Here is a 144179-nt window from a genome sequence, read left to right as displayed (position 1 = left end):
CTCAAAGATCAGGGCTTCCTGGTGCCTCCATTTTATGCTAATTACTTATGTACGTGTTGGTTACCTCCCTGGACTGTGAGCTGCTCGGGAGTTTATAGATCTTGTTTCCCTCTGTCTCCCCAGTGCTTAGCTCACTCCCTGGAAATAATAGGCTTGCTGAATAAATTTGAAGATTATTCCAAAAGAATGAACTACAGAACTACTCATTTCTGCAATGGCACATTGCAGATCTTAGAGTCTGTGTAGCCTCTGGGGCTGCCTGACTTCTTAAAGGGAAAGATGCTGATAAAGATGATGTGTTTCAAGCTAGCACCCATTACTAGTTGGTAACATCTGAGGTCTAGATTTTATGTTGACTCTAATTATGAAATCAGACCACTTACATGCCTATTTAGTTTTCAAGGAAATGAGTATAGAGAGGAACAAATGAATAAACACGCTCTTCCTCTATCTTGGAACCTATCACAGTGGACAGCATTGATGTGTTAGCATGGGTGTATCTTATAAGCACCTTGAGAGCTGAGATGGCCTTACAAATCTAACAAGAATTGAAGGTTTGTCACATACTAGGTGCTTAGTTCATTCTTACTAGATTGGATTGAAAGACGAATGATATATTTCGAGTGAGGGAACAGGAAAAAGACACCTAAATTGTGCGATGAATATGAAAACTGGAGACTGTCTTTCAGACCAAGTGCTGATGAGAACAGGTGATAGACTTGGCAACAGTGATGGGGCTGCATCAGCTTATTTTTTTGGCATTGTGACTGAGGATGCTAGTTGGAGTCATGAGAAATGTTCATCAGACCTTCACTGTGTTCCTTCTGCTCTCAGATATTGCTATTGCAAAACAGATCTTGAGGTTTCTCTCATCACTATCCACTAGCATGTTACAGGGGGGCTCTTCCGCCTGGTTCTCAGTCCTCCTGCTTCTACATCAGTAAAAATTATGATGATTTTGGAAATCATCATTCTAGTGATTGGTGCAAGGATTCAGGTTTTGCTGTTATTGACAATTCTGGTGGATTGGTTGAGGAGGCCGGCACTGTGTTGAGGAGGATTTGGAGGCTTCCTCTAGGCTGAGTGGTAAAGAGAACCATGATCAATTACGAGAGAAAAGGAGGTGGCATATATGCCATGTATTTATAACTCTTAGATTAAGTAGTCCAAGCCAATACATTGGCAGAAAATAATTGAATCAAGAAAATCATTTCCAGTCACTTTTAATTGTAATAACAGACAAGTTCAATATTTCTAGTAACGATGAGTTTGACAACGGATACAGATTAAAAAGTTTAGACTGTGCTTTTATAAAGAAGGGGAGAAAACAAATCTGCACATTGTACACATGTACCCTAAAACTTAAAGTATAATAATAATAAAATAAAATAAGAAATTAGAATTTTTATAACTATATGTGTCAGAAATTGTCTTAGTTCTGGGAAAATTGTCAGAATCAAAATGGAGTCGCTTTGTTAAAACCCTGACAGATAGGGCCACGAAGCAGGGGTGTTCTCACACACGTACACATACCTGGTAACAAAAACTATCACCAAAAAAAATGCACAGATCACAACCTTGCACAAAGGCCACCACAAACATCACACAGAAAATACTTATTCAAGGACATCTGGCCAGTGACTGTTGTCCAACCTTGGACTAACACCATCCTTGTTATTAATCCTTATAGCCAAGCATGTCTCAAAACAGCTTACCTAACCCACCTTATCTTTCCTTTAAAAACCTTTGTCTCCCTTTACCTCCCTGAATATGCACATGCATGTTCCCATTGCAATTCCCAATCCTGAATAAATATCATTTTTTTTAGAAAGTCTCCTTTTCTAAAGCCTATATAGAAAGCGTGTTATTGAGGTTTGACAGTGTTATAAAGTAAGTATTTGCATCGCCATTTAACGAATAAGGAAAGTGAGGCTAAAGGGGAATAAGAAACTTTGCCAGGTCCCACAGTTATAAGTGGGCTCTCGTTAGGGTTTGGTCGAGGTCTGTTTGATGATAAAATGACCATGCTCCTTTCACTGTGCCATGTGTGATCCTTACACACATACATATTGACATGGTTTGTCTGTGTCCCTACCCAAATCTCAAGTTGAATTGTATCTCACAGATATCCCACATGTTGTGGGAGGGACCCAGGGGCAGGTAATTGAATCATCGGGGCCAGTCTTTCCTGTGCTATTCTCATGATAGTGATTAAGTCTCACGAGATCTGATGGGTTTATCAGGGGTTTCCACTTTTGCTTCTTCCTCATTTTTCTCCTGCTGCTGATGTAAGAAGTGCCTTTCACCTCCCACTATGATTCTGAGGCCTCCCCAGCCATGTGGAACTCTAAGTCCAATTAAACCATTTTTGTTCCTAGTATGTCTTTATCAGGAGTGTGAAAACAAACTAATACAATAAACTGGTACCAGTAGAGTGGGGTGCTGTGGAAAAGATACCCGAAAATGTGGAAGTGACTTCAGAACTGGGTAACAGGCAGAGGTTGTAACAGTTTGGAGGGCTCAGAAACTTTGTGGGAAAGTTTAAAACTTTCTAGATACTTGCTGAATGGCTTTGCCCAAAATGCTGATAGTGATATGGAAAATAAGGTCCAGTTTGAGGTGGTCTCAAATGGAGATGAAGAACTTGTTGGGAACTGGAGCAAAGGTGACTCTTGTTATGTTTTAGCAAAGAAACTAGTGGCATTTTGCCCCTGCCCTAGAGATGTGTGGAACTTTGAACTTGAGACAGATGATTTAGGGTATCTGGCAGAAGAAATTTCTAAGTAGTAAAGTATTCAAAGGATGACTTGGGTGCTGTTAAAGGCATTCAGTTTTATAAGAGAAGCAGAGCATAAAAGTTTGGAAAATTTGCAGCCTGACTATGCCATAGAAAAGAAAAATCCGTTTTCTAGGGAGAAATTCAAGCCAGCTGCAGAAATTTGCATAAATAGCAAGAAGCCTAATGTTAATCCCAAAGATCATGGGGAAAATGTCTCTAGGGCATGTAAGAGACCTTCAAGGCAACCCCTCCCATTACAGGCCTGGAGGCCCAGCAGCAAAAAATGGTTTTGTGGGTCAGGCCCAGTGTCCTCATGCTGTGTGCAGCCTAGGGACTTGATTCCCTGTGTCCCAGCCACTCCAGCCATGGCTGAAAGGGGTCAATGTACAGCTTGGGCTGTAGCTTCAGAGGGTGGAAGCTGCCAAGCCTTGGCTATACCAAGCTATACCTTGCAAAGCCACAGGAGCAGAGCTGCCCAAGACTATGGGAACCTAACTATTGCATCAGCTTGACCCTGATGTGAGACATGGAGTAAAAGGAGATCATTTTGGAGCTTTAAAATTTGACTGCCCCACTGGATTTTGAACTTGCATGGGCCCTATAACCCCTTTGTTTGGCCAATTTCTCCCATTTGGAATGGCTGTATTTACTGAATACCTGTATCCCCATTGTATCTAGGAAATAACTAGCTTGCTTTTGACTTTACAGGCTTATAGGTGGAAGGGACTTTCTTTGTCTCATATGAGACTTTGGACTGTGGACTTTTGAGTTAATGCTGAAACAAGTTAAAACTTTGGGGGACTGTTGGGAAGGCATGATTGCTTTTGAAATGTGAGGACATGAGATTTGGAGGGGCCAAGGGCAGAATGATATGGTTTGGCTGTGTTACCACCCAAATCTCAACTTGAATTATATTTCCCAGTATTCCCACATGTTGTGGGAGGGACCAGGGGGAGGTAATTGGATCATGGGGGCTGGTCTTTCCCATGCTATTGTCATGATAGTGATTAAGTCTCAGGATATCTAATGGGTTTATCAGGGGTTTCCACTTTCGCTTCTTCCTCATTTTTCTCTTGCCGCCAATGTAAGAAGTGCATTTCAGCTCCTGCCATGTTTCTGAGGCTTCCCCAGCCATGTGGTACTGTAAGTCCAATTGAACCTCTTTTTGTTCCCAGTTTCAGGTATGTCTTTATCAGCAGCATGTAAGTGAACTAATACACATATGCACATACATGCATGTAAGCCCATACAACTATATATACATGTGTACAAATACACTGATATATGCACAAATATATGTATGTGCAATGCAAACTTCATATATTAAGACTATAATTTTAGAAAATCAAGAATTAAATAATAAAGGTCTGTAAGACAATGACTCAGCACTCTAAAGGTCTTTTCCTTACCATCAGGTCCCTTGGGTCTTAATTCAGATCCTATTGTCTCTTCATTATATGGCATTCTAACAACTTGTTCATCCTAAATATAGGAAACTTTCTAGAAAATGTTACAAAGACAGGAAAAAAAGTATAGCTGACAGACAATCACAAAAAAAGACACATGAAAAGTGTGCCATCTTATTGCCCATTACAATAATTATCACAAGACGAGTAATGATTGCTTTTTGAGGAAAGATTAACTTGTATTCAGCATAGTCTGTCTGAAAGGCAGAAATACATCCGATACATTTAAAAAAGATTTTCATGAAATACTGCCTTTTTTTAGGTTTAAGCACTACAGGGTATTCCTCAGTTACATAGAAAATTGATCAGTAGAGAATGTAGCTAGGTTAAGTACAGAATTAAAATGAGGTACTATTATATGAAACATTTGTAGAATTCTAGTGATAAAATACAAGCATTTTATAAACTCAGCAAAATATGGAGAAGCTTTTTGGGTTAGGAGCTTGGGCCTAGTACTAAAGGTTGCTGTTTTCAAGGTGGCTTTTTTCCCATCATTCAGAACGAAATGCAAAACTAAGAACAGTAGCCAATTCCATGAACTTTCTCACCTTGCATCTTTGGATAAAGGGGAAGTTTCTTTTTTAGCTTACTATCAGCTTAAAATTGCAAATAAGTTTGAATGCCACAGCTATTTGGTAGATGGCTGGGTTCCCACGGACACAGAGCGTCAAGAATCACCTCAACAGGAACGAGGGAAGTAAGTAATGAAGGTTATAATCTCAAGGGATGGGAAAGACAGTTCCTGGAGAGAACTACTTTGCCCAAAGTCATGACATTAAAACAGACCATATGTCTTCCTGTTTGAATGTGTGCATCTATTTTGTCTCTACACTGTCTCTTTTGTTCACCTTGTCACCCTGAGAATCACAATGAATGGTCTAAAAATGGAGAAATCACAAGAGTCCCAACCATAGAAGTCAAAACCAAACCACAAACTGGCTAAATTTGAAACTTATAAAATAAAAAGCAAAATGACTCACCACCAATTGTATAATTAAAGACTCTTTCAGAAAGAAAGCACTCCCTGGCCTGCAGTTTATTCATCCTCCATCCACTGATCTGCCTCAGTTTCCCCCAGTGTGACTGGGACAGGCTGTCTCAAAGAGGCACAACCTGAAAATCAAACGTGAGAACATTTTCCCCAATTTCTGTGTAGATGCAGATATCCTCAAAGAGTTACCTACTGTTACTCGTCCCCCTTCTGTTCCAGGCCGACCACCACACACCCACCAAATACAACACACTGCATCCTCAACAGTGATGACCACTTGTGTATGTTGTTAACTTTTCTCTGGTCATATTAAATCCCTCCTTCTGGGTCCTAGAAAAATGACATTTTTAGTCCTTTTCCTTTTGTTCCTAGCCTATCCCTTAGCCTATTTGATGAGTAGAAGATGAAAAAACATACAGAAGGATGCCCAGCATGACCAGGAAAACGACTCATCTGGCCAAATAATCTGTCCCATGGAAAACTACTGAGCCTTGCCAAATGTGTATAGACATTAATTCCTAAAATACTACAGGAGAGGTTAGGGGCTTTTCAGCCTCTGGTGTCTAAAAGGTTTCCATGTTATCTTGATCAGGGTTTCTAAGCTTTCAGTCCAAGGAGTGGATAAATTTTAAAGTCTTAGGAGCTCCCTCATACTATATGCCAGTTTTTATGTATATTTATATGTTTATTTCTTTAATTGGTGGAATATATCATTTTCCCAAACATTTTGGGGTTCTAGCCATCAAGTTTTTATTCACTCATTTAACTCATATTAACTGAATTATTCAAATGTGCTAGGTACCATGATAGTCACATAGGTATAATAAGAAATAAATCAAACATAATCACTGACCTCACAGAACTTAAAGATGAGCAGAGAAAGAAGACATTTAATAAGAAAGATATTGGGCTCGGCATGGTGGCTCACGCCTGTAATCCTAGCACTTTGGGAGGCCAAAGGGGGTGGATCACCTGAGTCCAGGAGTTTGAGACCAGCCTGGCCAACATGACAAAACCCCCTTCTCTACTAAAAATACAAAAATTAGCTGGACGTGGTGGTGGCTGCCTATAATCCCAGCTACTCGGGAGGCTGAGGCAGGAGAATCACTTGAACCTGGGAGGTGGAGGTTGCAGTGAGCTGAGATCATGCCACTGAACTCCAGCCTGGGTGAAATGGTGAAACTCCATCTCAAAAAAAAAAAAAGATATTAAATAACAAAGACATTCAATAGTGCCATCATTCAACAGTGATGACAGGAACTACAGGGTACTTTGATAACATGCAACATGGGGACATTTTGAGAGATAAGTCTATTATCAGCCATATTAGTAGCTGAAAATATATATCATTGCAGAGGTTTATTGGCCTTACTTTGAAGCGATTTCAGTAAAGGTATAGATCAAATTACCACAAACCTCAACAGCTTGAAACAACATTTATTTCTCACTCATGCATGTGTCAGTTAGCCGAGCTTGTTTGGTTCTATATCGGTCTAGGAGTCTGCAGATCCACTGGAGTGACTAAGCTGGGGGTTCATGAAATGCATCCTGCAATATGTTCTTTTTTTATTATTATACTTTAAGTTTTAGGGTACATGTGCACAAGGTGCAGGTTAGTTACATATGTATACATGTGCCATGCTGGTGTGCTGCCCCCATTAACTTGTCATTTAACATTAGGTATATCTCCTAATGCTATTCCTCCCCCTTCCCCCCCACCCCACAACAGGCCCTGGTGTGTGATGTTCCCCTTCCTGTGTCCATGTGTTCTCATTGTTCAATTCCTACCTATAAGTGAGAAGGTGCAGTGTTTGTTTTTTTGTCCTTGCGATAGTTTGCTGAGAATGATGGTTCATGTCTAAAACACCAAAAGCAATGGCAACAAAAGACAAAACTGACAAATGGGATCTAATTAAACTAAAGAGCTTCTGCACAGCAAAATAAACTACCATCAGAGTAAACAGGCAACCTACAGAATGGGAGAAAATTTTTGCAACCTACTCGTCTGACAAAGGGCTAATATCCAGAATCTATAGTGAACTGAAACAAATTTACAAGAAAAGAACAAATAACCCCATCAACAAGTGGGCAAAGGATGTGAACAGACACTTCTCAAAAGAAAACATTTATGCAGCCAAAAGACACATGAAAAAATGCTCATCATCACTGGCCATCAGAGAAATGCAAATCAAAACCACAATGAGATACCATCTCACACCAGTTAGAATGGCGATCATTAAAAAGTCAGGAAACAACAGGTGCTGGAGAGGATGTGGAGAAATAGGAACACTTTTACACTGTTGGTGGGACTGTACACTAGATCAACAATTGTGGAAGTCAGTGTGGAGATTCCTCAGGGATCTAGAACTAGAAATACCATTTGACCCAGCCATCCCATTTCTGGGTATATACCCAAAGGATTATAAATCATGCTGCTGTAAAGACACATGCACACGTATGTCTATTATGGCACTATTCACAATGGCAAAGACTTGGAACCAACCCAAATGTCCAACAATGAGACTGGATTAAGAAAATGTGGCACATATACACCATGGAATACTATGCAGCCATAAAAAATAGGGACATGGATGAAACTGGAAACCTGCAATATGTTCTTCTCACAGCAACTGCAGAAGCACAAGAGGTAAGATAAGCCCACTGGGTAGCTGACTTCAAGCTGGCTTATGTCACATCCTCTAACATCTCATTGGCCAAAGCAAGACACGTGGCCAAGCCCAAAGTCAAATATAGGGAAATAAATTCCATGCACCATGAGGTCAAAGATATGAATGTACAATACTGCTGTTACACAAGGGGGAGAGAAGAATTGGAACCAATAATTTAATCTACTGCATTTAGTTTGAAAAATCCTGATTGTACAACTTACCTATCGCACTATTGCAATTAAACAGGAATTAACATCCTTAAGAGTAAACACATTTAAGCATGACTTTTGGTTTCAAGGAACTTAAGTTCCTCAGGAAGATAAAATATCCATAGGGCAGGGTGGGGAGGACCTCACTCTCACCTGGGTCGGGTCCTCTGAATTCACTAAGATATTCTCAGCTGTCACATTTCCATGAATATATTCATGTTCATGGAGGAACTGCAAGGCGCCCAGCTCAGGGAAGGAAAAAGGAAGCATCTCTTTCCTCAAGGTAGAAAGAGATAAGGGTACTAGAAGAGCACAAATACGGAGCTACACAGAGCTACTGCTTCAGATTGGAGGATGGTGCTGTGGAAAGTTCGCAGAGAAGGGATCTTAACCTTGAAACTTGGCTTCTTATTAAACATACAAAGACTGGAAGCAAAGGGCATTCAAAATCCTCTGTCGATGTCTAACCAAATTTCCTCCATTCAGATGTGGAGTAAGGGAAAGAAAATAAAACTTTGCCTCACACAAAACATTTCCAGTTTAATTAGAGAAAGTCAGAACAAATGCACAAATTCTCCAGCCATGTAAATATAGGAAGCTTCATAGCCTCTCATTTCCCACAAGGGAGTCTCCTTTTCCTAATAGAATCTTTATTAGCCCATTTGGAATTGGAAGAAGCCTGTTCTGAACAATAAAATCCTAATGCCAGGTTTTTAGCTATGAGGTCCTTAAAGGTAAGCCTGTGTTTTATCAAGTCTTACCTGACTACCAATACCAAGAACTTTAATTTATACAAAACAGATGAAAATAAAAAGGCTTTCCCGACATGAATTGAATGTGAGAGGACATTATATTCCAAGAGAGGGAATTTGAACAAATTTGTGAAGTAGGTACTTAAGGTTGTGAATGGAAGAGGAAAAGGGAATAATTTTTAAAACTGTTCTATGATCTCATTCTAAGAAGAATTTGAAGAAAGTGGTGTTTGTTGATTGCCTAATATGCATCAGACATTGTGCTAAGAACTTCACATCTCTTACCTCATTTGGCCTTCACAGATTCCCTATTACTTATTACCCCCTGCTATATATAAGGAAACTAAATAGGAAAAACTTTCACTGGGTCACTGGTCAGAAGTGAATGCCTGACTTCCAGGTAAAACTAGTTAGAGATGATTCTAACCTTCTGTGTATGTCTGGTTACTCATAAGGGATGATCATAGCTTTCCAGTCCACATTTGCTGTCTTCTGAAACCTCATAATAATAATAGGAAAGCAAAAACATGGTTTAACATCTAAAATCCATGGATGAGAAGGGCAGGGACAAAAAAGACAACAATCAGAAAACGGAGTTCTCAAAGGCTCTGGAACTGGCCGTATCAATTACCTCTAAACATGGGAATGAATGATGCAATGAAAAGAAGAAGATTGGTTTAAAATATCAGAAAGAAACAATCAGATCCTAGATGTCTTTTCCTAATCTGGGCTGCTAGGCATCTTACCTCTCCTTACCTCAGCAATATCTGGAGTTTTATTGTCTGGAGGTGAAATAGCAAAGGATCTTTAGACTGGGAGGCACCAGGTAAAATGAGGTCAGAGGTACCACAGTGAAAACAGGAGGATGGTGTAAACTTGTCCATACACAGTGGGTGCCAGAGCCCTTTGTCTGCTTCTCTCACCCCATTCCTGATGCTAGCAGTCAGGCTTTTACCCCACTTTAATCTCCATGTTATACTACTTCTAGTCGTAATGATGCAATTACTGAATATTGACATAACCCAAATTCCAGGTAAGTGAATTGAAAGGACAGGTAATAGCAAGGGCATGAATGTGTGGTGAGAGGCAATGAGGAGGAAAATAGTATGCAAATTTCATCTCATCTTTGAAAGTGGGAAGTCAATAGATGATGCCCCAAATTGGGGAGGAAAAAAGAATAAGTCATTCAACATGTTATGTAGGCATTGGATGATAAGGCCAAAATAATCAGATTAAAGAGGAAGTGATTGCTATCAAGGATAGAGACATTAAGTAGAAGCTTGTAGGGAACTGTTGTTGTTTATAACCAATCTTGTAGAACTAGTTAACTCTTCAAACTCTGGGCATGTTGAACTTTGATATAACAATTAAAAAAGAAGAAGAATGAAGTGAGTGGTAGAACTATGCTGTCTCCTACTGGGAAATTCTCACACTGGAAATTCCTAATTTCTCTGGGAATGACATTGTAGCTGATACTGTGTGGTAGAAAGCGCATGGCAGAGCCAGGTTGCAGCCTGCTTCTGCCAACAACTAGCTGTGTGACCTTGGCCGCAACACCTTCCTTCATCTCCCTTGGTCTCTGCTTTGTCACCCACACAAAGAGGTATTGAACTAGAAAATCTCACATCTTTTTGATGAGATCCAGCAAAGGAGGAGAGGCCATGCAGCAGGTCAAAAGCCAGTGAAATAGGAGAACCCTGAGACAAAAGAAGGAAATTGCAGCAGTTTCCCCCTCTATCCATCCCGCTGTCTCCACCTACTTCTTTTCCTACCCTCTGTTGTTAGGATCCTAATAATGTTGTGCAGCTGTCCTCCTGGCTTTTCTTGCCCCCTCCAGTGGTGGCCTCCCATTCTGCTCCCCTAGGGCTGTATTCACTGCTAGCCCCACGTTTTTGCCAATCCCTCACAGACCCTGGACTTTACCCAGCCTGATTAGACACTTAGAGTTCAGTGATTCTTGATATTGTTGAACCAAAAATACATTTGAGAATCAAATGATGCCCTATCAACCCTTTGAAGAAGAAAAATCACCACATATACTCAAAATTCTGCTTTCAAATACCTCTTGAAGCCCATCACTGAATTCTATAATCAGACCTTAGAGATTGATGGGTTAATAACGGGAGGGATAGCATTAGGAGATATAGCTAATGTAAATGACGAGTTAATGGGTGCAGCACACCAACATGGCACATGTATACATATGTAACAGACCTCCACGTTGTGCACATGTACCCTAGAACTTAAAGTATAATAAAATATATATATATATATATATATAAAATTAGTACTCTATTTGGTGATTTTTTAAAATTTACAAAACTATTTCACATACATGTTCACAATATGGCTTTTCTCACAGTAAAATGCAGAAAATCATGGCTATTATAGTTTTATTTTCATCATTGTGTTGGGTACTCTCATACATAGATGCTGTTTTTTATTCAACAGTTCAAGCAAGTTTCTATTATGACCATTTCTGAGAAGAGGACAGCTGGGCCCAGACAAAACCATTGAATATGTTAGAGTGAACAATGAGTTAGTTTAATCAACAGACAGAAAGGTGATGCTCTCCCAAAGTCAAGTCTCTTTTTTTTTTTTTTTTTTTTTTCACATCATAGTCCAAGATGAGAAGGCAGACTCTGCTTGAGGGAGACATTTAAGCAATCCAGATTCTTTGGCACTATAGAACCCAACATGTGGTCTTCAAGATGGTTCCAGGCACCGATATTTTCAGACAGTGAGAGGGAAAAGAGAAAGATACCCAGAGCAAGTATCTTTTAAGTGGATGAGATGGAAGTTGTACAGTTACTTCTGCTGACCATTGGTGAGTGTTATGAGCAGAATCATGTTGCTCTGAAATTTATATGTTAATGTACTACCTCCCAGTACCTCATAAAGTGAGTGCATTTGGAGATACAGTCTTCAAAGAGGTAATTAAATTAAAATGAGGTTACTAATGTGGGCCTCAATCCGATATTACTGGTGCTCTTATAAGAGGGAATTGTGGCACAGATGTACACAGAGGGAAGACCAGATGAAGACAGAGGGGGGGAAATATTGCCATGTTTAAGCCAAAGAGAGAGGCCTCAGAAGAAACAAACGCTGCTGACACCTTGATCTTGGACTTCTAGTCTTCATAATTGTGAGAAAATAAATGTATGTTTAAGACATCCAGTAGTACTTTGTCATGGTATCTCTGGAAAATTAACACAGGTACAGTGGAAACTTGGCCATATGACCATTTCTAATGAGCTAGAGAGCTGTGTGTCTAGACAGAAGGGAAAAACAGAAACGGTGGCAAACAAGTCTCTATCCACTGTATTAATTTACTTTAGGTCATGTAGCTTTAAGTTGAACAAATTATTCAAATCTAGGATTTCTAGCTTAATTTCTAGCACTCTGTTTTCTGTTTACCCCCCACCAACATGTCATTGAAATGCTGACTCTGGTCTTTGGTGCCTAAATGCATAGTAGAAATAATTTTGAAAAATTTATGAAGAGCTAACAGGAAAAAGATATTTAAGAATCTTAACATCACCATATGCAAATAGGTTTCTTTTCTGCCTCTAGGAATGATCAATTTGCTGTGGGTTCGCAAATTTTGTCAGGCCAACAGATCCCACAGCTGCTATAGAAAAATCCTAAATATATATCTCTGTAGAAGGGTAAATTATCTTCTGTGTTGAAGCAGTTTTCCTCTGAACTGTGCTTTTCCCCTTTATGCCATGGTTAGAACCCTTTTCAAGCTTATTGCTGCTGTGATCTTCTGTGCAACTCTATTTTAAGCTGTCTAAGATGGAATGAACTCTTCAGTTATTACTCTTAAGAAAAAAAAAAGAAAAGATTTGTACTGTAGTCAATGTTGAACCTGGAATTAGAGAATCTCTGTAATACTCTATTTGGAGTTGGGAAAAGAAAAAGAGGACTCTTGAAACCATGGAAGACAATACTTAATTTCTGAAATAGGTATCAGGGTGGATCTTAGCATGACTGTATGTGGATAATATTCTGTGACTTCATGAACATAAATTAGCTATTATAGATTTCGCCAGTAAGGCAAAAACACAGAGGAGCCTTTTCAATATGACTGGAACAACTGGGATGATTAAATTATGCTGGTAGGTTATGTAAGGTATTGCCCTTCTTATTATCTAAGACATAGTTCTCAGACTTGATACCTACAGGAATTCTGGTGGTTAACATAGAGGGTGAAACAGGCTCCATTTTAGGTGAAAATTTGTACATCCATTTATCTAACAAATATTCATTACTTAATGACAGCATGCCTTCTTCTATGTACTGAAGAGGGAGTCCTTACCCCTATGGAGCTCACAAATGACAACAAAAGACACTAAAAAAATACATGGTCTCAAGTCTGTTATATATGTTGTCATATATATGTCATATATGTATGAAAACCTCTGTAAGGTTTTTTTAGTCAGGGAAAGACATGATCAGATTTACTTTCTAAATTTTAGTTTTGGTGTAAGAAGAGAGACCAGGGAAGAGCTCATCACAGTAGTCCATTGACAATGCTGAGTAGGATGAGGGTGGTAAAGGCGAAATAAAAAGATAGGATTCATGGTACATGTGGAAGGTAGACTCTGAAGGATTGCTGAAATAATGAATGAGGAGTGTGAAAAGAAGAAAAGTGTCAAGGAGGATTCATCTTCGGGGCTTGAGCAATTGGATGAATGGTGGTGTGTTTCTGATAGAATGCGCAGTGGGGGTTGTAGCAAGTCAGAGTGTACAACTTATCTGAACCAAAATGGGGCAGCTCTAACTTAGCTCAGAATGGTGAAGGCTATTTTCTCTAACACATGTGATAATTAGCCTTGTTCTCTTGTTGCAAAGACACTTTACAACCTAATTCTTCTCTTTCTCTATAATAAGCTTCAATATGGCTGCATGACAGATGCACCTGACAGCAATAACTTAAGCATACCCTGAGAATGACTCTATGGTCTAAGAAGAGTGTTGGTTTGGAATTCCAAGGTAAGGAATCTGGGTGTGGCCAACCCAGAGATACACTCCTTATCTGTGAAGGACATCCAACCCCCTGGCCCACCCTTTTCAACACAGGCCATATAAGGGATAGAGTATTGGGGGAACCAGCCCTCAATATTTCAACATAGGTCCTTTCTATTTTCCCTAAGTGTCGGCTGGTCTGAGAAATAAAGAGAAAAGTACAAAGAGAGGTATTTTACAGCTAGGCCTCTGGGGTGACATCACATATTGGTAGGTCTGTGATGTCCCCTGAGCCGCAAAACCAGCAAGTTTTTATTAGGGATTTCAAAAGGGGAGGGTGTGTATGAACAGGGAGTAGGTCACAAAGATCACATGCTTCAAAGGGCAAAAAAGGAGAACAAAGTTCACATGCTTCTGAGGCCAATAAAGATCATAAGGCAAAGGGCAAAGCAAGATCACAAGGCAAGGGCAAAATTAGAATTACTGATGAGGGTGTATGTTTGGCTGTGCAGGTATTGTCTTGATAAACATCTTAAACAACAGAAAACAGGTTCGAGAGCAGAGAACTGGTCTGACCTCAAATTCACCAGGGTGGGGTTTTTCCCCACCCTAATGAGCCTGAGCGTACTGCAAGAGACCAGGGCATATTTCAGTCCTTATCTCAATTGCATAAGAAGACACTCCCAGAGCCGCCGTTTATATACCTCCCCCTAGAAATGCAATTCTTTTCCTAGAGTCTTAATATTTAATATTCCTTGCTAGGAGAAGAATTTAGTGATATCTCTCCTACTTGCATGTCCATTTATAGGCTCTCTGCAAGAAGAAAAATATGGCTGTATTCTGCCCGACCCTGCAGGCAGTCCGACCTTATGGTTGTCTTCCCTTGTTCCCTAAAATTGCTATTATTCTGTTCGTTTTCAAGGTGCACTGATTTCATATTGTTCAACCACATGTTTTACAATCAATTTGTACAGTTAGATACACTTATAGTGGTCCTGAGGTGATGTACATTCTCAGCTTACGAAGATAACAGGATTAAAAGATTAAAGACAGGCGTAAGAAATTATAAGAGTATTATTTGGGAACTGATAAATGTCCATGAAATCTTCACAATTTATATTTAGAGACTGAAGTAAAGACAGGCATAAGAAATTATAAAAGTATTAATTTTGGGAACTGATAAATGTCCATGAAATCTTCAGTTTATGTTCCTCTGCCGTGGTTCCAGCCGGTCCCTCCATTTGGGGTCCCTGACTTCCCGCAACAATAGAAGCCCTTTGTTTCAGGTTAAATGAGGTTTCTAGGTAGAGGTTGCTAGGTGAAGGGTGTTAAATGAAAATGCTATATAAACTGCATGCTTTCACAAATGGCAGCTCTTATCCTGTCCAGCTGACTACTACCGAACCTGCCTGGGATGAAGGTCTTCAATAAACCCTATGTTTTGTTCATTGGTTTCTGGTCCCTTCCTTGGCCTCTCAGACATGGCACCATCCCTATTGGAATCAACTAGGATGTAGATGCCTTTACCCACCAAATCTCTCACCTTCTTTTCTCAAGCCTGTTCTTGATACCTCAGTCTTTTCTGCTGACTTCACTGTGTAGCCTCTGAGTTTTGGCTCTAAACTTAGCAGAGAATGGATAGATGATCTGACCTTTTCCTCTGGTTTCTGTGATCATAGAATTCCATAGGAAAACACTTCAGGATGGTGGTGGGTGTTTTGAGACCAGGAGAATTACAGCTGCTTTTGGTGGGATCTAACCATGCAGGACGTGGTGCAAATTTCTATCTCTCCAAATGACACTCTTTGTATTTTTTCTCTGTGAACTGGCTAATGGTACAATAAAGCACCATTTCTGTTTGTTTGTTTCTAAATTTCAGCTCAAAACTGACAACATAATCTCAGAGATAGTACCCATGCAGTTATAATAAATCTTGAGATCAATATACCAATAGCATATTTTTCAAAACATGATTACAATTTTGCAAAGTTTATTCTTATGGAAGCCTAAGATGTCATCAAACTTCTAGAAGATCTGAAACCATTTAACTAATTTTGAGTAGGCCTTAATACTGAGAGTGAAGCTGGTCCACTTCCTTATTTCTTTCATTGAAATGATAATTAAAGCATCTCTACTCTTAAGTGATTGAACCCATGCTGATTTTCACGGATGTGGTTGAAATAAAATCAGATCAAAAAAAATGTATGGCTTTTTACTGAACTCTTTGAGATTAAATCTACACAACTTTGCCAACCTAATTAAATATATGCGAATATGTAAACAGCATAGTGAAAACTCTATTTAAATAAAAAGCTCTGAATTCTGAGTTACGAGTCTGATTAGAGTAATATTACTGAATCAATTTTTTTCTTCATAAAGCTTACTTTTTACATGACCCAATTCCAGAGAGCTTCCAAATTTATGGTTCAATTTAATTTTATTTAACTATGGTCATTAAAAAGACCACAAATTTGCCATTAATCATTGATTATATTCAATCAGCATTCAAGGTGACTTATGTTTTCTCACTACTTGCTACATTACAATTTGCCAAACAGGCTTCCTGGCATGAAATGAAACATTTATCTGTAAGTAGTTGGAGATTTCAGTTCAAATAGTACTAAGTACTTATTGATTACACTTTCTAATACTTTTTCTCTTAAAGACCCAGATTATTACTGAGCACAGATATGCTTATATTTCTAACTCTAGAAGATGAAAAGTTTTTCTTGGTGCTGTGGTGACAAAATGGTAAGTTCTACAAATGAGGCCCAAACCGGTTTCATTGTTTGAATCATTCTCTATAAAGAAAACTTTAAATTTCTACTGTGATTTAGCACAATGTTCTTTCAAATCATCTTTTCTTGTGTTGATAAAGGGAACAGCCTGAAGGCAGGGCCCTCATGTCATTCATCTTAATGTCCCCTGTACTCTGTGCCTGATTCACAGAAGATAATTCCTATACAAAATCCCTGTGTAAAGGGATTTTGTATATTCTCTGAGTGAGATATTATATATTAAGTTGTAGCAATCATTTTTACCTCTTCCTCCCACCCTATACTAGATAAGGTGAAAAGCTCAAAACAATATATTTCAGACCCTTCTATGGCTATGTTTATGGATGCAGTGGAAGTTCTACAAATAGGACACAGAAATGCAAGGCTTGAAAGGTGAATGGTGAAGGGGAATAGAACCCCAGGTTACCACCCCGTACAGGAGATGCCGAGCTCTTCCCCAGTGCAAACGGCGTGAACTTCCATGGCTCCACCCCAGTGCACACTCCTCCCAGTGCACAGGATGACTGGAGATTCTCCAGGGACCTCTTTATACTTCGTGGTCTCAATACCATTAGGTAACATCTTTACTGCAAAAAAGGAGATCCCAAATTCTGATATTATGTCAAATAAACTCCACTGATTCCCAAGCATCTTTATGAGTTAGCATGCTAGAATTATATTTAAGGTCAAGTTTTCAAACATTGATAGGCATTGTTTGCCAAAGGGAACATGAATCCAAGGAAAAACATGGCACATCTTGCTGGAGCATCCATTGCATTCAGTGCTAAGAAATTTTAAATATAATTTTTGAAACAAAGAGTTACATTATGGAGTAAAAAACTAAACGAGATAAATTTGTAAGATAAATTTGTAAGATAAATGAGATTTTAATGCAATTTTTTCTCCATTATTCCCCATATACATAGAAAATAAGTGCTCAGGAGTTCCCTTCTGTGACTCCTAAAGGAAGATTTAGCTCTTTTGTTTCATGGATTGAGAGAAGAAGCTTCGCTCATAAGCCTGGCCCTTTACACCCTCAATTTCTTCATTACAACATAAAAAACAGTGGCACATGTCCTACCTACCTCAATGAGCTGTTGTGAAATAATATATGAGGCATATATAGAAAATGATTACAAATATGAATTCTGAAACTTGATAGCTAGAATTCAAATAACAGCTCTGTCATTTTCTGTCTTTATACCAGTGGAAAAATTCATTACTTTTGGTCTCAATTTTTTCATCTTAAAAATGGGGATGTTTATAAATAATAATACCTGCCTCATCAAGCTGTTAAGCGAATCCTATGATCTGATGCAAATAAAAGTTCTTAGAATAGCATATGTCACATAAGATCTTATTATTTGTTATTATTAAAAGGTACAGCCATTTTGAGTGACATCTTTCCTATTAATAATGTTAATAACAAACATATATTAGGTGCTTCTCCTGTGCTAGAGATCTAATATGCATTATGTCATGAAAAACAACCTTACGAGATAGGTGCTATTATCAATAATTTACAAATAAGAAATTCAAAAATGCAAAATGGATAAAAGCTTGCTCTAGGCTGAAAAAAAAGAAACAACCAAATAAACAGTGGGCATGGAACGTGAAAGCTTGATTCTGACTTTGGAACCTGTTCTGTCACCTGACTATGAACTTCAGGTCTTCTTTGGAACAAGCACAGATGGGCAGTGATGAGGAAATGACAGATCACCTATATCAAACACCATATGTCAAACATCAATCTAGACTATGACATATCCCATCTGATTTAACTCTTGCAATAACCACAGAATGTTGAGATTCCTGTGTCTATTTTTTTAGCAATAAAGAAAGAGGTAGGACTAGGATTCCAATCCGTGTGTATTTGCCTATAAATCTCTTATTTCTGCTACCATTGTTCTATTAATTTTAATCTGAAAGAATCTGAAAAATTAGTTATCTGCCTCACATGAACCCCTAGAATATAACTTCACGTGAGAAGGGATGAAAAATTCACACTACAGAAATTTCAGATGGGCAAAAAGCCAGAAAATGCTATTAGAAAATGGCTTGCTTTGACTTTTAAAAAAGTAGTTGGGATTTAATGATTGCTAGTTTTTAAGTGCACATCTTACATATAGAGTTACACCCCTTATTGCGTGACTCAGTGTAAGACGACACTGAATTACTGTTATCACTGCTGTTGAGTTAAATGTGACCCAATGCTGTAAATGCGTTCTGCAGTATGTTACCCTAAAAGCCTGACTAATCATTTGCTTATGTTTGTTGAATCAAATAAAACTAGTCTAAATTCATTCCACTGTCTTCTTTCAAGCTGATAGTGTGGCTTTATCAAGCTACTAAAAGGAGATGAATGAGCAGAGGCTAAAAGAATTCTTATTCTTCTTTCTGTAACAAACATCACACAGTAAACCTTCAAAGGACGGGGGGATCAATTTCTTTCAGTTGTCAGTGAGGACACAATAAGTGACCTGGTCAAGGGAAGAGAGGCCTGAAAATGGCCTCTCTCCTGATGTCTCTCTATTTCAAAAGAGTGGATGATGTCGCTTCTATTTATAAACTCATCTGAAAATGCATGAGCTTTGCAAGGCCTTCTTTTTTCTTCTGTGGCTGCATCTTGAAAGGGCATAAATTAGAATAACAACATCAAATAACCTAATATCTTGGCATCAACAAAGGCAATTTATAGAAACTTGAATTTACTATCAAGCAGTAAAGAAAGGCACATAAAGGGGGCATAGAGGCATCTTGATTTTGTAAGGGGTGAAGGCACTTTGACTAAGCAGAAATCTGTAAATTGGTAGTTGATGGATGACAAGATGAGGATGTTAGGAGGGGGAGCCTGGGCTTTGGTGGCAGGTGGACGCACCCACTAGTTGTGCCACCTTGTGTAAGCTATTTACCTTTTGAATTTCATTTATCTTATCTATAGAATTGGAGTAATACCTCACAGGGTTATTGTAAAGACTAAACAATTAACATGTTTGAACACCTAGTAGAGCGTCTAACCAATAGCAGTAGATGCTCAATAAATAGTAGCTGGTGGTATTAGTGTCATCACCACACTACCACCACCATCATCATAATTGTATGCAAGAGATCAGAAACCATTGCCATCAAAGTCTGGTTGCATTAATTTGTCCAAATCTATCACATAGACAAGTTGGTTTTGATGGTTTTCAGTCACTGATTCTTTTAAAAATAAAATCTTGCAAAAACCCTCCAAATATAAACCATGTGACCCAGCTTTAGAGATTGGCCATTGAAAGTATATAATGAGAAAAGGAGAACAAGAACACACACTTTTACAGGGATTCTGATCTGGCACCCCCTGCTTCTCTTATATGAAAGCAGATCTAGACTTTCCAGGCTCTTAAAATCCACAGAGACTAAGGATCATCCTAGGTCACCCTGTAAATAGCAATCTTGCTTTAGCTGCGGTCCAGGACTCCCCTGGGAGTTATGAGCTTAAACTAAGCCTTGCTTAAAATTTAGACAGGAGGAAACAGGGGCACCACAAAAAGTTCTTCCCTGCCCTGACACCACCCCATCCCCAGCTTCGAGGGCATGATGTGCTTTTCCTCTAAAATCGAAGAAAGAAAATGAAATAAAGTCGAGTGTTCACAGAAAGTAAATAATTAGTATTGACTAAAATTCAAAGCTGACTTACTAGATTTTAATTACAGGATGTTCTCATCTCCTAATTGACTGTTATACACTTTTAAATTAAGTTTAATAACAGTTAGAGGGGCACATGAAGAGTGCTCAGCACATGCCAAGCATGGTTCTCAGTGCATTGTGTGTTTACATAGATAAGGCTCACAGTAACCCTACAAAGTAGGTGGTACAAGTATCCTTGTTTTTACAGAAAAGACACAGAGAGATTGAGTAACTTATCTAAGATCACACAGCTAAAAACAGCAGAGTCCATATCAGAAGCAAAGTTGATGGGTTGCAAAGTCAGTGCCCTTTATCTGCACTGGCTGCCTCACTAAAGGAGGGAACTCAATCTTATAATAGTATTGAAGCTGCAGGCTTCCCTGGGGATCATCTTCAGATTGAATAGACCTGATTTTATTGTATTTTGCTTATTCAATGTTATCTTATTTAGTAAAACTCCTCTAAGTATTTTAAAATCCATAATGTTTTCACTCTTCTTCCCACCACATTCTTTTATAAATGTATTTAAAGATACATAGCTATGGGTCTGTGAGGTAACCTACTACTGTTTAAAAATTGTCCCGCTGGTTAAAAATACATTGAGAATTGTTCTGTTTATTTTAGGAAAAACTAACTTTGACAATCAGTTTTGAAGATGCTCTAAAACTTCAGGGCATCTATCATTTCAACAAGATGACTCACGGTTTTAATTAACTATTGATTAGGAAAGAAAGTAATATGCTTTAGTCAGACACACTGAGAAAAGTGTTTAGAAATGCCCCTTTATCAATTAAGCAACTGTTTTCTGAGCAGAAGGCATTTGGTTCTTAAATGATTGGTAGAAAAGAGAAAAAGAGAAATTGAGTCATCTTTGTTCATTTTTCATTTTGTTATGACCTGGAAAACCATACATGGAGTGAAAGGATGGAGGAAAAGAGCAGATTGGAATTTGAAACTACCTTTTCAGTGGGAGATGAACTAGGGCCAAAGGAGGAAGGATGCCTGCTGACAACTGTCATTTCCACAGACTTACTGGAGCAAAACGATGTCTAATGTTGAGAAGAAAAATTGAGTGTCTAGATTTTTTAAGTAGCTCAGAATTCTCGTTTTGCTGATTTTTTAAGGTAGAGCTTGTTTAAAGGCAGAAGATTATAGAACCGGCCAGGGATTTAAGGGGAGCAAATGAGGGTGTCAGGTTTTTGGATTTAGCTGTCCACTGGCTGGAGGAACTGAGAAAGCTTACGGTGGCAAAGCCTTTGGCAAACGTAAGTCAAAATAAATTTTCAGCCCAAGACAAAATTATGTTATGTTGAAAACAATTCGGTTAGCACAATGTTCTTCTACGTGCCCAGGCAACAAAATTTCTTGGGATTTTTATCCACATTCTCTTTTATTGTTTTACTTCTATTATGAAGAAAATGTAGCTGCCTTATACTGAGATGAAATGTTTAAATGCATTCAAAAGTGTGGAAGTACTCAAACCAATCTTCACAATTCAAACGTTCTATTGGGAGGTTTAAGACTTAGAGGAAAGTAAAGAAGTAGCCAATTGTGCGGAAGAATTTAAGTCTGCTCTAGGGAAAGAAGTTATCATAGTGCTGTGGGTTTATTAGCTTTATTACTTACTGATCAATAAAAATAGGATAAAAATAAGGAATTTTCTCAATTAAAAAGTTTTCAACATATTAAAGCAGTGTGAAAAATGAAACTGAAAGACATACACATTGCTGATCTTTTACTTCCTATTTTCAAATTTATTATGAATATTCTTATGGATTGGTGAGAAGAGAGAATATCAAATGGTATGAAAAATAAGTCATGATCTAGTATAAAGCAGAAATAGTAAAGGAGATCTCCAACTTAGATTTTGGGTTTCTAATATACCATAAATTTTTATCAAAGAACATGCAGACAATGCCAGAACAAACCAAACATAATCACCATTATTTCATTTCATTTCTTTACACACGAGGACCTACTGCCAAACCATCTTCTCATTTTTACCTTTGAATATTTCCTGGCTTTGACCATACTACAGGTGTTCATTCCCTTAGAATCTGAAGCCATCTGTCTTTGAACATACTGGCTGCTGACAACCCAAAGCCGGGTTCCTGTTGGCTTTGAAGAGTTTACCAGCTTGGAGAGGGAGAGACCTCTTCAAGAAGAGCAAGAGAGCAGAGGAGATGAGACCAACAGTTTGGAAGAAGACATTGTGTTGGGCACATATGCTAGCATGGTTTGGTCCTAGAACTAGCCAGAAGGTTGAAAAACAGAGTGAGAGTTTCATTACCCACCTATGGTTTAGGCCCAATTCCAAATCTTGTAATTCCCTCTCCCTAAACTCCCCCAGCACACTTAACTACATGTTCGAAGAATTACAGACAGTGTAGATCAGCATCAAACATAATGACTTTGCCACCTTCCTACTGCTAATGCCAAGTCTTATCACCCACCTCTCTCTCCTTCCCATCTTGCAGTAGCACTAAAAAAAGGATATCAAAATAACAACTATTAAGGATTACTATTATCCTAAATTCTGGAGTATTACATATGCATGTGAAAAAAGTTACCTACTGTACATTGTGTCTATATGATCTATGTGAAATCTTCTGAACTATCATAGATAATATTTTTGAAAACATTTCCATAGTAAGTTCCATACTAAATCTTTCATTATTGTGAAGGTTCTTACTAGAAATGAGCCCTTCCAGGGCAGAAGCCACAGTCTGTGTTTTCGTCATACTCCCAGGGCCTAGCACAGTGTCTCACTACATTCACTTAGCATTCATTTATTGAGTAAATTTTTTTGTGAGGCTGAATACTGTACTTGTCAGTGATGGCAGAAATGGTGAAAGAGATAGAAAAGGATCCTGCTTTCATGGAGCTTACATTCTAACTTCCATAGCAGGTGTTCAGGCACACAATGAATGGTTTTTCTAATAAATGAATGGTTGAATAAACAAAAGAATAAATGAATGAATAAATAAGTTTGTACAGGGCAAAGATAATCTAAATTTGAATACAGAGTTCACTTTGGCCTGGTTACCACCAGTCTGTCGTCCAACTCATGAAATGGCCCAATAGAATTAGAAATGTGTGTGTGTGGGTGGAGTGGGGTGGGGGTAGGGGGGTAGTTATGTGCTTAATATTTCATTCTCAAGACTGGTTGAAATGATAAGATCATTTCTAAGCATTGATACTATCAAACAGCAAATCACCCCAGTAATGTATTTATAAATCAGCATTTTCTAAAGAATGCTTTATAGAATCTAATTCTGCCTATTGTTACTTGATGTTATGCCAAAACAGTTTTGTATGATGAAATAAGGTGGGGAACACTTAGTTAGAGAAGTTTCTTTTTTGGTAGGTCTTAGCAGAACTTTTAGCATGATAATAAGCAGTGTGGTTCCCTCGGATAATGTGTCTTCCAAACTTTAATAGAAAATTCATTTTTGAGAACAATTTAATAAAGCACACTTTGTTTAATATGGATATGAATAAACATAGTGGAAATTGCTGCTCTGCCTGGATTCCCTCTTCAGGACCAATGCACTTGTCTTAGTCATTCAGGCTGCTAGAATAAATGACCATAGATTGGCTTAAACAACAGATACTTACTTGTCATAATTCTGGAGGCTGGAAGTCCAAGATAAAGGTGCTGGAAGACTTGTTGTCTGGTGAGAGTACCCTTGCTGCTTGCAGATGGCTGTCTTCTCACTGTATCCTCACCTGGTAGAAAGAGAGAGAGCTCTCTGAAGTCACTTTTCTAAGGGTGTTCACCCTATTCATGAGGGGTCCACTCTCATGACCTAACTGCCTCTTCCAAACTCTACCTTCTAATATCATCACCATTGGGGTTAGGATTGTAACATGAAATTTTGGAGGAACACATGCATTCAATCCATAACAGCATTCATCCTCTCCTCTTGACAATGTTGGTGGCTGAATGTTCATAGATGCACTCTTCTGGGCATTGCCCTCAGCTCCAGGGTCCTGCCCCCTGGAGTTTGGCCTGTGGACAATGACGGGGTAATGAAAGGATAAAGGCTCACTCACCCTTGTCTCAATTTGAGATAGAGTTTAAGGGGCATCCTAGCTCTAGAATTCCCTGTAGGATCAGATAAAGACCCAGCTGCATCCACATTGCAGGTCAGCTTCTCTCTCTGTGCCAACCTGTCTTCTCCACTTTCTTGTGGGTGTCTCTCTCCCAGAACATTCCCCAGTAAAATTTCTCTATGCAATTCCCCATCACCGAATCTGTTTTTTGGAAATTTAATCAAGACAATGAATGTTATTCCAATTGATCTGCAAGGCTCAGGTGAACTTTGAGCCACCCACTTCGGTGTGACCAAAAGTATGTTTTCGGAAACATTTGATTCATAGATTATTGAGGCTCAATCAATGTTCCAAGTCATTGAGAAACCCTCACTGTAAACACCTCTTTTTCTAAAATCCCATCTCAAGTTTTTGGTCTATACAATTCATTTGCGTGATCACCATGGGCAGCATGTGACGTCGTTTCTAAATTTTATTGGCATTACATTTTTATTTAAATTCAAAGTCAACTCTGTCATGTACTCAAGCCATCAGCAACATAGTTTCAGACTCATTATGCCTAACTTTAATGTTAAACCTCTTTTTACTGTGTCTTACCCAAAAAGGAGTAATGAATCTGTAAATAAGGAGGAAAACCAAATGTCATTCTCTGAATTTTAGTAATTGTGTTTTGTTGAAATAGCTCTAGTATGAACTACAAACTTCCTAAGAAAAACAGTCCTGACTTTAAGCACACTGGACTGTAATCATATACATTTACATACATACACACATATGCAGTTGTATACACAAAGCATATTAAACAGCTGAAGGGAAGTAAGAGATATCCTTGTGAATCCCCTCAGTTTTTTTGCTGGAGAAACTGAGGTCCATTGTGGAGAAGTGACTTATTTAAGGTCCCATTGAGAGTGGTAGAATGAAATCTGCATCTCCAATTTCCAAAATATAAACTTAAAATGTCAGTCTGTTGTTCAGATGCATGTTGGCTGGGCAGGCAGAATGGCTATTAGCTTCATCCCATACCCAAAATTATTTAGCTGTAAAATCACAATAGAATTGTTTTACACAGCCACACGTCTCATTTGACTTCTAAAAAACTTGATTAAGCACACCTTTTTGGGGATGTAATACATGCATAAAGCTAAGGATACATGTAAACAGGACTGTATAAAAACTACCTTTCAATCTCACCCCACACCAGTGAGCATTATGATTGATTAAATCATCAGTAAGAGATTCAATCAGCCATCCAGCAGTCTAAAAATCTACAATTCTAAAAAAAATTTAATAATGGAATGTGAACTGAAACAAAACAAAACACACATACGCAGATTGGCCTCACTTTAACAATTTCATCAGAAAGTGGTTTTTATAAACATATTTTTCTGTGCTCATCTTTTTATAGATTCAATCAGCACTACCTCACAGAAATCATGCACAGAGATTCCATGGCAACAGCCACATTCTGCACAGACACACACACAAAATCAACATGCTTAAATAATTATAATTCACACCCACTTAAGTCTATTAGATTTGGATTTCAGATACAAAAATAGCTACAATAATTTTTTTGCCAATTAGGAGCAGCTCTGTTATCAACGTTTTTGGTAAATTTCAACCATGTGATAATGGAAAATGAAAAAGCAAAACCCCAAAGGGAGGAATAAACAGTTCAGAACTGGTCTAGATCCTCTCTCCATCAGCTGATTCTTTTGGGTTCATTTTTCAAGTGAATTTTGCCTCAATCATGAGCTACTTAAATGGAGCCTTTATTGGCAGTAAAACAGAATTGGTAGAACATGGGATCAGTACTCTTCCATCCAAAAAAGTATATGACTTTTAAAATTTCAATCTTTTTCTCTATTAAAATAATATGGCTTTGAAAACCAGTTTCAGAAGAAAATTTCTAGATTTGAGTAATTGTTCAAGAGTCATGTTCCCAAGGTAACCTTGGTTTTACTTGCTGAGCACCTGAGGGACATGAATATAAAGAAAAGTTAAGGCTGGATCCATGTAATGTCAGCCATTAAAATACAGTAAAAAATTCCAGGCACTATCTTAGGGCAAAGGCTATAAAAAAACAACTCAAATTACCTGTGGCTTATGGTGGTGTTTTGTCAAATTTTATAACGCTGACCAGTTACAATAGAACTACTCTCAGTTCTCATTCAAATGGAGATTCCTGGCTCTCACTCCTGTTCCACAGAATTCAAATCTGTAGTGTTCTACTACTGATGAAGCAAGTGATTCTTTGGTAAAACACTAAAGGAGTGAGTCCAGGCAGGAAGTACCTACCAACAACTAGGAGTTGACATGAACTTGTAAAGGAGTAAGATCTGGAAGTTCTTTAAGCCTGGTAGCAACATGTAGCTGCTGTGGCTTTGTGATATAGTTCCTGGTAGGAAAATGGGGTATAGTGGGCATGAAAATGCATCTTAAATATTAAAGACCGTAGTCAGGCCCGGGCGTCGTGGCTCACGCCTGTAATCCCAGCACTTTGGGAGGGCGAGGTGGAAGGATCACCTGAGTGCCGGAGGCTGAGGTTGCAGTGAGCCGTGATCATGCCATTGCACTCCAGCCTGGGCAACAGAGTGAGACTCTGTGTCAGAAACAAAACAAAAAAAAGGCAATAGTCAGGGAGTGGCAGCAAAGACAGGAGTTATCCAAGAGCCACTCAGGAGGCACAACTGTGCATCTACCTGATAACTACCACATTATCATCTGAATCAGAGTGTCTCATTAATAATAACCATAACAATGAAAGCAACGTCAATAATTACAATCCATTTGTGTAACTCTTTGCCATTTGCAAAACTTAGTTTATAATGTCCATGGAAATGAGCATGGAAGGATTGAAGAGCAAAACCATAGAAAGTCAGGAGAGACCGTTTTATCTTCTTTTGCTGAACTCGACTGTAAACTCTATGAGATCCTGGCCTCTGCCTTCTCAAAAAGTGACTGGTTTCTACTAGAGTCTCAATCAATATTTTTGAAATGATTAATAAATGAATGAATAATACAGGACATAAAGAGGATGTAATTTGCAGAGAATGAGAAGAAAGCACTTTCTTAGATAATACCTGAGAGTATATTGTTCCCTGTCTAAATCAAGTAACTAAATAAAACCCAGTATATGACAGCAGTGAGAGAGGGAGAACATTCCAGCACAACTGCAAGAGGGTTTGATGACCATATTTTAGAAACTGAGAGCAGCAGCTATTGGAGTCGGCATGCTTACATAGAGTTGTTCAGCAACAAATACGGAAAGAATTAGCAAGATTTGTGGAAATTCAGTTGCCAATCATTTAAATTTAAACACTGGGCCCCTGAAGTCGGAGAGACTGCTATAAGGAAGTGATCAGTCCAATGTCAGCTGATAGGACACAGCCTAAAGCACTAAAGAGTGGAGAAATACTTTCTTCAGTCACAGATGTCTGAGAATTTCACCAAGACTTTAACAGAGAGTGATTTATCTTCCACACCAGAATTATTACATTCTCATTAGACCTGCGATTAATGTAGTTTGGGGTGGGTATATGGGAGGTGTTTGTGTGTGAGAAAGAGTGAGTTTCAATACCATTGGGCTAATCAATATTTGATCATTGTAAAAACTTACTCCTGGTATTGTTGAAGCTAAATGTACAAATTCAGAGAGCTTCTGGGGCCCCGAGTATACAGAGCATGTGAATAGCTGTCTCTCCCCACTTCTTGCCACAGACACAACACACAGACACCCAAAAGGGCAAGACATTACTCACATCGTTATCTTTTTTTAATGTCAGAAGAACTCTGTAAGGTTAGTGTGGGCTTAAGTCTTTTCATTTTATAAAAGAAGCAATTGAGATACAAAAAATACAGAAAGTTCACAAAGATAATAAAAGCTAGAGCAGAGATTTAATCCTAGGTCCTCTGATTCAAAGTCACTTTTTAAAAAATACAGAATTGGGTACTGGAATAAGATTAGCTATTTTAATAAAGAATTATGTTTTCCCCCCAAATACAGTGTTTAAAATGTCATGCTATAATTTTATACCCATAGTTTGGCAGAGATTCACCATAAAAAGTTCAGATAAATTTCCATTTTACAACTCTGTGTAAAAAAAGGTGAAATCAGAAATGAATACAAATTATTCTAAGTTCAGATTCTATAAATTTTGATGAGTTAAGAAAAAAGATGAAAGAAAAGAAAAAAGAATATTGAAAATTTTCATGTGGAACTTCTATTTATAAAGGAAATTTATGTCAATAGAGAACTTAAAACTATTAATCTTTTTATTGGAGACACCTGGCAGAAATCACCTTAACCAAATGATCAAAATTAACCTCAACTTTAAAGAGACAAACTGGCTTTAGATGTTCCTGGGAGGCTGCTTAGAAGGACATAGCATCACTTCTGTGAAATTCTGCTCAAATATGTATAACCTGAATTTGATCATGAAAAGACATCATACACCCACAATACAAAATAACTGCTGTGTACTTTTCTAATGGTTCAAAACCATGAAAGAGAAAGAAGAGACATAGAAACCATTACAGATTAAAAGAGACTAAGAAAATGTGATAACTAAATGCAACAAGTGATCTTGGTTGTCTCTTGAACCATTATAAACAACACATTAATGGGACCATTGATGGAATTTGAATACAGTCTCTAGACAGTAGGATTATATCAATGTTAATTTCCTGATTTTTCTAAATGTACTCTGTTAGTAATAACATTTTGGGAAACTAGATGATGGATATATAAAAATTTATTATACTAATTTTGCAACTTTCTTCAAGTCTAAAATTATCTCAAAAATATTTAAAAATTAAATTTAAAAAATTTAAATGGGTAGATTTCATATTGTGTTCTTACCATGATAATTTTTTTAAACAAAATTAAAATATGATCAATCTTAGTGCTGCAAAAGGTCTTACTGATAAAGCAATTAAATCTCATAGCTGAGTATTGTAACTTGTCCAAGGTTGCAAAGACCTTGAATCTTGGTCACCGGACACTGATGTTCTTTCTGTAGTACTGCGTCCTACTTCATCCTCAATTCTCTAAAAACATAAGGACACTGACATCAGCCTGCTCTTAACATTTCATGTCTTTTTCAGAGACAAGGGAGGATGATGTTGACAACAGATGTTGACCATGTGGATGTAACAGGTCAGCGCTTTGCCCAGGAAAGCACTTGTTAACAGCAGCTCAAGGGAGAATACCCAATGAAGCAATTATGTGTGGAGATATCTGAAGGTGAGGGCTTATTATTAATGGGAGACCAAAGATCACAATTTAAAAAATCCACTAAGAATTAAAATACACAGAAAAAATTATAAACAAATAAGGTAAATGAGGGAATTATAGTGGAAGAATAGTAACCAAGGACTGTGGCTTAAATCAGTGGTCTTTAAACATTTTTGCTCACTTATTCATTAAAAAGATTTTGGGGAAAACTTGCACATCTTTAAGTTGACATCTAAAATTTGCACATCTTTAAGTTAACATCTAAAATTTTATCTTTGGCATATAACTAATTGCAAAAGATATAATTTCTGGCAAATTCCAAATAATGACACTTTTTAATTAAACTGTCAGGTAACTCTGTAATATCTCTTCAAAGCAATATAAACACAACACCAAGATGAAAGTCATGATCATTTAACAGATAAAGGCATGCTCTTCTTTTCCAGTTGAAAAGTTCACATTATTTTTATTCATTTTAAACTAATATTTCCATCCTAATTTTCTCACAGAGTTTTATCCTAAAAGAAATTTTCGTACATGAAAGCCTTTCATGATCACCGAATCATGCTTCAATGCCACAAAAATATGTGGGTAAATTGAAAGGTAAATTGTTTTTAAGCATCCAGTGATACTTAGGCTCTAAATATTAAATATTTTTCTGGATTGAGTTATAATTATAAATATCATAGGGTTTAATTTTTAAAGAAAAACATAAATAATTACTCACACAAGAAGTAAGAATGTTATTGGTAATAATCTCTTAATTAAATGGATGTCGCTGGGGCTTTTCCCTGTATAGTTCACATATCCAAAGATGAAGACTACTCATTAGCATTATCATCAATACTATTATAATAATAAGACAAGGTTCAGCACTAATTCCATTCTTTGTTTTTATTTTTTACAGATTTAAGCTTAGAGAAAAATTTGTCACCTAAATCAATGAATGAGAACGGAAAGAGTTTGATTTTAGCAGGTCATTTAATTCTTCAACTCCTTCTGTGTATTTGACAAAAATATTACACAGCAATCACTTTAAAAATTATTTTTAATGACCTATCATTAAACTATTTTAAAATATTTGATTTTTAATATTTGATATTTTAAAATATCAATTATTTGTAATGAACTATTTAGATAGTCCTTCAGTAATATTGAATTGAAAAGCACCTGTCTTGAACAAGCAAATTTTTACCCAAACATGAAAGTCACTCCCTTTTCCACAATGCTACCAGCATTTCTAGTTACCTCTTTTTTGTGGATAATGTAATGTTTCCACCCCATTGTAACGCATCAAGGAAATTATCTAGATGTTGAAAGCCAAAAATTTTTGTAAAGTGGGAGAAGGCGTGTTATGAAGGGCAAGTGAGATTCCTCAGGACCAGGCTTACTCTCTTTAAGAGCAATTTTGGGGGATGAGGAAGAAGGGAATTACATGTGGAAATTGAGGAGCTGGAAATTGATTCCCTTAAAACTATCAATTTCTCAGATACTCCTTGGCAAATTTTGTGTATACCCAGAACTATGCATATGCCTGGGTCCCCTTAGATTATGCTAGGTACAAAGAATTTTCACCATTTTGCACACAAAATGCAAGCTGCATGGAGGAAGACATTTATGATGGTGTCACTGCATTAAATACATGTCTTCAAATTATGAAACTACTTATCAAAGTATCTTCAGAGGAAAACTAGACCTTTGAGTTATTCCAAAATAAAAGTGGTTTCCAATGGTACATTTGGAAAATATTGCATAAGTCCCCTCTGGAAAGGATTACAATTCACATTAGCACACTTGAGTCTCTGAAAAGTCTTGCAGTCAGGAATACAGTTTAACTTTATTTAACTCAGAGTTTCACAAATATATTTGCCCATGTGCCTCTTTTTTATTAACATCTTCCTGAACACACTTCCAGGGTTGCTGAGCTATAGTTTTATTAATAGAAAGGTTATGTCAAATCCTGACAGTGACCAAACCTTTGATAGTCATCTAATAAATATTTGTTACCCAATTTATGGATCACATGTAAAGGGAATTAGATTGACAAGAAACATTAAATAGAAATTGAGGAGCAGGAATTTTATCATAAAGGAAATCTTCAAACAAACTCATTAAACTTATCAAATAGAATCTGGTATCATCCTGAAAATAACAACCAAAGCTATCACCCAGGGAATCATCTCAAGCTCCCACCATTGCTTCCCCTCTGGGAGCCGTGGCTCTGAGGGAGGAGTACCTCATGTAAGAACTCTCAATGTGGTCATTGCAACAGGATCACAGAGGAGGAAGCCTTTGGGCCACCGTGACGTATGCATAATCCTGTCATCACACAACGGTCATTGGGAGACCTTTTATCTGGGTGGGGGAAATCATTGCTTTTTCTATTCATACAATGAGAATCTAAGGGTATAGCTGACTCTCCTTTGGTGCTCACTTTGCAGTAGGGAGAGAGCAGAGGTAATGTGCCTCATAAATAACTCTGTTGGGTATGATACAACAAAGAGAGAACTGCATGGGGTGCAGAAAAGCCTGACGCCATCTCTTTTCCATTTGCCAACCAGATAAACTCGAATATTTCCCCAATTTCACTGAGCGCCAGTTTTCCCATTTGCCAAAATGTTACCAACTTAAACAAACCAATGGATTATGTGATCCCTTCTTTTTAACTATGGAAGGGAAAACTGCCTGCTTTTATAAAGAGTACTTCAACATTTTCTTGCCTTAGATGCAAGAAAATAATGTCCCAGTAAGTATTGTCTTTAATTGACTTGATTGCCTAACTGGTTCTGACACCTTCCTTCAGAATATAACTTTTAAGTAAACAATCAGAATTCTTTAGAAGTAAAAAATTTGACCTTTTCAGCTTAAAAAGATCATAAGGACACAAACAGAAGATATCCTGCATTAAAGAAACAAGGTCAACTTTTATAGTGTTTTACAGTCTGTTATATCTTTGAAGAAAAAGTGTCACAAATTCCAATGTTCATAATCACAAGTTTTTTCAGCCAAGTAGAAAGATTTTATAGATTAAGAAAATTCATGTTTTTTTAAATCAATGTATCTATTTGGGCATATTTAATTGCTTATATCAAAAAATTTATGCAACTGGGAGAAAAGATTTTAGTATTAGCAATGATGAACAATTATACAATGAAAATTAAGAGAGAAAGTATTCTTTTCATTCTCAGTGGATAAAGAATAAGTTTAATTAACACAGGGAATGTGTTTCTCCCCCACCTTTCTCTAACAGAGATGACAAGAGAAAGAAGACAGAATTAGGTCATTCCCTCTTGATGACTGTGCTGTAACAAGAGACAAAATGAGATAAGCTTATTTTACAAGATAAATAAGTGCCATTTTTCTGTGATTACTTTATATTGCTATGTTTTTCCCTTCCCCATGTCTAAAGTTCTTTTTGTGCAACATTTGTAAATTGGACATGGAGGACTTGCAGCAGTAAGGGTCTCATTTTTCAGTACGTGTTTGCATGAAGTCAAATGCTTTCACCTAATACATTCCAGGGGAAAGCTCTCCCTGTGCCGTGTTTTTATGACACTATCTCAGATCATTTCAAAGTAGTATCCAGAGTCTCAGTGAATATTGTTTTTCATATAACTTTAAAACTCCACAGTCTGATGTTCGATAATAAGCACAGAATAAAATATCAACTATAAGAAGCATGTTGCCAAGAACTTGCAGCCCACCTGAATTATTTTATTGAACATGACATGGAGGAGAAAGGAAGCAGTGATTACCTGTTGGATTCTAAGCAGAAACAAAGTGTTCCCTAAGGATCTGTAAGTCCTATTCAAAGGAACAAACCAAAGAAAGTGGCTGGCCACTGTGTTTTTCTTAAAGTGTCTCAAGTCTTCATCCAAATGAGAATAGGTCTTCATAAAGATAACAGTAAAATTCAATGGACAAAGAACACTGTCACATAGCCAAACATGTCACATCATGTGCCTAGCAAGAAGTGATGGCAAATTTGTAGCAAGAATACCAAAACTATACTGTACCAAGAGTACAATATCATAACATCACAGTACTATGTTAAAACTGCTAAATGTTTTTGTAAGTCAGAACGGGTGAAATTTCAGTGGTGTCAAATGCTTCAATCTAATAACTGAGAAAAGCATTACATATAAAATCAAGGATTTTCAAATGCTTATTGTATCAATCAGGTTTCTTCAGAGAAACAGAACCAATAGGCTATATAGAGATATAAGATTTATTATAGGAATTAGCTCAGGTGATTCTGGAGACCAAGAAGTCCCACATTATGCCATCTGAAAACTGGAGAACCAGGAAAGCCAGTGGTATATTTCAGTCTGAATCAGAAAGCTTGAGAACCAGGGAGCCAATGGTGTAAATCCTAGTAGAGTCCGAAGGCCCAGGAACCTTGATATTCAATGTCCCAGGGAAAGAGGAAATAGATTTCCCAGTTCAAGAGGCAAGAAATAATGGGCCTTTCCTCTACCTTTTTGTTCTATTGGGCCCTCAACAGAAGAGAAGATGCCTCCCCACATTGGTGGGTACACATCAATCTTCTTTACTCAGTGCACTAACTCAAATGCTAATCCCTTCTGGAAACTCCCTCATAGATACACCCAGAAATAATGTTTTGCCAGCTATCTGGGCAACCCTTACCCCAGTCAAGTTGACACATACAATTAACCATCATACTTATTTAGTGCTGCTTCTGGGAGAACATGCACTGATTCTATACTATCATAGATTTAGAAACCAGTTCTTTTCCTTTTTTCTATTTTCAGGGATAAGTATAAATCCTACTTAACCTAATTTAAAACTTAGGCTCTGTTGTTGGATGAGCTGGACCTGAGTGCAAGCTCCACCTCTTACTGAGTGTGATCTAAGGCAATTGACTGCCCTTCTCTACCTCAGTTAATTTTCACCTAAAAAATGCAGATAATAAAACTGCCTCCTTCTTAAGATTGTTTTAAGGATGATGTAAGATGACGCTGATGATGTATACACATACACCTGGAGCTCTATCAACTCTTTGAATTAATGGAGCCTCTTTCATTCCTTGGTCCCCTCCATGTCCAGTCAGCCTCATCCTCATTGTTCTTTCTTACCCAGCCTGGACTTCATGGTTGATCATCTGAAACACTGCCTCATTGGCATTCAATGACATTATAATATTATTATTGTCCCAGCAAAATCCCAGTGCTAGCTCGCTATTAAACTCCACCCACATTCTTGGCTTCTAAGGCTCTGCAGCTGAGTGTTGAATAAATTCACACAGTTATGCACATAGATGCTACTACAAAGTATTCTCTCACACATCACCTGAGACCTCAAACCTGCCCAATGACATTTCTTTGTATCCTGAGCCAATGCTTGTCTTCTTCATCAACTATCTCAAATTATCTCCTCATTCTCTAGGGTTTTTACAAAAGACTAATATTTGTGGTCCCCTCCAATTCATAGGTAAAGACTTAGTGATGATATTAGGAGATGAAATTTTTGGGAAGTGATAAGGTCATGAAGGTGGAGCTCTCACTGATTGGATTAGAGCCCTTTTAAAAGAGGCCCCAGAGAGCTCCCTTACCCCTTCTACCATGTGAGGACACAGTGAGTAGATGGCCGTCTATGAACCAGGGAGCAAATCCTCACCAGACACCAAATCTTCTAGCTTTTTGATTTTGGGCTTCTCAGCCTGCAAAACTGTGAAACATAAATTTCTGTTGCTTATAACCACCTAGTTATGGTTTTTTTAGAGCAACCCAAACAAACCAAGACAGTTCTGTTGCCCTTTCCAAGAAGACTTTCCTGATGTCTCCACACTGTGAGGTGCTTTGAAAGCCACCACCTCACAGTGTGCTTGATACCATCATAGCTCATTATGATCAACTCAAAGATAATACTACATAGATGATATCTGTTGCATGGATGACTGAATAAATATTATTTCCACTCCGCTAGCCCTACTGCATCATCATAATCTGTTCTGGAGTCTGTTCCTGTACATCTGCTCATCTCCTGGCCCACAACCTTCTTGAGTCATAATTATATCTTATCCATCTCCATATCCTTAACACTGCCTCTAGAGTGCATACTGAATGCTGAATCACGTTTTGTAATTGCATTTATTGATCAGTAATTGAATTGTAATATTAATTAAAATAAGCAGTTCATTCATTCAGCAATTATTTATTAAATGCTGATTATGCACCTCTACTATGATGGTTACTGGTAATGCAAAAATTAAAAGACCCAGTTCTCTTCCTTATGAAGTGTGTTGACTAAGCAGGAGAGATGTAAACATACATTTGCTATATGATATGATGATCACTCTGGGGAAAATATATACAAAGTACTGTAGAAATGCAGAGGAAAAAGCACCCCAGGTGTTGGAAACTTCTCTAAAGATACAACGTTTAAGCTAGTGCTTCAAGTATTTCTCTTTTTGTGATTCCCTGTTCACAAAACACACTTGAAAAGTTCTCATTGGTCTTCTGAATTAACTTACTCTATTAACAGGGTTCTCTGTTTGCAAGTCAAAGGCAACCATTAACCAAGGAGAGAAAACAGGCCTGTACTGGTTTAAGTGCCCCATCCAGAAAAAGACAGAGCACCTTGATTGACAGCCCTTTATGAAAATTGTATGCACTGTGAGAGGAGAGTTCTTAAAGTAAGATGGGGAGACGTTGTTAGCAGAAAAAGGAAAACAGATGAGGGGAATACAGAGTAATTGATAGACAAACTCTCCAAGGTATGTTGACTGTTTTGGTTCTCAAGCCAGCTATATTTCCTAATATATATTTTCTAAATGTGCTTCCTGGTTATGTCAGTGTCAGATCTTTCAGTTGCAAATAAAAGAAACCTGACTCCCAGTGGCTTCAATAAATAGAGATGTAGTTTTCTCACTAAATGAGAATTCTGGAAGGTGCTGGTCAAGGGCAGGTACAATACCCACAGTTTACCTTAGGGCCGTTCACTCAAAGTGTGGTCCAACGGCTGCTGATGTTAGTCTAAACTGGTCTGTGATGATGCTATGGATGGAATTGCGTCCTCCCAAAGTTTATATGTTGAAGCATTAACTCCCTGAAATGTGACTATTTGGAGATAGGGCCTTTAAAGAGGTAATTAAAGTTAAATGTCATCATAAGGGCAGGGAACTAATCAAACATGACTAGTGTCCTTAAAAGTGGGAGTTGGACAATGAGAACACATGGACACAGGGAGGGGAACATCACACACCAGGGCCTGTCAGGGTTGGGTGTCTAGGGGAGGGATAGCATTAGGAGAAATACCTAATGTAGAAGACGGATTGATGGGTGCAGCAAACCACCATGGCACATATATACCCAGGTGACAAACCTGCATGTTCTGCACATGTAACCCAGGACTTAAAGTAAAAAAAAAAAAAGAATAGGTAGAAGCACGGCAACCATCTGCAAACCAAGGAGAAAGGTCTCAGAAAAATCTTAACCTCCCAACTCCTTGGTCTTGGTCTTTCAACCTCCACAACTATAAGAAATAAATTTCTATTGTTTAAGTCATACAGTCTATGGTATTTTTTTTATGGCTACCCGAGCAAACTAATACAGATAAGACAAGCATAGAAAATTGGAGTAAGCGTTTAGAAACTTGGATAACAATTTGACAGAATTACTTTATGTCTTCTGAATCTAATAAAACAGAGGAACATGTATTTTTAATGGATTTTTCATTTTTTATGCATTAGTTTTTATTGTGTTTTAATCAGCCCACAAGAGGTTGAATTTTTTTAAGTTATCTTTAACCACAGATGGCATGAGAAGCACGGCCCTAGGGAATCCATGCTCTTTCCATATTTCTTTTGGCTTTTGTTTTTGTATAAGTAACTTCATGGTCTCAAGATAGCTGCTATACCTCCAAGCATCATATCCTTATTCCAAGCAGAAAAAAAGGAGAAAAGTTAAAGGTGAAAGTAAATAGAGGTGCCTGTTGAATTCATCTCTTTTAATCAAGAAAGCAAAAACTGGCCTGGCACGGTAGGTCACACCTGTAATCCAAGCACTTTGGGAGGTTAAGGTGGAAGCCCAGGAGTTCAAGACCAGGCTGGGCAACATAGCGAGACCTTGTCTCTACAAATAATTTTTTAAAATTAGCCAGGTGTGGTAGCATGCACCTGTAGTTCCAGCTACTCAGGAGGCTGAGGTGGGAGAATCGCTTTAGCCTGCGAGGTCAAGACCAGCTTGGATAACATAGCAAGTCGTCATCTCTACAAATAATAATAAAAAAAAATAGCCAGAAGTGGTGGTGGGACAGTAGTCCCAGTTACTTGGGAGGCTGAGGTGGGAGAACTGCTTGAGTGTTGGAGGCTGCAGTGTACTGTGATCGTACCACTGCACTCCCACTTGGGCAACAGAATCACAGAACCAGACCCCATCTCAAAAAAAAAAAGGCATAAACTTTCTGGAAAGCTCATACTAGAGACTTCTGCTTCCATTATGTCTTAGTCCATTTCTGCTGCTATAACAAAATGCCACAGACTGGGTAATTTGTAGATAATAGAAATTTCTTTCTCACAATTCTGGAGACTGAGAAGTCTAAGATCAAGGTGCCAGGAGATTCAGCATCTGGTGAGGGTTTTCCCTCTGCTTCCAAGATGGCACCTTGTTGCTGCATCCTCACATGGCATGAGGGCACAAAGGGGTAAATGCACTCCCTCAATACCTTTTATCATGGCACTGATCCCACTTATGAGAGAGAAGCCCTCATAACCCAATCACCTCCCCAGGCCCCTCTCTTAATACCACCACCTTGGAGGTTAAATTCCAATGTATGAATTTTGGAGGGAAACCAACATTCAGGCCATAGTGATCTATTAGCTAGAAGGGAGAAGGGAGATAGCAGTTGAGTAAGCTTAAATGCATAATAAACTGGTTTTACATCAATCTCTTGAGAGCTTAGGTAGTATAAGTTTAGATCCTAGCTCTTTCTAAATATGTGATGATAGATGATGATAGATTACAGATGATAGATAGATAGATAGATAGATAGATAGATAGATAGATAGATTGCACTGCCCTATGGAAAATCCACCAACATATGGCTCATTGGGAGGTCATGCATGTAGCAGCCAGTCAGCCTTTCCTTTTAATTCACTAAACCAGCAATGACTCCGTCTGTTATATATATGCAAGGCAGTGTACTCATGGGAGTGCTTTAAAATAAATTGCCACATTTAACATACGTAACTGTTTTAGCAGCACCAGGGACAAATTCTAAGACCATAAATTTAGGTCATTAGTTAAAGAATAAACTTCCAATAACCACCCCATTCTAAGAGTCTTCATATAAATTGAGATTATTTGGTAACTAGGCATTTGTTTAGCACTTTCTATCTTTTAAAGTTTTGATCTGGAAATCCATTTTATATCGTTATTGGTTCTATTTGAATGATAAAGGAACCATACACAATATTCGGGAACTAAACCAACATCATACTTCCACACAACTGGTACTAGAAGTCAGATCTCCTGAATTACATATGTCATCATTTCTTGACTTTTCATAATAAGACCAATCAGGATTCAAAAAGAGACCCATTATTGTCACACCAACATGGCACATGTATACATATGTAACAAACCTGCATGTTGTGCACATGTACCCTAAAACTTAAAGTATAATAATAATAAAAAAAAAATTAGAGTCCAAAAAAAAAAAAAAACTCTTTGCTCCAGGTCTTTTAGCCTCCTTGTTTCCTGCTCACAACTAAATAGTTACATCCCTGCAGGATATTTAAATGCTAAACTATTTTTAAGATGAATGTTTTCTCTCAAGGTAAGTACAATTTCTTGTGTGTGTTTTCATTCTTTCACTCATTTGAAAAAATGGGACACAGCAAAAAAGAAGACAAACAGGATTTACTAGAAAACCAACATTTACCTCAGTGACTAATACAACATAATTGTGAAATTTTTACCAAAAAAAAAGTTGAGTGCTTTTTTGCCTAGGTTGAGAGCTCTCGTTCTCAATCCTCTATACTTTTTCACTAGCTATTATGTCACCTTCCTCTGCCATCAGACACTGTAATAAAAAGCCATCTCTGAGGACAGGAACAAGACCATTCACGAAGACAACATAGAGAAAAAGTGAGCAGACTGTGTCTATTTCAGAATCTCCCTACCAGCCATCCTGAGCCCAATGTGACAATATCTTGTTGTAAAGATCATGTAAAGTAAAAATTTATATTAAAATGTCCAAAATTGAAGTGGCAGATTTTTTTTTTGACCCAGTTTAAAATAGATTCAATTACTGTGTAGATGACGTAATGCCCTCATACCTACACATGTTGTTTTACGGCTCTTTCAAATGCTATCCCACCATTGAATATCCAATCATTTATGCCAGTAATTGCTGTGATTCTTGAACAGAATTGAGATGTGCGTATTAGTTTACCCTTTCAGCTATCTGAATATGGAACGGAAACAAAATAAATCAAGATCAGTGCCTGGTATGTTGGGATATAATCTACAGCCTGAATCAAAGAAAGTAAGACATGTAACAGACAATTCTGTGCAATGGAAAGGGCTCTGGACAGCACATTTGAATCCCATTTCCCAATGGTGGATCAATGGTCAAATCACTGAATCTACCTGGGCCTCAAGTGTCTTAGATATTGACTGCCTAGGATGAACTTTATGATCCTAGGATTCCTTCTGATCTGTGGTTTACAAACGTTAAAAATTGATGGACTATTGACTTAATTCAGACCTATCTTTGTGTGCCTTTGTATATTTTGGCCCAAAATATTGTGAATTAGTTCCAAACACTTAAAAATTGGGAAACATTTCTCAATAATATAGGTTTCCAGTTTCTCGTGGAAAAAAAGAATTAAAAATCCAGAAAGAGTAGACTCATATTTCTGGTACTCCACCTTTCAGATGGGACCTGTACTTTCCATATGAGGACAGTTTTTATTGTTCCATATTGTCTCTTGACCTGTGTTATCTGTGTGTCCCCTACTGTCAGATGGTTTTACAATCCTAACTGTCAGGCCTTTATATTTGCAGTTCCTTCTTCATAGAATAACAGACCTCCAGATATTCACCTAACCTGGCTTTATTTTCTTCTGAACAGTTATCATATCTGAAATTATGCTTTTTGTTTGTTTGTTCATGTTTGGTGCTTGCCCCTTACTAAAATAAACCCTTTTCAGAGAGAAAAGACTTTCTCTTGTTCGCCGGAGTATTGAGCACATAAAATAATGTTTGGCATATGGTAGGTATCAAATAATTATCCATTGATTTGTTGTTGACTGTGATTCCCTGCCATTCTGGAATTCATATCTTCTATTTGCCAAGCAAAGTATTTTAGGAACTACTTTTTTATGAGAAATATCAGCCCTCACTGTGAATATGTTTAAAAACAAATGGTGTTGCCTTTCTCTGAATTATTCAGGAAACACATGATTACTGGAGAATGGTTAGAAAATATGGAAATGAAAATCACTCATAATCTCATTCAACTGAACTATGTATTTCAAAATGTCGACTTTCTATTTCAGTGTTTTCTTCAGGAACTATGTGCTTATATTACATGTGCTTAAACTTTCTCACATACTCTCTGAGAGAATCATTCTCTCCGAGAGAATCATTCTCTCCCTCTTCTGCAGTCATTCATACAATAAGAAATTTCCCCAAACCTCCATCTTCTCAGAGAAGCACTGGGGACAAGTAGCTCCTGACACTTCTAGGCCCACACTTGTGCCTTCCAAGAAAAACAGGAAGGATTCATCTGATTGCTAAGATAATGATGGCCTGATATTCATTGTTTCTTTTTTCTTTTTTTGGCCATGGGACAGCATTCTATGGTCTTAACAGTTGCTGTTGGCAAGCAAGCCCTTGTCATTGGCTCTCCCCATCAATGGTCCCAAGGCCATATCACCTTCCTCTTGTGGTCTAACTTAGGAACTGCTCTGCATACTCATCCATCCCCCATGGAGTCCCAAAGCCTAGAGTTATAAAAGGTTATGACAGACCCCACTTAAGCTGACTTCTCCAATTCATCTTTAACAACGATAAAGTAATACTGTAATTTATATTTCATACGGCTACTATATGTATTTCTCTATAGGTTCAGAATGTCGAAGAAAGGATGAGTGGTTTTCTTCACTGCAAATCCCCCGAAATAATCATTTCTACAACCTGATTTTTCTGTAAAAGCAACTTGTCCAACCCACAGGCCACATGCAACCCAGGACAGCTTTGAACGCAGCCGAACGCATCCCAACACAAATTCATCAACTTCTTAAAATAAGATTTTTTTGCAATATTTTTTCTAGTTCATCAGCTATCACTGTTAATGTATTTTATGTGTTGTCTAAGACAATTCTTTTTCTAATGTGGCCCAGGGAAGCCAAAAGACTGGACACTCCTGTATTAAAGCTTGTTTCATTATTTTGGACACCACCACATTTGAGATGGTTCACTTAATGACAGGCTGGCCACACTACTGATCAATGCTGCTTCCATCTTTAGCAGCAGATGTTGGGACATCTGCTTCCTGAGGAATGCTAAGTGTCTTGATTGCTCAGAAGGAGCAGTAATACTGTGTAGGAGGATTTGGTGGTCTTTGCTTTATTCCTCATTCCACCCACACAATCAATCCAAATTAATCCATCTGAAGATGAATAATCACTTACAAATTATGTTTGAGACCAGATCCAGTGGCTACATAGTCATTTTTAATGATTTTTATTAATTTTAATATTTTTGCTAATTTCCCTGCAACTATAATCTTACTGTTACATTTATTTTTAATTCTGTTCAGGAACTTGCTTGCAATTTAGACTTGGAGCATGAATATTATTGATTCATTGGTATTATTGATTCAACTCTTCCTCTCACATGAAGTGATTAAACCAAAATAGTCTGAGGATGAGAAACATGACTTAATCTTGCACGGTCTCAGAGTGCCTTAAAAAGGCAGCCTGGGGCTATGGGTTGCTTCTTCCTTCCATTATAGGAAATGAATTATTAGAACAAAAATCGGAAATGAAGCAGGTCTTCTCTGATCTAGGCAAATGTTCTCCTGGGGGGGCCCTAATGCATCCGGTATTTTCCCAATTTCACTCCTCATTACACTTTATTATCATCACTGGTTGATTACCTTTCTTCTCTACTTGAGCATCAGTTTTGTAAAGGCAGAGAATTTGCCTGATTTACTTAAACCTGGATTCCCAGTGCTACCATGCCTGTAGCTTAATAAATGCTTTAATAAATCCTCTTTAAAATATCTGTTGAATGCAAATCAACAGATCAGTGCAAGGTGGAAGTGAAAGTTTAGAAAACACGAAATTTGCCACATAAAACACATGAGTTTAGCTTCAAAAATGGCAGTACAAGACTAAAAAGATCGGAGTGGTATCTTTTCTGTGCTCCATGCTCCTAGTAGCTCCTTCACGCAGTCTCCATCACTCATGAGCAGAGACCAGAAAAGGCACACTCTAGACTGAACAGATGCTACAGTTAGGCAGTTACACATGGAAAAGGAAAGAGAAAAACCAGCAATGTTTTAAAAAAGCAAAAATATTAAGTGAATTTGCACATCCACTAGTATTTTTTATAAAACCAAGACATAACCAACAAAGAATAAATAGTAATACATCAATAATCTAATCTAATAAAAGAGGAGGTAAATGCAGGAGACTAAGAAACAGAAACGGGCCTAATCGCAAATATTGGAACTTAAAAAATTATTAGGTGTATAAATAATGCCCTGTGCTAATAAGTTGAACTGTACAATGAAATAAATGACTGTGTGTCTGTCAGACAAAGCAGAGGAATGGGGAGATGGGGTGGAAGAAGCCAATACAGACTCATGAAACAGAAGGCCTTAATAGATCAAACATTGTGAAATACATTCAGAAAAGTTATTGGAGATTTTTCTTTCAAAAACATATGTAAGTTAATATGATGAGTTCTAAATATTAAATAAATAATAACTTCATTGCTGTAGAAATTGTTTCGGAGCATAAACACAGTTGGAAAGATTCCATACTGATTTTCATAAAGACAGTACAACACTGATTTGAAAACCTGGTAAATAAAGATCAATATTGTTTATGGATACTTACAACAAAATTATAAACGAAATGCTAATGAATAAAAATGTTAAATAATATTTACTCCAAAAAGAGCTCATCGAAGAGATTTGAATCAAATTGGGGAGAAAATAATATCAAGAGATACCAAAAGGCTAGCTTCAAAAATTTGTCATGGAGCTATGATTTTTTTTTAAAAAAAACCTCTTTGCCCACAATTTTTAAAACCTTAGTATTTAACGTGATGAAAAATACCTACTCCAAATGCTGAATCACTAAAGATATTGCCATTAATCAGAAATAAGAGAAATATGCTTACCATCACTAATATTATTTAGGTCCAGAAGTTTTAACAGTACATTAAGATTTAAAATTAAAAAGTGAATTATACAATTGAAAAGGAAACAAAATTATCATTATTTCTAGATATGATTTGTATACTTTGAAAACCCAAGACAATCAACTTAAGTATCATAGAAAAATGTCATTAGAAATAAGTCAGTGAAATGACTTAATCAAAATAAATATATAAAATCCAATGTCTTCACTTCCCTCAGAATAGTTAAAAGTAAAGACTGACTACACCAAGTGTTGACAAGAATGTGAAGAAACTCAAATTCTTATAAATTGCTGGTAGAAATGTAAACTGACGAAGTCACTTTAGAAAACATTTCATCAGACTTTCAAATGGCAATGCCCAGCTAGAAACAACTTTACCAAACAACTCATACCTTATATTCCTAGATATTTGGCCAAGAAAAAATGAACATCTATGTCAATACAAAGACTTGCATATGAATGTGTATAGCAAAATTATTCATAATAACCAAAGTTAAAAAAAAGATGTCCACCAACAAGTGAATAAATTAAATGTGGTATACCCATACAATGGAATATTATTCAGCCATAAAAGGAATGAACAACATGGTTGAATCTTAAAATCATTATGCTGAGGAAAGTAATCAGACACAAAAATGTACATCCTGAATGCTTAATTTACATAAAACTCTAGAAATTAAATAAATCTATAGTTAAAAATAAAAGTAGATTAATAGTTGTCTGAGATAGGGGTGTGGAATAAAATGGGCTGCAAAGGAACAGGAGGAATTTAGGGGCAGTAATGGGAAGGTTTGGTTTTGGTGGTAGTTTCATGAGTGTATACACCTGTCAAAACTCATCAAATGAGTGTGAATTATTGCACATATATTATACATCAGTTAATTTATTTTAAAAATACAGTAGAGCCTTCTGGATAAGAAAATCTAAAGATCAAGGCACGCTCACATTGTAGTATATCCTAAAGTTAAAATGTCTAAAGTCTTTTATCTCCTCAAAATGTTTTATTGGCTTTTACTTGCTTATAGACTCTATGCTTCATTGCAGTAATTAATTACCAAAATGTAAAGATTTGAAGATATTGATACTCATGCAACAGCAATATGAAAGATCTTCTTTGTTTATCCCCCATTTCTCCATTATGTAGAAAGACAGAGAGAAACACACACACAAACACACACACAGAGAGAGAGAGACAGAGAGAGAGACAGAGAGAAAGGAAGAGACAGAGAGAGACAGAGAGAAAGGAAGAGACAGAGAGAGAGACAGAGAGAAAGGAAGAGACAGAGATTAACTTTGCTGAAATGGCAATGCCCAGCTAGAAACTTGTTTTCCCTAAATTTCCTAGTTGAGGCTTTTAGAAAATTTATGGATTTGATAATAAAAAGGGGCATGCTCAGTTGACACTCACATTTTACCCTTTATATTCTCCCTTTTTTTTCTGACTAGATTGAATGAGTGGCCTGGAGGTACAGCAGTCATCTTGTGACCAAGAAGAAGAAAATCAAATGCTAAAGATGGTAGAGCAAAAAGAGAGAAGATATTTGGGTCAGCCCTGGAATACCTATTATATTCTCCTTGCTAGATGAGAAAAGTCAGTCCTTTATAATTTTCATGTACAGCTATACAAGCTCCTCTGACTCCAGCAGGTGTTGAACTGAAATCAATCACATGTTGTTGCTACTGAAATGAGACTTAAATATCAAGTCATTAAGTTTGTCACGATGCAGTTGATGAAACAGGCCCTGAAAAAGTTAAGTGAGTTTTCTAACAGGAAACAACCCAGAGAGTCAAAGCTGGAATCCAAACCTCTTGATTCTCAGTTCAGCGCTATTTCCACTGTTCCTGCTGCCACACTAAGTAAAGGAATAAAATGCTTATTGGTGGCCTACTCTGTGCTAGGTACCGTACTGGATGATATCAGAGGGCAGAACTGTCTAAGACCACACTCCTTTCTCATAAAGGGCCTACAATCTAGATCAAGAGATAAAACTCCATCAGACTGTAAAATATACAAATAGTTTTAAAATACAGCTGGAGAAATTAGTCCCATCCTTGAATTACAGGATGAATAGTTTTAACTTTATCCTTCAGATAATAATCAATGTATAATAGGTTTTTAACCATGGAATTGACTCAGCAAAATTGTTGAGAAAGATAAACTTGATGTCCATAACTTGAGGAAAAGAAATAGAACAGGAAAGATGAAACTAGGCCAGGCACGGTGGCTCATGCCTGTAATCCAAGCATTTTGGGAGGTCAAGAGGGGCAGATCACTTGAAGTCAGGAGTTTGAGACCACCCTGGCCAACATGGCAACCCCATCTCTATGAAAAATAGAAATAATTGCTGGCCGTGGTTGTGGGAGCGTGTAATCCTAGCTACTGGGGAGGCTGAGGAACTAATCACTTGAACCTGGGAGGTGGAGGTTGCAGTGAACTGAGATCGCTCCACTGCACTCCAGCCTGGGTGACAGAGTGAGACTCCATTTCAAAAAAAAAAAAAAAAAAGAAAAAATGAAACTACATATTTTTTGAAAGGCATATGCAACATGTGGATATATATATATACACACACGTATATGCATATATTTATATGTTTATAATATGTACATAATATGTATAATATACATATACATAATTCTAAATCATAAGCAAATGAGCAATACAATATATTAAGAGTTGTCTATTTCAACACCCAGTATAGTGCCTGGAACACAGTGGATGCTTAATCAGTGTATGAATAATTCATTCACAAAGTAAATGAATATTAATGTCCAAACCAAAATATTACTGCAGACTCTTTTGAGATACTAAGGTATCCACTTTAAACCCTTCAAATGTATGTAATTTATATCTCTTCCTAGATAAAAGTGTAAGTTTTAAGGATGACTGAAAACTGGTAGTTACCTAGGTAACCCATGAAGTAAAATTCATGAGAATTAAATTCTGGTTGTAAGTATTTCCTTTACTGTGTGCCTTTTGAAAAGAGGCAACAGATATAGCATCAAAGCTTCCACTTAACAAGCAGATCAAAAAGAATAGATGACTTGATTCTGATATATCTAAATATCTACTTATGATTTCAGTCACCTTTCTTTTGAGCCTTTGGTTATTTTTAGAATCATTTTTCAACAGGGACCAAATGAGTTCACAGACTGAGAACTTAGGTGAGATCTATACAACTGCAATTACTTGAGTATTTTTTTAAACTAAAAAAGGCTGAAGGGTTTCTGAATGACTCAGATAATTAGATAAAAATGACTCGCCTGCACTATCTACTGAACCATACATGCCAAGACATTTAGGTGGTGGCCAACATTTGCTACTCTCTTTATTTGATGTTCAGAGTAGCTATTTCAAAGGAATACTTCTTTGAAAGATGGTCATGTTACCAAATCACCAAAACATCAGGGTAATCAGTGGAAAGTGTCAATCAACCATCTAGATCTGCTGAGATCTGTTGCTTGATTTACAATAAATGTGGCTGATTCTGTTGCTTTTACTCTGGCAATACAGCATCTTGTCAGATAATGGTACTCCCAGGGAGAGACACCAAAAAGAGTGTCTGCTGGATTCCAAAGCTTCTGTTAAAAAGATAAAAATATGTTTCTCTAGATCCTGAGCAACAAAATTGACTTATTTCATGTTTCTCTCCATCAGAATTATTTGTGCTAATACATAATATAGTGTAGTGTTAATTCTTTTGAATTTTAAAAACTCAGCTATTCAATCAAGAGACTATTTTATCCATGTAGAATTTTTATAATCATAGGTTATAAAAACATGAGAGACCATTACGTTGCTTTTAACTAAAGTCAAAATAACCTAGGAAATTCTGTCCTTTGTAGAGTCACAGGGACTGGTCTTCGGCATCCAACTTCAAAAATAAAAAAAAAAAAGTATACAAAACATGTGCTATATGCAGCACAGGAGAGGATCCTCTGAGTGAAGGGAACAGATCATTTCCTGAAGAATATTTCCAGTACACAAAGCGAGAAAAGAGGACCTCAATAGATCTAATGGCTTCCTTGACATGACTAAAATTTTTAGGGTAGGGTTCCGGAGAGAAGAAACAGAAACAGAGAGAGAGGAAAGAAAGTTCCAGGATCTATAGAGGGACCCCTATATTCAGAAACCCTATTCAAATCCTAGGCTGCCGACTGACTACTGGATATGTGTGAGAAACTACTAAACTGAGGGAAAAAAACAGTAGAAAAAGGCAGATGAGCAATCAATCTCCAGAATTGACTATGGTCAGAAATAGTTTGTGTTCACAAACCAGCCCAAGTGGAAAGCTTTTTAAACACATGGAACATTGAATATAGCTTTGAGAAGAGAATTGCATTGGTGGTGGGGCTAAATCAGCCCTAAATAGCTACCTTTGAACTCACCTAAGAAAGCTGAAAAGAAAGATTCAAAGGATCAGACTGTTCAAGTAACTTGACTGTGTCCTAGAGCAAAACCGAAATTTATTTAAGTAAATACCAAAAAAAGAGAAATTCAACATGAAAATCTGTGTCTATAATCCATCCAAAAATTACCACACATACAAAATGTATTACAATAGCATTTATAATAAGGAGAAAAATTAAGCAAAATAAATAGCTCACAAATTACAAACATGATGTAATTAGTAAATAAGAATATTAAAATTTTATTCTTATACTTCTTATTTCCGAAAGATAGATAATTGCATGAGCATAATGAAGTAACAGATAAAAATTCTAAAAACACCCAAATCAAACTTATTGTATCAGGAAATAAAAAATACAATGCCAAAATACACTTTATGGGATTACCAGCACATTAGACAGTGTAGAAGAAAAGATTGGTCAATGTGAAGATATAGCAATAAAAACTGTTTTTTTAAAATCCAGGGAAAATAACTGAAAAAAATCAACAAAGCATGAGAGAGATGTGGAAGAATATTAACTAACCACACATATGTGTAACTGTAATAGCAGAGGGGAAAAGGATAAAGAAACAGAAAAAGTATTTGAAAAAACAATGCTAAAAATTTTCCAAATTTGAAAACAATAAACCCACAAATTCAAGAAGCTTAATGAGCCCAAAGCACAAAAAATAGGAAAATAACTACATAAAGACAAATGATAATAAAACTGCTGAAAACCAACAATAAAGAGAAAATATTTGAAAATAGCCAGGAAAAGATACACTGTGAATCAAAGACAAAAAAAACGCATCAGTGACAAAGAAAAAAAAAAAAATGCATCGGCATATCATCAGAAATAATGCCACCTAGAACATAGTGGAGTGACATAGAAGAGATAAAAAGAAAATAGAAAAAGTCAACCTAGAATTGTATAAGGATGACTGCGTCTTTTTAAAAATAAAGACAAAATAAAGACTTCTTAAGAAAACAGTCATCACTCCTAGACCAGCATTATAAGAAATGTTAAAGGGTGTTCTAGCAAAAAGATAATGACAAAAAGAAATTTAGATATTTGCTAAGGAATGAATAAAACCAGAAATCATTAATATGCTGGTAGGTAAACATGAAATATTTTTATTCTATTTAAGAAATGGGATAAAAATAAATTAAAATTATTTAAAAATAATAACTTGCCAGGCACCGTGGCTCACGCCTGTAATCCCAGCACTTTGGGAGGCTGAGGTGGGTGGATTAGGTCAGGTTTTCGAGACCAGCCTTGCCATTGTGCTGCAACCCCATCACTACTAAAAATACAAAAATTAGCTGGGCTTGGTAGCGCACCTGTAATCCCGGCTATTCAAGAGGCTGAGGCATGAGAATCGCTTGAACCTGGAAGGTGGAGGTTGCAATGAGCCAAGATTGTGCCACTTCATTCCAGCCTGGGTGACAGAGTGAGACTCCATCTCAAAATAATAAGTAAATAAATAAATAATAAATAAAAATAATAATTTATCTTGGAGTTTATTATACACATAAAAAGTATGTGACAACAATAGCACAAAAACCAGGCAATAAAAACAGAAATATAATACTAGAACATTCTTACACTGTGCTTGAAGTGGTATAATATAATTTGAAGGTAGACAATAATATGTTAAACATGTATACAATAAAGCATAGAACAACTGCTAAAACAAAACATAACAAACAATAAAAAAGCTCAAAAAGGTACAACTAATAAACCAATAAAGCAGGGCTGGGCATGGTGGCTCACGCCTGTAATCCCAGCAATTTGGGAGGCCAAGGTGGTTGGATCACAAGGTCAGGAGATTGAGACCATCCTGTCTGAAACGGTGAAACTCCATCTCTACTAAAAATACAAAAAAGTAGCTGGGCGTGGTGGCGGGCGCCTGTAGTCCCAGCTACTTGGGAGGCTGAGGCAGGAGAATGGCGTGAACCCAGGAGGCGGAGCTTGCAGTGAGCCGAGATTGTGCCACTGCACTCCAGCCTGGGAGACAGAGCAAGACTCCATCTCAAAAAAATAAACAAAAAAAAAAAACAACAGTAAAGCAGATACAATTCAATATAAAATAACATTCAGTTATTCTAAAATAAGAGATATATTAGTTTCTATTACAGAATCACACATTAACCCACAAATTATCAAATGTATTGTATATTTCAAAATAGAAGTGAGGACTTTAAATGTTCTCAACGCATACAAATGACAAATGCTTTGTGTTGATGGTTATCTTAAATACCTCGACTTGATCATTACACATTTTATGCATATAATAAAACATTACATGTACTTCATAAATATGTTTAAATATTATAGATCAATAAAAATAGAACATAATCAGTTAGAGAAAACCATCACTCAGTAATTGATAAAACTAGTAGACAGCAAATTAGTAAGAATGTAGAAGATTTGAAAAACAGGATGAACAAACCTGACCTAATTAACATTTATAGACCATTTCACCCAAAATAGTAAATTATACATTCTTTTTATGTGACACCGAATGTTTACCAAGATTAACAATATTTTGTGTCATAAAACAAGTCTCAATAAACTTAAAAGCATGTTCTCTGGCCACAGTGAATTTAAATTAAAAATCAATAACACTAAAAAATGTGGAAGATTCCTAAATATTTGGAAACTAAACAATAAATTTTCAAATAACTCATGGTTCATAGAAGAAATACAAAGGAAATTAGAAAATATTTTAAACTGAGTAAGATGAAAATATAGCATATCAAATGTGTGTGGCATAAGTAGTGTGTAGAAAGATATTTATAACATTAAATGTATATATTTGAAAAGTAGCAAGTTCACCATTAATATCTAAACTACCACTTTAAGAAGCAACAACAAGAAAAGACAGCAAGTTAAGCCCAAAGTAAGAAAAATAAAAAGAAATAATAAGGATAAAAGAAGAAATCAATGAAATTTAAAAATAGACTAAAAAAGAGAAAAATCAATGAAACTGAAAGCTGATTCTTTGAGATCAAGAAAATTGAAAATCCTCCAGTGAGACTGATCAGGCTTGAAAGAAAATATGAAATACAAATTACCATTATCAATGATAAAAGGAGACATCACCACAGAACCTATCAAGATTTTTTAAATTGTACAGAAATGCTGTAAATAAGTTTAACAAATCAAATAAAATGGACAAATTCCTCAAGAATTAAACCAACATTCATATTGGATTACATGCATACTGAATTTATATTAATTACATACTCAGTGTGTAATTATATATACAATATGTAGTTTGAGATTCACTATATTACAGACTACAAAACAAAAACTACATAATCATCTCAATAAATGCACAAAAAGCGTTTTACAAAATGCAACATCTAGTCAGATAAAAATTCTCAGCACACTAGTAGAAGAATAAATAGAATGGATTTTCCTTAAACAGATAAAGAAAATCTTTATTAAACTTGTAATTACTATGACACATAATTATGGAAGACTGACTATTTTCCCTCTGAGATTGGGAATAAGGCAAAGATTCCCATTTTATTACTTCTATTAATTTTTTTTCTACAGGTCCTCAAAAGTGCAATAAGACCAGATAAAGAAATAAAAGGTATATGGATCTAAAAGGAAGAAATAAAACTACCTTTAATAACAAATGACATGATTATCAAGGTAGAAAATTCTAGGAATTAATATTAAAGACACAAAAATAATAAATGAATTTAGCAAAATTCCAGGATATGAAGTTAATATACAACATCAATTATTTTTCTACATACAAAACCAAAGAATTGGAAATTATAATAAAATAACACTACTTATAATAGCATCAAAAATAAGAAATACAATAAATTTTGAAAAAAACTGCACCTCATATAAACTGAAAACAACAGAACATTGCTGAGAAAAACTAAAGATCTAAATAAATGCAGATACAGTGCTTAAAAGGCACTAAAAGATTCATAGTGTTAAGGTATCAGTTCTCAAACTGACCTATACAGCCAACAAAATCTCCATTAAAATTCCAAAAATTTAATCTAAAATGTATATAGAAATGCAAATAAACTCTAGAATAGCTAAAACAATTTTGAAAAAGAACAAAGTTGGATGACTTTACCTGTTTTCAAGACTTATTATACACTAGAATGTTAAACACAGTGTGTTGGTATAAAGACAGACACATAGATCAATGAAATCTCACAGAGTTCAGAAATGAACCCACACTTTTTTTCTTTTTTTGAGATGGAGTCTTGCTCTGTCACCCAGGCTGGAGTGCAGTGGCGCGATCTTGACTCACTGCAAGCTCTGCCTCCCGGAACCCACACTTTTATGACTAGTTGATATTTGACAAAGTTTCTAGGGCAATTCAATGAGGGAAAGGATTATCTTTTCAGGAAAGTGTATGAAAAAATTGAATAACCATAAGCAAAAAAAAGAAAAAGAAACAAAAACACAATAAATTTGGACCCGTGACCCTTACCTCACAACATAAAAATGAACTGGAAATGTATAATAAACTAAATGTAAAAAATAAAACTGTAAAATTTTTTATAACAAAGCACAAAGGAAAGTCTTAGTGATCTCCTATTAGGACATGAAACTCACACACTTTAAAAGAAAAATAAGTCAATAAATTAGACTTCATCAGAATTAAAAATTTTGCTCTTCAGGTGAAAATGAAAGTTCAAACCATAGACTAGAAGAAAATATTTGCAACACATATATCTGACAGGGATTTGTATCCAGAAAATACAAAAATCTCCCACAACTCAATAATAAGGAGACAACTTAATTATGTTATTTATCTTATTTGATTCTCACAATAACCCTCTGAAGTGCATCAGTAGCCCCATTTTGGATAATAAAATTATTGCTTAGGAATGTTGTAAGTCTAAATCACATAGTAAGTGACAAAAGAAGTTTTCAAATCCTGTTCTTTCAGATCCTTAAGCTCAGGTTTTCATTAACTGTACCACCAAAGTACTACTTTTAAGAAAGCTATAGCAACCAGATTACATCAAATGCTTTATAAAAGGAATTGGCATAATTAGGCCTCAGGATCCCTGAGAACACACACACATACACACACCAACCACATACACACACACTGCCCCCTCACAACCCCAACATACATACCACACACACACACACACCACATACACCCCCACGCACATACCCTCCAACACACCACACACACACTCCACACACACATACCCCCCACACACAAACACTCCACACACCACACACATGCACCACACACATACATATGCCCCCACACACAACACACACACCCTCCTATTCACACATCCCCATACACCAACCCCATACACCACACATACACACAGACACCCTCCACATCCCCCCTCACACACTCCACACACTCCACACCACACACTCACACACACACACAGACACACACACACACACACACACTTCTTCCATAATTTTCAGTTATGTCCTTGGAAGAACCATGGTTAACGGACCTCACTATGAAGAATCTGTTTAAGATCTTCCAAAATTCTTCAGTGGCTAAATTGAGGAAAGCTATTCATGCTGTTTCCCAGTGCTAAATGAAAATGCAAGACGCTGTGTTTAAAAACTATTAAGAATCTCAGGACAGAAACAGCAGAGCATTAAACCAAGCATGGTGCCTTCTCAATGCCCTGTGTGTGCTTCTGTCTATTGAGATCAGCACTTGTCCAGTCCTGTAGTACTGGCTCCTCATATGGCTGAGGTGGGAGGGCTGCTTGAGCCCAGAAGTTCTGGGTTACAGTAAACCATGATCGCATTACTAAAGTCCAGCCTGGGTGACAGAGACCCTGTCTTCAAAAAATCAGAAGAATTTTAAAACAGGAAATTGGCACTTGGTGATAACAGAAGTAATGTTACTTTGTCATGGGCTATATAAGGCTCTTTCTATGAGATTGTGAACCCATTGAGGGTTTTGGGGATGCAACTAAGTTTGCAACTAATTATGAGATAAGGGAGGCATCTGTCAGGCAGACACAGGATATAATTACAAATCATCACCTTTATCAGAGCTAAAGTTGATATTGAGAAACTTGGGAGCATAGAGAGAAGGTCTGACTGACTGGCTAATGGTAATACACTCTAAAAGAAAAACTACTCAGGGGGAGGTTCCAAGATGGCCAAATAGGAACAGTTCCAGTCTACAGCTCCCAGGGTGAGCGACGGAGAAGACGGGTGATTTCTGCATTTCCAACTGAGGTACTGGGTTCATCTCACTGGGGCTTGTCAGACAGTGGGTGCAGCCCACGGAGCAGGGCAGGACATCACCTCAGCCAGGAAGCTCAAGGGGTTGGGGAATTCCCTTTCCTAGCCAAGGGAAACCGTAGCAGATGGTATCTGGAAAGTTGGGGCACTCCCACCCTAATACTGTGCTTTTCCAATGGTCTTAGCAAATGGCACACCAGGAGATTATATCCTGTGCCTGACTCAGAGGGTCCCACGCCCGTGGAGCCTCGCTCACTGCTAGCACAGCAGGCTGAGATCCAACTGCAAGGCAGCAGCAAGGCTGGGGGAGGGATGTCCGTCATTGCTGAGGCTTGAATAGGTAAACAAAGCAGCTGGGAAGCTCGAACAGGGTGAAGCCCACCCCAGCTCAAGGAGGCCTGCCAGCCTCTGTAGACTCCACCTCTGGGGGCAGGGCATAGCTGAACAAAAGGCATAAGAAACTTCTGCAGACTTTAAACATCCCTGTCTGACAGCTTTGAAGAGAGCAGTGGTTCTCCCAGCATGGAGTTTGAGATCTAAAAACGGACAGACTGACTCCTCAAGTGGGCCCCTGACCACTGAGTAGCCTAACTGGGAGACACCCCCCAGTAGGGGCTGACTGACACCTCATACAACCGGGTGCCCCTCTGATCTGAAGCTTTCAGAGGAATCACCAGGCAGCAATATTTGCTGTTCTGCAATATTTGCTGTTCTGCAGCCCCGGATGGTGATATCCAGGCAAACAGGGTCTGGAGTGGACCTCCAGCAAACTCCAACAGACCTGCAGCTGAGGGTCCTGACTGTTAGGAGGAAAACTAACAAACAGAAAGGACATCCACACCAAAACCCCATCTGTACATCACCATCATCAAAGAACAAAGGTAGTTAAAACCACAAAGATGGGGAGAAACCAGAGCAGAAAAGCTAAAAATTATAAAATCAGAGGGCCTCTTCTCCTCCAAAGGAATGCAGCTCCTCGGCAGCAACGGAACAATGCTGGATGGAGAACGACTTTGACGAGTTGAGAGAAGAAGGCTTCAGACGATCGGTAATAACAAACTTCTCCAAGCTAAAGGAGGATGTTCGAACCCATCGCAAAGAAGTTAAAAACCTTGAAAAAAGATTAGACGAACGGCTAACTAGAATAAACAGTGTACAGAAGATGTTAAATGACCTGATGGAGCTGAAAACCATGGCACGAGAACTATGTGATGCATGCACAAGCTTCAGTAGCTGATTTGATCAAATGGAAGAAAGGGTATCAGTGATTGAAGATCAAATGAATGAAATGAGGTGAGAAGAGAAGTTTAGGGACGAAGAGTAAAAAGAAACGAACAAAGCCTCCAGAAATATGGGACTATGTGAAAGGACCAAATCTACAACTGATTGGTGTACCTGAAAGTGACGGGGAGAATGAAACCAAATTGGAAAACAATCTTCAGGATATCACCTAGGAGAATTTTCCAACCTAGCAAGGCAGGCCAACATTCAAATTCAGGAAATACAGAGAATGCCACAAAGATACTCCTTGAGAAAAGCAACTCCAAGACACATAATTATCAGATTCACTAAAGTTGAAATGAAGGAAAAATGTTAAGGGCAGCCAGAGAGAAAGGTCGGATAACCCACAAAGGGAAGCCCATCAGACTAACAACGGATCTCTCGGCAGAAACTCTACAAGCCAGAAGAGAGTGGGGGCCAATATTCAACATTCTTAAAGAAAAGAATTTCAACCCAGAATTTCATATCCAGCCAAACTAAACTTCATAAGTGAAGGTAAAATAAAATCCTTTATAGACAAACAAATGCTGAGAGATTTTGTCACTACCAGGCCTGCCTTACAAGAGTGCCTGAAGGAAGCACTAAACATGGAAAGGAACAACCAGTACCAGCCACTGCAAAAACATGCCAAATTGTAAAGACCATCGAGGCTAGGAAGAAACTGTATCAACTAAACATAACAAGCTAACATCATAATGACAGGATCAAATTCATACCTAACAATATTAACCTTAAATATAAATGGGCTAAATGCTCCAATTAAAAGACACCAACTGGCAAACTGGATAAAGAGTCAAGACCCATCAGTGTGCTGTATTCAGGAAACCCATCTCACATGCAGAGACACACATAGGCTCAAAATAAAAGGATGGAGGAAGATCTACCAAGCAAATGGACAACAAAAAAAGCAGGGGTTGCAATCCTAGTCTCTGATAAAACAGACTTAAACCAACAAAGATCAGAAGAGACAAAGAAGGCCATTACACAATGGTAAAGGGATCAATTCAACAAGAAGAGCTAACTATTCTAAGTATATATGCACGCAATACAGGAGCACCCAGATTCATAAAGCAAGCCCTTAGAGACCTACAAAGAGACTTAGACTCCCACACAATAATAATGGGAGACTTTAACATCCCACTATCAACGAGATATAGATATATCAATGAGACAGAAAGTTAACAAGGATATCCAGGAATTGAACTCAGCTCTGCACCAAGAGGACCTAATAGACATCTACAGGTCTCTTCACCCCAAATCAACAGAATATAGATTATTCTCAGCACCACATCACACTTACTCCAAAATTGACCACATAGTTGGAAGTAAAGCACTCCTCAGCAAATGTAATTGAACAGAAATTATAACAAACTGTCTCTCAGACCACAGTGCAATCAAACTAGAACTCAGGATTAAAAAACTCACTCAAAACCGCTCAACTACATGGAAACTGAACAACCTGCTCCTGAATGACTTCTGGGTACATAAAGAAATGAAGGCAGAAATAAAGATATTCCTTTGAAACCAGTGAGAACAAAGACACAACATACCAGAATCTCTGGGACACATTCAAAGCAGTGTGTAGAGGGAAATTTATAGCACTAAGTGCCCACAAGAGAAAGCAGGAAAGATCTAAAATTGACACCCTAACATCACAATTAAAAGAACTAGAGAAGCAAGAGCAAACAAATTCAAAAGCTAGCAGAAAACAAGAAATAACTAAGATCAGAGCAGAACTGGAGGAGATAGAGACACAAAAAACCCTTCAAAAATCAATGAATCCAGGAACTGATTTTCTTGAAAAGATCAACAAAATAAATAGACCGCTGGCCAGACCAATAAAGAAGAGAGAAAAATCAAATAGATGCAATAAAAAATGATAAAGGGGATATCACCACCAATCCCACAGAAATACAAACTATCATCAGAGAATACTATAAACACCTCTATGCAAATAAACTAGAAAATCTAGAAGAAATGGATAAATTCCTGGACACATTTACCCTCCCAAGACTAAACCAGGAAGAAGTTGAATCCCTGAATAGACCAATAACAGGCTCTGAAATAGAGGCAATAATTGATAGCCTACCAATCAAAAAAAGTCCAGGACCAGATGGATTCACAGCCAAATTCTATTAGAGGTGCAAAGAGGAGCTGGTACCATTCCTTATGAAACTGTTCCAATCAATAGGAAAAGGAGGAATCCTCTCTAACTCATTTTATGAGGCCAGCATCATCCTGATACCAAAGCCTGGAAGAGACACAACAAAAAAAGAGAATTTTAGAACAATATCCCTGATGAACATCGATGCAAAAATCCTCAATGCAAAAATCCTCAACAAAATACTGGCAAACTGAATCCAGCAGCACATCAAAAAGCTTATCCACCACGATCAAGTTGGCTTCATCCCTGGGATGCAAGGCTGGTTCAACATATGCAAATCAATAAACGTAATCCATCATATAAACAAAACCAAAGACAAAAACCACATGATTTTCTCAATAGATGCAGAAAAGGCCTTTGACAAAATTCAACAGCCCTTCATGCTAAAAACTCTTAATAAACTAGGTACTGATGGGACATATCTCAAAATAATAAGACCTATTTATTAAAAACCCACAGCCAATTTCATACTGAATGGGCAAAAACTGGAAGCATTCCCTTTGAGAAATGGCACAAGACAGGGATGCCCTCTCTCACCACTCCTATTCAACATAGTGTTGGAAGTTCTGGCCAGGGCAATCAGGCAAGAGGAAGAAATAAAATGTATTCAATTAGGAAAAGAGGAAGTCAAATTGTCCCTGTTTGCAGATGACATTATTGTATATTAAGAAAACCCCATCATCTCAGCCCAGAATCTCCTTAAGCTGATAAGCAACTTCAGCAAAGTCTCAGGATACAAAATCAATGTGCAAAAATCACAAGCATTCCTAACCAATAACACAAAAACAGAGAGCCAAATCATGAGTGAACTCCCATTCACAATTGCTTCAAAGATAATAAAATACCTAGGAATCCAACTTACAAAGGATGTGAAGGACCTCTTTAAGAAGAACTACAAACCACTGCTCAACGAAATAAAAGAGGACACAAACAAATGGAAGAATATTCCATGCTCACGGATAGGAAGAATCAATATCGTGAAAATGTCCATACTGCCCAAGGTAATTTATAGATTCAATGCCATCCCCATCAAGCTACCAATGACTTTCTTCACAGAATTGGAAAAAACTACTTTAAAGTTCATATGGAACCAAAAAAGAGCCCTCATTGCCAAGACAATCCTAAGCCAAAAGAACAAAGTTGGAGGCAACATGCTACCTGACTTCAAACTATACTACAAGGCTACAGTAACCAAAACGGCATGGCACTGGTACCAAAACAGAGATATAGACCAATGGAACAGAACAGAGCCCTCAGAAATAATGCCACACATCTACAACCATCCGATCTTTGACAAACCTGACAAAAACAAGAAATGAGGAAACAATTCCCTATTTAATAAATGGGGCTGGGAAAACTGGCTAGCCACATGTAGAAAACTGAAACTGGATCCCTTCCTTACACCTTGTACAAAAATTAATTCAAGATGGATGAAAGACTTGAATGTTAGACCTAAAACCATAAAAACCCCAGAAGAAAACCTAGGCAGTACCATTCAGGACATAGGCATGGGCAAGGACTTCATGACTAAAACACCAAAAGCAATGGCAACAAAAGCCACAATAGACAAATGGGATCTAATTAAACTAAAGAGCTTCTGCATAGCAAAAGAAACTACCATAGGAGTGAATAGGCAACCTACAGAATGGGAGAAAATTTTTGCAATCTACCTATCTGACAAAGCACTAATATCCAGAATCTACAAAGAACTTAAACAAATTTACAAGAAAAAATCAAACAACCCCATCAAAAAGTGGGCAAAGAATATGAACAGATACTTCTCAAAAGAAGACATTTATGCAGGCAACAGATGCATGCAAAAATGCTCATCATCACTGGCCATCAGAGAAATGCAAATCAAAACCACAATGAGATACCATCTCACACCAGTTAGAATGGCGATCATTAAAAAGTCAGGAAACAACAGGTGCTAGAGAGGATGTGGAGAAATAGGAACACTTTTACACTGTTCTGGGACTGTACACTAGTTCAACCATCATGGAAGACAGTGTGGCAATTCCTCGAGGATCTAAAACTAGAAATACCATTTGACCCAGCCATCCCATTACTGGGTATATACCCAAAGGATTATAAATCATGCTGCTATAAAGACACATGCACCCATATGTTTATTGCGGCACTATTCACAATAGCAAAGAGTTGGAACCAACCCAAATGTCCATCAATGATCAACTGGATTAAGCAGATGTGGCACATATACATCATGGAATACTATGCAGTCATAAAAAAGGATGAGTTCATGTCCTTTGTAGGGACATGGATGAAGCTGGAAACCATCATTCTGAGCAAACTATTGCAAGGACAGAAAACCAAACACCACGTGTTCTTACGAATAGGTGGCAACTGAACAATGAGAACACTTGGACACAGGGTGGGAAACATCACACATTGGGGCCTGTTGTAGGGTGGGGAGAGGGGGGAGGGATAGCATTAGGAGATATACCTAATGTAAATGACGAGTTAACGGGTGCAGCACACCAACATGACACATGTATACATATGTAACAAACCTGTTGGTTGTGCACATGTACCCTAGAACTTAAAGTATAATAAAAAAATAAATTACTTAATTAAAATAAAATAAAAGAAAAAGAAAAACTACTCATACTTCAGCGACGGAACTGGAGACCCAACCTGCTCACAGAGGAGAGGATTTTAAGCCTAAAATTAGAGTGAATGAGAAAGGATATAGCCTCTCTGCCAGCAGAGAGTCCCCAAAGCAGAAGAAAGAGGGCTACACTGTGTTCAATACTTTGTTTCCTATCTTACCAATTACTGGGGCCCATCTCCTGCCCTGGGGGAATGACCAGGAAGGATGAAACAGGAGGCCAATTGTGTTACTCTAACAGGGGTCACTGCAAATACCAACAGAAAACCAGGGGGTAAGTTCTACCCTCCTCCGACAGAGGGCAGCATTCACGTCGTAGACCTTATTTTATCTCTAGTCTCAGCATCATGCTCAAAACGTATTTGTTAATCAAGTTGTTAACTGTCAGGTTGATGACCTCCAAAGAGAGACCAGCTTTTAGAGTCAGGCCTGACTCCTGCTTTTGTTCCTCTCTAACTGTACGCCCTGAGGCAAGTAATCGAGCCTCTTTGATTTCCTCAGCTGTAAAATCCAGATGGTAAATACATAGCTCACAGGAGCCTGGTGAAGGTTAATGTCTGTCAAGAGCTTATCCCAATGCTGGTGGGAGGGAGAGATGCGTTCAAAGAGGCGAGCTCCCCTCTTCTTTATTCTAATAAAACCTGCTCTCAGAAAAAAAAAAAAATCTAGTATACATCATTGTCATTTATGAATTCGTCCAATGAATTTTCTTCTCAGGGCTTTTTTTTTTTTTTTTTTCCCTGTTTCAGCCCCTTCCCTCAGTGTTATGAAAGGCTAATTCAGTCACCTGTAGTTAGCAGCCAAAGAAAAAGAATTCAGGAAGAGGGTGTCGTTCTGGAAATCAGGAAATCTCTGGAGTATGCTGTGGTCATTATTTTCAATTCTGCCCCCTTCCCACACTCCATGTCTGTTTCATGCCAAATTCTTTTTTTCTGAAGGCTTGTCAAGGGGACATATGTCTCTTAGATGGCAAGAGGGATGTGAAGGATAATGGGAAATGGGGAAAGAAATAGGAAAGATTCGTGTCCTGATTGCATTGCCTCTAAAAACAAATGAAATGGGACTCAGGATTTGTGACTTTGCATTGCGATGTTTAGAGAATTGAAACCTAGCATGCTTGCTTTTAATTGCTCCTTAATGGTGTACAGAATTACAAGACATTAAATTACTATAGAGGAGTGCAGACAGAATTACTTTATCCGAGTAAAGTCACCTTTAGCTTTTTAAGTTAGCCGTTAGGCAGCCTAAATTCTAGAAGATGCCACAATTACTAGTTTTGTTGAAAGCACAGTGGAATATATTCCTGAGGAGTTAGACCCCACCCACAGCTGGATATCATGAGAAAAGCAAATGCCAAATACCTGTGCCACTTTGCCTGAGGTGCCTAGTATGTATCAACTCTATTGCAAGGAAATCGGTGTAAGAGAAATTAAAGCTGCAAAAGGAACTTGAGAGCCACATAGAAGCTGCTTTGTATAGTGGAAATGACACAGCCTTTGGGAACGGGCAGGACTAAAATTGAATCCCAATTCTATTTCCTTGTTGAGGGACCTTGGGCAAATATTTTTCCCATTAAGTAGAACGAATACTGACATTGTTCACGGCTTTTGTAGTGACTGAATGAGCTGCTTCATGGTGGGCGGTACTGCAGACTAGTAAAGTGAATAGACTTCCAACCTAGAATGCCTGGTTTTGAATTTTGCTTTGCAGTATGACTAGCAGTGTGACCTCACTTAGTATATCTCTTATTTCCTTATTCATAAATAAGACTATTAACATTACCTATTCTATACAGTTGTGAGAATTAAATGAGCTAACGTATATACAGTAGTGTGGAACTTAAAAAGGACTTAAGAGGCTGGGCACGGCGGCTCACAACTGTAATTTCAGCACTTTGGGAGGCTGAAGAGGAAGGATGGCATGAGGTTAGGGGTTCGAGACCAGCCTGGCCAACATGGTGAAACCCTGTCTCTACTAAAAATACGATAATTAGTTGGGCGTGGTGGCACGTGCCTGTAATCACAGCTACTGGGGAGGCTGAGATACGAGAATCGCTTGAAACCCAGAGGCAGATGTTGCAGTGAGCCGAGATCGCGCTGTTGCACTCCAGCCTGGGCGACAAGAGCGAAACTCAGTCTCAAAAGAAAAACAAAAGGACTTAAGAGTCATTAACTGTTAGGTAAAATGCCTACTACTGGAGGGCTAGATTCTTTCTCCTTTTCTTCCTCGTAATTTCATCCATCAGAACAAAGGTTTCCTAGAAGTTTAAATGATTTGAGGAGTTCTAAATAAACATTTCTTCCAAAATCATTTCCCCAACGGTCTAAAACAACCATTATGAGTTATTTTGGTTACAGGCACTGTATGTCCTATTATAATAGAAAACACATAATCTAGAGAGATACATTATTGCACTATTCTTACATCAAGACATTATCAACTTCTGTAGATTAATTTCATCAATAGAGTTCCAACTGTTCAAGAAGTCCAAGAATGGAGATAAAACCATGAACCAGTAAGTTTTGAGGAGATCATAGGAAAGGACAGAGAAATGAATGAGCTGGGAGAAATCTGGATTGGATTTTACAAGGGAGTGGAGGAACCCCTGCACCATCATGGGGAATTGGGGTGATGTCAAATATATGTGGGATTTAACTTTGTACTCTTAAAACAATATATGCCCATTTTCCCCACCCCCCATTTAGGTGGATTGTTTATCTTGGCTATTCTGAATAATGCTGCAGTGAACATGAGGGTGCAGATATCTCTTCAAGATGCTTATTTCATTTCCTTTGGATATATACCCAGAAATGAGATTGCTGGAACATAAGTTGATTCTATTTTTAGTTTTTGAGGAATATTTATACTGTTTTCCACATTTATTCCCATATTCTCATTTACATTACCACCAACAATATACAAGGATTCTCTTTTCTCCATATCCTTGTCAAAATTTGCTATCTTTTGTCTTTTTTTAAAAAAAATAGGCATTCTAACAGGTGTCAGGTAATATTACATTGTGGTCCTGATTTGCATTTCCCTGATGATTAGTGATCTTAAGCATAAAAATAATTAATGTTTATTGAAAGCCACTCTGTATAAGCCAGACACTATTTGAAGCACTTTGAATGTACTAATTTCTTTAGTCCTGTGAGTTCCTATTATTCCAATTTTATGGTAGAGAAAATTAAGACAAAGAGAAATTAAGCTTGTCCAAGTTCATATAGGTAATAAATGGATGAGCTGGCATTGCAAACCAGGCATTCTTGTTGTTCCCAGTGTCTTCACCATTTACCAGTAAGTTCTATTGCTTCTTCGCTAAGATATACTGAAACAAGTGACGGTCCATTTTCTTCCATATTATTCATACTACCTCCCTTTTTTATGCCTTGAGATACATTTTAGTTGGTACACTGGTATAGTTAGTGGTTTCTTTCACGGCCATGGCATTGACTGTAGTAACTATGAGCAGTTCGTGCAAGACTCCAGCACATCCAGGTAAAAAATAGAAAAGAGAGCTCAACACTTTGAGCTAATTACATGCTGAATGTTTTTTTTTCCTTCTGCTGAGTTGATCGAGTTTTCGACATAGCTGCTGCCTATACAACAGTCTGTTTGCGTGCCAGTGAACATGAGGTTTTTATTTTCCCTAAGTAATCTTCTCCTTGTGTGTCCTTGAAAGTGACGTTACAATGAATCTATCAGTTCAAGCAATATTATTATTTTAAAAACACATGGTGATCTGGAGGATTTTGTGGTTTTCAAGTAACCTGTTTTATTAATTAATCATAAGTGTTGTCTGGTGTTGATTAAATTTCCATGGAGAAAGAGATAGCATAGGATATGCTGGATATGTCCAGAATCACACAGTAAAAGCTAAGTCAAATAAAGGCTAATTGTATTAGCTAATATTTGAGTACTTTTTATAAATCAGAAATTGACCAGGTGGATTCCTATAGACATTATCTTATTAAACAATCTCAACCTGAAGAGGCTATACTGTTTAGATATACATTCTATGGGAAATGTTGATGTAGAACTATTCTTTAGAATTATTGGTGAGAAACTGAGGTTTAGAATAACGAAATTATTTTCCCAGGATTAAATATATGTTGTGGGACCAGAATCTAAACCAATTATGCTTCGCTGCAGACTGCAAACTCTTAGATTTACTCTAGTCTATCTCCCTAATTATTTGCTGTATGCTTATGAGGATATTTCATATCCCAAATTCTGCCTCAATGGCTCAGTGATCTTCTCTGAGAATAAATTGGGATAATTATAAATCTTAATTACTCCCCGAAAGAGACCAATGAGAAGAATCATAAAGTAATGTATAATGCTGAAGTGGGTTCTGCTGAGGTAGGATGCATTATTCATGCTATTCTCTCACCTTCCTTTGTCCATATATTAAATATGCATTTACTTTTCAAGATTAAGTTCAAAGTAACTGACAACCTCTTTGATGTTTGTCATAATTCTCCATTTCTTCCTTTTAGCAGAAATTGTACCATTTCTATTGTGAACTGATGTATGCATATATTATGAATCCCATGTACATATATTGTGAACTCAAGGTATACAGGCCAATCTTGGCACTGATAACTCTTTATTACACTTCTTTGTTTATCTATCCCTGTTTCTAGACAGCATATTCCTAGAGGAAAGCCACCATACCTCATTCATTTTTGTGTCTCCAGAATCTAGCACAGTAATAAACATGTATTAGTAATGTATTGCTATTTGTTGAATCAATCCATCAATCTATAAACCGTTAGTGGGAAAACGGACTGCAATAGTGACATACGGGTCGTTTGGCTCTGGAAGAGGGGGTTTAGTGGGTTGTTACATATAAATGCCAATCTAATAGTCATAGTGTTTGAAAAATAAAAGACATCATTTTACTTCTTGTCTTTTCATTTAGCTTTTAAAAATCAAATATTTATTATTTCATAAAGAATGCATGTCTATTATTGACAATTTAGAAATATAAATAGGCAAAATGAGAAAATAAGTTATTCGTAATTCTAGCTACAGATAATCACCATGAACATTTTTGCAGGTGCCATGTAGAACTTTTCTATGTAGACAAATCTGTGAGTTATTCAGCATGTATTCTAACCTGTTTCTAACATATCTTTCTGAAATCTAGAAACTAGAAAGCTAAAAAAATGCATCCTTTGCAAGTTTAGTTCTTGATATAGTTTGGCTCTGTGTCCCCCCAAATATCATCTCGAATTGTAATCACCACATGTTGAGGGAGGGACCTACTGGGAGGTGATTGGATCATGAAGGCAGATTTCCCCCTTGCTGTTCATGTGATAGTGAGTGGGTTCTCACGAGATCTGGTTGTTTGATAAGTGTCTGGTGCTTCCTCCTTCTCTCTCCCTCTCCTGCCACTATGTAAGATGTGCCTTCTTTTCCCTTTGCCTTCTGCCATGGTTGTAAGTTTCCTGAGACCTTCCAACAATGCAGAACTGTGAGTCAATTAAACTTCTTTTGTTTATAAATTAGGTAGTATCTTTTAGCAGTGTGAGAATGGACTAATACAGCTCTGCATGTGGGTTAAATGAGATTTAGTGGAAGAGAGTAAAGTGATGTGATGATATGACTTGGAGAGACTCATGGCAGAAATGCTTGATTCTTTTGAGACAGTGAAGGTGGAGGTTCTAGTGTGTGGTCCGTGAAAATATGGATGTAGTGGGAGGACAGTGACACAGAGGATTTCCTGCTAGAACAGTCCTGTGGTATTGATAATGGTGTTACTCAGCAGCCCCTGTACCAAAGTCTTGCCTTCAATAGACACTACCTTGAAGGAAACTGTAAATGATCATTCCAAGTAATTATTTTGCCATTCTGCACAATGGGTGACCACTGCTGCATTCTGTAATGATAATGGATACTCGTTGTGTTTGAAAGATGTGTTTCTTTGATGTGTTTTTCTGGTTACAAAGCATCTGTGCTATCTTCTCCAGCACCATCCCCACAAAATACAATTCTGAAGTTCACTTATTTGTAATAAGATAACCTGTAAAAAAAAAAATCCTATTAAACTAACAAGAACGAATTGTATTGTTTCTAACTAGATATCCTAGCAAATAGGCTAATTATTAAAATAAGTGGTTGTTGGTAACACACACTCAAGAAAAGGGAGATCTCAGGTTGGTACTGACCCAATTAAATTTGAAGACAGTGAGTATCCATTGTCATTAGAGAACGTAAGAGTGGCTGCCCATCGCACAGAGTGACAGATTGTTACTTGGAATAATCATTTGAGGCTTCCTGCAATGCAGTGTCTATGGAAGGCAAGGCTATGGCAGAGGGGTGCTGAATAACAAACATCATCATGAAGTGTACAGAATAGACTGGGAATTCGTAACTGTGTAGGAGGATGTTAAAAATTTAAAGCATAAACATGTGGTTTTAAATTCTTAAAATGCAGTCACAGAACTAAGGAGTTTCTATAACTGTCCTAAGAGTACATTACCTCTTATTATAAGAGTACATTACCTCTTATTGCTGCTGATTTGAGGGAGACTATAATCAGATCCAAAATGTGATCTTTCAGATTACTGAAATACAATATAGGTTAAATTCTTAGCCAGGCCTCCTACATGAGAATTAGGGTATTGATTGGGAAATAATGACACTCTGAAAATTGGAAGAAGAACATTTGCAATGATTTGGATAACTTTTTATATCTTAAACCTCCCAATTCCGTTGAACCTCCTTTGCTGTCAGAAATCTCCCCTTTTGGAGCTGATTCTTGTAATTAACTCTTATCCAATATCTACCAACTCTCATTGCCTCTAAGCCTAAATGTAGAGGCAGATTCTAGCATTCCTGGGGTTAAGGAATAGGGGATTACAAAGTCAAACCTGAGATGAGAATACTTGCACACCAAAACACTCCAAGGTTTTGCTAATATGTGTCAACAAAAAGCATGGATAAGTATGTAAGGACAGATTCTAAGGGAGATACAGTATTTTAGACTGGGCTTAATTTATTGATATAAATACTTTTGCCCAAAATTCTGCACTCAATGTGCTGGGTGAAGCAACTCATGGTTCTGGTTGTTGGTCTTGTTGGTTGGCTAAAAATCTGTATTCAACTGGGGAGTAGACTAAGTGAAATCAAGACATTAGAAATCCTGTGATCATGCAAAAAAAAAAAAATAAGTAGGTTTAAAGACATTGAATTTGTGTAGCTAATCTATTATATGTGAGCCATTTACCCACACTTTATATCCCCCGAGAGATCAAAGAGAACATTCTTTTCACTACAAGACTGGGAAGTACATTGGTGAGCAGAGCACCACCCTCTTAGAAAAGTGGATGTACTTTGGATAAAAGGAGGAGGAACTGTCATTGAATGGGCTCCCTCATTGTAATCAAAATGATGATATCTCTGGGTGGCACTTAACCAGCTGAGGCAAGATAAAACAGCTAGCAATAATTTGTGGCAGGGCTCAGGAAGTAAAGATGGTAGCTTGACCATCAGGGATCTTTGCATGACTCAGTGGCTATCATCAGGTTAATGGTATCCCCTGGAGCTGTGCAACAAGGTGGTATCATTTCTAGGAATGATAGATATGGTAGTCCACTAAGATTCTAGTTCCTCTGTATGACAAAAACAAATTCAGTCATGCGTTGCTTAATGATGGGTTGATGTTCTGAAAAATTACGTCCATAGGCAATTTCATCATTGTGTGAACATCCCAGAGTGTACTTATACAAACCTAGATGGTGTAGCCTACTACACACCTAGGCTGTATGGTATAGCCTAGTGTTCCTATATTTCAAACCTGTGCATCAGGTGACTGTACTGAATACTGCAGGCAATTGGAATGCAAGGGTATTTGTGTATCTAAACATAACTAAATGTAGAAATAAATACAGCATAAAATATGAAAAATGATACACCTGAATAGGGCACTTACCATGAACAGAGCTTGCTGGACTGCAAGTTGCTCTGAGTGAGTCAATGAGTGAGTGGTAAGTGAATATGAAGGCCTATGATATTAACATACACTACTGTAGACTTTATACACACGGTACACTTAGGTTACACTACATTTGTAAAAATATTTTTCTTTCTTCAATAATAAATTAAACTTCACTTACGGTAACATTTTTATTTTATACACTTTTTATTTTTTTAACTCTGACTCTTCTGTAATAACACTTAGGTTGAAACACAAACACATTGTATAGCTGTACAAAAATATTTCTTTTTTCTATCTTTTTTCCATAACATTGTTTTCTATTTTTAAAAATATTGATTGTTTACTTTTAAAATTTGTGTTAAAAACTAAGACACAAACACACACATTAGCCTAGGCCTACACAGGGTCAGGGTCATCAGTATCACTTTCTTCCTTCTCCACATTTTGTTCCACTGGAAGATCTTCAGGGGCAATAACATGCATGAAGCTGTCATATCCTCTATAGCAATGACTTCTTCTGGAAGAAGACCTGCTTCTGAAGGACCACCGGAGGCTGTTTTACAATTTTTTTAATAAATAGAAGGGGTACACTATAAAATAATGATAAAAACATAGTAAACACGAAAAACAGTAAATAGTAATTTATTATCATTTTCAAGTATTACGTACTGTGCATGATTGTATGTGCTATGCTTTTATACGCCTGGCAGTGCAGTAGGTTTATTTACACCAGGATCACCTCAGACATGTGGGTAATGCATTGCACTACAACATTACTGTGGCTACGGCATCACTAGTTAATAGGAATTTTTCAGCTCTACTATAATTTTATGGGACCATCATTGTGTACGCAGTCTATTGTCGACTGCAATGTTGTTACATGGCACACGGTTGTAAACAAACAAAACTCTAGTATGTTAAACAAAGGGTAAAGCCTCCTCATTGAATTCCCATATCTTTGTTCATGAACAGTGGTCTAGGTCATGGCAACATATCCTCTCCAAATTGAAAGAAAAGTTACTGCATTTCACATTTTTTAACGATTAAGAAAGGACAGTATTTGGTAGTCTTTGAATTTTGGAAACATCACACACCTCATGCAGTTGTACTGCTTTCAGTTACTGAGTTACTCATATGGCTTACAGGTTCCACAGAGGATTGTGAACTCCCGTTCAAGCAGCTTTGCCCTTCGGCTCTAATGATTTAGTAGATATAATGGTGCCTAAAACGTCTGTGGTTGACAAGGATGTTCTATGGAGCCTATTACGAGCCTTAGAAAGAACCACAGTCGGTCTGAGAAAACATCTATGCCCTTTTTGGCAGGTAGTAATTCTTTGTTTTAGAAATAGTTCTTGGCTTGCTATTGGAGCTTTGTAGAGAGTGAACACCTAACAATGAAAAAATATGTAGCTGTTTGCCCTAAGCTATCCATCATAAATTATTTTTGCTTGATGAAAGAAAGCATATGATCAGGTGTGCCCAGAAGTATTCTATGGTCAAGTGGAAGCTGAATATACAAGACGTAGCATGAGCAGATCCTTGGAGGTACAAGTATTAATAATTTGCAAAAATGGCTCTCACTCCCAATATGCCTGGCCCTAAGGTACTATCACGTCTTCCTTAATCGTCACCTAAGCTCTCATGAACAAATCCTAATTATAGACTGACTGACCAAGGAAAAAGCTGACTTGCAGAAGGTTCTTCATAATATGTTGAGCTGAAAGTATAATGTGCTGATGATATTCAATTGAGGCCCTGAAGGACAATTAAGTAGGAAATGTTCCTAGTTTATAAAACTATGAGCAGTCCATCTCATCTTCCCTGTTCATCGAGGAGTGAATGCCTGAGATGAGTCTCTACAACAATTCATGAGTGGTGGCTATGTGAATTGGTGGTAACACAGTCTTAGAAAAAAAAAAAACAAGACTTAAAATTTGATAAGATTTGGAAAAGAAATACGTGGATGAACCACTAGAAATGAGTTCAGAGCAAAAGAATATGCATGGCCTTATCAATGTTTACCACAGGGCTCCCACTGTCGGGGAGGAGAGCGAAGGAAGTATTTTTTTTTTTTTTTTTTGAGACGGAGTCTCGCTGTCGCCCTGGCTGGAGTGCAGTGGCGCGATCTCGGCTCACTGCAAGCTCCGCCTCCCAGGTTCACGCCATTCTCCTGCCTCAGCCTCCCGAGTAGCTGGGACTACAGGCGCCCGCCACCATGCCCAGCTAATTTTTTGTATTTTTAGTAGAGACGGGGTTTCACTGTGGTCTCGATCTTCTGACCTCGTGATCCACCCACCTCGGCCTCCCAAAGTGCTGGGATTACAGGCGTGAGCCACCGCGCCCAGCCTGGGAAGGAAGTTCTTACGTGTAAGGTTTAAAAAGTGTTATCTTCTGTGGATTCATTTAATCTCTTTCCAAAGCCATAGCAGTGATTGCTCTAAGTATTCATGAACAAAGTGACCAAGGTGGAAATATGGGCAATGTTCATGTGTAGAACATGAACTTCTCACCACATCTGACTGACCATAAAGAGCTCATTCTCATTCGTGTCAACAATGACCATTTCTAAGCCTGATATGATATCCCATCCTAGGGTGGTGAACCTGCCACATGGTAGCAGAGTGAGAGCACAGGAAATGCAAAGTGCCTTTTTCTTGGTTATACTTTGTTAGCAACATCCTTGGGTTTACTGAGGAGAAATAAATCTTAAAGAACAATGCAATGGACTAGCAAATACATGGCAGTGTGTCTCTCATAGAACTAAGGGGTGCAATTAGGCATGGCATCTTGCATTGTTACACACGTTTAATTTGGCCTACTTACAAAAAAAAATACTATGTATATATGTATATGATCTCTAGGAAACTAGGCTCTGTTCATTTGTAGGTCTGAGTGCCCAAGAGAGTAATTCTTTCACTACATTAAATATGGGACTGTCAATGGCCATTTTGAGATCCTTATGTTTCTAGATGGACAGGGTTATTAACCATAATTATGAATGAAAAATTGATCCTATATAATGAGAGTTAGGAAGAATATTCTAGACTATTAGGGATAATTCTAAGTATCTTTTAGTGTTCCCAAGTCCAGTGAAAAACATTAATGTAAGACAAAGCAACCCCATATACAGAGTCCATCAAAGGTTCTAAGACGTTAGAGCTGCAAGATTCATTCATCCCACCAGGTGAAAAAACCCAACCAGCCAAGGTGTTTCTAAAGAAAAACAAAACATGAAATGCATAGTCAAGGAAGGGCATTATAAGCACCAATGGCCTCATGACCAATTGCAGTACTGAATTTCTTTTTGGTGCTGTATTTTTGGAGTATATTGGTCGTGGTTAATTTTATTACTTAGTCTATAAGTTATAAAATGCTAATGCAGGACTTTGATTCAGTTAAGGTAAGAAAGAACACCAGCCAGTGTTGAATGTCGTGACTGACAAGACATTGCATCTTCCCTCTGGAAAACATACACTGAGTACAATTGTATTTCTGTAAAGGATTTTTCAATCTGTTTAGTGGAGTACGTTGTACTATACTTGTTGTTTGAAACTGTGCACATGGAAAAGAATATATCTAGTCAACATAATGAAAGGGTTGAACTATGGTAGATAAATTAGTTCAGCTCACTCACTACTCACTCCTATCCCCATTTAGGATTGTACCATATTGTACCTTATCTGCTTGTATTAGTCCATTCTCACACTGCTATAAAGACATACCTGAGACTGAGTAATTTATATAGAAAAAAGATTTAATCAGCTCATGGTTCTGCAGGCTGTTCAGGCTTCTGCTTCTGGGGAGGCATCAGGAAGGCAAAGGGGAAGTAAGTACGTCTACAAGGCAGGAGCAGGAGGAAGAGAGAGCAAAGGTGGAGGTGCTACGCGTTGGTCAAACAACCAGGTTTCATTAGAACTCTATCAAGAGACAGCACTAGAGGGATAGTGCTAAACCTTTAGAAACCACTCTCATGGTTCAGTCACATCCTACCAGACCCCACCTCCAATATTGGGAATTACAATTCAACAGGAGATTTGGGTGAGGACACAGAGCCAAACCATATTACTGCCTATTCTTTGGAAACCAGAACACATATTTCCCAGTTCTTTTACCGTGAGCGTTCCACGTGTTCCAGTGAGATGATTCTACTCTACAAACCTTGAAAGAGGAAAGTGAGTAACATGAGATGGCAGCCTCACATAAGGAAATGATATATTCTTGCAACTACAGTGGTAAAGACATCTGGTTCTCTGGAGTAGCATTGATGCAGGTTAAATCCTGGCATACTAAGTTCCAAGTAGCAGATGGCAGCAGAGGTACAACTTCTCCTAGAAATGTCTTATGGTGTGGCTGGGTGATACTCCTTTTGTTTTGTTCCTGACTTGGGGGTATGCAAGTCTAATTCCCTGACCTTTCTGAATATTCCACACACTACTAAATATCCTTAAATAATACCCTAGCAAGAGTCTTTCTGTTGTTTGAAATCATGAATCTTGACCAATCCAATAAAATATTTTTTACATAAAGGGATTATTTTAATTCATAAATGCTATATTATGATTTTTTCTTTTTTGAAAAAAGTCGAGATATAATTTTCATACAGTAAACTGCACAGGACTTGGCTGAATGGTTCCATGAGTTTTGACAAATGCCTAAACTGTGTAACCCACAACCCTATTCAGATATAAAAATAATTTCATTAGCCAAACAAATCCTCTCATGCCACTTCAAAGTAAATTCTCTTCCTCCAGAGGGTACCCCATTTCTTACTTCTACCACAGCAGATCAGTTTTGCGTATTCTAAAATGCCTCATAAATAAAGTTATGCAGTAACTACAACTTTGTGTCTGTCTTCTATCATTTAGCATGTTTTGAGATTCAGCCATGTTATTGTATCAGTAGGTTATTCAGTTTTATTGCTGCATTGTACGAATATGCCACAGTTTTCTGATTCATTCACCTTTTGATGGACACCACATTGTTTTCATTTCTTGGTTATTGTAAAGCTGCTATAAACATTTTGGTACAAGCCTTTTTATTGATATAAGTTTTCATTTCTCTCAGCTAGATATCTAGTAGTAAAAGGGATGGAACATAGATTAGGTGGGTATTAAAGCTTAGAAGAAACTTTCAAACTATTTTCAAGGTGGTTGTACTACCATTGTTCCACCAACAATGTTTGAGAGTTCTAGTTCCTTCATATCCTTAAAAACATTAAGACTCCTCAGTGTTTTTAATGTAATAATTCCAGATGAAGTACAGAGACATATCATTGTGGTTTTAATTTTAATTTTCCTGATGATACGGTTTGGCTGTGTCCCCACCCAAATCTCATCTTGAATTGTAGCTCCCATAATTCCCATGTGTTGTGGAAGGCACCTGGCAGGAGGTAAATGAATCATGGGGTTGGGTCTTTCCCATGCTGTTCTCATGATGGTGAATAAGTCTCATAAGATCTGATGGTTTTATAAAGAGGAGTTGCCCTGCACAAGCTCTTTTTGCCTGGCGCCATCTAAGACGTGACTTTGTTCCTCCTTCACCTTCTGCTATGATTATAAGGCCTCCCCAGCCATATGAAACTAGTCAATTAAACCTCTTTCCTTTATAAATTACCCAGTCTTGGGTATGTCTTTATTTGCTGTGTGAGAGCTGACTAATACACCTGATTATTACAATATTGACCACATTTTCACATGCTTATTGGCCATTTGTATATTTTCCTTTGAGAACAATTTAAGTAGTTTATGTATTGTAAAGTTGGGTTGTTTGTAGGAGTCCTTTATATTCTGAATATATGTCCTTTTTCAGATAGATGTATTGCAAATATATTCTCTCAGCCAATGGAGTTTTTGTTCATTTTCTTAATGATGTGTTTTGATGAGTTGAAGTTATTAATTTTCATGAAGTTTAGTTTATCAATATTTTTCCTTTTATACTTACTATTTTCTGTAACCTGTCAAAATGCTGTGCCTATGCCAAAGTCACAAGTATATTCTCTTGGCTTTTCCTAGAAGCTTAATGGTTCTAACTTTTATGTTTACGTATATGATTCAAATTGAATTTATTTTTGTGTAAAAGGTGAGGTAGGCGTCAATGTCTATTTTCTTCCATGTGGCTATCCAGTTGTTCCAGCCACATTCGGTGAACAGTGTTTCTTTACCCATTTAATTGCTTTGACATCACTGTAGTAAATCAAGTCACTCTGTTTGGGAAGGTCTATTTCTAGCCTTCGTAGTTTTCCACTGGTCTTTTTCTTTACATATATGCCAGCACTACACTTTTTAGATTACTATAGTTTCATAGTAATTCTGGAAATTGGACAATGTAAGTCATAAAATGTTGCTTTTTTTCCAAAATGGTCTCAGTTATTTTAGGTTTTTTTCACTCCCATGTAATTCTTAAAATTACCTTGTCAACTTCTACCAGAAAGCTTGCTAAGATTTTGATTGAGGTTGAATATATAGAACATTCTGGGGATAATGACATCTTAACACTGTTGAATCCTCCAGTCCATTTATATAATATAATATATTTGCTCATGATTGTCATGTAATTTTCAGTTTAGAAGTCTTGCATATCTGTCACTATATTTATTTGTATTTTGTTTTTATATTATAATTGTATTACTTTAAATTTTACTTTCCAATTATTCACTAGTAATAAATAGAAATACAGTATATTTTTGAATCTTGTGATGTTGCTAAATTTACTTAGTTTTATGGTTTATTTATAAATTCCTTGGGATTTTCTACATAGAAAATTATATCAGCTGAGAATGAAGACAGTACATTATTTTTCCCTTCCTAATCCATATACCTTTGAGGCAATTTTCTTGCCCTTCACTGGCTAGGATTTGAAGTACAATTTTGAATAGAAGTGGTGAGATTAGATGTGTTTGCCTACTTCTAGAACATATGAGAAAGGGGTTAAAAGTTTGACCATTAAGAATTATTTTGGCTAAAAGTTTAATGAAGAGGCCATTTATCAGATCGAGGAAATTCCTTATTTCTACTTTGCTGACAGATTGCTATCATGAATGCGTGCTTCAAACGTTGTCAAATATTCTTGCATCTATCAATATGATCTAAGATTTTTATCCTTTTTTCTGTTACTTTGGTATACTATACTTATTAATTTAAAAAAAAAATTCCCATAGGGGAACAGGTGGTGTTTAGTTATGTAAATAAGGTTTTTTTATTTTTTATTTTGGGGAACAGGTGTTATTTAGTTACATGAATAAGTTCTTTAGTGGTGATTTCTGAGATTTTAGTGCACCCATCACCCAAGCAGTATACACTGTACCCAGTTTGTAGTCTTTTACCCCTCCCATCCCTCCCACCATTTCCCCAGAGCCACGAAAGTCCATTGTATCATTCTTATGCCTTTGCATACTCATAGCTTAGCTCCCACTTATGAGTGAGAACATAGGATGTTTGGTTTTCCATTCCTGAGTTATTTCACTTAGAATAATGATCTCCAATCCCATCCAGGTAGCTGAGAATGCCATTATTTTTTTCTTTTTATGGTTGAGTAGTATTCCACAGTATACATAGGCACATTAGTCTATCACAATTTTGTTATTCATTCATTGATTGATGGACATTTGGGCTGGTTCCATATTTTTGCAATTGCAAACTGTGCTGCTATAAACATGCGTGTGCAACATCTTTTTTGTATAATGACTTCTTTTCCTCTGGGTAGATACCCAGTAGTGGGATTGCTGGATCAAATGGTATTTCTACTTTTAGTTCTTTAAGGTATCTCCACACTGTTTTCTATAATGGTTGTACTAGTTTACATTCCCACCAGTAGTATGAAAGTCTTCCCTTTTCACCACACTCCCACCAACATCTATTATTTTTTATTTTTTATTATGGCCATTCTTTCAGGAGTAAGGTGGTATCACATTGTTGTTTTTATTTGCATTTCCCTGATAATTAGTGATGTTGAGCATTTTTCTAGATTTTGCTTGGCCATTTATATATTTTATTTGAGTATTGTCTTCGTGTCCTTAGCCCACTTTTTGATGAGATTGTTTGTTTTTGCTTGCTGATTTGTTTGAGTTTCTTGTAGATTCAGGATATTAGTCCTTTGTCAGATATATAGATTGCAAAGATTTTCTCTCACTCCGTGAGTTGTCTGTTTATTCTGCTGATTGTCTCTTTTGCTGTGCAGAAGCTTCTTTGTTTAATTAAGTCCATGTATTGATCTTTGTTTTTCTTGCATTTGCTTTTGGGTTCTTGGTCATGAAGTCTTTGCCTAAGCCAATGTCTGGAAAGGCTTTACTAATGTTATCTTCTAGAATTTTTATGGTTTCAGGTCTTAGATTTATGTCCTTGATACATCTTGAGTTGATTTTTGTATAAGGTGAGAGATGAGGATCTAGTTTCATTCTTCTACATGTGGCTTGCCAATTATCCAAGCACCATTTGAATAGGGTGTCCTTTCTCCACTATATGTTATTGTTTGCTTTGTTGAAGACCAGTTGGATGTAAGTAATTGACTTTATTATTGAGTTCTCTATTCTGTTGCATTGGTCAATGTGCCTATTTTTATACCAGTACCATGCTGTTCTGTTGACTATGGCCTTATAGTATAGTTTGAAGTCAGGTAATGTCATGACTCCAGATTTGTTCTTTTCATGTAGTCTTGCTTTGGCTATGTGGACTCTTTCAGTTCCATATAAATTTTAGGATTTTTTTTATAATTCTGTGAGGAATGCTGGTGGTATTTTGATGGGAATTGCATTGAATTTGTAGATTTCTTTTGACAGTATGGTCATTTTCACAATATTGATTCTACTCATCCATTAGCATGGGATGTGTTTTCATTTGTTTATGTCATCTGTGATTTCTTTGAGTGGTGTTTTGTAGTTTTCCTTGTAGAGGTCCTTTGCCTCATTGGTTAGGTATATTCCTAAGTATTTATTTTATTTTATTTTATTTTATTTTATTTTATTTTGTAGCTACTGTAGAAGGGATTGAGTTTTTGGTTTGATTCTCAGCTTTGTCACTATTGGTGTATAGCAGTCTGCTAATTTATGTACATTAATTTTGTATCCTGAAACTTTTCTGAATTTATTTATCACTTCCATGAGCTTTTTGGAGGAGTCTTTAGGGTTTTCTAGGTATGCAATTATATCATCAGCAATTAATGAAAGTTTGACTAATTGATTTTTGGATGTTGAAACTATCTTACATTCTTGGAATAAACTCTACTTGGTCATGTTTTATTATGACTTTTACATATTACTGATTTCATTTGCTAATATTCTGTCCATTTGTGTTTATGGTGGATGCTGGTAACAAATGATCATAGACATTCTGGCAATGTCTTGTCAGTTTTATTCTGTTTTAATATTTTCTGGACGTGTTTGTGGGAAAATGAGATTATTTCCTACTTACATGTTTAGTTAAATTCCCCAGTATAGCTATCTAAATGTGACGGTTTCTCTCTGCAAAGTTTACAAATTATGAACTCAATTTCTTTGACAGTGGTAGGGCTATTTAAATTTTCTCTTTTTTCATTGTGTCCGTTTTGTAGATGTGTGTCTCTCAATAAGTTAGTTCCTTGCTTCAACATATACAAAATAACCAATGTGATACATCATATCAACAGGATGAAGGACAAAAATTATATGATCATTTCAGTCAATGCTGAAACAGCATTTGAAAAAATTCAACATCCCTTCATGATTAAAAAAAAACACAAAAAGGCTGAGTATAGAAGGAATCTACCTCAACACAATAAAAGCCATATACAACAGAATGACAGCTATTATCATACTGGATGAAAAGAAATTGAATGTTCTTCCTCTAAGAACTGAAACAAGACAAAGATGCCTACTTTCATTACTGTTATTCAACATACTACAGGAAATCCTAGCTACAGCAATTACAAAAGAGAAATAAATAAAAGGGCATTAAAATCAAAACAAAAGTCAAATTGTTATTGATTGTAGATATGATCTTAGAAAAACCTAAAAATTCTACCAAAAAATTATTAGAACTGATAAACAAATTTGGTAATGTTTAAGATACAAAATCAGCAAATAAAAATCAGTAGCATGTATATATGCTAACAGTAAACAATCTGAAAATGAGATCAAGAAAGTTATTCGATTTACAATAGCTACAAGTATAAAATATAATACCCAGAAATAAACTTAACCAAAGAAATGAAAGATCTCTATAATGAAAACTATAAAACATTGATGAAAAAAATTGAAGAGGACACAAAAAGTGGAAGATACCCCATGTTCATGGACTGGAAGAATCAATATTGTTAAAATAATCATACTACTCAAAGCATTCTACAGATACAATGCAACCCCTGTCAAAATACCAATGACATTCTTCATAAAAATAAAGAAACACTAAAATTTGTATAAAATCAAAGACCAAAATAACCAAAGCCATCCTGAGCAAAAAGAATAAAACTGAAGAAATCACATTACCTGACTTCAGATTGTACCACAGAGCTATAGTAACCCAAATATCATGGTATGGGCATAAAAATAGACACATAGATCAACGGAATATAATAGATAATCCATAAATAAATTCATACATCTACAGTGAACTTATTTTCAACAATGATGCCAAGAACATACATTGGAGAAAGGACAGTCTCTCCAAAAAATGGTGCTGGGAAAACTGGATATCTATATGCAGAAGAATAAAACTAGACTCCTATCAATCACCGTATTCAAAAATCAAATCAAATCAAAATGGATTAAACAGTTAAATCTAAAACCAGAAACTTTGAAACTACTAAAAGAATTGGGGAAGCTCTCCAGGACATTCGCCTGGGCAAAGATTTCTTGAATAATCTCTCAACAGCATGAGCAACCAAAACAAAAATGGATAAATGGGATCACATGAAGTTAAAAAACTTCTGCATGGCAAAGGAAATGGTCAAGAAAGTGAAGAGGCAACCCACATAATGGGAGAAAATATATGAAAACTACTCATCTGACAAGGGATTAATAGTCAGAATATATGAGGACAACAACTCAAAAGGAAAACAATCGAATAATTCAATTTAAAAGTGAGCAAAAGATCTGAATAGACACTTCTCAAAAGAAGACATACAAATGGCCAACAGGTATATAAAAATGTTCAACATAATTAATCTTGCTCCAGATAAAACGGCTTTTATCCAAAAGACAAGCAAATGCTGGCAAGGATGCTGAGAAAGGGGAACACTTATATACCGTTGATGGTAATGTAAATTAGTATCGCCACTATGAAGAACAGTATAGAGGTTTCACAAAAAACTAAAAATAGAACTACCATTTGATCCAGCAATCTCATTGCTCAGTATGTGCCCCAAAGTAAAAAGCAGTATATCAAAGAGATATCTGCACTCTCATGTATATTGCAGCATTATTCCAAATAGCCAAGATTTGGAATAGACTCAAATTTCCATCAAAAGATGGATAATATTTTTTAAATGTGGTAGGTGTGGTACATACATACAGCGAAGTATTACTCAGTCATAAAAAGGACATCCTGTCGTTTACAACAACATCAATGGAACTGGAGGACATTATGTTAAGTGAAATAATCCAAGCACAAAAAGACAAATTTTATATGTTCTCACACATATGTTGGGGCTAAAAATTAAAACAACTGAATTCCTGGAGACAGAGAGTAGAATGGTGGTTACCAGAGGCTGGGAAGTGTAGCTAGAGGGTGCAAGGAAGAAGTAGAGATAGCTAATGGGTACAAAAAGATAGTTAGATAGAATGAACAACATGTAGTATTTGATAGCACGACAAGGTGACTACATAAATCAACATTGATTTATTTTATTTTTAAAAATGACTAAAAGAATGTAATTAGCATGTTCCTAACCCCCCAAAATTATAAATCCTTGAGGTAACAGATACCCTAATTACCTTGATATGATTATCATGCATTGTATGCTTGGATCAAAACATTATATTTACCCCATAAATATGCACATCCACTAAAATTACCTAAAACCCCTAAAAGTTAAAATTAAATAAAAGTCAGTTCTTTTACTTTAAGTAATTAAACTCATTGTCAGAGTATCTTTCATAATAGTCCCTTACCATTTAAATGTCTGCAGGATTTGTAGTGATGCACATCATTATTGATACTAATAATTGTGCAACTCTTTTAGTCCTTGACAAATTCAGATAGAACTATATTAATTCTTTAAAATTTTCAAGAGTTAGCTTTGATTTTTTTATCTCTTACTTGTTTTCTATTTCATTGATTTCTACTTATCTTTATGTTTTCTTCTTTCTGTTTATTTTCGGTTTAATTTACTCATTTAACAAAATTTCTTAAAGTGAATACATTTCAAACCGTTCTCCTTTTCTTATATAAGCATTTAAACATTTAGCAGTAATTAGTTGTATTGACAAATTTTTATATGTAGTCTTCATTACCACTCACTTGAAATACTTCCTAAATATTTCTGATTTTCTAATGATATGGTTTGGCTGTGTCCTTACTCAAATCTCATCTTGTTGTTCCCATAATCCCCACTTGTCATAGGAGGGTCCTGATAGGAGATAATTTAATCATGGGACGGTTACCCTCGTGCTGTTCTTGTGATAGTGAGTGAGTTCTCACAAGATCTGATGGTTTTATAAGGAGCTCGTCCCCCTTTTGCTTGACACTTCTCCGTACTACTGTAATGTGAACAAGAACATGTTTGCTTTCCCTTCCACCATGACTGTAAGTTTCCTGAGGCCTCCCCAGCCATGCTGAACTGTGAGTCAATTAAATTTAATAAATTACCCAGTCTCGGGTATGTCCTTATTAGCAGCGTGAGAATGGACTAATACACCTAAATATCACTTTGGCAAATGATTTACTTTGATGTGTGTTGCTTAATATCCATATATTTGAGAATTTCCTTGATATCTTTATTTCTGATTTACTTTTATTTTGATAAAATATAATCCTTTGTGATTTACTTAGACATTTTTAATAGCCCAGCCCATGGTCTATCTTTATAAACGTTCCGTGTACACTTGAAACTAATTTTCATTTGGCAGTTTTGGGAAGTAGTGTTCAACATACATAAATGAGACTAAGATGTTTGATGGTATTGTTCAGTCTTTTTATATTCTTATCAACATTTTTTGTCTATTGTACAAATTAGAAAAAGAGAAGTATTAAAATCATATAGTGTTAAATTATGATTGTGAATACATCAATTTTAAGCTCTATCTTAGCTGTATACACACATATTTTAGCTGTATACACACATAGGAAACAGGGAGTCTTTTCCCTATGGCTTTTTTTTCTGTCAGCTTTGTTGAAGATCGGATGGTTGTAGGTGCATGGTCTTATTTCTAAAGTCTCTATTCTGTTCCATCGGTCTATGTGCCTGTTTTTGTACTAGTACAATGTTGTTTTGGTTACTGTATCCCTAAGGTACAGTTTGAAGTCATGTAACATGATGCCTCTAGCTTTATTCTTTTTGCTTAGGATTGCCTTGACTATTCAGGCTCCTTTTTTTGGTTCTATATGAATTTTACTTTTTTTTCTAGTTCTGTGAAGAATGTCATTGGTAGTTTGATAAGAATAGTATTGAACCTGTAAGTTGCTTTGGGCAACATGGCATTTTCATGACACTGATTCTTCCTATCCATGACCATGGGACATTTTTCTGTTTGTTAGTGTTTTGTCTTATTTCTTTGAGCAGTGTTTTATAATTCCCACAGATCTTTCGCTTTCCTTGTTAGTTGTATTCCTAGGTATTTTATTCCTTCGGTGGCAATTGTGAATAGGATTGCCTTTCTGATTTGGCTCTTGGCTTGGCTGTTTTTTTTTTTTATAGGAATGCTAGCAATTTTTGTACATTGATTTTGTATTCTGAAGCTTTGCTGAAGTTACTCATTAGCTGAAGGAGCTTGCAGGCTGAGACTATGTTGTTTTCTAGATATAGAATCATGTTGTCTGCAAACAGAGATAGTTTGACTTCCTCTCTTCTCATTAGGATGCCTTTTATTTCTTTCTTTTGCCTGATTGCTCTGGCTAGGACTTCCAATACTATGTTCTATAGGAGTGATGAGAGAGGGTTTCCTTGTCTCATTCTGGTTTTCAGGGAGAATGTTTCCAGCTTTTGCCCATTCAGTTTAATGTTGGCTGTGGTTTTATCATAGACGGCACTTATTATTTTGAGCTATGTTCCTTCAATACCTAGCTTATTGAAGGTTTTTAACATAAAGGAGTGTTGAATTTTACAAGAGCCTTTTCTGTGTCTATTAATATAATCATATGGTTTTTGTCTTTAGTTCTGTTTATGTGATGAATCACATTTATTCACTCGTGTATGTAGAACGAATGTTGCATCCCAGTAATGAAGCCTACTTGATTGTGGCAGATTAGCATTTTGATGTGCTGCTAGATTTGTTTTGCCAGTATTTTATTGAGGATTTTTGCATTGATATTCATCAAGGATATTGCCTGAAGTTTTCTCTTTTTGTTTTGCCTCTGTCAGGTTTTGGTATCAGGATGATGTCAGCCTCATATAATGAGCTGGGGAGGAGTTCCTCCTTGAATTTTTGGAATAGTTTCAGTAGGAATGGTAGCATTTCTTCTTTGTACATCTGGTAGAATTTGGCTCAGGTCCTAGGATTTTTTTGGTTAGGTAGGCTGTTCATTACTGATGCAATTTCAGAGTTATTTGTTGGTCTGCTCAGGGAATCAATTTATTCCTTGTTTAGTCTTGGGAAAATGTATGGGTCCAGGAATTTACCCATCTCTTCTAGGTTTTCTAGTTTGTGTGAATAGAGGTGTTTGTAGTTTCTGATGATTGTTTTTATTCCTATGTTTTTATTTCTGGGTCAGTGGTAACATTGCCTTCTTTATTTCTAATTGTGTTTATTTGGATCTTCTCTCTGTTCTACTTTATTAGTCTAGCTAGTGGCCTATTTTAATAATTTTTTCAAAAAGCAAACTCCTGGATTCCTTGATCTTTTGAATGACTTTTTGTATCTTGATTTCCTTCAGTTCAGCTCTGATTTTGGTTATTTATTCTCTTCTGCTAGCATAGGGATAATTTGTTCTTGCTTCTCTAAATATTCCAGTTGTTATATTAGGTGATTAATTTGAGATCTAACTTTTTGATGTGGGGATTTAGTGCTATGAATTTCCCTCTTAACACTGCCTTAGCTGTGTCCCAGATATTCTGATGTGTTATAAGTTTGTTCTCATTAGTTTCAAAGAACTTATTGATCTCTGCCTTGATTTCATTATTTACCCCAAAGTCATTCAGGGGCATTTTGTTTAGTTTCCACGTAATTGCATGATTTTGAGTGATTTTTCTCTGGATTTCTTTTTTTTTTTTTTGACCATTCCATACTTTCTATTTCTTTTTTTTTTTATACTTTAAGTTCTAGGGTACATGTGCGCAACATGCAGGTTTGTTACATATGTATACATGTGCCATGTTGGTGTGCTGTACCCATTAACTCATCATTTACATTAGGTGTATCTCTGAATGCTATCCCTCCCCACTCCCACCACCCGACGACAGGCCCCAGTATGTGATTTTTATTGCACTATTTTCAAAGAGTGTATTTGATAAGATTTCAGTTCTTTTGCATTTGCTGGGGATTGTCTTATGTTCAGTTTTGTGGTCAGTTTTAGTGCCACGTGCCATGTGGTGATGAGAATAATGTATGTTCTGTTGTTTTGGGATGGAGGTGTATCAGGTCATTTGGTTCAATCGTGAGTTCAGGTCTTAAATATCTTTGTTAATTTTCTGTCTCAGTGATCCATCTAATACTTCCAGTGGAGTGTTGAAGTCTCCCAATATTATTGTATGAGAGTTTATGTTGTTTCGTTGGTCTTCAAGAACTTGCCTTATGAATCTGGGTGTTCCTGTGTTGGGTGCATATATATTCAGAATAATTAGGTCTTCTTATTGAATTAAACCATTTACTATTATGTAATGGCTTCTTTTTCTTTTTTATCTTGTTTTGGTTTGAAGTCTGTTTTGTCAGAAATTAGTATGGCAACCCCTGCTTTTTTCTGTTTCTAATTTTCTTGATAGATTTTCCTTTATCCCTTTATTATGAGCTTATGGGTGTTATTAAGTGTGAGATGGATCTCTTGAAGACAGCATACCATTGGATCTTGCTTTTTTTAATCCAGCATTCTACTCTGTGCCTTTTATGTGGTGCATTTGGCCCACTTACATTCAAGGTTAGTATTGATACGTGTGGGTTTGATCCTGCCATTGTGTTGTTAGCTGGTTATTATGTTGGTTTGTTTGTGTAGCTGCTTTTTAATGACACTGGTCTATATGTTTAAAAGTATCTTTTAAATCTCCATTGTTAACTATTTAGTCATGTCTCTTATTTTTTGTTGTCAGAGTTGTTTATTATTTCCCTAGGGATTATAATATATATCCTTAATTTATCTATCTGTAATAAAGTAATGCTTTGAAAGTAATGTTATACTATTTAATGTGTAATGTAATATCCTTACAAAATATACATCATTTTACACACTTTCCATTTTGGTGATTGTCATAGATTTTCCACCTATATTTGCTATAATCTCTACAATCTGTTGTTATTAATGTACCTCAAATAATAAAGAGGCTCTTAAAAATGACAGTCTATCCACATATTTGCTATGTGTGATTTTTTTTGTATTTGAGTTTCCATCTAGTTCATTTGCCTTTAGTGCAAAAAACTTTCTTTGACATTTATTATGTGCTAGCCTGTTGACGAGATCATTCTACTTGTATTTGTTTGAAAATATTTTTTATATCATCCTATTTTAGAATGTTTTTAGGAAAATAAATCTAGCATTTAGCATATAGTAAGATAAGAATTGATATGGAGGAGGAATTAGAGTTATGGGAGTATATGCAAAAGGAATACTGCCCTATTTAGAAGGAGTTGAAAAAGCTTTAAAGCATAAGTGATATTTAAACTAATGTCTGAAAGATGAAAAGAATTTGGAAGATTGGTAAGTGAGAGAATCAGAGAGGTCAGTTAAGATGTTTTCAAGCAAAAACAAATATAATTTACTTAACCAAAATTCTACAGTATATTTTGATTATTCCCTTTATTCCTTTTTACTATAATTAATCTATTTACATTTGTAAATTGCAGTATCTTCAAAATTTTATCTGCATATACTTGCAAGATTTACTCATAATACAACTTCTAGAATTAAATATTTGAAGTAAAAATAATGTACATTTTTTGTCTTTTGATACATATTGATTGGTGAAATTCCTTCCAGAGTGGTTTTATTAATTGACATTTTCATCAGCAGCCTGTGAGAGTAATAGACTTTATATTCTTGAAGCTTAAAATACAGTTGTTGAAGCCCCAGGTTCCTCTTTACTTCCCTTTTCTCCATCATCATTGGGGCCACCTACAGATCCATTTTTCCCAATTCCCAGAAAAAGTCCAGACCTGAGGTGGAGACTACCAGGACTCCTTCAAAGCACCATTCTTGATCTCTGAGATAAATAACCTTTCCTGTCAGGCCAACTCCATTATTTCCCCGACCTCATGTGCATCCCTTTGTCCTCGCTGTGATAAATTGGTTGGAACCTTAGCTTCTTCTAAAATAAGGCTCCTGACTAACTGTTAAGCATTTCCATCCTCGGATTGAACACTTGCCTGTGGATTGCATCCTTCTGTCTGGATTCATCCTAGAAATTGCTGTCAAAATCTTCCAATGCCAATTGTTTCTCTATCTTTTACAATGTCACCCACCATGAAACCAAATGTTACTATTCTCCGTTTACTCATAGGGAAGCTCCCTACAGGACACCTCAAGTTAAAGGACTTAACTTAAACCTACATTAAAAAAAAAAACAAAACTTTTATATAATAAAAATATTTACAATAATGTCCAAAATTTGTTTTTAATAACCTCAATCATATCAGGAATATGCAGGCATATTGAACATAGAATAAAAATTTTAAGACAAAATAACCTTAATTTGAACATAAATTTATTTGTTGTGGTGAAGAATGTCTTTACTTGCTGCAGGTGAGCTCTCAGAAAAATAAAGCCCTTTTGCTGAAATTTTTGAATTCACATTTTATAAATTTTATAAAATGTGAATTTTATAAAAATTCTAATGCATCCATTCTATGCAAGAAAAAAATCACTCAATAAAATAAGTTTCAAAAGAGGTTATATTTTGCTTGGTTTTACGTACTTTGTAAATAAAAGCATATCCTTGCATTTTATGTTCTTGCCTTCATGGTACAACATCTATAACATTTCATCATAAACCAATGGAGACTTGTGCTCTTTTTCTGAACCTTTGAGTTCAGAGGTATATGTACAGGTTTTTTACATAGGTAAAATTGTGTCATGGGGGTTTGTTATAAAGATTATTTTATCACTCAGGTATTAAGTCTAGTACTCATTAGTTATTTTTCCTGATCCTGTCTCCCCTCCCACCCTCCAGCCTTTGACGGGCCCCAGTATGTGTTGTTCTCCTCTATGTGTTCACATGTTCTCATCATTTAGCTCCCACTTATGAGTAAGAACATGTGGTATTTGGTTTTCATTTTCTGTGTTAGTTTGCTAAGGATAATGGCCTCCAGCTCCAACCATGTCATGATAAAGAAAGGACATGATCTCATTCCTTTTTATGGCTGCATAGTATTCCATAGTGTGTATATACCACATTTCCTTATCTAATTTGTCATTGATGGACATTTAGGTTGCTTTACTATTGTAAATAGTGCTGCAATGAACATATGCTTGTCTTTATAGTAGGATGATTTCTATTCTTGTGGGTATATACCCAGTAATAGGATGGCTGGGTTGAATGGTATTTCTGTCTTTATGTCTTTGAGGAATCCAACCAATGTCAAACTATATTACAGGGCTACAGTACCCAAAACAGCATGGTACTGGTACAAAAACAGACACATGGGCCAATGGAACAGAATGGAGAACCCAGAAATAAGACCACAAACCTACAACTACCTGATCTTCAACAAACCTGACAAAAATAAGCAATGAGGAAAGGATTCCCTATTCAATAAATGGTGCTGGAATAACTGGCTAGCCATATGCAGATTAAAACTGGATCCCTTTTTTACAGCATATATGAAAATTAACTCAAGATGGATTAAAGACTTAAATGTAAAACCCACAACTACAAAAATCCTGGAAGACAACCTAGGCAATACCATTCAGGACACAGGCAGGCATGGGCAAAGATTTCATGACAAAGACATCAAAAGAAATTGTGACAAAAGCCAAAATTGACAAATGGGATCTAATTAAACTAAAAAGCCTCTGCACAGCAAAAGAAACTATCATCAGAATAAACAACCTACTGAGTGGGAGAAAACTTTTGCAAATTAATCATCTGACAAAGGTCTAATATCTAGCCTCTATAAGGAATTAAAACAAATTCACAAGAAACAAAAACCCATAAAAACGTGGGCAAAGAACATAGACACTTTTCAAAAGAAGACATACATGCTACTAACAATCGAATGAAAAAAAGCTCAGCATAACTGTTCCTTGGAGAAATGCAAATGAAAACCACAGTAAGGTACCATCTCACACCAGTAGGAATGGCTTTACTAAAAAGTCAAAAAATAACAGATGCTGGCAAGGTTGAAGGGAAAAGGAAACACTTATACACTGTTGGTGGGAGTCTAAATTAGTTCAACCATTGTGGAAGACTTGTGCTTTTATTGAATCTGTCCCTTAATGAAGTTTTTCTTTTTTTTTGTAAATACAGTTACATATGTACATAGCGTGTATTTCATTAATCTTTCAGTTGTCCACAGAAAAGATAAGCTGTGTGTGCTTACAGAAATATTAATTCGATGAAGCATTCTTATCTTGGGGTTTGAACATCTTCTTCTGATGTGCAGACATTTATCCCAGCTTCTATTCACTCCCATACATACCTTGCCACAAAGAAGTATGGACGATCTAAAATTTCAATAACAAATAATAGGAAAACACATGCCATCTTATGTTTTAGTGCCACCGCCACCACACTCACACACACAGACACCTCTAAGCAGGGTCATCATTAATTTATTCTTATCACAGGTGGCAACCACAAAGTGTGCATTCACGGGATGGAAGCATACCAGCAATCCTCTGTACTGTCTGACAACAGTGCTGGACCAGAGAATATGAAACAGAAACCTTGAATTAGGAGTTTTGTGATTTTCTTGCTTGCTTGACAACCTGAAATGTGAGGTGAACACCTGTATAAACTTCTCTGCCCAAGGAATGTGGAAATGCATCTTGCACCCTTCTTTATATTCCATCAACTTTTGTCACATATTCTACCCATCCTTTCAAGCCCCATCTTAATTGTTACCTCCCCAATAAATGTCTTTTCTGATCTCTCATAGCAAATATGAGGAATCTCCCTTCAAGCACTTTTTTCACTGTGATGGTGCTTTACATAAATTGCAACATAAGATAAGAATTGATATGAAAGAGAAATTGGAAAGACTTACTGGATTATATGGAAGAGGCACATTGCCCAGAGAGAGTTGGAAAAGTTTCCAGTGTATGTGGTATGTAAACTAATATCTCAAAGATGAAAAGAACAAGGCAGATTGGTGAGTTATTTGTAAACATCAGTTACCTTAATTTCTTAATTGAGTGCGTACCATGCACCGTTCACTGTGCTAAGTATTTTCAATGCTTTTACATGTTTTCTGTGCTTTATACTTTTTTCCAATAATAAAAGCCATGATATTATCCTTGACTTGTCTCTTCTCTCACATCCCTCTTACAAACAATCAGAAAATCTTTTTGATTTTTTGGTTAAAATAAATCTAGAGTCTAACCCATTCCCACAACCTTCACTGTTATAATCTCAAATCAAGTCATATTCTTCTGAATGTCTTCTAATCCTTCTCTCTCATTCACCATTGTCCACACTCCTGCTTTTCCCTACATTTAGAACTTCACTTCAAATTTAAGTCAGATTAAGTCACTCCTCAGGGAAATCCTTAAATACTCCCCATTACCCTCAAGTAATACCAAAGTCCTTACAATCATCAACGAAGTCCTACACAGTATGATTCTTTTCTCCCATTCCTGATTTCATTTCCTAAAACCCTTCTCATCACCTTCTCTGTCCCAGACATGCTGGCTTTCTTGTTCTTCCTTCAACAAGCCAAGCTTGCCCCTACCTTAGCATTTTGTATTGGATGTAGTCTCTCCCTAAATTGCTTTTTCCAAGATGTAGGAAGGCAATATTCATCACCTCCTTCAGATCTTTGCTTAACTGGAACTTTCTCTATGAAGCCCACCCTGACTACCATATTTAAAAGTGCAGCCCTCTCCCCAAGACCTATTCCCGGTTATTTTATTCTGCACTACTCTACTGTTTCCCCCCACCATATCATTCATCAGCTTAACACATATGATACAATTCACTTCTTTATTAAATCTATTGTTTTCCTTCAACCGATTTCCCTCCACTAGGAACTTAGTCATAAGAGGGAAGGTATCTTTGTCTATTTCATTCACCAATATATATTAAGCATCTATTATAGTCTTTGGCAAAGAACAGGCATTCAGTAAACATTTTCCACTGAATGAATTAAATACTTAATTATTTCAATAAACCTAGAGGATAGGAAGAATTCTCTTAAACTATTCTAAAAGGGCAATTAATGATGTCATTTCCTCCCAGCCAGTTATTGGCAAAGACTCAAACACAGATTTGGGATCAGACCTTTAATCCTAGCTCCAACTTTATTATGCTTCCTTACAGAACTATCCTGCAACGTCTCTAAGAATAGGAATAGTACATACCCCACAAACTTTTATGTCATCTCCATAATATATATATTATGTTACACACAGTAAGTGTGCATTTCACATTTATGTAATTGCCCTTAGCCAGTTTTTCCCAAGAAACAAGGTCTTTTTAGCTTAATGGTCTTCCTACATTGGCCCTATAACAGGTGCCAACAGAACATATCATACTTCCCTAGATGGAGCCCCAGAAACGATCTGAGTAAACCAAAGCCCAGAGGGGTCCAGTGGCCTGCATTATGGCTATACAACTACTTCAAGAAAATATCAGGACCCAGACTCTGACATCATTTATCAAATTTTGTGATTTTATTTTTTTAAATAAGAACATGCTTATTCAATTAGATTGCAACCTTTTGAAGGCAGAGATTGTGTTGTCTCTTCTGAGTGCCTTGTAGTGTATGCATCACAATGTTAGGTACACCACGGGAATTCATAAATACTTGTTTATGTCCAACAAGGCTGAAGCTAGACTGGTACAAAAAGTAGAACCAACACAATTTACCTGGATGATTAAGCAGAGCTAATGAGAGGAAGTAAGAAATAAAGCAGCCTTTCTAAAACAGCTAATTAGCAATCAATTCCAACTCTAAAAGTCATCATAGTTTCTGAGATGGAGTTGGAAAGTAAATAGAATTTGGAAGATTTTTGAATCAATAGTATCCATGGTTTTCATTTTAATTCAGGAGGGAAAACAACAGCAAGACCTTGAGAAGACTGATAGATCGCTCTTTGATCAATTCTTTCCTTGTCCCAGTTGTAAAAACAAAACCATAAATTTTTCTAATTCTTATTTTGGCGAAAAGATTTTCAGGAGCATAGGTGGATGGTGACAGCCCAAGAAATCATGGATCATGGATTCATCAATGTACAAAGCCCAGAATCACTGCATTAGAGCAATTCTCCCTTTCAGAGTATTGTCCAAAAACTATGGCTCTCACAATGTCAAGCCAAAAACCTATTAAATAATTTAGAATTTTTATCTTTGTTCAGATAACTTTTCCTCCATTTCTGCGAGCAGCTTGAGAATAATAGCATCAATTCTCATGACAGATAAACAAGATATGGTCCAGTATTATGTAGTTTTTAGCTTAACTTTTTCTTATATTGGATAACTTTTAACTTCTGTAAGATAAATGTTCTAATAAACTTGCTTTGGTCATATGTTAATCTTAAAGGCCTTTCTAATGATACCTGTAGCCATATGCAGACATTCCTTTTCTAATATGAAAGTTCTACACAATTCCATAGCATGAGCAAGTAAACCTAATTAAATATAAATAAGGTAATGTAGAAAAAAGCATTAAAAGAGACGTCAAAAGAAGCTGGCTCTATCTCAGCCCTACCGTTACCAGGGGCGGAAGGCCTTTGTGAGAACAAAGGCATTTAATTCATCCATTTGCATGAATTAAAGCCATGAAAGATCTTCAAATGCCCAGGACCTCTGCATCTGATTTAAACTCATATAAAACGTTGTATTTGCATCAAACAGAGGTGCCATATGCTCCTTTCCATCATTCATCAATTCTTTAAAATGTGTATTATGTGCCAATTTGATATAAGACCCTGTGAAAAGTTTGAAGGACACATAGTGATAAACAAAACCAACTTGGGTCACTCTTCTCAGAGAGTGTGCTACTTAGAGTTCTCAGAGAAACAGACCCAATAAGAGGTATGTACGTAGATATATATACACACAGTCCACTGCATACAACCTTCTGGTCAACAAATGACCACATAAATAGCGGTGGTCCCACAAAATTATAATACTGTATTATTTTTTAGAATTGTGATTGTTGTTTATTTTCAACTTTTATTTCAGATACAGGGAGTACATATGTAGATTTATTACATGGGAATATTGCATGATGCTGAGGGTTAGGGTAGAAATCCTCTGGTAATGAGCATAGTACCCGATGGGAAGTTTTTTTTTTTGTTTTTGAGATGGAGTCTTGCTCTGTCGCCCAGGCTGGAGTGCAGCAATCTCGGCCCACTACAAGCTCCGCCTCCCAGGTTCATGCCATTCTCCTGCCTCAGCCTCCTGAGTAGCTGGGACTACAGGTGCCTGCCACCACACCTGGCTAATTTGTTTGTAATTTTTTTCAGTAGAGATGGGATTTCACCAAGTTAACCAGGATGGTCTCGATCTCCTGACTTTGTGATCAGCTCACCTCAGCCTCCCAAAGTGCTGGGATTACAGGCGTGAGCCACTGTGCCCGGCCTTTTTGTTTGTTTGTTTTTTAAGACAGTCTCGCTCTGTCACCCAGGCTGGAGTGTAGTGGTGCGATCTCAGCTCACTGCAACCTCCGCCTCCTGGGTTCAAGCAATTCTCCTGCCCCAGCCTCCCGAGTAGCTGGGATTACAGGTGTGTGCCACCACGCCCAGCTAATTTTTGTATTTATAGTACAGACGGGGTTTCACCACGTTGGTCAGGCTGGTCTCGAACTCCTGACCTGGTGATCTGCCCCCCCTCAGCCTCCCAAAGTACTGGGATTACAGGTGTGAGCCACAGCGCCTGGCCCCGATGGGAAGTTTTTTAACCTACCCTGCCTCCCTCTACCCTCTAGTAGTCCACAGTGTCTACTGTTCCCATATTTATGTCCATGGGTGCCTAATGTTTAGCCCCCACTTACAAGTGAGAATATGTGGTATTTGGTTTCTGTTTCTACATTAATTTGCTTAGGATAATGGCCTCCAGCTCCATTCATGTTGCTGCAAAGGATATTATTTCATTCTTTTTATGGCTATATAGTATTTTATGGTGTATATGTACCACATTTTCTGTATCCAATCTGTCACTGATGGACGCCTAGATTGATTACATGTCTTAGCTATTGTGAATAGTGCAGCAATGAACATATGAGTGCATGTGTTTTTTTGATAGAGTGATTTATTTTCTTTTGCGTATATACCCAGTAATGGTACTGCTGAGTCAACTGTTCTAAGTTATTTTAGCTGTCTCCAGACTGCTTTCCCCAGTGTCTGGACTAATTTACATTCCCACCAACAGTGCTCCCTTTTCTCTATAACCTCGCCAATATCTGTTTTGTGTTTTCTTTTGTTTATACTTTTTAATAGTGCCATTCTGACTGGTGGGGGACAGTATCTCATTGTGGTTTTGATTTGCATTTCCTTGATGGTTAGTGATGCTGAGCATTTTTTCACATTTGTTGGCCAATGTATGTCTCATTTTAAGAAGTGTCTGTTAACATCCTTTGCCCATTGCCCATTTTTAAGTGGGGTTGTTTTTTGTTTGTAGATTTAAATTCCCTGTACATTTTTATTGTACCTTGTCCAGTAGATATGTTTAGATACATAAATCCTTATCATTGTGGTACAGTTGCCAACAATAGTTGGTACAGTAACAGGCTGTACAGGTTTGTAGCCTAGAAGCAATAGGCTATAACATATAGCCTAGGTGTGTAATAGGCCATACCACCTAGGTTTATGTAACTGCTGTAAACTCTGTATTTGTACGATAACAAAATTGCCTAAGAATCCATTTCTCTGAACATACCTCCATTACATGACGCGTGATTTTTTGTGTGTGTATACATATGTATATATGTATGTCTATATATGGACATAAATATACATACAGATTTATATATACACACAGATATGTGTGTGTGCATGTGTGTGTGTGTATCTAGAGAGAGAGAAAGAGATATTGATTGAGATTTATTTTAAAGAATTGGCTCACTTGATTTGAGAAGGCTGGCAAGCCCAAAATTGATCGGGCAAGACCGTCAGGCTGGAAACTCTAGGGTAGGAACTCATGTTTCATTCTTCAGGTAAAATTTCTTCCTCCTTAGGGAAACTTCAGTTTTGCTCTTAAAACCTTTCAACTGGTTGGATGCTGCCTATTCACATCATGAATGGTAACCTCCTTTACTTAATGTCAACAAGTTGTAGATGCTAACCACATTCACAAAATACCTTCGCAGCAACACCTAGATTAATGTTTGATTAAATAAGTACTATAGCTTAACAAAGTTGACAGATAAAACTAACCATCATGGGAAGCTTACAGTTTTTTGAGAGATAGACATTGAATAGATGATTATACAACATAATATAAATCACATAGTAGTATGAGAAGTAGCAGGGAAGTTAGGCTGGTCTAGGGCCCAAAAGGCTCCCCTGCGGAACTGCCATTCGAGCAGAGACCTAATAGATGAACAGGAGTTGGCCAGGCCGCTAGGAGAAGAATTGCATTTCTGCCATTTTGTTCAAGCTTAAACAAAAGCCCTGAGATAAGAAGGGACCTGGCACATTTGAGAAATGGGAGAGAATCTGAGGCAGCTGGAGCCTAATAAGCTTTGCACTTAAATGTCCTTAGTGGACAAAGCAGATTTGCGGGGACAGAACTAAAAGCTTTGGTTTCCATTGGATCTAGGCCCCTAACCTAGACGTGATTAAGATATTAGGGAAAATATGATTTTTATTATTCTATTGATTCCATAGTTAATGTCTTCTCCTTGTCTGCTACTAAATGTAGAATAAAATCATAGGTCTCTGAATGTTTTTAGGATCAGACCCTGCCTTACTGTCTTGACAGAAACTCCTACCACTGCCCTCTTTACTCTCATTCTCCCATCACACCATGACTTCTCAAACTGGCTAGTGTTAGTCCAGTTTCGGGGCCTTGGGAATCACTCTCTCCTCTGCTCTCATGACCACTCCCTAAGATTTCACATAGGAGGAGCCTTCTCGGCTTCAGATCTCAAAAGTCCCATCCCTCCTCTTTCCATTTTCTTCATAGCAACTCATTGAGATCTGAATCTTATTTGTTTTCTTCTTTTCTTAATTTCCATTTCTACTTACTAGTATGAAAGGTCCATTAGGTCAAAGATTTTGACATTAAACATTTAATACATATTTACTGAAAATATGAATTTAATATATTCAGTAAACCTTGAGCTTAACTTTATTCATCTAGAATGGATTAATAATGCATGTCTGTCAACTGGACCACCAAGTTATGTAATGGAACATGCATTTAACACACTTATAAATTGTAGAGGACTACAAAAATGATTGTTCTTGATACAACCAGAGGCTAAACTTTTTCTGGTTGACCTTGTGACTTTTATTTTTTGAATTTTTGGTTTTTTGTTTGGCTTCTTTATCAAGAAACTCATGCCTCCAGTATAGCAAAAGGTCTACAAAGGGATCGTGATTTAAACAATGTCCCAGATAAGCCATCATAAGGCAATGTGAGATGAAATAAAACTGCTGTAAAATGGTCTGGTTTCATCGCAGCAGAACCATTCTAGAATTATGCCAAATTTTTAAGGAGAAATGTTTCCAGCCTATAATAGACTGGGTGACTAAGAAGAACACAAATTTTAGAGTAAGATGGAGATGGGTTCAGAACTTAGCTACTTTCTCATTATATGTAAAATGTGTAGATAAAGATGCTTAGCCAAAAATACAAGGCTGTCATGAGGATTAACTGACATATATAAAAGCATGTATGCTAAGTTTGGCACACAGTGAGTGCTAAAAAATTATAATTACCATTGCTGCCACAATACCATTTAAAGGATGAGTATAGCATTTTCACACCATTCCAACCATGCTGAAAGACTGCAGGTGATCAGTTTATCTTACACTAGATGAGATCTGAAAGGGAACCATGGAGTTGCAAGCACTGACATAATGAGGGAGGAGTAACAACTTTTAATCTCCAAATAATAGCATAGTAGAAGCTCCCACACTCAATAGCTTTGGGCAGTAGCTCCAGAACTCAGTCTTCCACAATATTTCTTTATGCTTTCATCCCACTAGAGAAGGCATTGGTGAAGACAAATGTGAAGACTGAGCTGAGGGTTGCTCAGCCAAGAAAAATAATATCTACTAGCTTTTTTTTTTTTTTTTGAGGCAGAGTCTTGCTCTGTTGCCCAGGCTGGATGGAGTGCAGTGGTGCGATCTCAGCTCACTGCAAGCTCCACCTCTTGGGTTCATGCCATTCTCCTGCCTCAGCCTCCTGAGTAGCTGGGACTACAGGCGCCCGCCACCACGCCCGGCTAATTTTTGTATTTTTAGTAGAGACGGGTTTTCACTGTGTTAGCCAGGATGGTCTCAATCTCCTGACCTTGTGATCCTCCCACCTCGGCCTCCCAAAGTGCTGCGATTACAGGCGTGAGCCACCGCGCCCGGCCCTACTAGCTTTAACAATAAGTCAATGCTTCCTGTTTCTTACAGATGCCAAAGCTTACGTCTTTGGCTGCAAAAACAAATGGATGGCAGTTTCATGGCATTTTCCTTCCCTTGATAAAAAGCTGATTCCTTAGTTCCCTCCTCATTATTGATTTGCTTTGTGAACTTCTCTTGAATTCTGACTCTTTAAAAAATCTAGTCTATATGGAAGACTGTAAAATCAGGGCACCCAGAAAGACAGGGGAGTATTAGCCTGGCTCCTTTACCTTCCCTAGAGCCTCACTGTAGTGCCTCCACAGGGAGGGTGGCCCAGTTCCTCCCCCATCTACTGGTGGATGATTCAAGCCCATTCAAGAAGAGAAAAACCACTGCCTTGTGATTCAGCAACAACTGTTTTATTTGTTTGTGTAGCTGGCTATTCATATGCCACAATTTTAAGGTGTTAATTTAAAAGATAAGGCAAAGTTCCTTTTAGTAGAAAGCTAGGACATCTTGCTAAATGTTGGGGAGGCCAAGCTTCAGTGAAATTGAGTACAATTGAGTGTTTCCTATACAATGGAATTTTTCTAGGAGCGGAGGATGCACTTGGGTAATCCTGCCTTTTATCAATGACAGGCTGTAAAACAGGCAATTTTTTGTGTGAATTGTTAGAACATGGAGTGATGGGAGCAAAAATGAGGGCACCTAACTCTAATCATGGGCTGAGGAGGGGAAGGTTATGGATGGATGGCTTCCTGGAAGAAAGAAGAAATCCAACACAGGATATTGAAACTCTTCTTAGCATACAATGCCTGACAGCATGTGAAAATAGGATTTGGAGAAAAAGACAAGAGTGTATGTATTAGTCAATTCTTATGCTGCTCTAAAGAACTGCCCAAACCTGGGTAATTTCTAAAAGACAGAGGTTTAATTGACTCACACTTCCACATTGTCAGGAGATCTCAGGAAACTTACAGTCATGGGGGAAGGCAAAGGAGAGGCAGGCATCTTCTTCACAGGGCAGCAGGATGGGGGGGTGCAAGCAGGAGAAATGCCAGATGCTAATGAAACCATCAGATCTCATGAGAACTCACTCAGTATCATGAAAACAGCATGGGGTAACTACTCCCAAGATCCAATTACTTCCACCCGGTCCCGCCCTTGACACGTGGGGATTATGGGGATTATAATTTGTATTAGTCTGTTCTCATGTTGCTAATAAAGACATACCTGAGACTGGGTAATTTATAAAGGAAAGAGATTTAATTGACTCACTGTTCCACATGGCTGGGGAGGCCTCACAATTATGGCCAATCATGACCGAGGGTGAATGAGGAACAAAGGAACTTCTTACATGACAGCATGCAAAAGAACTTGTGCAGGGAACCTCTTATTTATAAAACCTTCAGATCTCATGAGACTTATTCACTATCACAATAATAGTATGGGGGAAACTGTCCCCATGATTCAATTATCTCCACCTGGCCCCACCCTTGACACATGGGGATTATTACAATTCAAGATGAGATTTGGGTGTGGACACAGCCAAATCACATCCCAATTCAAGGTGAGATTTGGGTGGGGACACAGAGTCAAATCGTATCAGTGTAGAACAAGAGTGGTAGCTAAGTTAGTGGGTCACATGGAGAAAAGTATGAGCTTAAACCATATTCACTTAGATAAGAGGCTAATTCTCATAGATTTTTCCATCTCTGTTTCCATTTTGATGATAGCATGATCAAAAGATAGGACTGATGGAAAGACAGGCATGTAAGGTCATATTACCTGAGATGAAAGTCAGCACTAAATGAAATCCAATGCCAACAGGGACAGGATGGGAGGTGGGAGCTTTGCAACAGACATCATTAGAATTGTCAAAAGCCTGGAAAAAAAACTGTTTCCAGCCCTCAAGGAGCCAGAGAAAGTGCTCAAGGCCATGTGCCACTAGAGCTTCAAGCACCTGCAGAGCCTCTTTAAATCAGGATGTCTGACTCAGAAGATACAAAGAAAGGGGAATGGTTTTTTACAATACTTTAGTTAAAAAGAAAATGAATAGCAGAAAGAAGTCTTAGAGATATTGCTAAGTTGAATATACATTCTTTCCACTTTTAAATTAGTATTTTATTATATATTATTTTCTTTACCAGAATATACTTATTATTATTTACCATCTTGTTTCAATACAAAATATATTGTTTAGAAAAGTAAAGTGGTTATGGGAAGTTTCCCATTGGATCTGTGCGTGGGGAGACCCCCACTTTCAGAGGCTCAGGGAATTCTTGATCAGCCCTGAGACCATTTTATTGTAATTGTTCTTCTCTTCAGAGGTGGTGTCACCTGACTGCTCTCAAGACTGTGAAGATAAACCAATTCCATGAAGCAAATACCAAGGGGAATTTTTGATCTAGAGAAGTAAGAACAACAGAAAATGTAGTTGTATTAGTTCGTTTTCATACTGCTATAAAGAACTGCCTGACACTGGGTAATCTATAAAGGAAAGAGGTTTAATCAACTCGCAGTTTAGCATGGCTGGGAGACCTCAGGAACCTTACAATCAGGGTGGAAGGTGAAGAAGATGCAAGACACGTTTTTCACAAGGTATCAGAAAGGAGAAGTGCTGAGCAAAGGGGGAAGAACCCCTTATAAAACCTTTCAATCTGGTGAGAACTCTCTCATTATCATGAGAACAGCACAGGGAAACCACCCCCATGATTCATTTCCCCTCACCTGGTCTCTCCCTTGACACATGAGGATAACAGGGACTATGGGGATTACAATTCAAAATGAGATTTGGGTGGGGACACAAAACCTAACCATATCAGCAATTCTATATATACACATTCTTACATACATGTGCACATACATATACAAATAGACACACACATATGGGCCTGGTACTTCATTTTCTGTATCAGTTTAATTAGTTTAGCTCTAAATCTTTACCAATATGGACAAAAGACATGCTCCTGCGTAGGTGTCCCTTTTAAAAAATAATTGATACCTTTGACAGATAGGGATAATTGATTAGTCATTAATCAAAATCTTCAAAATAATCCAGGTGTAGTGGTATGCATCTGAATGTCTCAGCTACTTAGGAGGCTGAGACAAAAGGACCACTTGAGCCCAGGAGTTCCGGTCCAGCCTGGGCAACATAGCAAGACCCTCATCTTTAAAAAATAATTCTTAAAACGTTTCTCCAATTTTTTCCCTCTTAACTCTTGACTGATTCTTAAGGGATTCAAGACTCATTTCCAGTCCAGGCGACATCTTTTTTGGAAGCATAAAGATTAATCTGTTTGCATTTTGTCCCTAATTTTTTCATTGATGTTGTTGTTATTTTCTTTTGTTTTAGCATTATATAATGATGGTATTTAGAGGCATGGAAACTCTGGTAATCAGAACAACAAACTAGCAAGTAGCCGTATCACTAAAATAGCCAGGCTTGTTGTCTGATACAAAAGCAATTACATTATCATCAGTCTTTCTGGAAAATAAAGAATATTAGACTTGTTATATAATTGCCCATAGAATGCTAAGGAATTAAAAATAATAAGATTTAACCAGAAAGGGCCTGAATTTTTTCTTAGAGTCTCCTGGTTGATGAGTTATCCTCTTGGTCCTACTTCTCCCCTGCTTCCCACATGCATGCTTTCAAGCCTCTTAGTATCACAATTTGGTGCTGAACAATTGAATAAAACATAATTTGAGTGGGAATTTCTATTAACATCCAATATTCACTTACAGTCTACTTTCCATTATCTTTCTATTCCCCTCATGTATGGAGCTGATAATGTAATACAACATCTGCAATTATAAGTGTCCATGGTGAATACTACATTTGAAACTCAATAGGCTATTACTGTGAAAATTTGCATGTGGCAATCTGACCAACCAAGGTTTCTGATTGTCTTGAAAGTGTGCAGAGAATATAGTTTTAAAAATCTGATTTCACATTTTTTGAGACATATCCCCACACCTTCCACTCCCATTTGATTTTAGAAATGGCTTTGTATTAAGAAAGGAGGGTAATTGTATTCCAAGGAAAGAGCTTATTACAAAGTCTTACGTATTCGGGGCATCATGGTTTCACTGATTTAGAGGTGAGAACAGCTCTTTAAGTTCCATCCCATTGAATAAAATATCCCTAATTAGAGCTAAACTACTTAAAATTCTGTAAAGAAAGTACCTATGTTAGTATATTTGTAGAAGACAACTTTTTAAAAGTGTTAAAATTTCTGTGCTTCTTTCCACTAGAAAGATGAATTGGAACAAAGATCAGTTTAGAATCAAGGGGTAGAAAGAAACTTCATAGAAAAAATAAGGCCTGATCTGCTCTCTGTGTTCTCCAGAGCATCCTACTGGCTAAAGCCACTTTGCATTGCCCTCGGTGGAATGAGATTGAAAAGGCAGCCAAATAAATAAAAGTCTCCTATAGAATTTATAGGTGTCAATAAATGTCAGCCTGAATATCGAACTCAAATTATCATGGTAGATAAGCAATGTTCTATGGGAATTTCCCTGCAAAAAAAAAAAGAGACAGTGATTTCATATATCTTGAAAACTCCGCCTCTTTTATTAATATTAGCAAACAAATGAGCATATACTCTGTACTGGACTCATAGTAAAAAGAAAAATGAAACCTGGATTCACTGCAGAGCCTGCTGACCACCTTAAGCACTCTTCATTTTCATAATGAAACTGAAAAACTTGATAGATCCAATACACACATGCACACTTAATATATACACAAATCTATCTCCGTTATCTTTCCCTAACTTCAGCCAAAGGCAAATAGTCCATATAGAATACTCTGTCTTGGCTTCTTTCTAAGAAGTAGACACAGGCTTGAGATATAGATTTAAGCACTTGAATACTTTCAGCATAAAACAGTGACCAAAAGAAAATGAAGATTTGTTAAATAGATTATAAGATTACAATATCTCAGTGTTAAAGAAAATTTAGGAATTATCCAATAATTGCATATCCAAATAAGATAGAAGGCATGCCTTAGCCAAAATTAATCATATTATCAGGACTTTTAGAACTCCTACTTCTGGGCAACTATAACAAAATATATCCATCAACTACTAGCCAATTAAATGAAAATAAACTTTGCCGCCAGAAGGCTGGAATCCTTGGCAGTGATCAACTGTATTGATTGGAGTACTTTTCATTAGTTCTTTCTGAGAATGAATGATTAAATTAGTTGATGAAGACAAAGTGCACAGACATGGGTGAATATTTATGGTGGGGAAAAAGCATGTGCTAATACCTCCTCACTATACCTAGGACAGTCTGTCTTAAATTGCCAAATTTCAAAATGGACTTAGGTTTCTCTGGGTTTCTATTGCTCAAACTACGTGTTTTCAATCGTTTCTGAATACCTACCTTGTGCCACCTCCTCTGCAGTTCCTGTCATTTTCATTTTCACCATTATCCTATCACTTTGGCTCCACTGAAAAATGTCTGGATTCCTTTATTCTACCAAAAAACACTATTACAGTGTGTATTAGTCTGTTTTCACACTGCTGATAAAGACAAACCCGAGACTGGGCAATTTGCAAAAGAAAGAGGTGTAACTGGACTCACAGTTCCAAATGGCTGGGGAGGCCTCACAAACATGGAAGAAGGCAAGGAAGAGCAAGCCACATCTCACGTAGATGGTGGCAGGCAAAAAGGGAGCTTGTGCAGGAAAACTCCTGTTTTTAAAATTATCAGATCTCAAGAGACCCATTCACTATCACAAGAACAGCACAGGAAAGATGCCCCCATAATTCAATCACCTCCCACAGGGTTCCTCCCATGACATGTGGGAATTCTGGGAGTTAAAATTCAAGATGAGATTTGGGTGGGGACCTAGTCAAACCATACCATTCTTCTCCTTGTCCCTCCCAAATCTCATGTCCTCACATTTCAAAACCAATCATTATTTCCCAACAGTCCCCCAAAGTCTTAACTCATTTCAGCATTAACTCAAAAGTCCACAGTCCAACATCTCATCTGAAACAAAGCAAGTCCCTCCTGCCTATAAGCCTGTAAAATCAAAAGCAAGTTAGTTACTTCTTAGATACAATGGGGGTACAGGCATTGGGTAAATACAGCCATTCCAAATGGGAGAAATTGGCCAAAACAAAGGGACTACAGACCCCACACAAATCCAAAATACAGTGGGGCAGTCAATCTTAAAGCTCCAAAATGATCTCCTTTGACTCCATGTCTCATATCCAGGTCACACTGATGCAAGAGGTGGGTTCTCATGGTTTTGGGCAGCCCCATCCCTGTGGCTTTGCAGGATATAGCCCCCTTCCTGGCTACCTTCAAGGATTGGCATTGGGTGTCTGCAGCTTTTCCTGGCACACAGTGCAAGAGGTAGGTGGGTCTACCATTTAGAGTCTGGAGGATTGTGACCCTCTTCTCACAGCTTCATTAGCTGGTGCTCCAGTAGGGACTCTGTGTGGGGGCTCCCACTCCATATTTTCCTTCTGCACTGCCTTAACAAATGTTCTCCATGAGGGCCCCAGCCCTGTATCAAACTTCTGCCTGGGCATCAAGGCATTTCCATACATCTTCTGAAATCTAGTCAGAGGTTCCAAATCTCAGTTCCTGACTTCTGGACACCCACAGGCTCAACTCCATGTGGAAGCTGCCAAGGCTTGGGGATTCCACCCTCTGAAGCAACAGCCCAAGATGTACCTTGACCCCTCTTAGCCATGGCTGGATTGGCTGGGATGTGGAGTACCAAGTCCCTAGACTGCATACAGCAGAGGGACCCTAGGCCTGGCCCATGAAACCATTTTTTCCTCCTAGGTATCCAGGTCTGTGATCGGAGGGGCTGCCACAGAGATCTCTGACATGCCCTGGAGACATTTTCTCCATCGTCTTGGTGATTAACATTCAGCTTCTAATTGCTTATGCAATTTTCTGCAGTCAGCTTGAATTTCTCCTCAGAAAACGGGATTTTCTTTGCTATCACATTGTCAGGCTGCAAATTTTTTGAACATTTATATTGTTTCCCTTTTAAAACAGAATGCCTTTAAGAGCACCGAAGTCACCTCTTGAATGCTTTGCTGCTTAGAAATTTCTTCTGCTAGATTCTCTAAATCATCTCTCTCAAGTTCAAAGTTCCACAAATCTCTAGAAAAGGGACAAAAATGCCACGAGTCTCTTTGCTAAAACATAACAAGAGTCACCTTTGCTCCAGTTCCCAACAAGTTCCTAATTTCTGAGACCGCCTCAACCTGGACTTTATTATCCATATCACTATCAGTATTTTGGGCAGAGCCATTCAACAAGTCTCTAGGGAGTTCCAAACTATCCCACATTTTCCTGTCTTCTTCTTAGTCCTCCAAAGTGTTCCAACCTCTGCCTGTTACCCAGTTCCAAAGTCACTTCCACATTTTTGGGTATCTTTTCAGCAGCACCCCACTCTCAGTACCAATTTACTGTATTGGTCTGTTTTCACACTTCTGATAAAGACATACCAGTGACTGGACAATTTTAAAAAGAAAGAGATTTAATGGGCATACAGTTCCACATGGCTGGGGAGGCCTCACAAACATGGCACAAGGCAAGGAGGAGCAAGTCACATCTCACAGGGATGGCAACAGGCAAAAAGAGAGCTTGTGCAGGGAAGCTCACGTTTTTAAAACCATCAGATCTCTTGAGACTCATTCACTATCATGAGAACAGCACAGGAAAGACACTCCCCAGTAATTAAATCATTTCCCACTGGGTTCCTCCCATGACACATGGGAATTGTGGGAGTTAGAATTCAAGATGAGATTTCAGTGAGACATAGCCAAACCATATCACAGTGCTTCTTGGTGTAGCAATTATTTGATTAAAGTTGGGAATAACACAAATAAGTTAAAGCAAGGGACAGTGTTGGAAAAATAAGTTTGAATATTAGAGTTTGCTGCCCTAAAACTTTTTATCTATTCCTGTCATGGAGAAAATTTTTGTTGGCCAGGCCCTTCTGCAGGTTCCTGTTTCTTTCCAAGTGTCTCGAACTCCTCTCCTAATTCCCGTATATCTCCTCTTTCCCAGCCCTTTGAAGACTCTCATTCTCCCCACTTCCACCATCTATAGAGCTGTTGTGAATAACATCAAATTTCCAGAGATGTGGTTATAACTTTCAGACCATCACCGAGGGGAGGGACAACACTTTCTAATATTCAAAAAATCACTAATATTGTGTTTGTCTTAATAGAAGAGAATTTATCCTTTCTAATAGGAATTTTACCTTTCTCCAAGGTCAATGTACTCATATCACTGCTTTCTTTTCAAAATAATATATTTTTCCTCCTTTTATTGATCCACCCATTCATTCTATAAAAAGTTATATAGTTCCTACTATATAACCTACTATATTAGGTTTTGGGAAATATAAAAATTGAGGTAAATAAATAACTAAATCAAATATTATCAGATCAGTTACTAATTTTTCTTATACCTACAATGGTTATGAATATCCCAATGAATGGCTCAATTAATTTTGAGTGTTCATATTTTGGATAATGACAAATTGGAGACGGGTTATTTGACTTTAACTGATTCATTTTTAAAGTAATGAATCTTTTGCCTTTAACTAACTACTTTTAAACCTCTTAGATGCCAGGGATAGCATTAACAAATCTGAAATATATTATCCCTTCATAACATATGCTCATGTCTAGTAGAGAACACAAACCTATTTTCTCAGGTTAGGTCTGTCAGAACAATAAAGCTGTCTGGCCATGTTCTCCTGTTTTATGGGGAACCTTATTATAGACTCAATTCAAGTGACTTATTTTCAAATGTTTTGATACTGGTTCCAAACAACCTTCAGAGAGTAGGTACCTGGTAAAAAACCTGAAGAATAAATATAATATGCAATACTTAACCAGAATTTCTTCCTGAAGTTGTAACAGTGGGCTTTTGTTTATTTGTTTCCTTTGATAAATGTATCATTCCAAATGTGCCTTTTGTGATCATAACAACCTAAATTGCTTCTTTAGTGGGACAACATAATGACCCTCATTCGTATGGGTGTGTGTGTGTGGTTAGTCATGACCCAAGTGAGGGAGATGTGGTGGGTTGTCAGCTGAGTCGAGCAAACCCCACAGCCTAGGGAAATTATACTTTATCATAATGATATCTGAACTGAAATGTCCAAGTGGAGTGAATCATTGCTTGGGCAGTGCATTCAGAAGTTCCTAAACACCCATTCCTAAGTGGAATACCAAACCTCCCTCATTCCCAGAAATTGTCCATTCTAATGTCATTCTATTATTTTCCATTTCTTTCTATCACATGTCAGGTTAATCTCCTCACAGAAGGTGTTCTTCCTCCTGGAATGATTTCATATACTGTTGTTCCAAAGAGAGTGGAAGAAAGAAAAGCATTTGAATGTAAAATTCTACTTTGGAAATGATTGCTAGAGGGAAAATGGAGGTAACAGCAAAAAGGAAGCCTTGGCTCAGGCCCCTTAGAGCAATAACTCTTTCTGACTCATTTTCCCTGATAGGCTTTCCCTCGAAATGAAATCAAGGCTAGTTCATCTCTAAGTTTAGCAACCCTCCAAGTTCCAATGTGCTTCATTTTGGGATTTATGGAGCAGAGCTAGCTTTAACAAACTGTGATGCAGGTAAAATTTGGCTTGGTGTGGGTTCATCTCGACATCCTTGGTTTCCTCACTATCCCTTCCTCCTTTGACATCTATTTCCTAAAGCCTTCAAGAGCTGAAATAAATTTAATGGTAGATTTTTCAGACAATTTTTCAGATTGTTAGGGGCCTTCCAAGAACCAGGCAAATCATATCTGTGAGAACAGAGTTGTCACTACACAAAGGATGGCCACATTTGGAAGAGCTACACAATGTCTTCACAATATTTTTTCTACTCCATCGACTTATTTTTCCTCAATCTATATTTCCCTTATTAGTGATTATCTAAGTTAAACATGAAAAATCTAACTTTTTTTAAGTGAATACCCACCATGTCCCAGATACAATGTTTTCTACATGTAATATCTCATTTAATCTCTAAAACAACCCTGCAAGTCTAGTGTTAATATGACTATTTTGTAGATAGGGACATTAAAATTCAGATAAATTAATTTTGCTCAAGGAGCTAGGCAGTGTTTTTCCTAACTTAAACCCATGTCTTTGTGACTCCAAAGCTATGTTTTCTTCTACACATCACTTCACTGCTATGATAGGCTGAATTGTGTGCCCCCTGCTCAAGATTCCTAAGTTGAAATCCTAACACCCAGCATCTTCGAATGGGAGCTTATTTGGAAAGAGGGTCTTTACCGGGGTAATCAAGTTAAAATGAGCTAATCCAGTATGACTGATATCCTTATAAAAAGGGTTAATTGGAACACAGAGACACACAGAGAGAACAGATGAATGAAGAGACTAAGCGAGAAGACAGCCACCTACAAGCCAAGGAGAGAGGCCTGGAACAGATTCTTTCCTCACAGCCCTCAGAAGGAACCAACTCTGAGGACGCCATGATTCCAAACTTTTAGCCTCAAGAACTGTGAGTGATATATTGCTGTTGTTCAGACCACCCAGCTTGCACTACTTTGTCACACCAGCCCTGGCCAAATCATGTAACCCCTCGCCCAGGTCTGGAGACTCTTCACGACAGACAAGAAGGATCCATAAGGTGCATGTTACTGTGAGCATCACCAGAATACAAATCATTTTCTCTTCGTATTTACTTAGGACACTTAAAACCTGATTTGGTATTTCTTATACCCTACAACTCATTTTTATTCCACCAGTGCCTTTTGTATCCATCAACTGCAAGTCTTTCCTCCTGTTAAAACTACCTCTGTCAATCATGTCTCCTTAAATCTTATTTTGCTATGGAAAAAGAGTGCTAAGAGCAGAAGTCAAATGAAACCCTACTATTCTATTTTGGGGGAAATTCCCACCAAAGTCCTCACTTTAAATTATGATAGCAAATTTCATCACTGTAAAACCAAACTCAAAGACAGAGAATTGTGGCCTGCTGGGAAAAAGAAAAGAAGAAAATAAACAGGGCTTTTGAATTACACAGTCTTTAGTCAGAAACTGAGTTTGCCACCTTCTGACTTGGGACCTCAGGCCTATGATTCAAGCTTCCTGAATCTCTGCCATACTCACGGTCCTTTTCTTATTCATAAAATAAGCATAGGACCTCCTTCACTACATAAAGGAGGTTAAATGCATGTTCAATATCTAGTCACTAGGTAGGTAGATAGACAGGTAGATTAGATAGATAGATAGATAGATAGATAGATAGATAGATAGATAGATAGATAGATAGATAGATAGATAGATAGATAATAGAGATAGATGGGTGGATGGATGGATAGAAAGAAAGATAGATCGATAGATAGACAGACAGATAGAGAAAGATGATAGATTAGATAGATAGATAGATAGATAGATAGATAGATAGATAGATAGATCTCCAGTATTTCCTTTGTTTTTCCACTATCCCCTTACCCCAAGTAGTGTTCATTCTGTCTCCAAAAGTCCGTCTTCTAAATAACATGGATCTTGATGGATTAAAATGCTTTTTATTTTTCCCCTGAGTGAAGAGATGAAATAGCAGTCATGATGTATAAGAGCAATGCAGTTGAATTATTTGGGAATATTTTGCTCCCAGGAGAGGCTGTCTCAGAAGAGACTATAAGTGCAATATTCAAGATGAATTTTACCATAAGTCAGAAACCATTAATCTAACATGATTCCTCCCTGCTGTACCTCATTCCTACATCTACTTATTGATTAAATGGGGAAAAAAAGATTGTATTGTACTTGTTCAACAAAACAGAATCATGATAAATGCTGCTGGGTTAACAAGTTCCCAGTGGTATCACAGCAAGCTGGGCATGAAAAATAAGAAATAGGAGAATACTATCAGTTAAGTCCTTGAGATAAATTTCATTTGGGGCACTTCATTGTCTTTGGTCACCCAGCTGTGCTTTTAAGAAGGTCTGTAACAGCAGGATAATAAATTTGACAATTCTGCCACTAGCAAAAGACAATACCGTAAAATCTATCTTCCCTGGAGAGTGTGATATTCCAAAACATGGTTTGGAATACTATTTTGGTGAAATAGATTGTCTCTGAGTGTTGAATCATGATTAATAAAAAGACATTTAACTGCTGTGGGACCTTCCTATCTGATTAACTGTGTTTGTGTTTTGAGGCATAAAAATTCTGCAAAATGGAAGATTTTGGTTCAAGAGCATGCAGGAGCTAGGAGATTGTCTTGATTATTTCATGGATTTGACTCAATGGACGGCATTATGATTTCAATTTCTTTTGAAATAAGGATAACATTTGCTGTCTTGGCATCAGACTCAAACATCAATGACTATGACCCTTACAAGAAGATTTGGGTACTAAATAGTCAAATTTCATGTTTTTATGACAGATATGTTTCTAAAGATAACAATCCTTTCTGCACATGACCAGAAAAGTGAGAAGTCTTTCTTCACAGACTTTCCTTCCTCCCCTGAACTTTCTTAGGTCTTAGGTCTTTCTTCAGTTTAATCTTTTTTTTTTTTTTTTTTTTTTTTTTTGAGACGGAGTCTCGCTCTGTCACCCAGGCTGGAGTGCAGTGGCGCGATCTCGGCTCACTGCAACCTCCGCCTCCCGGGTTCACGCCATTCTCCTGCCTCAGCCTCTCCGAGTAGCTGGGACTACAGGGCCCCCACCACGCCGGCTAATTTTTGTATTTTTAGTAGAGACGGGGTTTCACCGTGGTCTCAATCTCCTGACCTCGTGATCCGCCTGCCTTGGCCTCCCAAAGTGCTGGGATTACAAGCGTGAGCCACCGCGTCCGGCCCAGTTTAATTTCTTAAAGAGGCTGCCTGCTTTAAAATGCCTTTACTGCAGGAAAACTGGGTAACATGAGTCCATTCAAAGGCCCCATTTGGTACTGCCATCTCTTGCTTTGCTGTGATGAGGCTACTGAAAATCTATATAACCTAGTGCTGTATGTCTCTACTGTTGCAATGGGGCCTGGTGGCAGTATTTCAAGGCTTAGTGGGAGAGGAAAGAAAGTCTCTTCTCAGAGTTAAGTTCAGTCTCCATCTTGAGCCAGAATATCTCATGTTATATATCTCTAATTCCTGCTCCACAAGACATCCCTGTGGGGGCTCCTGAGTCTTCTTGAAAGAAGATAATCCATTCTTTCAGCACTCTTTTACTCAGCCAAGGTTGTTCAATGGGCCTCCCAAGGTTCATGATTTAAGTTGCAATCATACATTTAATCATTTTTCATTTAACATTGTCTTCATCATTGCAGGCTGCTGTACCAAAATGCTATAGAGTAGGTGGCTTGTAAACAACAAAAATTTATTTCTTAGAGCTTAGAAGCATGGAAGTGTGAGATCAGGGTGCCAGCATGATTGGGTTCTGATGACGGCTCTCTTCCAGGTTGGACTGCCAATGCTTCACCGCGTGCTCACATGGTGGAAAGAGGGTGAAGATCAATCAAGCTGGAGTCCCTTTCATAAAGACAATAGTATCATTCGTGAGAGCTCCACCCTCATGATTTCATAATCTGCCAAAGGCCTCACCTTCTAATAAAATTGAGGTTTAAGTACTTTGGGGGCAGACAAATGTTTAGTCTATTGCGAGCACCAACCATAAGTAAATCTCTGTTTCAGCTGTTGAGAACCATTCATAAACAGGACAATCAGTCTGTGCTCCTGGAGTTTATTTTATGCCAAAGCATGCTGCTCAACAGAGGATAACTATCTGGGAAGGGCATTCTGTTTCATCCACAAGCTGAGCTAAGACCAACTCCTAACCCAACTCCCAACAACTTAAGCCCAGGCTTTGATGGAAAGCAGCCAGTTTAGGTTTTTTTTCTTCTTGTAAGACGAGCTTCCTCCAGTGTCTTTTCTGCTAGCAAACTCCATTAATGGCTAGACTGCCTGGCTTCAAATTCTAAGGCCATGCCTATCAGAACTTTGGCTTTGGACAAATTACTTAAATTCTTTGTGCCTCAGTTTCCTCATCTATAAAATGGGCATAATATAATAGTGCCTAACTCAGAGTTCTTATGACAGTGCTTGTTCCATAGGAAGTTAGAACATAGGATTATTTTAAATAAAATAAAAAGTGAAGCTCTCTGTGTTAGTTATTATGTTTTCACCATTCTTTTAAATACTTTACATGTATTCAATAATTCAATTTTCAAAATACCCTATAAGGTAAATTCCTCTACAAGAGATGAGGATACAGGCCTAGAAACTTTAAATAACTTGCAAAGGTTATGCAGTTGTTAGGTTCACAAGCTTGTGAGATTGTGACCCCTGGATTCAAATGAAGGCATTCTGGGTTTAATAGCAGAGTTTCTCAAAACATGAAGTTTTTGAGAGAAAAGCTTTTAGGTACTTGACATTCTTTTTTATCAAGTTAACTGGGCTTCTATGCAAATTTTCCAGGCAGTCAAGACACAAATACATGGTAGATCTTTTCCAATGCAGCCTGCTGACGACTTCTATTGGCAGTTTCTGTCACTGAACAAGGCTTCAGGTTCCACTTCTTCAGACAGTCTTTGGCAGGCAGAATTCTAATATGCTCCCCAAGATTGTCATGTCCTGGTGTACGCATAATCCTCTCTGTGTTCTATGACTGTAATCAGGACTTGTGAATATGATAGGACATCTCTACCATGATGATATGTTATACAGCAGAAAGGATTTTGCAGATGTAATTAATTAAAATCCCTAATCAATTGACTTTGAGATAATCAAAAGAGAGATTATCCTTAGGAGATTTGACTTAATCAGCTGAGTCTTTAAAAGAGGTCAGTTACGCAAAGTGAGAGAAATTCTCCCCTGGCCTTAAAGGGGCACACTGCCACACTGTAGAAAGGGCAATGCAGCTGAGAATAGAAGGTGGGTTTCAAAATCTGAGAATGGCCCCCAGCTAATATATGGTAAAAATGTGAAAACCATTACTCCTACAGCCATAAAGAACTCCATTTTGCCAGCAACAAAGGAGCCTGGAAGAGGACCCCCAATCCCAGATAAGAATGTAGTCTTGGCCTTCAGAGACACTGAGCAGAGAAACCAATTGAGTACTGCTCAGAACTCTGACCTACAGAACTGTGAGATAACAAATGGACATTGTTATCACCTGCTGTTTTTGTAGTAATTAGTTATGCAGCAATAGAAAATGAATGCACACCTCATTGCATTATATACTCACATAGATAAGAGAGATTCATCGTGATAAGTCAATTGTACGGAGGGTTTTTTCCAAGCTAGACAGTAACATAGCTATCACTTGATCCGATGTTTTCATTATTCAAATGAAAATTCTAAAAACTAGATGGAGAAAGTTATTTACAAACTGAACACTAGTATCCAGGTGGCTCACAGCCAATTTCATTCTGTCTCATGTCTACTGTAGAACATGCCAAGCATAAAACTGAGATCTGAATCCAGGAGCTTTCATTTCTCCATCCATGTTCTACTCTATGGAACCTGAGCTGTTTTCCTGCTGAATTGCTACCAGTGATGAAAACTGTAAATCTGCCCAAAGAAAGATGTGGAAAAAGCTATATGGATAGATCAGTGTGCTGGCTTAGTGACTTCCTGTGTTAAAAGGTGCCATTTGTTCAAGCCACAGGATGGACAGGCAATAGTTAATTTTTATACGTGAATTGGATTTAGATCGTACTCTGGAACACATGCAGTTAACATCCCCAGGCCATTGGTAGGTTGAGCAGAGCAAAAGCTAAAAAGTTGCAGCGTATAAAGTATGCTTTCTAATACCTTGGCTTTCAAATAAAGATCAATATTACTCCCAGCCCCCATTTTATATGAAGAGGCTCATACTGCAGTCAGTGTTTATTGGCACAGGCTCTGGAGTCACAGACCTGAATTTGAGTCCTGGGTTTGAAAATCACCTTCTAGGCATATTACCTTAACTCACATATCTCAGTTTTCTCATCTGTAAAATCAAGATAATGACTGTAACTATCTCATTAGGTTTTGTGTACATTAACTGACTTAATGTGTGTCCTTAGGACAACGTCTAAAACACGGTCCGTACTTATAAATGTTAGCCAGGATTTCTTATGTTTCAGACCCCAAATACTTGATTTGAAAAACAAATATTTAGGCGCATCAATTTGCCAGGTGTTGCTGTTGTGATTTTGGCTTATAAACTCAAACATGCATTTCCTTCAGTTACATTCTATTTTAAATGTAAAAAGATGCATGGTGCTTCACAAGTGCCAATGCTGCTTAATTAAGGAAAAAAAATTGTGCTTGAGTAAAGCAAGTCAGTGATTTTAGATGGCACTCAAAGGAGATTAACAGACAATTTTATACCAACATTTTTTGACATGTTATTTTCCTTGTTAAAGAGCATCAGTGCATTGCTGTATGTTTTATTAAAAGGTGGGGGGAAGGTGATGCCAAGATGGTCAGCACAGGAATCACTCATCATTTTCCCCAAAGCTGTGTGTTCTAGAAGTTCTATGAAATTAAATTGATGATTCTTCACTCTCTGGAAACACAAAGATCTATCTTTGTGTACTAAACGAATATGTGTTTGTTCCTAGGCAGGGGATAGTGTGTTCATGGAGCTACAAGACTACATTCAAAATATTCAACCTACAAGATATAACAAGTGTTCCTGTAAAGACTTGCCAGGGCCTGCTGGTAAAATACCAGCCTGTCGATAGTGCAAAAACTCCACTTAAATCCGAGCTCAACTTTGCCACTAGAGTTTGATGGGGGATTGGGGTTAGATTTATGCTAAAGTATAGAAAATCTATCCACAAACACGTGGGCTGGGATGCAGAATGAGGGATGGGGATGCATTTCCCAAGACAAGAGATTCTGACAAGAAATATCATAAATGGCTACTATGAAGGAGTTGGTTAAATTCCAAATTTGACATTTGAATGATGGTATAAATGGTTCTAAATTCTTCTGCATGTTGCGAAGTACCCATGAGCCCATTTCCAGATACTAATAAATATATCCATTCTGCATCTGAGCCGTGATAAAACATGAAAGTCAGATGAGATTAAGTAATCAGAGTCTATCACATACAAAGAACCACTGGCTCTCTGTTATTATCGTGGGTAATTTCCTGCTCTGTGGGTAGCAAATGACACAGAGGAAATGGCACTGTGCTATTGACAAAGGAAAGAATGCCTGCTTGGAATCCAGCCTTTCAATTATCCAATGACGTTCTGCCTTTTCTGATATAAGGATATGTATATTACCTACCCAGAATGAGGTCATCAGTAACTTAGGTTTGGAATGAGCCCAAGTTACTTGTGAGCTTATGTTAAGCTTTACGTGTGTGCTAATAGGGAGAACATAAAGGCAATGTGTCCATATTAATTTGACTATTACCAAATTTCTGGCTATGACTCAAAGAGTTTCCCCTGGGTCTGAAAGCTACAGTAGTTAAAACTAGATTGCAGTTGCTATAAAAATACTACAGGAGTAAAAAGGAAAAATATTAGATACTATCTCAACATTTCTTTATTAAGAATGAATGAAATGGGCCAGACGCGGTGGCTCATGCCTGTAATCCCAGCACTTTGGGAAGCTGAGGCGGGTGGATCACCTGAGGTCGGGAGTTCGAGACCAGCCTGACCAACATGGGGAAACCCCGTCTCTACTAAAAATACAGAATTAGCCAGGCATGGTCACGCATGCCTGTAATCCCAGATACTCAGGAGGCTGAGGCAGGAGAATCGCTTGAACCGGGAGGCAGAGGTTGTGATGAGCTGAGATCATACCATTGTGCCCCAGCCTAGGTGACAGAGCCAGACTCTGTCTCAAAAAAAAAAAAAAAAAAATTAATAAATGGCTTCCTCAAACACTCAAACCAATCTTGAGACAAAAACAAAAACAAAACAAAACAAAAAAACTTTTAGTTAATATGATAAAAAGTCTTAGCTAACATGACAAAAATTTTATGATGCAAAGATTATGTGCCCCTAACTCAGGCAGGAGCCTAACTTAGGCTCCTAACTCATGGCTGTATGTTAAAAATAAACTCAAAACTAGACAGTTCTAATCTTCGGTCTTTTAGATACATTTAAAAATCTGGCCTCCATATAATGGTTTTTATAAAGAAGCTGCTTTATATGAATTTATAAGTATCAGTTTATGGGAAGTCATTCCTAAAAGAAAAAAAAAATAAGTAAAGCCTTGCCCACAGGCTGAAGGAAATATCATCGGGGTTCTGAATGAATGATCTGGCAAAACCCAGAGGAACAATGGAAACATTTGCTGTTCCATTCTAATCAAACAGCATCAAAGCGGATCTTCATCTTGCATCTCAGAGTTTCAGAACTCTTACTTATTTGCCCACATTAGAATGTAAGGTCCGTGGAGAGACATTGTCAATCTTATTTATTGATAATATTTCTGGTGCTTAAAATAGGACCTGGCATTATTATAGTAAATGCTCAATAAAACAATGAACCTCACTTTGTCCTAGGCACTTTTAAAGGCAATTTCCATGTCTTAACTCATTTAATCCTTTTAACCACCCACTGTGTAGACATTGGTCTTATTCTCATTTTATGGGCATAGAAACTGATGTACAGACGGTTTCAATAATGCATCCAACATAACGCACTAGCAAGTAAAGGAAGCCGGGATTTCAATCCAGCTTTGCAGGACCCAGAGATTCCTCTGTGACCACTGCATTCTGATTGAATAAATAGAGAAAAATGACTTGTGGAAAAGATGGGCACTTGAAATAATTTTATATAGAATCTGGACAGAAAAATAACCTCAGTTGTTTTGACTCTCTATAAAATGGAAGAAACAGGGCAGAGAGCACCAATGTTTATCAACAGTATCATCAGAATCACTCCAGTGCTCTAATAGCTCTTCCAGTCCTGACAGCAAGCTAAATACTTAATTCCCTAACATCTCTCATTGCATCTAATGGATTCTTAGTCACATGCTGAACAGAAACAATACTGAACCCAGGAACCAGGAGATAGTAACTACCATTTAATAAACATGCACATACTCCATGCCAGGCTTGGGATAGATGCTCTCTATACTACCTTATTTAATCTTCCCAAAAACTCTATGAGATTGTTATTATTATTGTTATCGACATGTTAATAGATGACCAAGTTTAGGCCAAAGAACTGCCAAGGGACTTACTTAGTCAAAAACCATACTGCTGGTAAAAGGCAGAGGTGGGACTTGAGCTCAAAAATCCCATTAAGAGACAATAATTTGTGAAGTCAGGTAGATACAAGATATTTGTTTCTATGAGATACTTATGAAGGTAAGTGAAGTTAAGTAATGTCATCACAAGGTAGAAATGGGATTTGAATCCAGGTCTACCTGACTTTACAAACCATGGTCTCTCAATGGGATTTTTAAATTTTTATTATTTATTTATTTATTTATTTATTTTGAGATGGAGTTTTGCTCTTGTTGCCCAGGCTGGAGTGCAATGGAGCAATCTTGGCTCACTGCAAGCTCTGCCTCCAGGGTTCAAGTGATTCTCCTGCCTCAGCCACTGGAGTAGCTGGGACTACAGTCATGCACCACCATGCCTATTTTTTTTTTTTTTTTTTTTTTTTTTTAGTAGAGATGGGGTTTCTCCATGTTGGTCAGGCTGGTCTCAAACTCCTGAACTCAGGTGATCTGCCTGCCTCGGCCTCCCAAAGTGCTGGGATTATAGGCATGAGCCACTGCACCCTGCCTCAGTGGGATTTTTGAGCTCAAGTCCCACCTCTGCCTTTTACCAGCAGTGTGATTTTTTGACTGAGTCTCTTGGCAATTCTCTGGCCTAAGCTTGGTCATCTATCAACATGACAAAAATAATAACAATAATTTATTATTCAGCCTATCCAGGCTTTCTCAAGGCTGTTGTAAGAAAAATGTATGTAAAATGACCAGGTCATTTCCATCAGAAATTTGTGATGTCTCCCCAACTTTACAACACCCCCTTCCACAATATTCTACAAAAGAAAATTAATGCAACAGACAAAAATACAAAACTTAAATAAAATACATAATTAAATTGGACTTTCGTTGATTTTCTACTTGAGTCATTTTGGGTACATTTACTAAAGCTGGACTTAGCCCCATTTTTTTAGGCCCCACTGCTCATTGTCAGCTCTGGCTGTTATAACAAAATAATAGATATCTTAAACAACAGACATTTATTTCTCACAGTTCTGGAGGCTGAGAATTCCAAGATCAAGGTGCTGGCAGATTCACAGATTCGCAGATTCAGTTATTAGCGTGGACTATTCCTGGCTTGCAGACAATGCCTATTCACTGTGCTCTTATGTGGCTATGGCAGAGAGAGGAAGTGCTAGTGTCCATTCTTTTTTCTGTAAAGACACCAATCCCATCATAGGGTGCTCACTCTCATCTAAAACTAATTGCTTCCCTAAGGCCTCACCTGCTAATACCATCGCATCAGGGTTTAAGGCTTCAACATATGAATCCAGGGGAGGAATACAAACATTTTGTCCCTAACATCACTTTTGCTGATGCTCTGAACTCAGCCTAATTTGCCTATTTGATAATCCCACACTTGGAGGTGGTGTTATAAACTGAAGTACTATGTAAAGGTAAAGGATGATCTTTGCTTTGGTTGTTAGTATTACTCTACACAGAGTTGATGTTTTTTCTCAACTAGCTCCTAACTGCTCAAGAGCTCCTTACAGTGGCATCCTACTAGCTCTGTGCTTAAAAATCCCCTGCCCAGGAAAGCTGTCCATGATTCACTAAGACTGGATTAGGCATCCCTCTGGCATGCTCCCATAGTGGTCTGTCCTTCTCCCTGTCATAGTGATACGGACAGGAGGCAGGGAAATATTGGGTAGAAGAGGGTGGTTCCCTGGCAAAGGCCCCTGCCTCAAGCCTGAAGACCTGCGGCCCTAAATGAGGACAGGCATTTCTGGTTTTGCACCCAAAAAGTTGCCTTTTGTCTCACCACACCACCCCTCCCGCCCCCATATAAACCCTTAGCAGGTACACAGACAAGCAGCTGAACGTCAAGACCAGCAGACCAGCAACAGTGGAACAATGAGGCAAGAAAGAGAGAAGAGGAGGGATGTCTGGACACAGAGGGGAGTTTGGCCAGCAGTAGTTGGAGAAGAGCCCAACTCCAGGGGAAGACCACCTTCCCACTCCATCCCCCCTTCCAGCTCCCCATTCGTCTCACTGAGAGCCACCTCTACCACTCAATAAAACCTTGCACTCATCCTTCAAGCCTGCATGTGATCCGATTCTTTCAGGACACTGGGCAAGAGCTTGGGATACAGAAGGCTGTCACACTGGCCGTCTTCCATTTCAATAAGGCAGAGGGCCCGCTGAACTGATTAACACACATGCCATCTACAGACAGCAAATCTGAAAGAGCTTTGTAACACATGCCCACCTGGGCTTCAGGAGTTGCAAACACCCACCCCCAGATGCTGCTATGGGGCTGGAGACCAAAAGCACTCACCTCAGCCTCTGTACCTGCCCGCCTGCATGCTCCCATTAGGGATTTGAGCTGTGGGGCAACCAAGCAGGTGAGTCATACCCCTGTCTGTGAGGGGAATCAGGGAATTCTCCCATTTCAATAGCATATTCCAGCATTTTGGACATAAAAAATATAGAGTAATAGAAGGAAAGGAAGTCCCCTACAAATTCCCTCCCTTGGTTTTACTAAAGAATTGGATCAGATTCAGTATTCTGGAACCCAGTATTTTGGAACCCAGAAAAGGAAAATAAATTTAAGGACAAAAGCCCCTGCACATATTTCCCCTGTCTTCACCCAGGTGGCCAGCTAGCACCACTATGATAATGGCCGTCATAGGGAGTTTGTGGACTTCCCCCCAGGGAGTGCATTCATAAACGGAACTCAGCAGGCAGCGTTTTTTTTTAACAGCCTGGCTATCCGGAATTCATGTGGAAATCAATGAGAGGCAAGTACACCTTAGCATATCTTAATGGCATGCAATCTCACTCAAAAGCCTAAATGAGCAAAGAGACAATTTAATTTCCAGGGTAAAAGATGAGGCTAAGGTGGAACATGCAGGACAAACTCCGGAGGTGCCCTAAGACTGAGCAGGACTAAATGGGAGATCTATTGTTTTAAAGCAGTCACAAAAAAACACAGAAGAGGGAAAATCATTAGCGAGACCCGCCGGTGACCCCATCTGATGCTGAGTGCCTGCCAGAGGCTGAATGTTAAAATTCTACTGAGAGAAAAGGAAAAGATAGAAGGTCATGGTTACATAAACCCCTTTCCTAGGAGCTTTCCTAATACAGACGGGGGAGGAGAGAAAGTGACATAGGGAGAAAAAAGGAGCAATACATGGGAATTGGATAATGGGAACTTGTGGGGTCCTTATCTATTGGCATGACACTTCAGTGAGAATGTAAAAGACTGAGCGTCCCCAGGGAAGGGGACCACACAGGAAGAAAACTAACAAGAGGCATTTTAGGGTTTATGAGTCTTAGCAACTTACTGTTATTTTTAAAATTATAAATCTAAGAGTTAAAGAATATAACTCGGTTCTTTGAAAAATAACTATCCTTTTTTCTGTAACTTTCTACTCACTTCTTAATCTCCAGAATCGTCACTTCCTACTTTTTCACTCTTTCTTCCAAAATTTGCTACCTGTATTAGTCAGAGTTCATTACAGAAACAGAACAAACGGAGATTTATTATGGAAATTGACTCACACAATTATGGAGGCTGAGAATCCCATAATATGCCATCTGGGGGTTGGAGGTAGAAGAGGTGGCTGCTGCTGTCATAAATCGTGAAGTCCAAAGGCCTGAAATCCAGGAGTTCTCATGTCCAAGTGTGGCAGGCCAGGTCTCACTAACACAGGCCTATGTAAGAGCTGTTTCAGCACTGACTGAGTGGTTAAAGAGTAAAAGCTCTTTTTAGGTTCCATATGAAATTTAAAGTAGTTTTTTTCTAATTCTGTGAAGAAAGTCAATGATAGCTTGATGGGGATAGCATTGAATCTATAAATTACTTAGAGTAGTATGGCCATTTTCACAATATTGATTCTTCCTATCCATGATCATGGAATGTTTTTCCATTTGTTTGTGTCCTCTCTTATTTCCTTGAGCAGTGGTTTGTAGTTCTCCTTGAAGAGGTCCTTCACATCCCTTGTAAATTGTATTCCTAGGTATTTTATTCTCTTTGTAGCAATTGTGAATGGGAGTTCACTCATAATTTGGCTCTCTGTTTGTCTGTTATTGGTGTATAGGAATGCTTGTGATTTTTGCACATTGATTTTGTGTCCTGAGACTTTGCTGAAGTTGATTATCAGCTTAAGGAGATTTAGGGCTGAGACTATGGGGTTTTCTAAATATACAATAATGTCATCTGCAAACAGGGACAATTTGACTTCCTCTCTTCCTATTTGAATACCCTTTATTTCTTTCTCTTGCCTGATTGCCTTGGCCAGAACTTCCAATACTATGTTGAATAGGAGTGGTGAGACAGGGCATTTTTGTCTTGTGCCAGTTTTCAAAGGGAATCCTTCCAGCTTTTGCCTATTCTGTATGATATTGGCTGTGGATTTGTCATAAATAGCTCTTATTATTTTGAGATTTGTTCCATCAATACCTAGTTTATTAAGAGTTTTTAGCATGAAGGGATGTTGAATTTTATCGGTGGCCTTTTCTGCATTTATTGAGATAATCATGTGGTTTCTGTCATTGGTTCTGTTTATGTGATGGATTACATTTATTGATTTGCATATGTTGAACCAGCCTTGCATCACAGGGATGAAGCCAACCTGATTGTGGTGGATAAGCTTTTTGATGTGCTGCTGGATTCGGTTTGCCAGTATTTTATTGAGGATTTTCGCATCAATGTTCATCAGGGATACTGGCCTGAAATTTTTGTTTTTTGTTTTGTCTCTGCCAGGTTTTGGTATCAGGATGTTGCTGGCCTCATAAAATGAGTTAGGTAGGAGTCCTCTTTTTCTATTGTTTGGAATAGTTTCAGTAGGAATGGTACCAGCTCCTGTTTGTACCTCTGATAGAATTCGGCTGTGAATCCGTCTGTTCCTGGGCTTTTCTTGGTTGGTAGACTATTAATTACTACCTCAATTTCAGAACTTGTTATTGGTCTATTCAGGGATTCTACTTCTTCCTGGTTTAGTCTTGGGAGAGTGTATGTGTCCAGGAATTTATTCATTTGTTCTAGGTTTTTCTAGTTTATTTGCATTGAGGTGCTTATAGTATTCTCCGATGGTAGTTTGTATTTCTGTGGGATCAGTGGTGATATCCCCTTTATCATTTTTCATTGTGTCTCTTTGATTCTTCTCTCTTTTCTTCTTTATTAGTCTGGCTAATGGTCTATCTATTTTGATAATTTTTTCAAAAAGGCAGCTAATAGAACCAGTGGCCTTATACAAAGGCTGGAATGTAACAAAAGCCCACCAAGAGTTTTGCCCAGGCCTTTCCTGGGCCTTGAAGGATGACAGGATAATGAAGGAATTCTTAACAGGACCTGTTTAGGATTAAACAAGTTCTACTGGGGGTCTGAATAAACTCCCCAGACCTCTACAAATGAGTTTATTGGGAGTCTGAAGGAACTCCCCAAACCTTTATGATTTAGCAGGAGATAAGATAAGGGTAATCACCCGTGGTACCTGGACCCATTTAGATTAAGTACATTTACTGAGGCTTCAGAGGAAGGTCTTCAGGACTCAGATCTAAGTTATAGATTAGAAGAAGTTAGACTTTTGTCTTTAGATGAATGCACACTTACACGTAAACATATAGCTTAGAAGGAATGTAAGTTCCAAAAACTTTGTAATTTTGAGTTGGCCTGGCAATATTTTCCAGGCCTTCTCCCTCTACCTGGTTACAGAAATAAACTCCCTTCTTTCCCAGTTCATCTGCTTCTCGTTATTGGGCTGCGAGAATAAGCAGCATGACCCTCGATTTGGTCTGGGAGCACAAGAGCTGGAGAAGATGGATGCCACAGCTCAAGGAAGGAAAGAATTCACACTTCTGCTGCTTTTTTTTTTTCTATTCAGTTCCTCAACAGATTGGATGATTCTCATCTACATTGGGGAGAGTGATTTTCTTCACTAAGTCTACTGATTTAAAAGCCAGTCTCTTTTGGAAACATTCTCATAGACACAGCCAAAAATAATGTCTTATCAGCTATTTGTGCATCCCTTAGTTCAGTCAAGTTAACACATAAAACTAACCATCCCAAATGTCCAACAACGATAGACTGGATTAAGAAAATGTGGCACATATACTCCATGGAATACTACGCAGCCATAAAAAATGATGAGTTCATGTCCTTTGTAGGGACGTGGATGAAACTGGAAACAATCATTCTCAGCAAACTATCGCAAGGACAAAAAACCAAACACCGCATGTTCTCACTCATAGGTGGGAACTGAACAATGAGAACACATGGACACAGGAAGGGGAACATCACACTCCGGGGACTGTTGTGGGGTGGGGGGGGAGGGATAGCATTAGGAGATATACCTAATGTTAAATGACGAGTTAATGGGTGCAGCACACCAACATGGCACATGTATACATATGTAACAAACCTGCACGTTGTGCACATGTACCCTAAAACTTAAAGTATAATAATAAAATTTAAAAAAAACTAACCATCACACCACTTAATTTTAAAATAATATATCTTGTTTGGTATTATTTTAATTTAGCAGCTAGAGATATTATCTAATTTTCTCCTACTAAGGAAGACAAAGGTTTTGTTTGTTCAGTGTCCTCTGTGCTAATCATTGCTGTATTCTTCTCTTTGCCAGAGCTGCAAAATGTATCCCAGTAAGGTTAAACACATCAAGTACTTTATCTAATTTTTCCTTGAAGATCTCTCTCATGGAGTCCTTCTCTCCTGGGTTCCCCTTGGCCAGCTGCATGCCAGGCATAATGGCCTTCTCTCCTTTTTCATCACTGTCTACTTTGGGGGCTCCCTGTGTTGTAGATATCATGCTTTACTATTTATTATTTTTATCTGCCTGTATATGCAGAGTGAGAGGATGTGTTAGTCACACTGCTGATAAAGACATACCTGAGAATAGGTAAATTATAAAGAAAAAGAAGTTTAATGGACTCACAGTTCCATGTGGCTGGGGAGGCCTCACAGTCATGGCAGAAGATGAAAGGCATGTCTTACGTGGTGGCAGACAAGAATTAGAACCAGCAAATGGGGAAACCCCTAATAAAACGATCAGATCTTGTGAGACTTATTCACTACCATAAGAACAGTATGTGGAAAACCATCCTCATGATTTAATTATCTCCACCAGGTCCCTCCCACAACATGTAATAATTATGGGAGCTAGAATTTAAGATGAGATTTGTGTGGGGACAAAGCCAAACCATATCAGAGGCCACGGGCAATAAATTCATTGAGATTTTGTGTGTCTGAGAATGTAGTCATTCCTCCCTCAGACTTGATTTACAGTTTGTTTGAGAGTATAATTCCAATTAGAATTCATTTTCCCCAGGACTGAGAAGCATTTTTCTCTTGTCTTCTAACTGCCAGTGTTGCTATTGAGAAGCTTGATGCTATTCTAATTCCTGCTCATACGTGACCTGCTATTTTTTTCCTTGTCTAGTAGTTTTCAAAATTCTTTCTTTAATGCTAATTTTCTGCATTTTCCTGATGATAGGTCTTAGAGTGGGTCTTTTTCTTTTATTCTTCTACATAAGAAGTGGGCCCTTTTAATCTGGAAAAGTATGGCCTTCTATTAAAGGAAATTATTTGTTCTCTAAAGTATTGATTGGAAAATGTGTTTAAAAATCTAGATTCCACCTGCGATACTTTCATAACCTAATCTCAGCATTGAAATTCTATCTATTGGCCCTATTCAATTTGTTAGAGGCCAGTCAATAAATCTGGCTTACATTCAAGGGAAGAAGATTACACAAGCATGTGAGTATGAGGTGGGGGGTCAACAGGCTGCCCTTAGAGACTGCTGACTACATCTTACTTAAAAATAGACAAGAGTCATAGTCTCTTCACTTCATCTGCTTATCATGAGAATAAACTGTGTTACCTGGTGGCAATATTGTGCCTCAAATCTCAGGTAAAGGATTTTCCTGGGGGTCTTTTATAAGAAGAGACCCTTTGTAGGGAGAAATGCTCAGTTTTTTTCTATTTCCATTGTAATATACAATACATTTTGGGGGGAAGGAAATAGTCAAAACATGCATTCATAAAATATGGTGAAAATTCTGACAGTTTACATAGCTATGAAAGAGACGTTTTCTGTTATTCCCCCAGAATAACAGCTACAACTATTCTATTAGAAGACCTCAGCCTACAAACGGTATTAATAAGAAAAACCACTACTAGGAAAATTAAGGTAAAAATTAGGGTAATTAATCATAATTAATTTGGACAAAATATTCATTTGCTTCATAATTAAGGTGCATAAGGATAAAAGAATACTTCTCCAAAATGATACAAATCAATGAGTCAAAATTTTCCTTCATTTTACCAACAGAGATGTTCATTTTAAAAGTGATTACTCAAACTCAATTGCAGTTACCTCATCGCTCGAAGAAAAGCCCTGAAACCCAGAAAATTAAAACTAAGGTGTTGTGTTTGAGGCTGTTTCTATAACTGCATTACTTCCAGTGGAGAGAAAAATCAGGTAAATTATTATGCATTTAACACAATCTGGGTGGTTAATTGAGTTTTTCCTCACTTTTAAATTGATTGTTGCTACTATAGCACAACTAGCCTTCTTCTCCGAGTTTCCTATAAAACCAACTAATTATTAAAAGTCCCCCAACTCTGGATACAAGGCATTTTGAGACTTTGGATTTAAATGGGTAATTGAACAGATTATCTAACCACCAGTTGTGTGTGTGTGTGTGTGTGTGTGTTTTACAAATGTGCTGCACTTTATATTAGTCTTCTCACAAAAAATATTGTAAGTTGGCATTGATTATTACAATGCAATATGTGAGCTATTTTGAGCTCAGCTAAAGGTGAGCAAATGTGAAGTTTATCTGAGTTAGAAATTGGTTGCGCATTATGGGACACTATCCCTTTCATTGCCAATAGCCCAGTGCCCGTGATCAAATTTCACTCACCAAATTTGAAAAAAAATGACCATTCTTGCAAGCAGTTTTATGGTACAAGGGATATTGACCCCACTATTAAGTTCAGCTTTCCTTATTTCTAATGGAGTACCTCATTATTCATTGGTGTATTTTCAAACCAATGCTGAAATATTATTCTAAAATACAAATGAGTTAAAGATATACGTGTATTTTCTTTATCCAGTCTATCATTCATGAGCATTTGGGTTGGTTCCAAGTCTTCGCTATTGTGAATAGTGCTGCAATAAACATACGTGTGCATGTGTCTTTATAGTAGAGTAATTTATAATCCTTTGGGTATATACTCAGTAATGGAATTGCTGGGTCAAATGGTATTTCTGGTTCTAGATCCTTGAGGAATAGCCACACTGTCTACCACAATGGTTGAACTAATTTACCTACCAACAGTGTTATTGGAATACTATGCAGCCATAAAAAAGAATGAGTTCATGTCCCTTGCAGGGACATGGATGAAGCTGGAAACCATCATTCTCAGCAAACTAACACGGGAACAAAACACCAAACACCATACGTTCTCACTCATAAGTGGGAGTTGAACAATGAGAACATGTGGACACGGGGAGGGGACCATTACATACCAGGTCCTGTGAGAGGGTTGTGGGGGCTAGGGGAAGGATAGCATTAGGAGAAATACCTGATATAGATGACGGTTGATGGGTGCAGCAAACCACTACGGCACATGTATACCTATGTAACAAACCTACACGCTCTGCACACGTATCCCAGAATTTAAAGTAAAATAAAGAAGTATATGTGTGTGTGTGTATATATATGTATGTATATGTATATGTATATATGTAATTACTTAAAAGAATAAAATTTGTATGTTTAAAAGACAGGCATTGTCCCAAGTCATATTATGTGTCTACCACCATACAAGACACAATGAGGGAAAGAAGAGTGCTAGAAATTATAAGTCAAAAATTCACCATTGAAACACAACAAACACAAGAGACTTCCACAGTAATATAAGCAATTCAATGTCTATTTCCCACATTCATATTCCTTTAGACTGTGAAACCTTGGAAAAACAATTCCTTTGCTATTCTGTGCTTCACCAGTGCCTACCACAGTACCTGGAACTTAATAAGTGCTCAAAGGTAGCCAATAGATTGACAAATAACTTAATAAGTGAATTAATAGATAGATCTTTAAATGAACCAGATGCAAGGTACAGAGTGCTATGGGAGATAAACGGAGGAAGATAATTCTATAGGCCAGTGAGATGATGAAACTATGTAAGAGACGGGGGTTACCCAAGCTTTGAAATATTAGAAATATTATTTTCATTGACTACAAAGAAGACAGGAATGAAATTAGCTGGGTTGTTTTCCTTAGAAAATACCCTTCACTGTCTTGTCCAAATGGTCTTGAAGTCCTAGTCTTTCATGATTTTGTGATCTGATCAGTTCCTTTATAATAAACACAAATAATTGGTGTAGTGTAATGGTTAAGATTATGGAATTTGGGGCCAGATTGCTGGGACTGGATTGAAATCTTGCCTTTCCATTTTCTAGCTGTATGAGCATAACCAGCTTACTTAATTCTCCCTCAATTTTGTCATCTGTATTCTGGAAATACTAACAGAACTTACCAACAGGTTGGTGGAAGAATTAAATGATGAAGCATATGAAAGGGCTTACAGCAGCATCTAGCAAACAGTGAGTACTGAATAGGCATTGGCTATTTTTGGCAGAGACAGCCAGCTCTCCACCAAAATCTGGGCACCTCTTTCCATACTACAGTGTTGTGACTACAAATGGGGTACACAGTGAAAGATAACAGTTTCCAGCCTTTCTGCATCTCAGTGTGGCCAGGTGACTATTTCTCACTTATGGAATGTGAGCGGAAGTTTGTTTGTTCCTTCCAGGACAGGGCATGAAAAAAGCAAATGCGTCTTCTCCAGGCTCTCTTTTGTTTCTTCTCCCAGATGATTGGGCCCAGCCATAACAAAAATAATTAAACCATGAAATTCATTAAATAATTAAAATATTCATTACACAATAAGGCCCAGAATTATTTACCACTAATAAGAATTAGTAAAAACACTCTCTACCATACAATTAGGGAAACTTCTGAGTTTTCATCAGGATCACCTTCCACTGGAAATGACCAATGGAATAAAGCTTAGGTGTCTCCTGGCTTTCCTTTCTTACTGAGCAAGATGGGACACAAATGCCAGTGTTTATTTGTGTGCCAGGGTAAGTCTTAAAGTCCACACAACTAGAGAAACACATTCAGTGACGGTCATGGTAAGACAACGAGAATCACAGGTCTTTTTCATGAGATGGGGACTTGCTTTGAAAATATTATAACTTTACAAAAACTCGGATTTGTTCTGACCAAAACAGGATATCCTCCAAGCATCCTCCAAGAAAGCTTATCACATTGCCAAACAATAAAAAAGTCTCCTATGGTTGGTAAGATCTTAAAGAATACAGGTGTATGCCAGAGCTGCCAGAATAAAGTGTCACAGACCAGGCAACTTAAACAACAGAAATTAATTTTCTCATATTTCTAGAGGATAGAAGTCCAAAACTAAGGTGTTAGCAGAATTGTTTTCTTCTGAGGCCCTCTCCTTGGTTTGGAGATGGATGTAGTCTACCTGTGTCTTCACATGGTCATCCCTCTGCACAAGTCTGTATCGTAACCTCCTCTTCTGATAGAGATACCGGTTATATTGGATTAGGACTCACTGTAATGATTTTAGTTGAATTTAGTTGATTCTTTAAATACCCTATCTCCAAATACAGTCACATTCCAAGGACAAGAGATAGGACTTCAATATATGAATTTGGGAGTGGGAAGTGGGAGACCTAGAAATAGGCAAATCCAAAAAATCAACGTACTGCCTCAACCGATAATATTATCTCCCAAATTGCTGACATCCTTTCTACTATGTTTTAGACAGTAATGCACCTCATCATCCTCCTTCAGAGTCAGCTAGGGAACTACCACTATCTCTCAACTGTGCCAGTATCTAAATTTATTTTCTAGCTAACATGTCGATTTAAAAAATGCCCTTTTAAGCCCCTTTTAGAAATTGTGAATGCAACTGATAACCCCAAAATAGTGACGTTTCTTTGCCAGGGAAAACCTTTGCATAAGTATTCCTGGAACTCACAGAAGTTTCACCTGTCATACTTGACAATATTAATTTTTTTTCTGCCTTAATGAAGGAAGATGTACATGTCAAGAGGTTTCTTTGCTTTGTTCTGAAATCACAGACATCCTAGAGTCCTTAAAGTGTTATCTACTTCCTTCAAAGTGTGTTACTTCATCTGAGTGAGGTTTTGAATAACAGCCTCTTCAAATGGTTTTGGTGAGGAGAGGACGCAGAATATCAAGATGTCTTCTGCACAGATGTTCTCTGACTTACAAGAGAATTATTCCTGAGGGGCTTGCTTGAAGTTTGGGCAGAAGTTGCATGTTTTTATGAGAAAAGTAAATCATATTCTTAGAACAGTCTGAAGGGGTAAAGTCCATTTATGTCTTTGCACAGTTGGCAGCTATGTGAGCACTTAAGAATGAGATAAATCATTTAATTGGAAGCCCTGTAGTCACTTTATGGGTGCTCCTGGCCAACTCTTTATACATTTGGCCAGCTCACCGCATTGGAAGAGATTAGAGTCAGAAATGGGTGAAAACTTCCCAGTGCTGGAGGAAGCATTTCAGTAGAATGAAGTTGGAAAATGATAAAATCAAGTCAATTTTTTTAGAAGTCTATAGGCACTTGGAAATATTATAAACTTCTGCTGAAAATTACTTCTGCTAGATGGAAAAAAAGGTTTCTAATTTTTTTCCTGAAAACATAGGCAACAATCAATGATGAAATGCCTAAAAAGATTTCTTCATTGAGTTGAGGACACAAGATGTGAAATCATGAATTCAACCCCCAAAGAATCTCAAAAATATTCAGTGTTTCAAGAGATAAATTGTCCTCCTATAACAAAGAGTATAATGAGAATAAACATTTGGTTTCAGTCAGGGTTTTAAGCACTTATTCCTACAAAAATCAACATCAAAATCAAACGGATATCAGATTTGACCTGCATATTGCTACTTCAACATGCACTCTGTGTCTGAATGTCTCATTAAAATCAAACTAAATGAAACTGGTATTAGCACAATTTAGATCTCTTTCAACTATTTTTCCTCAGAATGTTGGCATAATTTTTATAAGAAAAAATGAGAGTGAAAGAATTACAATTCATGACAGTATTTCTAATCTTAATCATTAAATAAAATCTCAATCAGTTGCTTTTATTGCTCTATAAATTTTGTTTCAGGGAGAAGAACTTGGTCCTAATCAAACTGTCAAGTACACCCATCTGGACTACAGAGTAATATGGGCCAGTGGCTGTTATGTGTCTCCCATTTCCCCCTTTTGGATCTAGAGTGTTTACTGCATTCATCCTACCCCTGTGCAGCATAGCATAATGGATGGGTGAAGGGCAGTAAACCTGCTTCTTTAGTTCACTACATTTTTTAAATTAAGAGGAACTGAGACCAAAGAATCAAACCCAAGGAGCCTCATCTACAATTGGACCTGATTTAGATGATGAAATCCTTGACCCAGAGCCTTAGACTCATACCCTAATCTTAGTGGACAAGACTTTGGGAAATTTAGGGGAGGGAGAGAGCATACTTTACAAGTGGGAAAATAAAACCAATTTGTGGCCAGAGGGCAGAATATAGTGGTTTTCTCAAACATGCCAAAATTTGTTGACCTTCCCATATAGAGAGGAGCAATGCCTGCTTCTTTCAGGACTTCTTTTCCTCACTCTGGAGGAAGGCAGCTACTGTATAAGATACCAAGTACCCTGAGACTACCTATAAAGGCCAAAGGTAGGCATTCTGCAGCACAGCACAGCTGAGTCACCAGCCAATGGCCAAGAACAATCACTAGTTAGTTAGGTGAGCTATCTTGGAAGTCCAGTCTTGTTAAACATTTCAATGTCTCACATCTAACTTCAACTACATAAATATCTCCAAGTAAAAACAGTCTTTCCCTAATTCCTGACTCACGAAATCATGCATAAAATAAAATGATTCGTTTAAGCCACTTAGCTTTAAGGTAATTTTAAATGAAGTATTAGTAACTTTAACAGCAAACCACAGAAATGAACTCTGGCAAATTTGAAAAGAAAGATAAATTTATTGGAGCAATAAATGTGGTTTGTAGAGTCAAGTGCACAGATGTTAGGGTGTGTTCTTGGATGCAGGTATCAGAAACTACTCAGCAGTCTCATCTGAGTCCTTCAACTGGAGTGAATGATTACCAAAAACTAAATTTTGTTATTATTTTTGCCTCCCCCAACTCAAAGTTTAAAGTCTTCAACTGGTCTAGCCTTTGGCCATTGTCAACCATTTGCACAGGGAAGGGCACAGTATTTTGATTTGTAATCCCAACGTTGCAGTTACCTATTGCCATTATAATGCTGTATACAGCAATAAGTAGTAATAAATTACTACTGCATTACTGCTCATGGTCAGCTAGGGAGCTCTGCTAATCTTAGTTGAAATTGCTCATATATCTAGGGGTCAGATGGAGTTGTATGGTCTGTGATGACCTCAGCTTTTTGTGTTGCTGCTTCATGTGTCCCTCATCTTGCATTAGACTAGCCCAGCCATGTTCTTACAGTGATAACAGAGGCACAAGAGAAAGGGGGGAAATTCCCAAGGTCTCTTGAGACTAAAACCTAGAACTGGTACACCTTCACCCCTACTACATTCTTGAGGGCAAACTCAGAATCAAGGGATAGGGAACATACACTCAATTGCTTTTTTAAGTGTATCTGTTAAGTCACAAGTTGAAGGGCATGGATACAGAAAAGGGTAAAATGGTGAAGTCATCACCATCAACTCACACCCTCACCAAGGCTGCACTCACTGGGGGAAGGAACTTGTCAATGGGAATTGAAATTACCAAAAAGGAGATATAAGTTAATTTTGAGAAGCCAATTACAACTATAAAGTAAAGTTACAATAACATTCTGCATATGTGTAAGTGTATGTAGGTTTTTTTTTTTTTTTTAGTAAGAAGTATAAAGTTTTCATCACATCCTTATCTCAGTTCTAGTTTTGGAAAATTAAAATTGCCTTTCATCATGGCTCCAACTCTGGTGGCTCCAAGTCAGAAGTCTGCATGTGAAGACCAGTGCCATGGCTGTGCTTATTGATGGCAAATAGCAGCCATGAAGGAACACTAGCTGCAAATGAGTGTAGAAAATATATGGTTCTTCTTTTATCTTTCCAGCCTCTGGGGTAGACTAAGGTACACAACCCACCATTGTTATCAACCTGATTATATCAGGTTTTCCCAAGGGAAGCAGGTGTGGTGGAGCCTTATATGCCTGAGGGTGGAGGTTGTGGAAGCTATAAAGGCAAGGGGAAGGTACAATTTTTTAAGAGAATAGGATGGCTTTCCATAGATCCCACATGGCAAGAAAAACATAACTACCACCTACCACCTTGGAAAAAAGAGTAGAACACACATTTGGGTCTCACTTCATCTCTGAGTAATATTAAGCGTATTTAACCTCACTAAAATACTGGTACTGTTCTCAAAGATGTTAGTGAAAAACTGATGAGATGATCAATATGAAAGCGATTTTTGCAATAATAAAAACGCTACTGAATTCCAGTACAGATCTGAATTTCCAGAGGCAGAGAACATGTCCGGTTGTTATTTCCATGCATGGTGCCTGGCCTAGAATTATATGTCAATACATGTTTGCAGATCATACCAACCAGAAGGCACAATTCTAATGTGAATAACAATGTTTAGAAATCTGAGGATCAAGGAAGAGGAGGAAAGGGGAAAAAGGATATTCTTTTCCAAAAGTCCATGTAAAACTAGACTTCATCTTAACTACAGGAATCTTTCTAGGGATTCAATAGCCCTTCCAATGAAGAGTTCTAAAAAATCAGAATATTATTGGCTTTTAAATTTCAGTCACTATTCAAACACTTAAGATTCTTATTCTATGCCTATGTGTTCACTTATTTCATAAGTTTCTGAACCTCATCATCATAAATGACAACTGCAATACCTGTAGAATTAACAAGGCAGTCATATTATCAGTGGATTCATTTGCTGTTTTAAAAGCTGTTATTTTATCTGCATCTGAAAGATACCAAAGAATCCCATAAGAGGCAAGGCAATTTTCCTATTATATATTTTTTCTAGAATCAGACAACATTCCAAATACAGGGCAGTAAATGGAAAGAAGGAAACACTTGCTGAACCACTGCTATTTCAGGGACTCTGCTGAGCACTGTACATAAGTTATCCTCATCAATAGGCCTGGGTAGAGCCACACCATCAGTTACAGTTGTCATCCATTCTCTCTGAACTGCAAGGTTCTCCTCTCTAAAAAAAATGAAAGCTCCTGAACCATTCCATAGGGCTATTAAGATAATGCATACAAAGGTAAAATGTAAAATGTGTAAAGCGTTTAACAAATTGAGTGATCTTTAGAGTTTTAATTTCTGAAATAGTCTATTGAAATTATAAGGCATAAATATTTTTAAAATACAAATTTGAATTTCTGAAAATGACTTTCAGTTTAATGAATTTTTCAAAAATTTAACATGGGAAATACTAAGGACATGACGGAAAATTACAAAAGAAAAGCAAATTATTATGATAAGTGTAAAATAAAGAATTAGAAACATTTCCAGAATATATACTTGAAGTAAGTCCAAGGCTCATCCTACCAATGTCTTTTAAAATTAGCAACATTTTCTAACAGTATCTTTAGAAGTAAAGGATTCTTCACAATAACGTGTATGGAAACTTCTATTTTGCTTAAGCTGATAAAGACTCATATTGACTAGATAAAATAGCTCTAGAAAAGAAAATCAAATTACACGCATTATTAACTTCAGACTTGTGGGCGACAAAAATCAAATCTGGACTCTACAAAAATTTCAAATCATAGAGTTGAATTTAGAATTACTAAAGTTTTGATACTAGTGTCTCCTTTAAAAAAGATCATATACACAGCAAATGATTTTGCAAAATATGACTTGTCAAGTTCCAAGTGACGGACTCCATATTGGTTATATTCAACAAATATTTCTAGGTTATGATGCTTATGAAGAAAAAAAATGACTTGCATTGTCCAAAGTGGGTGCTATTTCAGATGCAAAAGCAAAAGCAATGACTTTAAATTGGAAGAGAAGCAGAAAAAGAAGCTTGCTTATCATAGCGCTCATAAATGGTGACTGGAAAACAAATAATTACTTCAGTAAAAACTTCCATCCATCATCTAGAATATCATCTGAAAAAAAGATGAAAGCTGAACTTGAGAATGAGTGTTACTAAAGGGTTACTGCTTCACTTCTATTTTGCTGTAGTTTTTCATAATTTATAATTCCACATGATTTGCCGATTTTTATCCTCTTAACTTCTTCCTTGATTAATTCCATCATCTGCGATTTTTCTCTCCTTAGAATGTTTGTGAAGTAGAATGTATTCTTCATAGGTCTCCCCTTTCTTCATATATATATATATATATATATTTTATTATTATACTTTAAGTTCTAGGGTACATGTGCACAATGTGCAGGTTTATTACATACGTATACATGTACCGTTCTGGTGTGCTGCACCCATTAACTCGTCATTTAGCTCTAGGTATATCTCCGAATGCTATCCCTCCCCACTACCCCCACCCCACAACAGGCCCTGGTGTATGTTCCCCTTCCTGTGTCCGAGTGTTCTCATTGTGCAATTCCCACCTACGAGTGAGAACATGCAGTGTTTGGTTTTTTGTCCTTGCAATAGTTTGCTGAGAATGATGGTTTCTAGCTTCATCCATGTCCCTACAAAGGACATGAACTCATCCTTTTTTATGGCTGCATAGTATTCCATGCTGTATATGTGCCATATTTTCTTAATCCAGTCTATCATTGATGGACATGTGGGTTGGTTCCAAGTCTTTGCTATTGTGAATAGTGCTGCAGTAAACATACATGTGCATGTGTCTTTATAGCTGCATGATTTATAATCCTTTGGGTATATACCCAGTAATGGGATGGCTGGGTCAAATGGCATTTCTAGATCCCTGAGGAATTGCCACACTGTCTTCCACAATGGTTGAACTAGTTTACAGTCCCACCAACAGTATAAAAGTGTTCCTATTTCTTCACATCCTCTCTAGCACCTGTTGTTTCCTGACTTTTTAATGATCGCCATTCTAACTGGTGTGAGATGGTATCTCATTCTGGTTTTGATTTGCATTTCTCTGATGGCCAGTGATGATGAGCATTTTTTCATGTGTTTTTTGGCTGCATAAATGTCTTCTTTTGAGAAGTGTCTGTTCATATCCTTTGCCCACTTCTTGATGGGGTTGTTTTTTTCTTGTAAATTTGTTTGAGTTCTTTCTAGATTCTGGATATCAGCCCTTTGTCAGATGAGTAGATTGCAAAAATGTTCTCCCATTTTGTAGGTTGCCTGTTCACTCTGATGGTAGTTTCTTTTGCTGTGCAAAAGCTCCTTAGTTTAATTAGATCCCATTTGTCAATTTTGGCTTTTGTTGCCATTGCTTTTGGTGTTTTAGACATGAAGTCCTTGCCCATGCCTATGTCCTGAATGGTATTGCCTAGATTTTCTTCTAGGGTTTTTATGGTCTAACATTTAAGTCTTTAATCCATCTTGAATTAATTTTTGTATAAGGTGTAAGGAAGGGATCCAGTTTCAGCTTTCTACATATGGGTAGCCAGTTTTCCCAGCACCATTTGTTAAATAGGGAATCCTTTCCCCATTTCTTGTTTTTGTCAGGTTTGTCAAAGATCAGACAGTTGTAGATGTGTGGTATTATTTCTGAGGGCTCTGTTCTGTTCCATTGGTCTATATCTCTCTATTTTGGTACCAGTACCCTACCAGAGGTACAAGGAGGAGCTGGTACCATTCCTTCTGAAACTATTCCAATCAATAGAAAAAGAGGGAATCCTCCCTAACTCATTTTATGAGGCCAGCATCATCCTGATACCAAAGCCTGGAAGAGACACAACAAAAAAAGAGAATTTTAGACCAATATCCCTGATGAACATTGATGCAAAAATCCTCAATAAAATACTGGCAAACTGAATCCAGCAGCACATCAAAAAGCTTATCCACCATGATCAAGTGGGCTTCATCCCTGGGATGCAAGGCTGGTTCAACATACGCAAATCGATAAACATAATCCAGCATATAAACGGAACAAATGACAAAAACCACATGATTATCTCAATAGATGCAGAAAAGGCCTTTGACAAAATTCAACAGCCTTCATGCTAAAAACTCTCAGTAAATTAGGTATTGATGGAACGTATCTCGAAATAATAAGAGCTATTTATGACAAACCCACAGCCAATATCATACTGAATGGCAAAAACTGGAAGCATTCCCTTTGAAAACTGGCACAAGACAGGGATGCCCTCTCTCACCACTCCTATTCAACATACTGTTGGAAGTTCTGGCCAGGGCAATCAGGCAGGAGAAAGAAATAAAGGGTATTCAATTAGGAAAAGAGGAAGTAAAATTGTCCCTTTTTGCAGATAACATGATTGTATATCTAGAAAACCCCATCGTCTCAGCCCAAAGTCTCCTTAAGCTGATAAGCAACTTCAGCAAAGTATCAGGATACAAAATCAATGTGCAAATTCACAAGCATTCTTATACACCAAGAACACACAAACAGAGAGCCAAATCATGAGTGAACTCCCACTCACAATTGCTTCAAAGAGAATAAAATACCTAGGAATCCAACTTACAAGGGATGTGAAGGACCTCTTCACGGAGAACTGCAAACCACTGCTCAATGAAATAAAAGAGGATACAAACAAGTGGAAGAACAATCCATGCTCATGGATAGGAAGAATTAATATCATGAAAATGGCCATACTGCCCAGGGTAATTTATAGATTCATTGCCATCCCCATCAAGCTACCAATGACTTTCTTCCCAGAATTGAAAAAAACTACTTTAAAGTTCATATGGAACCAAAAAAGAGCCCGCATTGCCAAGTCAATCCTAAGCCAAAAGAACATAGCTGGAGGCATCGCGCTACTTGACTTCAAACTATACTACAAGGCTACAGGTCTCCCCTTTCTATAGCAGAGAGAAAGGTATCTACTGCTACAAGGAAAATAAAAATAAACATGGAGATATTACAAACCTTCAAAACAAACCCAGTTCTCAACAAAAACAGTCTCTGTTCTCCAAGATCTGACTCCATGCTGACTACCCAAAACCCCATGATTCTTTTCTTTCCTTAATTTCTGAGGCAAAAATTCACCAACTTCATTTTTATTTCAACCCAATACCTCCATGAGGAAGTTTGAAGTTGATAATGATGTGCTTGTTTGACCTCTACTCAATCCCTCATCTCTCACCTACTCTGAATACCATGGGTGGTGATCTCTGGGGACCATGTTTTGAGTCTCTTTGCCACCTGCGTTTGGGTGGGAAGCACAGGAGACTGATGGGCAGGAGGAAGAGAAAGCCCATGTATCTTTCCTCTACCTTTTTGCTTTAGGCATTGATAGGGTTTGGCTCGGTGTCTCCAACCAAACCTCAGGTCAAATTGTAATCCCCACGTGTCAGGGGAGGGGCCTGGTGGGAGCTCATTGAATCATGGGGGCAGACTTCTCCTTTGCTGTTCTTGTGATAGTGAGTGGATTCTCATGAGATCTGATGGTTTAAAAGTATGTAGCACCTCCCCCTTCGCTCTCTCTCTTCTGCTCTGCCATGGGAAGATGTGCCTTGCTTCTCCTTTGCCTTTGCCATGATGGTAAGTTTCCTGAGGTCTTCCAGTCATGCTTCCTGTTAAGCCTGTGAAATTCTGAGTCAATTAACCCTCCATTTTTTTCATAAATTACACAGTCTCAGGTAGTTCTTTATAGCAGTGTGAGAACAAACTAATACAGGCATCATCTCCACAGAGGTCCCCTCAGCTCTCTGGGCCCAGCTCCATGGGCCAGTTCCTGCTGAGAAGATAAACATGGTTACTACTTCCACTGGTGGCCCCAGCTCCTCTCTTAGTCCCTCCAACTTGAGGTTTGATAGCAGCTTCCCACAATTGCAAGTCCTTCACTTTTATAAGTACCTGTAATTGATTCCTTTCATAATTATTTAGTATGGATTCTTCTGGCAGGCAGAATATTCCCTGATAAGGAAGGGTATGGTGATGATTCTCTCTTCATGAAAAGACTTGAACAGGATTATTAAACTACTTATTAACATTTTTTGTATCTCTGCTTCTGGTGTGAGAATCATTGAAATTATCAGCAAAACCCTAAGAAAGTCAGCTCAATGAAGGTGTTAGTTACTTCCAGGAAGATCAGATCCATTTCTGGAGGTTTGAACTTCCCACTGGGCAGTATTAGTATCAAAGAATGACTTAGTTAGCCATAGTCTCCAAAAGCACCTAGCTCTGCGATATGTACAATTTAATTACTTTTTTTAATTACTTTTTTTTTTTTTTTTGGAGATGAAGTCTTGCTCTATCACCCAGGCTGGAGTGCAGTGATGTGATCTCGGATCACTGCAACCTCTGCCTCCGGGTTCAAGCAATTCTCTTGTCTCAGCCTCCCAAGTAACTAGGACTACAGGCACATGCCACCACACCCAGCTAACTTTTTGTATTTTAGTAGAGATGGGGTTTCACCATATTACCCAGGCTGTTCTCAAATTCCTGAGCTCAGGCAATCTGCCTGCCTTGGCCTCCCAAAGTGCTAGGATTACAGGCCTGAGCCACCACACCTGGCCTGCACAATGTAATTATCTTAATTTCATATAAAGTGTCATGCAAAAGTAGTTTCAAGCTTCACCCTCATGCTTAGCATGGAAGAATACTGTCTCTAAATTATTCCTGTATAGCAGTTTTGGAGAAACCAACACATTTGGAGATGAGCAAGGTAGGTGACTACTTAGGGAACTTTTGATTTATCCTTTTCCAAAAATTTGTTTCTTTTGGAGCTTCCCTATCACAGTCAATAGCAATTCAATTCTATTACTTCCTCAGTTCCAAATTCCCAGTGTCATCCTTAACACTTTCTTTCTATCACACCCTATATCTAATCCATCATAAGTCCCATAAATAAGACTTCTTACCACCCTAACATAGTCTAATTCATCTTCATCTCCTGCCTGGACAATTGCAGTAGACTCCTGATGATTGCTATGCTTCTATTCTGAACCTTCCATAATCTATTTTCAACACAGCAGCTATAGAGAATCATTAGCAACTTTATTATCTTATTCTTCCAACTAACACCACCAAGTAGCTCTCAACATTCTCAGAAAAAACTCAAAACTTTATTATAAGATTTACAATACTCTACATAATCTGTCCTCTTCTTTCTGACCTTCTCTGCTACCTCTTCCCTCTTTCTAATTTCATTACGGTAGCATGGGTATCTTTATTGATTCTCAAACATTCAAGCAAGTGCCTGTCCTCTATAATTGCCATGAGAACTCTTCCTCAAATTAATAAAAGGATAGAGATAGAAAAAAAATGTGATTATTCATTAGAACATTGAAGTTGTATAGAAGAAATTTCCAAATGCCCTTGATGTCTCTCTCCTCAGCCTTGGATAATCTCAAATAGCTATAAAAAGCTTTCTATCCAAGCTTTACCTTCTCTCCTCTAGTCAGGATCCTGGGACTCCATCTTGGTCCCTCAACATTTTATCTTCTACTCAGCTTTTATGAGTCGGTCAGTTTGAGTATGACTCCCTGTCTGTCTGCTTGTCTTAATTCCAGTTTGGCCCTGAGATGCTATCTTTTAACTTCACTCTGATGCATAATTTTTGTCCTAAGGACAGGTTACACTCTATCCCCATACTCAATTCCAGCTCTTCAAATAATGGGGCCATAAATGATAGCCTAGGCCCTCACTTTTTGAACGGAGGTAAAAATAAGAATGAAAACCATGCTGTTGAATATACAAATTTAATTAAGACAGACGAATTTCAGTAGATACCTGAATTCTATCTGTATTTTAGGACTATTTTGTGGAATATCTAAGGAACTTTCTTGTGTTAAACTCCATGGAGAAACAGAATTATATGTCCCTAATTAATATTTCAAGAGCTTTAAAAAAAATTACCTAAAATCACTGGGACAGGGTAACATTGTAAACCCTCTAGACTGAAAGAAAAGGTAGCAAAAGCAGGAAAGTCATAATAACATCGAAATATTTATTATCTGCCAGACACAGGTACTTAACATAGAGGAAAAAGAATGTTTCTTTGTGAAAACTAATTCATAGGAAAGAGACACACGGAAGACCAGGTGAGGTTTTCATATCTTCCTCCCCTAGACGGTAAGCAATGAGGCCAAAACAGCGTATGCACCTCCAAGATTTTTCCTTCTCTCTCTGTGGTAGAACCCACGGCGGTTCATAATGAATTGAGGAAACAATATAAAGTCTGTGTTTCCCTCCTTATTCAAGAAAGAAATACCCCTGAATATAAGGCATTTAACAAACTCTCAGAAAAGAAAGCAGAGCTAAGCTTTGTCACAAAGATAGCATAAGGATCCCATTAGATCCCCCACTTCCTCCAGCTTTTTCAGACGCTGTATTTCTGTATACAGAGCACTATATTTCAGAGAAGGTTAAGACAGTCAGATGAGGAAAAAGAAAGTCAAGAAAAACTCAGTCTACTATGCATTAGAACAGATAGTAGCCTGAATAGAATATTCACATTTGGCATAAGTAGGTAGAGGGAGAAAGGGAGGGAGGGAGACAGAAAGGAAGAGAAGAGGGAGAAAAAGGTAGGGATAAAGAAAGGAATAGACAGAGAGAAGAGAAGAAAAGAAATAATGAAAAATGATTGAGTATGGCACACATATTAAAGATTTAAAAGCTCTAACTTTTTTGTGCCTGGAACCTTTGGAAGTCTATGGGCCCTTTTTTTAGGATAATATTTTCAAGTGCATAAAATAACATTCATAATATTGTAAAGGAAACCAATGATATTGAAAGTGCAGTTATCAAAATATTAAAACAATAAATCTTGGATACCAGAATATATATGCTTATTAGTCCATTAAAGAACAATATAAAATGGTATATTAGTTCCGTCTCACACTACTGTAAAGAAATACCCAAGAATGTGTAATTTACAAAGGAAAGATATTTAATTGACTCACAGAGCCCCATGGCTGAGGAGGCCTCAGGAAACTTACAATCATGGCAGAAGCAGAAACAGGAGCCTTTTTCACAAGGCAGCAGGAAGAGAGTGTGAGCATGTGAAGGAAGAACTGTCAAACACTTACAAAGTCATCAGATCTCATGAGAACTCACTCACTATTAGGAGAACAGTACGGGGGAACCACCCACATGATCCAACTATCTCCCACAGTTCCCTCCCTTGACACGTGGGGATTATGAGGATTACAATTCAAGATGAGATTTGGGTGGGGACACGGAGCCAAACCATATCAAATGGTAGATATGATAACTATCATAGTTCAAAGTAGCAAGGAACATAAAAACATTTCAATATATCAGCAACTATTATAATGTAATGTGAAAGTCTTTGTGATTTCTATTAGTGACAAGGTCACAGATACTGCTAGTACTACTGAAGGATGTTGCCTAAATTCTTAATTAGAAGACCTGTTACATTTCAGTTAGAGATTAATGAACTTAAAGATGTAGTTTTTTATATCCAAGTTCTTATAACCTAAGAATTATAGTCAAGAGAATGCAAATGGAGGCTTTTGATCAAAGAGTTTTTAAAAATATTACTATATCCATTAAAAAGTTCAATATTCAAAAACTTTACTCTTCATTAAAAGAAATGAAAATACTGCTTTGCTACTTGAAGGGCAACACAGGTCGGTTACCTTGAGGAGTGCCACTATAGGACTAAGTCCTGGATTTCATTACATGGCAGTTTAGATTGCTGTTGCTTTGGGTGATCTTTGTTTTGTTCTGGTTTGTTTGCTATAATCTATACAATGGAGACAAGACATCTACCTCACAAGGATTGTTATTGTTGCTTCTGGCACATACAAGTGAATTCTCAAGAAAAGTCCATTTGCTTCCTTTTGTATTACTGGAACACCTGAACACCAAGGAGACCTCTGGACCAGCCAATTTTATAATAAAATCTATGCCCCTAGTCACAAGGGATGAAAATGTGAGACTTGATTGCAGATGAAGCAAATTCATCTGCAGGACTAAAAAATTTTTAAAACATAAGGTTTTAGCAATTTCAGATAGCACTGGACATTTACTTCCAAAACGCTAACATTTTATCTTTTTGGAGAAGTGAATTTTTATAGGGTTTAACTTTTTCTTATTACACTTTAAGTTCTGGGGTACATGTACAGAATGTGCAGGTTTGTTAGATAGGTATACATATGCCATGGTGATTTGCTGCACCCATCAGCCCATCTTTGAAACCAGTGAGAACAAAGACACAACATACCAGAATCTCTGGGACACATTGAAAGCAATATGTAGAGGGAAATTTATGGCACTAAATGCCCACAAGAGAAAGCAGGAAAGATCTAAAATTGACACCCTAACATCAAAATTAAAAGAACTAGAGAAGCAAGAGCAAACAAATTCAAAAGCTAGCAGAAAACAAGAAATAACTAAGATCAGAGCAGAACTGAAGGAGATAGAGACACAAAAAACCCTTCAAAAATCAACGAATCCAGGAACTGATCTTCTTGAAAAGATCAACAAGATAAATAGACTGCTAGCCAGACCAATAAAGAAGAGAGAAAAATCAAATAGATGCAATAAAAAATGATAAAGGGGATATCACCACCGATCCCACAGAAATACAAGCTACCATCAGAGAATACTATAAACACCTCTATGGAAATAAACTAGAAAATCTAGAAGAAATGGATAAATGCCTGGACACATTTACCCTCCCAAGACTAAACCAGGAAGAAGTTGAATTCCTGAATAGACCAATAACAAGTTCTGAAATTGAGGCAGTAATTAATAGCCTACCAACCAAAGAAAGTCCAGGACCAGAGGGATTCACAGCCGAATTCTACCAGAGGTACAAAGAGGAGCTGGTACCATTCCTTCCAAAACTATTCCAAACAGTAGGAAAATAGGGACTCCTCCCTAACTCATTTTATGAGGCCAGCATCATCCTGATAACTTTTTTTGAATAGAAAATTATGTTTAGATTTTGAATACGAATTACTTATATCCAAAAAGATTTTAAAATGCTGACAGAAACACTTAAATTCTAAGGCTGAATGAGTGCCAGTATTCATTAAAATAATGGTAGGAGGAGAGGTACTGAAAGGACTGCTTTCTTGTATCTGGAACTATGTACAAGCCTTTTAAAGTTAGGAATGGGGGATAAACCCAAGGGCTTAAGAATAATTCTCCATTTGGCAAGGGAATTTCCTTGAGGCAGGAGACAGTAGCCTGGAGAGTATTAATGGATTTATGAAAGCAGTTACATCATTGTGGTTTGGGAAATGATTTTAAGGCTTAGCAAAATGTGAAATTAATTTTTTATTTTCTTGCCCCAGCTTCCTCTTTAAGTCTCTATCCTACCATTAAAAAAAAAAATTATCCGTGCTTTCGTTTTGCTGGAAACAAGTTGATCCTCTTTCCAAATATTTGTTCTTTGTTCATTCAAATTTAAATTTATTCTTCCAAATATTTCTCGAGTCTCTCTCATGTGTCAGACACTGTAATGGGAACTTGGAATACAAAGTGGAATAGAAGATGGTCATTTCTGTCAATGGGCTTAATGGGGCAGATGGTGCACATCAATAATGGCAATAGAGCAAAGTAGCGCTGCTATAGAAATAGTGAGCATACAGGCCGGAGCGTCAGTCCATGGAGAAAGCATAAGGCTCTGCTTGAGAGGTCAGGGAAATTCCTCCCAGAGGGGGAGATGCTTAAGATGATACATGATTGATAGTAGCATTTTACCAGGCACAAAGATGGGAGAGGAAATGGCCTGGGCCAAGTTAAAGAGGCACGACACAGTGGGGTTTTCAGGGCCTTGTAATGAATTCAGGAGGGCTGGTGCAGAGCAGGTATCAGGTGCTGCTGAAGAAGGACTTGCTGAATTGGAGAGGAGGTGGATGCTGGGGCCATGTGCACACGACTGAGAAGTTCTCGCTGGAAACACTGTGCATGACAGTTCAACATTGTGCAGAGTTCAATCCTTGACTTTGTGGACAGCAGGCCATTGATGAAGTCATTCTATAAGATAAGTCATTACTTCAAACTTCAGAAAATAATCCCGACATTATGCCCAAATCATTGCAACAAGTAATGCAGGACTGAAAGGGAACCATTTCTGCCCAGGGTAACCTGGTGTTTAAGAGCTTGTGCTCTAGATTCTGAGTGAGGTGGGTTCACGGACTGGCTGTTAGCAACTCTGTGGCCCTAAGAATTTATTTAGTGGTTCTGATCCTCAATTTCCTCAGCTATAAAATGAGGATGGTAATAATAGTGCCAACCTCATAAGAAATCTTGGAAGGCCTCATAAGAAGTGCTTAGCATGACACCTGGCAGAGACAGAAACACTCAATAAACATTAGTGATTGCTTTCATTGTCTGTCAAGAAATTGCAAATCGGCCGGGCGCGGTGGCTCAAGCCTGTAATCCCAGCACTTTGGGAGGCCGAGGCGGGCGGATCACGAGGTCAGGAGATCGAGACCATCCTGGCTAACACAGTGAAACCCCGTCTCTACTAAAAATACAAAAAATTAGCCGGGTGTGGTGGCGGGCGCCTGTAGTCCCAGCTACTCGGGAGGCTAAGGCAGGAGAATGGCGTGAACCCGGGAGGCGGAGCTTGCAGTGAGCCGAGATCGCGCCACTGCACTCCAGCCTGGGGCACAGAGCAAGACTCTGTCTCAAAAAAAAAAAAAAAAAAAAAAAAAAAAAAAAAAAGAAATTGCAAATCACTCAAGGAAAAGCAGAATTCAAGAAGGCTATGTTACAAGCTGGCACTACATATATGATACTCGGTATCAATCATGTTTTTGAAGCTATCAATGAAGAAAACCTAGACATGGGATCTGGGTTTTCTATCTCTTGTGTGTGCATGCTCTCTCTCTCTCTCTGTCTCACACACACAGACACACACACACACACACACACACTCATACTCCAAACTACTGAGTAGTAAAATGAAGGAAATCCACACCTGTGTGAACTGGATTAATAAAATGCTTATTTTCATAAATTCATAAATTTTCACACATTCATGTTAACATTTTATTAAATACCTTCTTCAGTATTTCTGTTAAATTGAAACAAAAAGGGTGATATAATGGTTTAGATCTTTTAAATATTTAGTAGCTTTAGCTCATCAAGTTCACTTCAGTTTATTTAATTGACACAATTTTATTTTCCTCTCCTTACATAAAACATCCAACAAATGCATTACCCAAAGTAATTTCATTACTGGAAGAATATTCATTAAAATGTTTATGAAGTCCTGTGCTTTGATGTAATTTGAACTTTGCTCAAAAGCTTTCAGAGTTAAAGATCCTCTGATTCCAAAGCAGTAAACACTGTAA

This window comes from Nomascus leucogenys, chromosome 20 (assembly GCF_006542625.1).
Source record: "Nomascus leucogenys isolate Asia chromosome 20, Asia_NLE_v1, whole genome shotgun sequence".
Lineage (NCBI taxonomy): Eukaryota > Metazoa > Chordata > Mammalia > Primates > Hylobatidae > Nomascus > Nomascus leucogenys.
The sequence above is the reverse complement of the archived record's forward strand: the minus strand, read 5'-3'. Positions refer to the sequence as shown.